We start from the raw sequence: 144,179 nt of genomic DNA on the forward strand, positions 1-144,179 counted from the left end.
CCCCCTCGATCCTCTCGAATCGGCTCGCCGGTGCAGGAGTCTGTGCTGGGTTCATGACTGGCCAGATTGTAATGTAACGAATCGTATGTAGACCCAAATGCACCCTCGACTCCAGGGATCCTTCGAATTTATATTCCACACTCTGGAAATGGCAGGCAGAGTATCAACAGGACAAAGGGCTGGTAGGTTCTCGGGGAGTCGGACTAGCGGGTTAACCAGGGACAGGCAGGGTCGGCGACAGGACAGAGTATCAACAGGACGAAGGGCTGGTAGGTTCACGAGGAGTCGGACTAGCGGGTTAACCAGGGACAGGCAGGGTCGGCAACAGGAAATCCGTCTGAAACAAGTGCTGGAGAGTCTGGCATAGAAAAGGAAGAACAATCTGGCAAGGTGTGTGTGTGTGTGTGAGGCAGGAGACAACATAGGGATTTGATTAGTGATCAAAGACAGGTGTGTGAACAGGTGAAGGAAGTCAGACTGACGAGGTGGGAGTGACTGAACCACAGAGTGAGGAGCTGAACTGTAACAACAGGTGTGTGAACAGGTGAAGAGAGTTAGACTGATGACGGGAAGTGAGGAGGGTGTGGAGCTGAAACTGTGACAATTAAGATACAATAAGACCTACACATGTTTGGTTTTGTTTAATCTGGTTGATCAGATTTTTAAAGCAAGAATTATAATTTGAATAATAAACACTGAGGCTGTCATAAAGTTCAATGTCTGGTTCATAAATTAACAATACATGCACAATCATTGGATAAGATCACTGAAGTCTTAATTACTCTCAGAACATATAGAACAATAACAACAAGAAATAAAGTACCTATTCTATACGTTTTATTTACACTAAGACTCAGGGGCCTCTTGAGGACTCAGCTGTCAAACACATGACACGTCATTATGAGTGCAGGTGAGTCTCTTCAATAAGCAGCGAAGAAACAGGATAAATAATTAGTGATGCAGCCGCCTGGCTGGCTGAGAAAGGTCAATAACGCCCGGGGTGCAGGCTGGAAGACGTGCCGCTGTGCTTCTAACACGGCGTTCAACCCGGGCTCCAAATCAGACCAACATCATCCGATCGGGGATGACTCATGTCAAGTCAATGTTTCCAGAATCCATCAGGCTTTATTCAGTATAGAGCCTCACTATACTGTCATTTAAATGAGCTGTATAGGTATCAGCGTATTCAAGATTCAAGATGTTATCAGTGTCCTATTCTGCCCTTTTGAGTAAAATCCATTCATATGAAAAGTATATTTTCCGAAGTGGAGCAAAGCATTCAGAGCTTATTCTCCAGTAGAAGTAGAAGACCACTATACTAGCCAGTACTGATGCATGGACCTTAGTTGAAGTTGTGATGGTGGTTCAGTCCATGGATTCCAAAAAAGCTCCTGAAATAATTGTGGGGTGTTAATTGGGCAGGAAGGAAATAATTGTTCTGCTTTATGTGAAATATTTGGACAATTGAATGAGAACCAATTTGAGTATTTTAGCACAAAACATGACAATGTGGTTAAAAACATGACGCATCAGCTTTTTCATGAGGAATCAAGTCCAAAATGATTGGAACCACATATTTAATCTTAATCTGTATTAAATTAGGTTGTATTTTCCCTGTAAAATACTCACTTGAAAGTATAAGGCAAATAATTGTATAAATACAGTATTTCCCTTGGCAGAAGTATTAATAAAAATGCTCAACGTATAGTACACCACCACATTGTATTGTATTACAGGACTGAATGAAGTTCTACCTCTGTTAGTTTTGGTACATTTGAAAGCAAAATTAAACAATTAAGAAATGTAAAAGAACTTTACAGCATTCATTCTGATAACATGTATTTGGATTGTACAACAATTATCACACAATTGTACATGTGAATATATATATATATATATATATGTGAAAACTATATTAAAAATCTCTCTAAAAACTCTTTAAAGAAAAAATAAAAAAATAATATATATATCGTTTATACATGTATATAAAGATTTATTTTAGTTTTCACATTTCTTAATTGATTAATTTTTAAAAACTCTAAAAATAAAATTAAAATTAAAATATCTATATATGTATACATGAATAGAGATGTTAACATTTTTTAAAATTTATATACACTACCGTTCAAAAGTTTGGGGTCACTTAGAAATTTCTTTATTTTTCAAAGAAAAGCACTGTTTTTTCAATAAAGATAACATTAAATTAATCAAAAATACACTCTATACATTGTTAATGTGGTAAATTAATATTCAAGGTGGAAGTGTCTGGTTTCTAATGAAACATCTCCATAGGTGTATAGAGGCCCATTTCCATCAACTATCACTCCAGTGTTCTAATGGTACATTGTGTTTGCTAATCGCCTTAGAAGACTAATGTCTGATTAGAAAACCCGTGCAATTATGTTAGCACAGCTGAAAACAGTTATGCTGGTGATATAAGCATACAACTGGCCTTCCTTTGAGCTTGAAGTTTGAAGAACAAAATTAATACTTCAAATATTAATCATTATTTCTAACCTTGTCAATGTCTTGACTACATTTTATATTCATTTGATAAATAAAAGTATGATTTTTCATGGAAGACACGAAATTGTCTGGGTGACCCCAAACCTTTGAACGGTAGTGTATATATATTTTTTTAACTTCAATTTCGGGTGATTTGAAGAAAGAACGAATGAACAGACGAGCGAACAAAAGACGGACAGAAAGGAGAATGGAGGGCCCCGGTTCTGGCAGCAGTGATTGGACATCAACACCTTCAGTTGGCTCTGCTTGCTTTGCAAAGCCTGCAAACCAATTACAATCACCAGAGGAAGACTCTTCCCTCGGTTATACCCAGAATGACATCACACCTTTTTTTTTCAGGTGACAAAGACAAAGAGTAGATTTTTCAGGTGACAAAGACAAAGAGTAGATTTCACACTCCAGCTGATTAGAAACAGATGGTTTGAAATTGAGAAATACACTTTGATTCCCAAAGTCTTTTACTCACACAGAGAACACGTCTTCTAATACATGGATAGAAAGAGTGCATGCACAGGGGAGCTGCAGATGCATGAATAGAGGTTGAGGGTATTGTTGATTCAGTCTCAAGGAAAGTGCTCTTCTCTCTATAGGAGAAATCATAATGCACGGGTGATGTGGTTTCATCATGAGGGCATCGGCTCTGGGGGAAAAACACACACACACAAATCTAATGGAGACATGAGTGGTTTTATAGAAAGCTGCAGAACCAGTGTGTCATCCACTCGCTCGTCTCACATTGAAGCCCCGATCGAACAAAAAGGAAAACACGAATGAAACGAATAGGACACGTGCAATAAGCCTGTGATAAACACCTTTTAGCAGATCATTAAATATACAGAACCGAGAGCAAGAAACAGAATGAGAATGTCACGTTGCATGTCCAATTACCTCTTAAATTACTTATGACATTTAGTGAAAGGAATATCTATAATGACCATGCATCGTCCAACCTGCCCTCTATATTTCACAAGCATTATGAGATTAAATATTTTTTACATTATTTTAAATACCAAGTCTTGATGCCATACATCATAATTTGTGAACCACATGAGTGTGCATGCTAGCAACTTAATATGGGGACAGTAAACCTTTAAAATCATGAAAGGTGATATACTTTAATTTTAGATAGTGACAGATTGCATGAAAGAAGAAAACAAAAAAACAACCGTCTCTAGACTAGAGGATCAATGAAAACCACAGACATTGAAAATATACATTTCTTGCAACCATTCTTAAAGGTTTTGCAACATAGAAAAAAGAAGAAAAAAGAAGACAAATAAAAATCATGAAACAAAGATTAATATTACTCTTATTTGACCACTGCCATGATGTTTTCTTACGCTATATTACTACAAAATTGTTGAAAAAAACACAGTATTCTGGACTCCAGATGTCTGGCTGGACTCTATTAATCACCGCCATCTATTCTCTACCACTATCTTATAAAAAGCTGAATTATTAAAAAGAAAATCTTCTCTATAGAAATCAAGATCTGAGACCAATTTCCTCTAAACAACACACACATGTATGCATATTTGCAATACGTCATGCCAACTTCATGACCAGTTCAATTGCTGCAGCCTCATGAGTTCAATAAATAAAAATAAACGTATTGTGTTTATTTTCCACATAATCTATACATTTTATTTTGAGCCAGTGGCTCCTTCAGTGGGCCGCCTCCTTGTGGTAAAAACAAATCATGCCAGCCAATACATCTGCATAGAGAAATTAATTAAAACAATGAAGCAATTAACTTAATTATGTCAGTGTTGTTACATGTCATGGCCTGTCCTTCATAATTCTTCATTTATAAGTTATTCTCTATTATGATTCCCATTAATATTAAGATCTTTTAAATTATCAGTAAGTTTGTAAAATATTCTTACTCTCCTCTGGCATGATGGTACTTTCTTCTGAAACAAAATTAATCTAACACAATTTACATTTACAGACTTGGATTGTTGTAAAACTTCCTATTAATCATTTACTGGCATGTATTGACAGATGCATAACTGGCTTATTCTAAATAAATATATATAAATATACATATTATATGTATATATATATATATATATATATATATATATATATATATATATTCAAATCCTAACATTTCACTCTGATGTTATTTAGCAACTAGTCTGAATATTGGTAAACAATATATAATATTCATATAAAGTATAATATACATAATATCAGACAGCATCTGTATTTTCAATTTATGATTATTGATGATAATGAAATATATTAAATAAAATATATTTATGGTCTTCGATACAGTTATTCTGAGCGCAGTTTCCAGTCGGAACTATTTTGACGACGCGCAGGTAGATTCGCCGCTTCCGGTTGCATCTTGCAACACAATTCTGCAGTTTCTTTTTCTGTGGCTCTTCTTTACCGCGAAACCTGCGTCAGAGAATTAAGTCCATCCCGTTTTACGACGGAATCATGATCCCGTTAAAGAGGAGAAAGGTCGTGCCCTCCGGGGCTGGGAACACCGGGAACACCGGGAGTGAGGAAAGTTCCCCAAACAAGTTCCCTCAGGTGATTTTGTTTCTGCTGGAGAGGAAAATGGGAGCCAGTCGAAGAGCTTTCCTCTCTCAGCTCGGTCGAAAGAAAGGATTACAGGTGGAGGAGATGTTCAGGTAAGAAGATAAATGACGTTTTTGTTATGTTGTGTTCCATACTGTTCATATTTATTGCCTTCACAGTATGGTTTCTGGTCAATATTGACCCAAAATAAGAATTCATTCACACCCAATATTAAACTACATATCTATTTAGAATGTCTAAATATTGTATAATCGAGTAAAAAGTGATTTTAGGGAATCCTGAACCTGTACAGGCCATGTTTGTGTGTATTTGTTATGGGAGAGGCAGAGTTCAAGGGCACTGTCACGAGGAAATGGATAATATCATAATCAATTTCATAAATGATTGGACATTGTCCTCTTTTCCACAGTGAGAGAGTCACACATGTGATTTGCGAGAACATCTCCGGCGACGAGGTCGTAGCGTGGCTGGAGTCTGGGGTCGGAGGTCGAGGCCGATCGTCCGCCCACCTGCTGGATGTCAGCTGGTTCACTGAGAGCATGCGGGCGGGACGTCCTGTGGAAGTACTGGACCGACACCGACTACAGGTGCGGCTCACTTTTACTCATACTTATCAAATGTATATATATGTACGGTGCTCAGGACAGTTTAATTTGTTTTTTGGGGGGCGGACTTTTCTTTTTAATGCCTCCAGTGTCTGTTACGGCAGCAGCAGATGAGAGAAGCGGAGGTTGTGGGGTTTTCTGCACCGAGCTACGCCTGTCAGAGACGAACCACGCTGGACAACCACAACGCCATCCTCACCGTACGTCCCATCCTCATACATATATATATATATAGATCTATACATATATTCTTTTTCCATCTTTTTTTATATCCACAAACACATACAGGACTGTCTCAGAAAATTAGAATATTGTGATAAAGTTCTTTATTTTCTGTAATGCAATTAAAAAAACAAAAATGTCATGCATTCTGGATTCATTACAAATCAACTGAAATATTGCAAGCCTTTTATTCTTTTAATATTGCTGATTATGGCTTACAGCTTAAGAAAACTCTAAAATCCTATCTCATAAAATTTTAATATTTCCTCAGACCAAGATTTATAACAGCTGAGTGTTTGTCAAGGCTCAGGAAACCCTTGCAGGTGTTTCGAGTTAATTAGACAATTCAAGTGATTTGTTTAATACCCTACTAGTATACTTTTTCATGATATTCTAATATTTAGAGATAGGATATTTGAGTTTTCTTAAGCTGTAAGCCATAATCAGCAATATTAAAAGAATAAAAGGCTTGCAATATTTCATTTGATTTGTAATGAATCCAGAATGCATGACATTTTTGTTTTTTTAATTGCATTACAGAAAATAAAGAACTTCATCACAATATTCTAATTTTCTGAGACAGTCCTGTATGTGTATATATTTATATAAACGCATGCGTGTATATTTATATGGTATATATAAATATAGATCTATAGATAATAATTGATGTGGTATATATGTATATATATATACAGCTATATATATATATTTATATGGAATATGTATATATATGAATGTGTGTGTATATATATATATTGATATACATATTCATATACATTTACATGGTGTATATATATTCATATACCATGTAAATGTGTATGAAAACATACCATTTATATAAGAATATATTTATATGGTATGTCTATGTATATACATATATATTTGCATTTTATCTATATATATATATAAAATGTATATATATATATATATATTTATATGGTATGTATATATAAAGAAATAAATATATACATTTACATGGTTTGTATGTGTGTGTATGTATATATATTTATAGTATATAAATACTGCCGTTCTAACAACACCACGTGGTGTTTTCTGGTCTCAGGACGCACTGTCGCTGCTGGCTGAAAACGCCGAGCTCAGCGGCGAGGACGGGCGAGGCGTCGCGTTCCGCCGGGCCACCGCCGTGCTGAAGGGTCTCCCCGAGCCGGTGACGGCCGTGACGCAGCTCGTGGGGCTCCCGTGTCTCGGGGGACATTCGCTCAGAGTCGTCAAAGTCAGCGCGAAGATTAATTTCCTTTGTCGTTAAACGGCGACTTCACTGAAGATCAAAGGAGACCCGGTGGTTTGATTTAACGCTGTTCTCTCGTAGGAGGTCCTGGAGAGCGGAGCGTCGAGCGAGGTCGAAGCCACGAAGCAGTCTGAGCGCTTTAAAGCGCTGAAGGTTTGTTAAGGTTTTGCTTTTTTACTGAATTTGAACCAAACATCTGTCACTTTCTTTTGTGCCATTTCCCCAAAACATTTATCATTATATTTCAACTTTGATGTGTGAGTTTCTGATGCCTGTGCGTGTTTCCTGAGTTCTACCTAGTGGCACTGGACGGGATCAACCTGGTTTTTATTTAAAAAATCATGGACCAAACCTCAGGGCCGATCAATATATCTTAAAAAACGATCAGTATATATACAACAAGCGGTTGTACGTCAGTAGTGAACCTCTCCACCCTCACATCCGTCCTCCATCTCCCTCACCTCCCATTCCGTCCCTCGTGGGCGGATGTGGTTGTTGTTTGCTAATTTAAAATAAAGATATTAATGTATTAAATCAACGTTTTTGTGGATGGAGTCTGGTACGTTTGAAGAATGCGTAGATTAACTAATATAGATTATTTTAGGTGTGTAAACTTCTTAACAGCCAAACTGTCCCTTTAAGCAATTCAATGCAACTCTTTGAAGTGTGTGTGTGTGTGTTTTCAGGTGTTAACAGCTATTTTTGGCGTCGGAGTGAAAACAGCAGAGCGGTGGATGCGAGAGGGGATTCACGACCTTCAGCAGTTACGGGACTCGGGGCGAACGCTCGATCGTTCTCAGCGAGCGGGTGAGTGTTGGTCTGCGGTCGCTCCGTCCTCCTCCTTCTCCTCCTTCTCCCCCTCCCATCCTCCTCCTCTGAACGGTAACTCTTTGCCCTCCCGCAGGTCTGCAGCACTACGATGACCTCAACCAGCCCGTCACGAGGCCGGAGGCCGACGCCGTTGCCGCCATCGTAGAGGAGGCCCTCGCCGCCGTGTTGCCGGGGGCTACGACGACTCTGATTGGAGGATTCAGGAGGTATATTCCTTCTTTTTTTTTTTACGCCTAAGAAAGTCTTAAATTGAATTTACAAAAGCACAAAAAAATCTTCTCTTCACATTGGTTATTAAATGTTTCTGGACGATTTTACATTAATATACTAATAATAATATAAAATTACTACATATAGTGCTGCTCAGCTCATTAATTATTTAAATTTCTACGTACAGAACATTTAGAGCAGACGAGTCGAAAGTCTCTATGTTCAGGGACATTTTAGGAGACATTTATTTATTTATTAATTAATTCAAGGTCTCTCCAGAGGGAAGCTGACGGGCCACGACGTGGACTTCCTGTTAACGCACCCGGAGGAGGGCAGAGAAGTGGGACTGATGACGAAAGTCGTCTCATGGTTGGAAACTCAGGTAAATTCTGAAGCGCTGGTTGTTTTGGTGAATACGTGTTTTTGATTTTTACTTCAAAATAAAAGCCCTGCTCTTCTTTAGAAACAGACCCGTTATGACTAGAAGTAGAGAGAACTAGAACGGGTCTTTAGTGCAGAATAACTCAGTTATTATAACCTAAATCTTTATTTTATTTTATTTCAACACATGGTACATTTCTTTAATAATTTATTCTACAAAAATAAAAAAATAATGGAATCTATATACCCAACATTTTTTTAGCCTTATATATTAAACTACGTCTATATTTCCAGCCTCCTCTCTGTTCTGTGTTCACTTCCTGAAGTTCAGTCAAAGTTTTTCTGATTTGTTGTCACGTGACTGTCGGTCTCAGATTAATTAATCATGACGTCATAGTTTCACTGAGGAGCTCTGAATTTAATGTTTTTTACAGAATCTGATCAAAGCAAACGGTTTATGTAATGCCATATTCTAAATGAGACGAGTAGAATTTAAATATTTGTTATAAAATCTCACAAATATTTTCTTTTGCTTTTTCTGATGGAAGCATTAGTCATGCATGATGTGTTCAAGGACCATTGGAAAGATGTAAATCTGACCGTAATGTGGGGTTTTAAAGCTTCTGGCTGTGATGAACGGGGCAGTTTGTTTGGAGAAACCTTGCTTTGTGTTTTGGGGCTCCGAGGGTTAAATCACCTGGTCTCTCCAGGGTTTCCTCTTGTACCAGAAAACTACGAGAAACTCTTACCTGGAGGCCGAGGACGGCCCCGCTCGGCCCTCCTCCAACATGGACCGCTTCGATAGGTGCTTGTCCATCTTCAAGTTGCCCGTGGAGGTCAAAGGTGAGGGCCTGAACCCGTGGAGAGCCGTGAGAGTGGACCTGGTGGTTTCTCCCATCAGCCAGTTTGCTTTCGCTCTACTGGGCTGGACCGGATCCAAGGTGACCTTTCATCAATGTGCTGTCATAGAGGTGAAGGATGCCTTCACTGACTCCATGTTCCCTGCAGTTGTTTGAGAGAGAGCTGCGACGCTGGGCGGGCCACGAGAAGGCCATGTCTCTGAGCAGCCACGCCCTGTACGACAAGACCCAGGTGAGCACTTTATTCAACCTAACTAAGTAATAAACCATCTTTCTTTAACCTAACTAAGTAATTAACCATCTTCATTAAACATATTAAGTATCCTCTCATGTTATTCGTCTGTTTTCTTGCACACTTTATAGTTTGTCTTTTTTCATCACTTTTCCTACAGAGTCGATATCTGAGAGCTTCGTCCGAGGAGGAGATCTTTGCTTATCTGGGTCTGGAGTACATTCCTCCGTCGGAGAGAAACGCCTGAACGCACCTGATGAGGAGCCGGCGGGTAAAAACCTGCCGAAAGAAAGTTTAACGCACCAGATAAGCAACACATGCACCAGTTTATCAACGAAATGAGACGCATTCTAAACCTCTGAAGTTATCGGCTATTATTTTATCTTTTGTTGCATCAATGTCAAGTGAAAGGAAATATTTATATATTTGTCAGTTATTAAGACAGATTGTAGATAAGAATTGTACACAGTCATTGTGATGGTTTGTGGATGTTTTGAAGCCTTGAATTTGACGATTTCGCCAGCACCTTGTTGGTTTTTCGACAACCAGACAACAGGAAGTGACCATATATGGAGGTACGAACAAACTGGACTTAATGGTGTCGTTGCCAGTTTATTAGGTACACTTGGCAGTAACGAGTCTAAAAGGAATAAAGGTGAACAAACACACTTCTTTTAAATCACTCCTCAAAATGTAGATTGTCAAGTATTTATCAGTTTTACTTCACCTGTAAAGACCTCAGGTCTTTTTATGTTTTAGTTGTTTTTATCTGTTTGTTATTTTATGTATGTTTTTTAAAATGTATTTATATTATATATATATATGTGTATATAAATATATGTATGTATATAAATATATATATGATCTTGCCACTATGTCAATTACACAAGCGCCTGTATATTATACATCGCAATTAAAGATATCAAATATGTATTTACCGTTTCATATATTTTGGTGAGTTGTGCATTTATCTAAAATGTTTCAGACAATTTACAGACCAGATGAATCTGTAATGTGAATCGAGGTTTTATGATCAGAACCTCACTTTTCATCCAGTTTGAAGCCACATTTTACAAATTCACTTTTTAGACCTTGGTGGTTTCGAACCGGATATTTTCCCGTTTTATCCTCTGTTGTTTGAGCGTCTTTAAAAAGCAAAGACGCAAACAATCACACCTCCGTTCTACTGACTTGCATTCTCCAATGTCTTTGTCTGAAGTTTGAGTTACTTTATACTTCTTTACCACTGCATCTCAGAGGGAAACGTACTAAACGTACATATTAAATGTACTCCATGAATCTGACAGCTTTAGTTACTGTGTGTGTGTATGTGTGTGTTAGATGGAGACATTTTGATTAAGATCCATTAGATTCATTAAGGAAATGTGACTTGTATTTTATCCAGTTTGAATATCAAATGATATAATGATGACACCCACATTAATGATTTAAAAATGTCAGAATTCTTTTTTAAAATTATTTATTAGACCCTTTGACCTTAATTAAAAAGAGGAGAAACAACAAGAAATGGGATTTTCCACAACCTGGCAAAATTAATATTTAACTGATCCATAAATCAGAAGGCTAGTAAATGTATAATTAATAAATCATGAATTAATTCATTTTAACCTCAACATAATAATCAAGTTGGCAAAGCAGAGTTGCCTATTTAAATCCATTGCATACACTGCTAAATTAGAAAATATATTTAGGCAATACATCTAAATTCTACTTAAAACTGAGTTGCTGGCAAGGTACAGTACACTTCTAGAGGGTTTTGTACGGGGATGCGTTGAAGCGCAGTTACCCGCAAAGTTACTTTCTTTGCTCACAATCCCGGGAGCCAGAAGACCATCGAAAACGATGGTCTTATATCCACAGGTTTCACTGTGTATCGTTCCGCTGGTACTAGAATAACACCTTTTGGCAAATCATTTATTAAAATAATAATTGTACAATAATGAAAATGAATGTGTTCACTCCTCCGCATATAGCTTTGTCAATAACACATTATTACACTGTATTCATAGATTCATAAAAAAAATATGTTACCCAATACGCGGAGGGATATCACACATTTTAGCTGGTTGCATTGGTCTGAGCGGCAGCGCGAGAGCGCCGGATACGGAGCGAATCGGCAGTTTCCTCTGGCGCAAGGTAAGAACGAATGGTTAGCTTTTTCTAATAAACTTTGGCAAAATAGTAGGTGTTTTTTCACATCCTCCTCCACACGAATACCGTTTACGCAGTGTTTTCTCTGAGAGAGTACTTTTTCCCTGTGGCCTTTGCTTATTTTCTCTTCAAGTTTGCGTGTACTGTTCGAGGATTCGCGAGCGCTTTCTTTCTTTTGGGGGAAAGCTAGCTCATTAGCTAACGACTGCTAACGTGTTCTGCAAATTACTAATAAACGTGGCTTTTGTGACAGCATCGATGAAATGCATGACTGCGCTTAGCCTCTTCACGATATAATGGTTCCCGCTTCGCCGTCTGAAAACCCGTTTTTAATTCACAAATATCGCAAGATACCAAAAATGTGCTAGTTTATCCTTGTTGTGACGTCATCAATGTACGCCCAGCAAGAGGCATGTTTGGTGGATCTGTTTGCCTGTCAAACCCTAATTTCCCGTAACAATGCTGATTTTTGAATACATTTTAAACAAATAATACGTTAATTTATTTCATTTTGGATTAATGACAACGAATATGTTTTTTTTCTTTCTGCATGTTTGCAGTGTACATGACAACACACTGAGATCTGGTCGGACTGCGGTCTGCCCCCCCACAGCAGTCATGTCGGTCCCATCCGCCACCTTGGCCTTCGTGCCCGCGCCCAGCCCCACTGTGGTGGACCAGACGACCCTCATGAAGAAGTACCTGCAGTTCGTGGCGGCGCTCACAGACGCCAACACGCGTAAGTTCATACACCTCGCAGTGTTTTGCCTGACATGAGTTATTCCAGAGGTTTGACAATGGCAGAAATGGCAATGGTCAAACAAAATGCATTTATTTAATCACATTTAGAGTATTAAGCGCACATTTGATCAGATGAATTAAGGATTAATGCAACATATCCCATTACTTTTACAAATTTGCATATTAGACATCTTTGAAGAGTTCATGTAAGAATGAATATAGATATTCCCACATCGAGAGAGGGTTTTATTACATGTATTGTTTGGAATTGTAATAATTAAAGTTGAAAAACTCAAAGCACCTTTAGACAACGGCAGAGAAAGCCTCAAAATAAGTTTCGGAAATAAAAATAAATAAATATTTAATCACATCTTTAGTATTGAGCGCGCATTTTATCAGATGAATTATTGATTAGTGTCAATACAACATATCCCATTAGTTTTAAATATGTGCATATTAGACATCTTTGAAGAGTTCATGTACGAATTAATGTAGATATTCCCACATCGAGAGAGGATTTTATTACATTGTTTGGAATTGTAATAATTAAAGTTGCAAAATTCAAAACACACCTTTCTCATACATTCAATTCATACAATATGTGTTTTTCTGCATAGTGTTGGCAAAATAAATGATGGTTTAGACTTGTGCTAAGCATGGGCAATGTGATGAGAGCGATATGCTTTAGTCCAGTCAAAGGTACGTGTGTCTGAGAGCGTGCTTGACCGTGTGACCGTGTTTTGAGTGTGTTTTGTACCTTTTGATCAAACTGGATGATGAAAGTAAAACTGATAAGATCTGAAAGTCCCTGCTGAGCACACCGAGGCAGCCGTGAAAAGCTGAACTATATCTTGAAGTTTGATTAATGGCGACGTTCTGTCCTTCAACTTCTAGCTGATGAAACTAAGCTGAAGATGATGCAGGAGGTCAGCGAGAACTTTGAGGTGAGTTTGATGAATGCTGATGAATTGTCTGGAGCAGATGGATTTTCAATTTTTCTCTCGTGATGGATTTTAAGAAGATTAATAGATTCTGCAACGGCGTAATTCTCTACGAATTGTTTTCTAGCCGTAACACGACCCGGAAAAAAATTCAGTTGGTTTTTTGATGTAGTGAAATATAGAAAACATTGAAAATGGTCTCTGCTCTGAAACACGAGTTTCTGACTACATGACAAAACGCGTCTTGGAATTTGAATTTCAGAATGTGACGTCTTCGCCTCAGTACTCCACCTTCTTGGAACACATCATCCCTCGCTTCCTCACGTTCCTTCAGGATGGAGAAGTCCAATTCCTGCAAGAAAAGCCTACACAGGTATGTGGTTGAAGACTAAAGTCTGCATTTTGTCCTCCACTTAGCAATTTCAATCCATCCATAGAGGTTTAAAAACTGTACGAATAAAAATCTGATGTGGTCCCAGACACTCGTCTATAAGTAATGCATCCATGATGTTACATTGAATAGCATGACTGCTGTTGTAGACGTGGCCACACATCCTCAAACTTGTATAATCCTATACACCCACTTCTTAAAAAAAAAAAAATGTAAACATCTTTTCACATTTTTCCCCCCAATTTTCTTTCATTAAAAAATGTTTTATTTTCTTTAATTTGTAATTTTTTTATTTAATAATAAAAATGAAATAAAATAAAACTTTTTTTAATGATAGAAAATTAAAGCAATTTTGTAAAATTTATTTTTATTTATTCCCATACACCCACTTCTGATTAAAAATCAATTAGGTCATATCAAACATATTATAATTTATTTCCTAGCAATTGAGGAAGCTGGTGCTGGAAATCATCCACCGCATCCCAACCAATGAACACCTCCGTCAACACACCAAGAACGTTCTGTCCGTGATGTTCAGATTTTTGGAGGTACGAGTCCTGTTTTTACGTTTTTATTATGTTTTTGTATTATTCAGTTGCCATATAACTTTTTACACTTGTAGTTTATCGGCTCATTGGTTATCAGAAATCAGTAAATGTTCATAAAGTGCTGGAAAACTAACGTTACCCACCACTTTTTCATAGATATAAGAGCGGTTATGTGGCCATTTCACATTTAATTTGATTCTTGTGCTCTTTTTTTCTATTCTTGCACAGATTGAAAATGAGGAAAATGTGCTGATATGCCTTCGCATCATTATTGAGCTGCACAAACAGTTTCGGCCTCCAATTTCTCAGGAGGTGAGTATCTTTTGCTTATTTCATGGGAAGAAAAGAAAAGTGTTGTGAAATCATTGTGCAAAGTGATATAGATGGAGCTGTCATCAACCTGTATTTTGAAGGTATACATATCCTGTGATGCCAGAAAGTCATTCTTTATGAACCATTTTCTTGAAGTCTTGGATTAATGTGTTTCCTCTAATCGTCTCTTCTCAGATTCATCACTTTCTGGACTTTGTGAAACAGATTTACAAAGACCTTCCAAAAGTCGTTGTAAGTACAACCTTCATAGCAGCTGGCGTTGCTCAGGTCTCCACTGGTAACGGTAACATGCCACCTTCATCCTTTTCCCCTGTACCTATGTTTCCTGTATTTCTTCTACCCACTGTCTCCTCCTGCTCCCACCAGGCCCGGTACTTCGAGAACCCGCAGGTGATAGCCGAGAACACGGTTCCCTCCCCGGAAATGGTGGGGATGATCACGTCGGTGTTGGTGAAGACGGCGCCCGAGAGGGACGACAGCGAAACGCGAACGGTAAGCGGCCGACAGTTTGAAGGAGGTTTTATATCCAGACTGCCTACTTGTACAGTACTACCTGTAACCACAGGATGGTGGCAGTGCACCTGGTTGGAGAAGCAACCAAACTGCCCCCAAAGAGTTTACTGAAACATAACAACCGCCTCAGTAAAAGTGTGAAATTTACAAATGACAAATGTCCTCAGAAGGTTTCAAATTATTAACCTTGTGGTGAGAAGTTCACTTCTCTAAACATGACTTAATAGTATATCTGTCCGAATCACTTCATTTGATGGGGCTTTAGCTGTAGAAAGGTGGCGTCAGTGTCCAGCATTTGTCATCCAGTTATTTCCGTCCTCCTCATACTGTTTCTCTCTTTCTGCCTCCAGCACACCATCATCCCGCGGGGCTCCTTGTCTCTCAAGGTGCTCGCCGAGCTGCCCATCATCGTGGTGCTGATGTATCAGGTGAGTGACGCGATCCATTGTCCCGAAATAAGTTTAAAATACTTATTGATAAATGTGTAGATCTACTTTTAGCCCTAAAATATTGCATTTCTACATGTATAAGAAATATAAAAATGTCAAAAAATCCAAAATGCTAGGGTGAAAAAAATATTTCCTCCTTTAGGGTTGGCAATTAAGGTGCCATTTATAAAAGAAACATTGACTTCACCAACTGAATTAGCTCATCTGCATTTTTAGACGATTAGTCATGAGAGTTTTAGCACATTTACCCCCGAAAATATAAAAAACATAAGTTTTGTAATGTATCACTGAAGCTATAATAATGCCTGTGCGTTCACATGATTCAGAGATCCTCTGTTTGTCCCCTCAGCTATACAAGCTGAACATTCACAATGTGGTGTCAGAGTTTGTGCCCCTCATCATGAACACCATCATGCTCCAGGTGTCTCCGCAGGCCAGGTGAGATATGTGTGTGTGTGTGTGTGTGCTCCTGGAAGTGGGCTGTTCAAGTGTGTCAGACAGGGTTGGAATGTGTCCTTTCAGCAAAGTTAATTTGAGTTTTACAGCCACCACTAGGACAGTTGGTGCTGTTGCCCGACGCTTTGCGTGACGCATTTAAAGCTAATATCCATTCTGGAAAGTCAAACTGATAGACATCGGCGTGGCAGGAGGCAAAAACCTCCCAGGGTGGGAAGAGGCGTGTGTCAAGCATTCGGAGGGGAGGTAATTTGGAGGAAATGCCTCTGCAGGTGTAAAGCGAGTGACTTCCTTTTTACGTGCCGTAACATCTGTGACGCAACCAAGTCACCCGCGTAGAGTCGAGTCCCACATGTAAACCCAACATTTCTCTCAACCTCCTATAATTGCCACCGAGGATACGACGTCATTAATGTCTTTGATGGGAAAAAATGGCTTTTATATGTAAATCACGCCGTTTCCTTTGCAGGCAACACAAGCTGTACAACAAGGAGCTGTACGCCGACTTCATCGCCGCACAGATCAAGACTCTCTCGTTTCTAGCCTACATCATCCGGATCTACCAGGTACCTGTTGTGACTGTGGCATCAGTTTAACGGTCAATCAAAAGGTTCACAGTCATTACAGAATGTTGTCATTAGGGATGGGAATCGAGAACCGGTTCTGTTTTAGAACCGGTTCCCAGTGAACCGATTGTTTGGGATCGTCAGCCAAATTCTTTAACGGTTCTGCTAACGGTCCTCTGTGGCGTTGCGCATGCGCGAACTTTTTTAGTTTCTTCTTCAGACTGCAGCAAACATGGCAACTAGGCAGAGGCGTTCTAAAGTTTGGCTCTATTTCACACGACAAAAAGTGCTTGTGTGAGGTGAGAGTGTGCTCACCTGTGTGCGCGCATTACGGCTGAGCGCACACATTTAACGGAGCGGAGCAGTGCGTCCGCTCTGATCGCTCTTTTAATGAAGTATCGATACTAAAAATATGCTAAATCACATCGTTTTTAACGTACGGGTACTTTGTTAGTATCGCTACACCGTGCAGCGTGACAGCAGCAGATGTAGCGGACTAACATTCAAGCTAACCTAACTTCCCAAACGCTGTGGACATCTGAACGCTGATTGGCCGAGACGCGACACGTCCCATCAAAGATGTTTTGTTGCGAAGAGCACCACTTCACATTTTCCCCGCGTCTCACTGAAATCTCAACGGCAGCGGGCCAGGTGAAAAAAATAATAAATCGGAACGCGTCTCTGGTATTGTTCAGGGGGCGGGGCCACATGTGGAGGCGGGCCGTAGTTTGGGGACCACTGGTCCAAGGTAAACTCCTCAAAAGTGATCACAACCACTCACTGTGTGAAGCAATTTGCCTTTATTGTGTGTAGTCGATCAAGTTATCTTCTGTCCCTTCGTTTGAAGCATACATTTGAGCTCCGGCATTGGTCTCCCATTATTGATCACTTCACGTTTGGATTGAAAGTCCAGTTTTGAGAAATGTTTGATCGTAACGGTGTTAATTATCGGAGGGCGTGTGTTATCAGCAAACGTTTGCGTTATCGTGTTAACCCATTATTAAACTGAGCATATCGATTTTTAATCCATTATTAAATTTAGCATATAGCTACGCTAGCTTAGCTATATAATCTTCCATTTTCAGCCCCCTACATTGAGGCAGAGGTCGTGTTTGCCTCCCCTCTTAATGTGGCTTTATGTCAGCTCAGCAAATTCAGCGATTTTGTTAGTGTCATTTGTTTCATTGTGTAAACCAGCTTTCACGATATAAATAATCTCCATTGCCGTCCAATTTAGCTGATGACGTTCAGAGTCAGACCGGTTCAGAGGCTGGTCGTCTGTCTGGGTCACAGGATACAGCTAGCACGTCTTGTACACCTCCACCCCATCTGAGAGAGTGATCTCCACGGCTGGAGACACAATAAGTCCTGAGAGATCGCGTATCCTCCCGGAGAAAGCAGACATGCTTATTTTTCTGCACAAGAATTGTTCATGATCCATACAATTGATGGTTGCACACTTTGGTATTTGCCACTGCTAGTTTCATTTTTGGCAGCTCAGTTCATATACCCTTTAAAAAAAAGGAAGGAGCACTGTAATTTCTAGGAACATGTTTAAATTAAACAGAATACATTTTATTTAAGTTATGTAAGTTTTATTTTAAGTTCAAGAGGAATATGTATAAATGTTTTTGGTTATTTAAAAAAATGTAAATGTGTATGTATACATACTGTATATGGTGTGTGCAGCATTATAGAAAATTATATAAAAGAAAATTTATGTAAATAAACCCGTTTGTGCTCTTTTTTTCACCCCTTGCCCAATAAGAATCGATAAAAGAATCGATAAGGAATCGAATCGATAAGCAGGAATCGATAAGGCATCGGAATCGTTAAAATCGTATCAATTCTCATCCCTAGTTGTCATTGATACTTGCAGCATGGCTTCAAATACCTGGATATTTGAAATGTAACTAACTTTAATTTAATTGCATCCTCTTGTCGAACTTGCTTGTTAACTACGAGCAAAGTTCCACAGAATATAAAGACGTAGTGTATATGAATGTTTTGAAGGATCTATCAGGCGATTGGCAGAAAGCAAAGTAACTTAACGTGCTCACTGATGAGAAGACACCTAAGCTGGGAAGAATAAAGATGGAACCGATGCTTTGAAAACTTAAATCAAGACGTTAATATTTACTTTTCATTTATTTGTTCACACTGAACACAAATGAATGGCACACATAACTTCCTCTGCAGCTATCTCCCCCTGCACTGACTGTGCCGACATCACCAGGAGGTAAACACGTAGACAATGAGCACACGCATAAACAAAGCCCACTGATAATGACATGAAAAGGACTTCAAACTCACCGAGAATAATTCTATTACGGGATTTAGTGAACTGCTTTTTGTGCTGCTACTGACTATTTATATATTTTAAAATAATTGATATATTTTCTTTGAGACAGAAAATATAAATTAGTTGTCAAACTTGCTGTCGAACCTCATTTTAATTTGGTGTCTGTCTAAATTACATTAAGAGATATCAGACTTCAAAAATGTTGAACTCTTGCTGAAACATTTGGCTTGTATTGATTTGGTATATACATTTTTTTGCTCAAAAATAGTGTACAGAAATTTAAAGAATGAATAGTGCTTTTAATCTAATAATGTGTGTGTGTGTGTGTGTGTGTACCCATCAGGACCTGGTAGGGAAGTATTCCCAGCAGATGGTGAAGGGGATGCTGCAGCTGCTGACCAACTGCCCCTCTGAGACGGCTCACCTCCGCAAGGAGCTGCTCATTGCAGCCAAGCACATCCTCACGACTGACCTTCGTAGCCGTATGTACACACACACACGTATACACACACACACTCACACACATATGCACTCTCACAAGGTACATACGAACCCGTCGGAAACAGGAAAATTCGAAGGCCGAGTGATTTTTCTTTTTAATCGTGGGTCAGATTGTTTTTCATGGTGCATTTTTTCCTCCTCGGGGAAACTTAAAATTAATCTTAGTTTTAATGTTTTTCTTCCCGGTCGAAATGTTACAGCTCACATTCTTGCCAAGTCATAATGAAATAAAAATCTATATTGGATGTCGGACCTCATTTCATCATCAGTGAAACCGTGAGACGTTATGAGACTTCACATTCATGCACTTTACTTTGACGTGCTTCTGTGGCGTTAAACCAATTTAGTGATTCAGCTAAATTTCTGGAAAAGATTCGACATTATAAGATTGAAGGAAACTATTGAGCCATAATTAGGTGTTTTAGTGACTGTTTCTCTCTCTGCTAACACGGAAAAAACAGCATTGATGAACTTATTATTACATTTATATCTAAAAATATATTTTTAATATGTTTATTACTAATTTATTCCAGCATGTGTTCCAGCTTTCCGATAAACCTTTTCCTTTTTACACCAAAAATCTTTTTTTAATCATCATTTTCTCTTGCAGAGTTCATCCCGTGTATGGATAAACTTTTCGATGAATCCATCCTGATCGGTTCTGGTTACACCGCTCGGGAGACTCTCAGGTGAGTTTTCTGCTCTGCGTGTCCACGTTCATTTGATCGCCCCGGTGTCAGAGCCCCCTCGCTCTCTGTCTCTCTCTGTCTCTCTCTCTCTCGTTGTTCCTTGCTCAGCCAGCTGCACATTCAGGGTCCTGCAGCTAAGCTAACTTCTACCCTGCGGCCTGGATCACACTGTCATCTTGTCATGCACACCCAGCACCTCCAGAGGGCAGGTAGCCAGCGCATCCCCCCTCGTTGGCCCTCCTCAGATGCCAAACTGGCTCCCTTCATCAACAAAATAGCTGTCATGTCACATTAGCACTACGGGGGAAATCCGGCACTTGGCTGAGACCCGACAGGACTTTCGGTGTCGCTCATTAGCGCGCTCACTCTGCCTTTCTCCTCCGTCTCCCTTGTGGTTTCAGCTGCCTCCCAAAGCTACTTTCCATAGCTGTCAAACTTCTGCTGACTGCTCCTGATTACATGCTTTTTCCTGGCTTTTAATTTTTTTTTAGAACCCGTCAGTTTAAAGGAGCATAGCCTTTTGGCTTTTTATTACTATTATACAATATAACACAAGAGTATAATTCAAATCCCAAATGTCCTAACTACATGTTTAAATTTCTCTCCAGACCCTTGGCCTACAGCACACTGGCGGACCTAGTGCACCACGTGCGTCAGAACTTGCCCCTGACGGATCTGTCGCTGGCCGTGCAGCTCTTCGCCAAAAACATTGACGACGAGTCGCTTCCCAGTAACATCCAGACCATGTCCTGCAAGCTGCTGCTCAACCTGGTCGACTGCATCCGCTCGAAGTCGGAACAGGAGAACGGCAACGGGCGGGACATCCTGATGAGGATGCTGGAGGTGGGCAGCGCACATGTTGGATCCATGGAGAAAAGACACATTGATGGTGTGGTGAAGCCAAGTTGAGTCATGTCCTCCCGCTCTTTTCTTGTTTCTCCAGGTGTTTGTGCTCAAGTTTCACACCATCGCACGTTACCAGCTCGTCTCCATCTTCAAAAAGTGCAAGCCTCAGTCCGAGGTGGGTGTCATTGAACCGGGGGTGTTACCCGGGGTGCCGGCCACGCCCACTCCGTCCACCACCCCTGCCATTCAACCCCCCGCTCCCCCCACGCCCATCTCCGCGCCGGCTCCGCCCTCCACCGCGGCGTCCTTCGACCGAGCCAACGAGAAGGAAGACAAGCAGACGTTCCAGGTGTCGGACTGCCGCAGCCTGGTGAAGACTCTGGTGTGCGGCGTGAAGACGATCACTTGGGGCATCACCTCTTGCAAGGCCCCGGGAGGTGAGACGACACGGATCCATGTCAACCCAGCACGCCATTATGTATCTCGCAATGATTGTTTTGATGAATTTTCAACCTTTTTTTTATTTGTGTTTTTTCCCCAGAGGCTCAATTCATTCCGAACAAGCAGCTTCAGCCAAAAGAGACACAAATCTATATTAAGCTGGTGAAATATGCCATGCAGGCCTTGGACATCTACCAGGTACGGCCACTTAGAGGAATACAATCAAATGAAACAGGCCCCGATGGAAAATCCATAACAAATCACGTCAATAGGCCATAAAGTTATTTATCTGTTTTTTCCTTCTTATTACCTTCGCATTGAAAATGCGGAAGGTTATGTTTTGATCGCCGTGTATTTATTTATTTATTTGTATGAGTGTTATTCGCATAACAAAAAAAGTTTTAAACCGAATCGCATGAAATTTGGTGGGATGATTGGTTATTATCCGGGGACCATTTGATTAGATTTTGGGATCAATCGGGTCAAAGGTCAAGGTCATGGATAGGTCAATATCTTCTTTTTACCATAGCACGGTCAATTTATATCCAATTGGCATGCAACTAATGCCAACATTTTCATAATTCAATGCCCAATCTTGTGATATGCGAAGGTATGCGCTCTACCGAGTGCCCATTCTAGTTATTAGAGTGTGTTTGTACCTCTGTTGACTAGGAGAGCCCTGCACAACTGTCTCAATGTGTCTGGACTGTTGCTTCTAGGCCAAGGGTGTCAAACTCATTTTCACCGTGGGCCACTTCAGCATCATGGCCGCCCTCAAAGGGTTTTAACTGAAACATATAAACACATAAACTACTCCCCAACACATTGTTAAATAACTCTTTGCATTTGATTATTGTTAATTTGAGTGTAGAAATATTGTACATAATAAATGTTCTCTAATATTATAACATAAATCCATTTAATTTGAAACCTTCAAAATAAAAGCACAGGATATTTTTCTTACATTTCTTTAAGAAACGGTGATCATATGTCTTTCAAGTTGTCAGGGGCCACAGAAAACGATGTGGCGGGCTGGATTTGGCCCGCGGGCCTTGTGTTTGACACCTGTGGTCTAGGCACAAATGGCAAATAAAAAACCTTGAACCCTCGAACCGTGACTGTTTTAATATAATGATTTTAAATCCGACAAGGGCCCACTGTAACGGCTCATGTCTGTTCTGACCAGGTTCAGGTTGCCAACAACCAGCAGACATACATCAGGGTGGCCAACTGTCAGACCGTCCGCATGAAGGAGGAGAAGGAAGTCCTGGAGCACTTTGCCGGGGTCTTCACCATGATGAACCCCCTCACGTTCAAGGAGATCTTCCAGACCACTGTGCCATACATGGTGGAGAGGATCTCCAAGAACTACGCACTGCAGGTTCGTGCTCTCCTGTATATTTAAAAAGTCTCACATGTGGGAATTAGTTTTGTATCGAGCTAGACATCCATTGCTTGTTTTCTGCTCTTTCCCAGATTGTGGCCAATTCTTTCCTGGCCAACTTGTCAACGTCAGCACTATTTGCCACCATCCTGGTGGAGTATCTTCTGGAGAGGCTGCCAGAGATGGGCTCCAATGTGGAGCTCTCGAACCTTTACCTCAAGCTCTTCAAACTGGTGTTCGGCTCCGTGTCGCTGTTTGCGGCGGAAAACGAACAGATGCTGAAGGTTGGTAGACGGAGCTCTCTTCTGTGAGGCTCGTTTTTACCGTTTGACTTTTTGTCCTTAACTAACATGACTGTCCCTGTTCCTCAGCCACACCTCCACAAGATTGTGAACAGCTCCATGGAGCTGGCCCAATCGGCTAAGGAACCCTACAACTACTTCCTGCTTCTCCGGGCACTCTTCCGGTCCATTGGTGGAGGCAGTCATGACCTGCTCTACCAGGAGTTCCTCCCCCTTCTACCGAACCTGCTTCAAGGTAAAGCCTCGCACATAAATAATTTTAAAAAAGTACAGCGTAACTCCTCCCCTAATACGTTCTTCTGCCCTCCCGATGCTCGAAGGTCTCAACATGCTGCAGAGTGGCCTTCACAAGCAGCACATGAAGGATCTGTTTGTGGAGTTGTGTCTGACGGTGCCGGTGCGTCTGAGCTCCCTGCTACCCTATCTACCCATGCTCATGGATCCGCTGGTGTCTGCCCTCAACGGCTCTCAAACTCTGGTCAGCCAGGGCCTTCGCACTCTGGAGCTGTGTGTGGACAACCTGCAGCCGGACTTCCTCTACGACCACATCCAGCCCGTCAGGGCCGAGCTCATGCAGGTGTTTTTTTTTTACTTCTCATTATTACGCCCATTGCAGTATTTACTGAGCTGCCTAGCAGGGCAAATTGAGATTGAAAAGTAACTGAGTTTCTATCCACTAATTAGATCATTCTCTCAATATCAATTAGCATATCTGCCCTCTAGTGGTCAACAGTAGACATGGCGATATCTGTGAAACCAGGATACCTCACACACGTCTTCGCCACACCACTGCTGCACCGTGTCAGATCATTCATGTCCAACGCCTTGTCCTTGTTCAGCATTATTGAAAGAAAACAAATGTAATGCATAGATATGCTTATGGTGACTTTATCATCAACTCTTTTAAAGGGAAACTTTTAATATTTTAAACCAGCTTTTTATGTTTACAATTCAGGTATTCAATGCAAATACACAATGTCAAATCTGCAAAGTTTCCCTCTAACTTCTCTTCTATCCTCTGATCACTGGAGCGTGTAACAGTTCTCCTTCTCTCCCTGTGTTGCAGGCCCTGTGGCGTACCCTCCGTAACCCAGCCGAGAGCATCTCCCACGTCGCGTACCGGGTGTTGGGGAAGTTTGGCGGCAGCAACAGGAAGATGCTGAAGGAGTCCCAGAGGCTGCACTTTGTGGTGACGGAGGTCCAGGGGCCGAGTATCAAGGTCGAATTCACCGACTGCAAGGCGTCCATACAGCTGCCCATGGAGAAGGTGAGACCACGCTGCTCCACTTTCCTGATGGTTTCACTTTGTTGCACTCCCTAAAATCCACCCGGAGACCTTTTCTCTCCCTCTTTTACCTTTTTTTTGTATTTCAGTTTTGGAGAAGGAGAATTAATCGTAAAAGAGCTTGACATTCCTCATTATTGTGTTTCACTGAGGGCAATATGTCCTTGTCAGGGGGTTGTGTGTGTGAGAGAGGAGATGTGTGTGTCCTCCAGGTAATTAAATTCATCTCCTGTTTCTCCTCCTCATCTCCAGTCGGTAATCATCAATCTAGTGTGGGCCACCATGACGGCATTATTTACTCTCGCTAATGGCTGCTCCTTCTTTCTGGCTATCCATCTGTGTGTTTGCCATCATCAGGACACACAGGCTCCCACACTCTCTCGCGTGCTGCACACCCACATGCTCGCGCTGACGGCATGAATCTCTTAGCAGACTCGTGATACAGCCTTCTGGATAGTTGGCATATTGAGGGAGAGAGAGAGAGAGTTTAAAGTTCTGTTTAGGAAAGGGGAGGGATCAAATAACGGCGATTTGGAAACACTTGAATCTGGGATAGGATTTGAGTAGCATATTTCTTCTTTTTACCTCTAGGACACAGGTGTCAAACACAAGGCCCGCGGGCCGAATCCGGCCCACCACGCCATTTTATGTGGCCCCTGACGGCTTGAAAGACATGTGATCCCCTTTTCTTCAAGAAATGTATAAAAAATATTCTGTGCTTTTATTTTGAAGGTTTCAAATTAAATGGATTTGTGTTATACTATTAGAGAAATGTTCTTATGTACAATATTTGTACACTTAAATAAACAATAATCAAATGCAAAAAGAGTTATTTAACAATATGTTCGGGAGTAGTTAATACGCTGTTTCAGTTACACCGGCCCTTTAAGAGGCGGCCATGGTGCTGATGTGGTCCTCGGGGAAAATGAGTTTGACACCCCTGCTCTAGGAAGTCTGTCCTTTTAAAAGGCTCGAGAAGGAAGCTTCTTTTTCCGAAATCTTTTTCTTTTTAATGTATATCTTATATCCTGATCTCCTCATTCCCTGACTTTGCTCTCATCCCTCCCTTCATCCGTGCTTCCTCCTCTTCCTCTTCTTCCCCCTCTCTGTTCTGAGTGGCATTAATTAGTTTATTTTCACCATTTTGTTAAGTGCCCGGCTGCTGTGGCTTGTCAGCCCATAATGTAGAAATAATAATGACCTCTGCTTTGCCAGATGGCGCCCTTTGTGTCACTTCCTCCAAATTGATCACATTTAAAATTGCGTGTGTGTCTATCGCAATTTAATTCCCACGTCAATAATATGGAATGTTGGCGTTTCGCAACATTGTAACTTGTCAGAATTTTAAATGCGTTGAAGATTTAAAGGGACTGATGTGGTACGTGTTCCCTTCAAGGCGATCGAGACGGCTCTGGACTGCCTGAAGAGTGCCAACACGGAGCCGTACTACAGGCGACAGGCCTGGGAGGTCATCAAGTGTTTCCTGGTGGCCATGACCAGCCTGGACGACAACAAGCACGCCCTCTACCAGCTCCTGTCTCATCACAAGTAAGTGGACATTCTGTGGTTAACGTGGCAATAATATATATATATATACGATTTTATTCAACTTTCTTCTTTTAGTTGTAATTCAGTATACAATGCAACGTATTTATATTCAAAAGAAGGCTCTTGAGAGTAACTACGAACCTTCAGTGGGCAGTCCACTTCAGTCGACATGAATGACAGGAGGCGATAACATCTCTTTAACCTTTACTTGACCTTGACCCCTACCTCTGCCCACTGCTTAACCCAACCACTCCCGTCTACCCCGCCAGCTGCGTGTTTATCGTCTCACCTCTGCCCCTATCCCGCCATCTGCTGACATGCCCTGCTCTCTGTCTCTGCCGTCACGTCGTCGCCACACACCACCTCATCAATTCCGTCTCGAGCTGGGCTGTTGCTAATTACACACTCGAAGCCCCTCCCCTTACCCCCCTGTGGCAGGCTTCACACTGTGAGGCAGAGACGCATACATGAACAGACAGATAGGAAGGGGGGGCTGTGGGCTGGGTTAGTCACATTACCATCATCGATCCCCGGGCACGAGCTAATTGACTTTCCCCCTGTCTGTTTATGCGACGCCATGGCCCTCACACTCTCCTGTCATTCTACACTAACACAGGCATCCACATGAATACGTCTGTTAGCACATTTCTGTGGGGATAATGAAGTGTGTCAGTTATGATCAGTGGGCGTGCACCCCCCACATCTCATGTAAGTTGTCTCGATTTGCAGCGCCCTCTCTCTCAATAGAGGGTCTCCTTTTTATCTATCTATCTATCTATCACTGTAAAATGACCCTTTCATAGTTTTAATCGGAAAAAAGATGAGCGCAAGTCATGAAATGCCATCTGTGGACCGCAGTAGTGTTTGAGTGGCGGGCCCCTGGATGAGTGAAGGGCCCTCTAGCTGACATTCTGCCCCCTACCTTCTCCCCCCAGCCATGTTCCTCACTTGCTCTTTTCCTTTCGGTTCCCCCCTCCCTCTCCACGTCTCTCTCCTTTTAAAGGCAATAATGAAATGAAGCGATCCATCAGGTCGGCCCCCGGCGCGTGGCATTATAAAACACAAGCTCAAGCACGGAGAAAACAGCTGCTCAATCACACCGAGGCCCTGTGGCCCATAGCTGCAGTAAATAACAACAAGCAAATACCAACAGAGGACAAAGAGAGGCAGAAAGAGTGAAGAGGAGAGGGAAACATTTAGGCGTGGATCTTTTATTTTGAAACGGACCGTAACATTATTTTTGGACTTTTAGCTAAAAGTGATGTCCTTGATAATATGCAATCCTCTAATTTATTGTGTGGTTTCCCCCCCCCTCCCCTCCTCCCCCCCCCCCTTTTTTAGCTTCGCTGAGAAGTGGATCCCCAATGTCATCATCTCTCACCGCTACAAAGCACAAGACACGCCGGCCCGCAGAACCTTTGAGCAGGCGCTGACCGGGGCCTTCATGTCCGCCGTGATAAAGGACCTGAGGCCCAGCGCGCTGCCCTTCGTCGCCAGCCTGATCCGCCACTACACCATGGTCGCCGTGGCTCAGCAGTGTGGTGAGGGGCCGCTGCTCTTTCTGCTCGCTACATCTAATATTAGCTTTTCTGTTTTTGGCACATCGATCCTCAGCTGCACAACAATATCCAGGGTTCGTACGGTCATAGAAAACCTGGAAAAGTAATGGAATTTTAAAATGGTAATTTCCAGGCCTGGAAAAGTCATGGAAAAATCTTAAATCACAAAAGTTTTGGAAAAGTCATGGAAATTTGTTACATTCACATGTTGTTTTACGCCGATTTTGAAATAATAAATATGTTTTGAAAGAAAGACGCTCAAAATATAAGCCAGCATGCGCTCTCTTACTGACGCCGCAATTATTATTTTTTCACGTTGCAAGCGAACGCACCTTAACTGGAAAGTTCGCTGGCCATAGCTCGGGAAGCGGTCGGGATATTCGTTTATGTATACAAATGTTTATTCTTTTAATCAAAATATTGTCTCTTATTCATTTGTTTCATTTATGCCATGGAATTCAAATTGGAATACTAAATGTTCTCACTTCCTCATGTATAAACCGAGGTTTCAGTTTGGTCATGGAAATTTGGTTTAAAGTCATGGAAAAGTCATGGAAATCCATTGGTCAAAATGTGTAAGAACCCTGAATATCAGTCACGGTCCAATTTGGTTGTTTCTCAGATTGTTTTTTTATAGTAAGAATCTGTTACTTGTAATTTAACTGTTTCCTACACTTTTTATCTGGGGACCAACTTTTTAATAATGACCAAACGGCCTTTAATATCCACAAATTGTGAGAATCTGTGCCCATGTGAACACTCCTGACTATTTTTACTGCCATTTTCCGCTCCACTTTATTTTGTCTTGAAGAAGTAAACCAGCCATTTTTAAAGAGATGCATGTTTTATAAATCACAGCTTTTATTTTATACATGCACATATACACATGTTAACTACTCCCTCCACCAAATAAATGCATTTAAGCGCCAACATGGTTCTTCTGGGTAAAACCAACCAAATGTACGTCGGTGTGTCTTTTTAGATTCAATGCTATTTGTTTGCTATTATAAAAACAAGACTCGCATCCAGGATCCCTCGTGTGGCTCAACGGTGTACAGCAGATACAAATCTTTAGTAGAAGACTATTGAAATTCTGTTCTCCCAAATGATTGCTGTAACATCTTTCTTAAGATCCACATATTTCACGTTTTAAACATATTTCTACCCCCCCGTCGTCCCAGGTCCGTTCCTGCTCCCGAGCTACCAGCTGGGCAGCCAGCCGAGCACCGCCATGTTCCACAGCGAGGAGAACGGCTCCAAGGGAATGGACCCGCTGGTCCTGATCGATGCCATCGCCATCTGCATGGCGTACGAGGAGAAGGAGCTGTGTAAGATCGGGGAGGTGGCCCTGGCGGTCATCTTCGACGTCGCCAGCATCATCCTCGGCTCCAAGGAGAGGGTGAGTTCTCCGGGAGGAGGAGAATGGATGTGTCGGGTATTTCCTGTGTTGCCGTGGAGATTGGCTCATCGTCCTCTCCTCTCCGTCTCCAGGCGTGCCAGCTGCCGCTGTTCTCCTACATCGTGGAGCGTCTGTGCGCCTGCTGCTACGAGCAGGCCTGGTACGCCAAGCTCGGCGGCGTGGTGTCCATCAAGTTCCTGATGGAGCGGCTGCCTCTGATCTGGGTGCTCCAGAACCAGCTCACCTTCCTCAAGGCCCTCCTCTTTGTGATGATGGACCTCACGGGAGAGGTGAGCGCAACGTAACACAGCGGCCTGTTATTCCTCACCTCCATTTCAAAAGGGAGTAGAAGTGACGGTAGTTCTGTTTCATGCAATTAATGCCTGGAATTTACTACCTCATCATGCATCTCATACAGGTAATAATTTGTTCTTTAAAAAACTATTAAAGGTACACCTCGGGGCATCAACCACTTGATCTTACCTCCTTTTGTAGCCATCTGATCCTTCTTTGTATAAATTACTGATGTATTGCTCAATATTACATCTTTTTTTAAGCTGTTTTTTTCACATCATGTTTGCATGTATTACATGTTGTCCTTTCTGTGGACCCTAGGAAGATTAGCGGCCACTAAGGCGCAAGCTAACGGTGGATCCAGTTTATAAACTAAACTAAATGAGGTGGAAATTAGTGTTCCTTTACCTTGTGAGAAATCAAAAGTAGTTTAAGCATGGTTGCCCCATAACACTTTATTATAGTAACAAGTTTACAAGTAATCAACCAAGTGCTAAATACAAACAAGTCATGCAAACATTCAGCTGAACGGAGAAGAATCGCGTCAGAAATAACTGCTGCCTTCTCAGTGCAAGACTCCATCTTTTATACGATTTCAGAGACGCCCAAAGTCCACCTGTGTCCACTCCAGAGTCTAATCCCCCTCCCCCGTGTCATCGATGGTGTTTGCCCTCTCCGGTACTATGACCCGGCTCATTGTTCGTTGACCATTTACAATGACCCCACAGAATCAGGTTCATCTTAAAAGCATTCAAAGGAGAGAGACTGATAAGCACATTTTTCCTCCCACACTAAACGGCACAACGATTGACCTGCCACCGTTTGTTGTCGACTTGCGTTCACACGATGCTTTGCAAAAGGCTCGCAGGAGGTTGAACGAAAGCGACTCGCGGGCTGTCCCCTCGCCGCACTGTACTTACCGACGTATTGATTTTTCACAACGAGGTGTCAAACGGAGCGGTGGCCATGGCGAAGACCACCCTGGAGCAGCTGCTCGTGCGCTGTGCCACGCCACTGAAGGACGAGGAGAAGACGGAGGAGCTGCTGGCCGCCCAGGACAAGTCCTTCCACATGGTCACGCACGACCTGGTGCGAGAGGTCACCTCCCCCAACTCCACCGTCAGGAAGCAGGCCATGCACTCGCTGCAGGTGCTCGCCCAGGTCACCGGCAAGAGCGTCACCGTCATCATGGAGCCGCACAAAGAGGTGAAACCATGACCGAAGTTCTCTTCTCCCAACTGCATATACATATTGTATAAGAAGAATTGCAGCTTACACTCGAGATAACAATGTCTGGTGTCAGTGTTTAGTCACTTTTGATTTTTTAATGAGAGAAAGCGAAACGCAGTCTTTTTGAATCCGCTTTAATTGATTGATTCCTTCTCTTTTTAGGTTTTGCAAGACATGGTTCCTCCGAAGAAACACCTCCTCCGCCACCAGCCCGCCAACGCCCAGATCGGCCTGATGGAGGGCAACACCTTCTGCACCACCCTGCAGCCCCGCCTCTTCACCATGGACCTCAATGTCATGGAGCACAAGGTCTTCTACACAGAGGTATGCAAAGATGCAGAGGTCACTGGCGTTAATCAAATCTTCCTTTTGACTGTTTGAATGATTGTGCAATTTATTTATTTTTTTAGTCATCATTTTTTGTTTGCCATTCCCTGTTTTCCATATTTATTTTCACTAAATATTTAGACATTTGAAATATCTTCAATCTCGATCTTTCGCAGTGTTGACCTGTGTGTGTGTGTGTGTGTGTGTGTGTGTCCTCTCTTCCTAGTTGTTGAACCTGTGTGAGACGGAGGATGCTGCTCTGATGAAGCTGCCCTGTTACAAGAGCCTTCCCTCCCTGGTTCCCCTCCGCATCGCCGCTCTCAGTGAGTCGCTGAACTTGATATCAGTTCCATGTGTTGTTGTCTTTTGTTTACATTACTTTATATTCTGGATGAAGACAACTTAATGAACTTGCTAACTATTTATAAATCCTGCCAATGTGTTGAGCGAATAAGTTCTGCCTTGCAGTGTTTGGGTCATTCAAATGATTTGATCTCTTTCTTTTGTTGTTTAATGTTACTTTGTTGTTGTTTAGATGCCCTCGCAGCTTGTAATTACTTGCCGCAGTCCAGAGAGAAGATCATCGCGGCCCTGTTCAAAGCCCTGAACTCCACCAACAATGAGTTGCAGGAAGCGGGCGAGGCGTGTATGAGGAAGGTCAGTGCAAAGCCGCTTATCCTTTGGTTATTATCGATTTTGATGACATAATGATTTGCAGGAAATGTTGCACAATGTCTCAGCGGGCTGCATTGATGTGTGTGTGTGTGTAGTTCACGATCTCTACAACCTGTGGCCAGATGTTATTTAGCAGTCACACATCTTTTATTTCTGTCCTTGCTTCGCATCTTTACATTGGCCCTATTTTAAATTGATTTTGAATTTATTCCAAGACGTTATGGATTATGTGTAAAGCTCAGACCGGTGTTACATCACTCACTTCAACTGCAATTCCCTTTGAGCAAAACACCCACTGATATGACCTTTCTTAATCTGGATTAAGACTGGGCCTTAAACTATGAAGCGATCGACCAAACTCGTGACTTTTACACCTTTAAGTCTTTTCTACGATCACATTTTTACACCTTTTTAAAAAGCTGTCCATCTTCTGTCACCCTTTATACTTTTCTCTCAATTTATCTATTCGTTTCATTTGCTCTTGTGTTATTTCAGCGCTTTTCATTGTGTTGTTGTTTTGCTTGTTTTTTTCTTCTACGTATTGAATTTGAGTTTATTAAAAAAAAATTCAATCAGCAAAATATACACCAGTAATTTAAAAAGAAAAGAAGAAAGATACACGTGGCTGACCGAAATGGTTAAGGCTGAAGCTAGCTAGCTTCTAAATGCCCTAACCTGTGATCGCTTAAAAAACTCGTTCCAAAGAACATTATATATATCAAACAAAACAAACCAACCAGAAATTCAAGCATTTCCCCCATAATCCGTTACTTCTTATGCTTTATCAATACCGTCAAGTCTATATTTCTCCAGTCATGTTTTTAAACTTTAAAAAAAAATTATTATAGTTTTGTATCATCTTGTTTTTTGCTGTCTTTTATCTGCACCACTCGTCATGTCATTTGCCATCTTAGCGGTCGTTTTGTAAATCCTCCCCTCATACCATTTACATTCATAGGGACCTCCCTCTGCTTTATCACGTTCTCCATGAGCTGAACTATCCATACCATCTTCACCTCTATCCAGTGGCGGCTGGTGAATTTTTTTTGGGGGGGGCGCAGTTGGGCACTCAACAATGAGAAGAAAAGAGGTTTTGAGTAGAATATTGTTAAAAACAAAGCTTTATTTCAAGAACACAGCGTGCTCAACACTGTCCAATAACAACTATCAACACACTGTAACTTTGGGCATGAGAGGTTCAGAGCAGCTTTAAGAAACATTGGGTTGGGTTTCAGAGGTTTGCAAAAGAGTTTGAAAGAGGTTCAGAGCAGAATAGAGTCAGAAAGAGATCACATGTTACATTGGGTGACAGAGTAGACCCACTACTGTAAAGAAAAGTAGCCCTCCTCTCTTTAAAGTTGGCAAACTTCTCAATAACTCTCTGGTTAAAGTCAATCATGTCTGTAACCAGCCTGTTTCCATTATTCTGGAGGGAATGTGTCTGTTTTTCAGAACTTCTTTGTTGTGTTTTCGATGCCAGTTCGGTCTCCTTCTGCTGCTCTGCTCTGCAAACAGGGTTAGCTTCATGCTGTGAGCGAGTTAGCTTCATGCTCTTAGCTAGATAACTGCGGCAAGATTCGTGCTTTACACTTGTCTGCAGCTCTTTAGATCCCTCCCCCCGTTGTAGTCCAGAGAGTTTCAGTCCCAGGACTTTGGAACGACAGACAGGAGAAACTAAACAGTGCATTACTCACTGAGCCTCCAGCTAACAGCTCCGTTAGCAACCTGCTCCCGTAGCTCCGTGGAGCTCTCTGGCTGAGGGAACGATACGTCTCTGATCTGCCGAATAGTCCAGTCACGTGAAATAATAAAACGATGTCATTGGCCAGAGCGCACATTTTTGTGCCCCAAGATTCACGTTTCATCCGCCAATGAGAAGCCGTCCTTGCCGAAACGACTGAAATGTTTGCTCGCTCCCGCACACACACATTTGGCCGGTGCCCCGAACAGTGGGTGGGGCTTCTCTCCGTGATAATGAGTGGCGATATATAATATTTTTTCACATTAACTTAAGTGGTTGTTGACAGGCTGACGGTCTCCCACACACATTTAGCGCGTCAACACGGTATATTTACTATTTAAATGATTTGGCATATAATGTTTTTGACAGGATGTATTTTTTTTCTTTTCATCTCAAAATGTTAAGAGGGGCGGCGCCCTAGCGCCCTCTATGGACGCACCGCCACTGCCTCTATCCATTTACCTCCACGCTCTTTGTCTCCTCTTCCTTCCATTTTCTGTGTCCTTCATATTCTCCCTCTTCCACCATCGCTCCCTTTCACTACCCTTTGATTTTTCTACTTATTTTTCTGCTCTCTCCATTCTTTCATCTGGGCCCTGCTAGCGCTAATGAGCGTTGCCACAGCCCGGTCGATACAGGATGGAGTGTTTGTGCGCCGCGCTGAGAGGAAACTGAATGCAGCTGCCATGCATCATTCACGTGCGCCCGCGTGACACTGATGATGCTCATTTGAGTGGCTGGAGCTCCTTAATGGAGACACAAGGGGCTGCAAATGGTTATCAGCGGGCTGGAAAACCTGCCAAGGCCTGGTCTAATGTAGATAATAAAAAATTATATTTGTGGATGGGAAATTAAATTGATTGAACGCACTGAGAGGCGGGGGATAAATCTTAATAATACTTTCAAGCTTCAACTACTTTTTTTCTGAAATGTTTGACAAAATCAAGCCAGAAACTTATAATATAAATTAGTTTTATATATTTACTAATTCTAGCGTTAGATTTTTCAGCATCACTGTCTCGTTTCCTTTTTTCAATATTAATTTTACGAGCTGTATGTAAACTTGTTGATATTTTCTCTGTACTCCCGCTTTAGTTCCTGGAAGGCGCCACCATCGAGGTGGACCAGATCCACACGCACATGCGCCCCCTGCTGATGATGCTGGGCGACTACCGCAGCCTGACGCTCAACGTGGTCAACCGCCTCACCTCCGTCACTCGTCTCTTCCCGAACTCCTTCAACGACAAGTTCTGTGATCAGATGATGGTGAGAAACTGTCTCCTCATTTTGGAAACAACTTTTTTTATTTTTAAACAGCTGCTGGCACAGAATACAGTTTATAAATATATATATATAGCATCAGCCTGAAGGCAGAACCTTTTAACTGTGGCAGTATTGGTGCTCGGCTTGAAACTGAAGGCTATTTTCGAGTCTCTAATAGGTTTGAATATACAGTGGGCACGTAAAGTATTCAGACCCTTTTTAAATGTTCACTCTTTATTTCATTGCAGCCATTTGCTAAAATCAAAAATTCATTTTATTTCTCATTCATGTCCACTCATCACCCCATCTTGACAAAAAAACTGAAAATGGTGCTTCTACTCAATACTGAGCAAAGGGTCTGAATACTTATGACCATGTGATATTTCAGTTTTTCTTTTTTAATAAATTTGCAAACATTTCTACATTTCTGTTTTTTTCTGTCAAGATGGGGTGCTGAGGGTACATTAATGAGAAATAAAATGAACTTTTTTGATTTTAGCAAATGGCTTTAATGAAACAAAGAGTGAACATTTTAAAGAGGTCTGAATACTTTCCGTACCCACTCAATACTCAATATGAGTATTCTGCAGTTTTGATCAAAGAGTTATTTCTAAGTATTTTCCTCACGTTTAAATATGTGCAAAATTATATATGCAATTGCTCTTTAAAATCACTGTTTAATAATACTAAAACATTTATTTAATTAATAACAAACACTCTTGCCCGTCTTAAACATAATAAAATCATCAAACTAACACAACCTACAAGAATATAGTTCAAGACTCGTATTGTGGCCAACATATTTGAGTATTGTTAGTGATACTTGTGAGTGAGTATGTAAACTATTATGCCACATGCACATTTAATTATTGTCCTTTAATGTTAATAATTTGTGGGTAGCAACGCCAACATGGTAAATACACGGTGGCAGCTCATGATTATTTTCTGCCCACTTGTTTGCTGTGTCGTAGCTTCACAATTAAGAAATGTATTTTTAATAGTGGGAAATATATTAATTAATTACACATAAGTCTCAATCGTGTCGTTCTCTCTGTGTCTCTCTCAGCAACACCTCAGGAAGTGGATGGAGGTGGTTGTCATAACACACAAGGGAGGCCAGCGAACTGACGGCAGTGTAAGTACACGGACGAGAGAGACTTTTATTACACATGTGAAGACATCAGTTCGAATGCAATGAAGACGCAGTCATGGGCCGCAGGAGGCGGGGTCAATACAGCCGTCTACTGGCAGGTGTTTGTACTCGATGATCCGTCCTGTTGTTACTGAAGAAAAGGGGCAGAGAAAGTAGTCGACACCTCCTCAATGTGGCTTCCTCCCAGATGAGCAGTGAGTGGCCATATTACAATCAATGATTAATTAGGCGCCAGGCAGGCGGTGGTGGGCCCAGCGCTGCGTCTCCTCATTATCTCCCCGACAGATAACCTTGTAAAGACAGAGAAAAGGTGTGAGAGAGAGAGAGAAGGAGGGAGGAGAAGAAGAAGAAAAAAACAGCTGCCTCTCCCCCACCGAAATAAACCCTTCTTGTTCTTCTTCCATCTTAAAACGGTGTGTTTTTAATTAGATGCAAATTGGCCCTGTGTCTTTCCCCTCCCTCCCACCGTGGGTCTTTGTGCGTGTTGACAGGAAGGCTAGCGGTGACAATAAAGCTGGGGTCGGGTCAATTAGCCAAGCCGGGCAAAGACAAGAACTGAAGAAGAAGAGGACTGAGCTGGATGAGGAAGATGGTCTGAAGACTTGTAGAGTATTGGGCGGAGCGTCGGGGTGAGAGGAGTAGGAAAGATCTCGCATGAAAGAAAACAGAAGAGGGTTTATTTAACCTAACTGAAATGTCAGTTTCTGAATTCATGACCTGATGTCAGAAGAGGCCCCCCCCCTAAATGCCACATTCTGTGTCACTCTTCTGACAACCCGTTATGGCCCCCGGCCCCGTTACCCACCACCCAGCTGGGAGAAGTTTGTTCCTGAGGTCAATTACAAAGGTCGCTGCTGTCCACCCGTTCATTTCATTATCACCCTGTCTCATCTGCTCACCTTCAACACACCGAACAAAGACGGACACACACACACACACACACACACACACACACACACACACACACACACACACACACACACACACACACACACACACAATCTGCACACGTACTGCTCCTGCTGACTCTTGATCATTGTCTCCCGTTTCCCGGTGCAGCCTGCGTTGGAGGGCGTTGAGGTGAGATGTGACCTGGCGCCGCGCCCTCTGTTGGTGACTCTCTGCGATTGCAGCTTTAGTTGAACTAACGTTGTGCTGGTGACTTGAGCCCCCCCCCCCCGTTCTTCTGTGTGCGTGCCTGTCGGCTCAACCTTGCTCTAACCTCACATTTCGACTGTTTTTTTTTAGACGCGTCCAATCCTTCCCCATTCATTCTCCTTTTCACCTCTTAAGATATCAATAATACAAGGTTTATGAAAGTGACCATGCATACCGTCCTTGTTTTTGTACCCTGTGTGAATGCGATCCCGAGAACTCCCCGTTTCTGTAGGAAACTAACTGCATTTTCCTCGTCGTTCTACTAAGACTTGTCCTCCGTCTTTCTGCAGTGGCTGCCCCGTCACTACTTCCTGTGAGACACTTTATGTCCACGTCTAGTCGCAGCCAAGAAATTTCATCCGCTCCCTTCTTCCCTCCGTTCTCTTTTCCCTCTTTACTCTTTCTCCAGGAGATGAAGATCTGCTCCGCCATCATTAACCTGTTCCACCTGATCCCAGCTGCCCCTCAGACTCTGGTCAAGCCTCTGCTGGAGGTGGTCATGAAGACGGAGAGGGCCATGCTCATCGAGGTAGGACGACAACGCCACGCCCACCTTTCCCGTTATTCACCGTAGTGTTCAAGACAAAGTCTTAAAGATAAACATGGACATAGTTATGCTCCAGGATGTTACAGCAAGTAGGCAATGCATGATCATTTTAATATAAATATTCAGCCACATTCAGCCGATCGTTGTTTTTTTCCTCACTTTTTTAAATGTAGTTTTCAACAACATAACTATATGCATTTTCATACAGTCACTTTCTTTAACAATTTTCCAGTTGTATGTCTTGGTACACATGATACTCAGGCATACAGTGTACAACACACAAAGAACAACACAAAGAAGAAGAGCGGAAAAAAGGATAATAATGAATAGATTGCGTAAAAAGTCGATCCCTTTTTGATCAACCTCTGATATATAATATAAATGGTACATTTATTGTGGAGATCTCAGCGTATTAGCACAGATTTTTATGAAATCCTGACCATCTTTCCCATATCACATTTCTCCTCCCATCGCTCCTCAGGCCGGCAGTCCCTTTAGGGAGCCTTTGATCAAGTTCCTGACGCGTCACCCATCTCAGACGGTGGAGCTGTTCATGATGGAGGCGACGCTGAACGACCCCCAGTGGAGTCGCATGTTCATGGTCAGACACCGGCGGCTGTGAAGCGGCAGTCCCTCCAGGCTTTTTATTGACACGTTTGCCATTAAAACTGCATTTTGCTGCTGCAGTAATTGGCTTTAATCGGGGATGTAATGGGTGTTTCGAGGCTCGGTGGTCCCGTTGCCACCAAATTGAGACGGATCACACCCAGTAAAACATTACAAATGTTATTTTTTCTTTAAATGTGTTGTAGTTACAATATGCATGTGTATTCCTATACAGAGTTTTCTGAAACACAAAGATGCCAAGCCGCTACGAGACGTGCTGGCTTCTAACGCCAACCGCTTCGTCCCTCTGCTGGTTCCTGCCGGTACTGCAGCCACCGTACGACCCGGATCTCCCTCCACCACCACGGCCAGGTTGGATCTGCAGTTTCAGGCTATCAAGGTATACGCATGTACATTTCCTTTTTTAATTTGTGTATAATGTATAAAGGGAAGATGCATGTATGTGTAAAAGATAACCCTCGGGTTAGTCAGTGGGGCTGAATCCTAATCTGAATTAGCCGAAACATTAGTGCTTTTGACACACACAGGGATTCAAAGCAATTTAAATAACCTTTTAACATTTTCTGAATACTGCATACGTAAGTGCATCATCTGACCTGTAGCTCGTTTCTTCTTTGTCCCTTTTTTTTCTCAGATTATCAGCATCATAGTGAAAAATGACGAGGGTTGGCTGGCGGGGCAGCACTCGCTGGTCAGTCAGCTCCGGCGAGTCTGGGTCAGCGAAGCCTTCCAGGAGAGACACCGCAAAGACAACATGGCTGCCACCAACTGGAAGGAGCCCAAGCTGCTGGCCTACTGCCTGCTCAGCTACTGCAAGTATGTACACGCATTCAAACTGTGATGGGGATGAACATCCACTGAACGCTGTCATACAATCTGACGGGCGGATTAGATGCCGGGTCCTTCAGTCTGTTGTCATGCCCAGAAGAGTGCATGTTGTGGGGTCTGGGTGACGGTGGTCTGAGTTGACCCCTGGTTCCTCCAGAGGCCGGGTCTTTCAGTCTGTTGTCATCCCCGGAAGAGTTAGAAAGTGAAAAATAACAAGCCCCTCAACATCTACTGCTGTTAATCTGAAATGAACAAGCAGTAGAGCCGCTTGCTCAATGGCTTAAGTGACCCTTTAAGTAGCGTATTAGCTAGCCGGGTGTAAGGACTACAAACCAATGAGGCAGATTTTTACATTTAGTGGAGTTTCGTACTTGAACTAACTTAATGGCATTCAAATTAGGGATGACCCTCTCCCCCCTTGTTTTCGAAAAAGTGTTGAATCCCCTTCCACGTTTATTTCGGGCCCTGCCATTAACCCCTGACGACTCTGTGTTCAGTCATCCTCAGAATAAAACAAACAACGGTTTGCTATTTTAGTCACATTGGTGTCTAAGATTTTTCTAAACTTCTGGTGTTGGATGTTTATCTGTCATATGTTCTGTCCACTAAACTTATTGACCCACCCCACTGTCTCCTCGATAGGCGTAACTACTCTGAGATCGAGCTGCTGTTCCAGCTGCTGCGGGCCTTCACGGGCCGCTTCCTATGCAACATGACCTTCCTGAAGGAGTATATGGAGGAGGAGATTCCCAAGAACTACTCCATTGCCCAAAAACGAGCCCTGTTCTTCCGCTTCGTCGAGTTCAACGACCCGCACTTCAACGACGAGCTGAAAGCTAAGGTGCGTACGATCAATGGATTTGACCAATCAAGTGGTTGGAGATTTTAAAAAAATTCTGAAAATCCACACATGAAGTAAAGTATTGGTGTAGTGGGAGGCGTTAAAGACTGAAATCACATTTCTCCAGTTGGAAGGAATGTATGGAAACCTTTCAATGTCTATTTCTGTACACTGTGTAAAAACGTGTAACATTTTAGATGACATAACATGGAAACATTATTTATTTTCAGTGAATTAATATTTCAAGGGAGGGATTGAGGGGCTTTCTCAGCAGCTTTCTAATTTATTGTCCTCTATTGGTTTAGCACAGCAGAACATACATAAAAATACAGATTTAAATGAATATGCTTGTTTAAAACTATGAGGCTCTTGTAGCCTTAATTCAAAACATTTTTATGTTTTGGACATTTTACCGGAATAATAGATGGAAGTCTTGGAAAATAAAAATGAAGACGTCATCTTTTGGACATATTGCTCTGTCCTAGACCTATTAATGGATTAAAAATGATGTTTCTAACTTCTTATGAGCATCGCCTCAGCTTACTCACTTTGCTTCCTCAGTGTGGGACCTGATCTGTGTGACTTTTATCTTTTATGCTTGGTGTGTTTTATACCAGCCAACTCTGTGTGTCTTTACAGGCTCAAATACGCCATTTTGGGCAGCATGGTGGCTCAGTGGTTAGCACTGTCGCCTCACAGCAAGAAGGCCCTGGGTTCGAATCCCGGTCGAATCCCGGTCGTCCCAGGTCCTTTCTGTGTGGAGTTTGCATGTTCTCCTCGTGTCTGCGTGGGTTTACTCCGGGTACTCCGGTTTCCCCCACCATCATAAAGACATGCACCGCAGCCTCACCCCGGTTCGTATGGATGTGAATGAATGTTGGTGGTGGTCGGAGGGGCCGTAGGCGCTGATTGGCTGCCACGCTTCCGTCAGTCTGCCCCAGGGCAGCTGTGGCTACTGATGTAGCTTACCACCACCGGTATGACTGTGTGCGTGTATGACTACTGGACTCTGCACTCTGTAAAGCGACTTCGGGTGACTTGAGAAGCGCTTTATAAAATAAATGATTATTATTATTATTTTATTATTTAGCAGAACAGATTTTAGCCTCTCAAAAAAACGCCCCCCTCCTCCCACACACACACACATACACACACACATTCATAATGTTGCTCATATTGTTGTTTTACCCTTAATTGTCCTCCTCTGGTGCACAGCAGCTGTTCGCTGTGCATGTGATGCGGAGAGACAAGAGAGACAGACGTACAGAGGAGGGAGCATGCGCTTGTGTTTGAATGTTTATGTTGATTAGTGCAAGAGAACGAGTGTGGCAGTGTGACGTTTAAGTAATTGCCGTTAGCGTGTGTGGGTGTGGGTGTGGGTGTGGGGGTGTATGTGTGTGTGTCACTGTGGCTCGGGTTCATGCATCACGGGGGGTCTCTGAGAATATTTCACTCTGAGCGAGACACAAAGTGTGAAAGGGAAAGGGGGAGCAATGAATCATCGGTGATGGCACCGGCGGATCTCCTGCAGCTCTGGTATTGTTTCTTTTGTTAAATCCAAACCGTTCTGACGGAAAACTGCTTTTGTCCTGGTGGTTTTTTTTCGTGTTCAGAAGTGTTTGATTATTCAAACAAACACGTACATGACATTTATGAAGCACAGCATGTCTGATTCACATTCCTTTTATGTTTTCGACATAGCGTGCAGAGTCAGAAGGCATCTTCACGCTGGAATCGTACCCACAGTACAGATTTAAATAAAACTGTAGTGTTACTTTGACATAACAAATAGATATTTTTGTTGGTGTTTGTGTTTGTTTCACACTTCTGGCATATGTGTGTGTGTGTGTGTGAATAACAAGGTAGGTAAAGATATTATGAGTTACACATTTACTTTTTAGAGGCCAACGGACGGGTGTGTGTGGGGAAAAGATTTTTTTTTTTTTTAAGACGTTTTCCACTTTCATATCCACGAATGAAATAATTACAAACTTTTCTAAAGCATGTTTTAATAAGAAGTGCAGCAGCTTCCAAATTAGAAATAACCGAATGCAATTGTAAATAACACGGATTATTGCCTTAGTTTCTAATAATGCATTTAATTCAAGCGCTTCAAGGACATTTTGAAATCATCCTAAAGGCTAAAAAATAAGAAAATAGAGCACACAATCGGTTCTGAAGAGGTGGGTTTTGATTTGAATGTGTATTGTGGTCAGTGCGGTCTCGAATGAGTTTGGGGAGAGAGTCCCAGAGTTGAGGGGGGAGCTATGGAGAAGGCGCTGTCACCCCATGTCCGGTGTTTGGGCCTATGTGGGATGGATGGGAGGTTGGCATCAGAGGGCGGAGCCGACGGAATGGAGCGTGGTGGTGGTGGAGCAGGTCGGTGAGGGAGGAGGGGGTCTGATTATGGAGGGCTCTGTGAGTGAGGAGAAGGATTTTGTATTGGATCCGTTGTGGGATGGGGAGCCAGTGAAGGTTCTGGAGAAAAGGGGTGATGTGAGCAGCAGAGTTCTGGATGAATTGAGAGTTATTTAGGATTTTGCAGCCATAAAGAATCCTATTGCAGGAGTCGATTCCTGAGGTGATGAAGGTGTAGATCAAAGTTTCAGCAGCAGATGAGGAGAGTGATGGGCGGAGACGGGATGTGTGTTTTTAAGTGAAAAAGGGCCGTTCTGGTGATTTGTTAGAAGAAGAGGTTGCTGTCAGACATGACTCCGAGGTGTGGAGTTGTCCAAAGTGAGGCAGAGTGGTGACGTGGGGCTGTTGGTCCGAGTGGAGTGAGTAGCAGTGGTTCTGGCCTTTGTGGAGATGTAGAGCGGGACATCATCGGCGTAGCAGGGGAAGAGGAAACCATGTTGACTTACGATATTACCAAGAGGGAGCAGGTAGAGGATGAACAGAAGAGGACCAATCACCGAGCCCTGGGGGACGCCTTGATACAGAGGAGCAGTGGAGGAGGTGCAGCTGTTGATGCTGATTGATTGTTGTCTGTTTGTTAGAGATGATTTGAGCCAGGAGAGGGCAGTTCTGGTGATGTTGAGGGACAATTCAAGGTGGGAGAGAAGGATGCTGTGGGTGATGGTGTCGAAAGCTGCGAGCTGTGAGATCGAGGAGAATGTTGAGGTGACCGGAGTCTGAGGAGAGGAACATTAGAGATGGGCCAGAAATTGCTCATGGTGTCAGGCTCCAGTCCAGGTTCCTTGAGGATGGGGGGGGGGGGGTGGGACAGCAGCCAGTTAAGTGTGGAGATATGGAAATGACGGTTGAGGTGTTCAGGTTGCTCTCAATTTTCGTTTTGAAAAATGAAAGTAAAGAGTTGCATTTATCCACTCTTAAGGATTTAGTCAGATTTGGACAAATAAGAAAATCAGTTGGCGTAAAATCAAAATTCCGATACAGAGTTTTTAAAATCAGCAAATTAACTTGATCGGTTGAACTCAGTTGAATGAGATCTTAGCTCTTCATCTAACTGTGTGTAAAACTAAACAAAAAGTAACAATAAATACGTAAGATGTCCAAATGAATAACTTATTACGAACCAATACAACTTTTAGTGGCTATTATTCAAGTCTACTGTGGCTACTTCACGATAAATCCCATACTAATTCTTGATGTGTACAGGGCCTTCTCTGTGGGTGTGTGTGTGTGCACTAACACACAGACCTTTAATGGCAATAGAGAAATAAGTGCAGTGATTGATGTTGGAGGAGCTGAGACTTAATAGGAACAGGTGAGACCAGAGAGCAGACCAGTGCTCCATGCCTTTTTCTTTGCATCTTCATTTAAGGGTGTGTGCACATGGTGTGTGAAAGATGTTCTCACGGAGGAGCTCCAACATATGCTGCCACAGCTCGTTCTCCACTGAGCGATGCCCCGTCCTCCCCAATGATGGATGGAACAGGGGAGGGTTCATTAACAGATAGCAGCTTCTTTAATAAATGCTGTCGTTGGCTGTATTGCGGTCGGGTTATTCTGCACTTTACCAGTAAATCCAGCCTTTTGTCTTCATCCGCTGATCCCCGCTAACACTCCCTGCAGCTTTTCGGTGTGTTTGTAAGTTGCATTTTACGCCTTTCATTAGAAATAGTGAAGATTTTAATACATTTTTGGTTCCAATGTTTGTGATTTAATTAAGATGACACGTTAAGAGTGTTTTGTCACACTTTTTATTATCATTGTTTTGTCACATTTAATGTTGCTGCGCCTCCAAGCTCTGAAATATGTTTTGCATTTTTAAAAGAATCAACATTTCAGTTCCCCGTTATCAGGAGATGACTATTGCATCACCTAATTATGTGATTATTTTCCGCCGATTTTTTTAAAGAATTCACAAGATTCTGTTCTCCTTTTTTCTGTTTGACGTGTGCAATCCTGGATGATGCATGTTCCCCTCAGTAAATGGAATTTTTTAAAAAGTGTGTTTTTTCTGGTTTTCTTAGGTGTTGCAGCACATCCTAAATCTAGCCTTTCTGCACAGCTTTGAGAAGGGGGAAGGTGAGCAGCTGCTCGGACCGCCCAACCCCGAAGGAGACAATCCGGAAAGCATCACCAGCGTCTTCATCACAAAGGTACACACACGCACACGCACACTGACACGCTTGCAGCTATTCTTTCCTCTTGATGTCTTTCTTCACATCCAATCTGCTCACTTCTCCCCACTTCTTCTTTTGTCCATTACCCACCAGCATTATCTCTCCATCAGGCCCCCCCCCCTCGCCCCCGATTTCATTACCTGCTGCATTTCCTCTAATAACGTCTTATTAGTCCAGCACATTCCCCTACTCTCTGTCATCATCCATTGCATCCCACTTAGTCCGACTCTTCTCCTCCCGTGGTCTCCACGCATTACTTGATTATTAATTGCTTTCATTCCATCTCTTTTTTCCTCTCTGCCATCTGTTTTAGTTTTTCTCCCTCCATCCTGCCCGGTCCCTCTTTTTCCATTACGTTTCATTCATCAGGCCGGACGATAATTCCTGGTGTAAATGTCACGATGTGACCATGCTAAAGGTCAGCGTGGTAGAGCTCATCACCGACTAACGCCGGTCATAATGGCCGCTAATGGCTCTTTTTTTTTTACGGTTAAAACTCATTTCCTCACTCCCCCCCCCCCCCCCCCTGAACGTCCTCTCCTCTGCGCCCCTCTGCAGGGAAGTCGTGCAGGGTGATGGTTGTTTTTGTCTTCATGCCAGATCATTTCGATATTTATGCACATAAAGTGTTTCTAGTAATCTAAGACTTCTATCAAGAGTCGTTGAGTGTCTATAAAAGCACTATATCAATTCAAAGTATTATTATCATAAATTAGCAGATTTTTATTTTTAAATTAAATAGACAAACTTGTTCTAGACTTTAGCCCACTATAGTTAAGAACCACGTGAAACAACATCCGTTTTTCAAAATAAGATATCGACAACAATGAACTGATTTTGTATCAAGTCCTAAATGTTTAAAGAAATCGGTAATTTATTTAATGTTTGAAAACCAATAAATGTTTTGATTATTATTATTATTGACCTCTGTTGGCACCTGGTGAGAATTACAGCCACACCAACAGCTCTCAGGCATTTGTGTTCCACTCTCCAAACATTTCTCCGATGATTACTAATTGATTCATTCTTTTTGTCTTTGTAGATCTACTGTGCAAACATGGTGCTATGAACAGTAAATATTGGTCTTATTTAGATTAGAAAACTTTATAAAACCCCAGTGGGGAAACTCATCTGCCACCAACAAGTCATACAGACGACAATAGACACGGAGCACAACGGACAAGAACCAACAAAACTAGGGATGCTCCGATCTGATCGGCGCCGATCCATATCGGCCGATATTCCCATTATCGGTTTTGATCGGCGTTCTCAAAACGGCCAATCAAACTTGGCCGGTCAGATGACATCAAATCTGCGAGAACTATCAGAGATGTTTCAATCGCGGCGCATCGCAACGGAGACGATGCGCCCGGCGAGGGCCGCAGAGTGAGAGGTCCACGAGGGGATCCTCACGCACCGAGCGGCGTCCCCGTCCCCCGAGTTGAATCACTGGGTCAACTCAGCCGACTCTCACATGTCTGAGCCCCTATAGACTGATGTTCACGGTAAACACATTCGATCGGGAGCGCGCGAGGGTTTTGATAAAGTTAGCGGAAAGAACCACGTGAAACACCATCCGTTTATCAAAATAAGATGTCGACAAATCATACACTAACGTATAAAAGTATCTTTATAGATCGTTTCTGAGATTTAGCTTAAATTATGCTCACATTAAAACATTTTTACTGTACCAAGGAAGAGTTTATAAAAATAAGTCAGACCTTTGTATGTTAAAAAAAGTCCTGTAAATAGATTTCCCCAAGAGTTCCAGGAAATGAATGATGCAGATGTGTTCCATACATATCTGAAATCCCCTACAATAGCAATCAATCAATTTTAATGTATCAATTAGGACATTTTTCAAAGTAAAAGTCTTAAATGTTTAAAGAAATCTGTCATTTTTTAAATCTTTGAGGCGCTCTAGATATGTTTTTCCTCAGAGTCCCAGGCAACAACTGATGCAGATGTGTTCAGGACGTCCCTGACTTCCCCTAGCCTGGCAATCAAACATATTTACTGTCGCAATTAAGAGATTTTTCCAATTAAAAGTCCTAAATGTTTCAAGAAATCAGTCATTTATTTAATGTTTGAGGTGCTTTATATATTTATTTCCTCATAGTCCCAGGCAATAATGCTACACAATAAATAGAATGCTTCAATCGACACACTTGTCCTCTTTGAAACCCCCCCCCTCGCCCTGCCACCTTTAACCCCACGTCTCTCCCAACCCTCTCAGGTCCTGGACCCGGAGAAGCAGGCCGACCTGCTGGACTCGCTGCGGATCTGCCTGCTGCAGTTCTCCACCCTGCTGGTGGAGCACGCGCCGCACCACATCCACGACAACAACAAGTCGCGCAACAGCAAACTGCGCCGCCTCATGACCTTCGCCTGGCCGTGCCTGCTGCCCAAAGCCTGCGTGGACCCCGCCTGCAAATACAGCGGCCACTTACTTCTGGCCCACATCATCGCAAAGTTTGCCATCCACAAGAAGATTGTGCTGCAGGTGAGGAAGAATGAGGAGGGGAAACTCAGTGGAGCATGGGTTTAAAAACACAGAGCGAAAGACAGAGAATAGAGATACAACTTTTGTAGTGAGTGTAAAAAAAATATGACCGAATGACCTTTTAAAATGCAATTTAATTGAAAGCTGTATGAAGAGATGTATAGAAAAACTGAAAACAAGGCACTTAGAAGAAGAATAAATGTGTGAGAGCGAGAAGCAGAGAGCTTATTAAAGAGCGTCCCGTGTTCCTCATATATATAATATGAATGTATTGGAAAAGAAATTCAGTGGTGATTTTTAAAAAAAGAAAAAAAGAAGCAAGTTCAGCATCAGTGGGCCAAGAAATGGTCCAATTTCTAAAGTGCGATCCCTTTCCTGTGGTGCAGGTGTTCCACAGCCTGCTGAAGGCCCACACGATGGAGGCCCGGGCCATCGTGCGGCAGGCCATGGCCATCCTGACCCCGGCCGTGCCGGCCCGCATGGAGGACGGCCACCAGATGTTGACGCACTGGACTCGCAAGATAATCGTGGAGGAGGGACACACCGTGCCGCAGCTGGTCCACATACTGCATCTCATTGTGCAGCACTTCAGGGTGAGCGGATGTGTTCAGGAAAGAACGAGTTACAGTTTGTCACTAGTGCACCACCTTCTTCCACCATTTTTTTTCCCTGTTTAAGGATGATTATTGTCGAATATCACAATCTTGTACTCATTTTATGGTAAAACGGGGTACGCTGCCACCTCATTTGTGTGGCTTCGGCAACTGCAGTGAACCACATGGGGGTGGGGGTGGGGTGGGGCAGGATTAGGGGTGGTGGAGGAGAAGCTATTTTTGTTGATTTTCTGAGTGCCCTGATTTTTAAATGATGCCTCTTAACCAGGCCTGATGGGAGCGGAGCACCGTCATTAAAAGTTGGCTTATCTCGTATGGCCTATTTAATAGTTTTCTATGATACCGGTTCACAAAATGTGACTTTTTTTTTATATTGACAAGTGTGTCGGGTGTGTTGCCTCCTTGTCCAAAAGCTGCATCATTCATCACGGGAGCCAATGGGAACCGCCTGCTGCCTTGCTTCTTCTTTTTTAATCGCCTTAATGCAGATGTAATGTCCCGAGCACACTCTCGGTGACCAGTAGAGTCCGAGAGCCTCCATTCTGTTCACAAGTCAACACCGGCATCGGATCATTGGGCTTTATGTCTCCCCACCCCCTTCAACTTCAAAAGACACTTTCAGCCCTCTTGCTCCTTCGGATGATGTTTTGCCGCCTCGCCGGTCAGAGAGCGACAGTCTTTTAGCAGCAGACTGACATTTCCCTCCGCGCCGCTCTCCATCCCACTGACAGGCTGCTCTCACTGGGCCAGATGACTAATCTAATGTAATCACATCAGCATAATTACGCCAGGGAGGAGATAATGACTGACAGATGAGAGACTTTGTGCGTGTGTGTGTGTGTTTGATAAAGAAATGCAGAGATGCGGTGTTTGTGTGTGTGCACACGTGATGGACAGGGCTTAGCCTCTGTCATTAAGGGGCTGTGAAGCCCTGCTCCGTCGACTATAATTACCCGCAAATTGAGAAGCTTTCATATTCTCTGACACTGGCAGCAGCCCTCAGATAGACATCTAATCTCTGGCTCCTTTTGTCTGCGAGTCCCCAGTTTCGATTTGCGATGGAAACTAAGTGACTCTCGAGCGCGACGCTCGAGGGTGTGAATTCTCCGTGCTAAGTGTGTGTCATCACGTCCTTGAGACTAAGTGGGAATACGACTTCAGAGTTTGACTCTTCTGACTCCTCCGTCTCGAAGTGATTGAACACCCTCTTAAACTTTGTGTGTGTTAGCGGTTAAAAAAAACTTCATTCTAGAAAAATAATTACACTCGATTCCCCTTTTGTTGTTTTGGGCTTTTTTTACGCTCTAGGGGTCGGTCTCTTGCTTCAAGACGAAGCTGTCGCCAGGCGGATTCTAGACGGTTCACAGCACTCGACTGGAAACCTCTGATTTTATGCATTCAGACAAACTGCATTAGAAAGGCAGCCGGTCTCATTTATATGGGAGGATACGGACAAGGAAGTCCATTTCAAATGAAGCTGAGAGAAAGAACGTCTCTCATCTGTCATGGATGCTCCGAGACCAAATTAATAAGACTCGAATTTCAAAAGCAATGTAAATTATTATTATTATTGCAAAACGTACATGTTTGATGTTATATAATTCTATCATTCACATAATATGTTTGTATCTTACATCTTCCAGTCTGTGTTTGGGGTCACCCTCTGGAAGACGTGCAGGTGGGAAGGAGGAGTGTTTTTTTTGGCGAGGAATCTTTTTGATGGCCTTTTTTTGGGGGTTAAAACAAAAAAAGGAAACATTTTCGTTTGTAAGCGTATAATCTTGCAAAATGTATCATTTGTTTTCTCCTACTTTGTGTGTGTGTGTGTGTGTGTTAGTGTGTAGTAAAAGAAAGAAAAGACAGACCTCAAGCTACAGTGGCATTTCATTGTGTGGTTTCTTTAAGTACTGCGCTGTCGTTCACTGATGTATTTAACTCTGCCGTTAGCTTCAGTGACCATCTGCAGTCGGTGCTTTGGGGGACAATAAAGTTCGACCTGGCGCTTTGTGTTTTGAATAGCCAACACGGAAGCTTTTGCATAACTAGATGATCATTCTATATTCTAATATTCGATTTATTTATTTATTTTTACATATTATTTGATGCCGTCTCTCTCTCTCTCTCCAGGTGTACTACCCCGTGCGCCACCACCTGGTGCAGCACATGATCAGTGCAATGCAGCGTCTGGGCTTCACCCCCAGCGTGACCATCGAGCAGAGGAAGCTGGCCGTGGACCTGGCCGAGGTGGTCATCAAGTGGGAGCTGCAGAGGATCAAAGACCAGCAGGTGTGTTCACGCATTGCCGGAAATAAATGTACAACAGCGGCGGGAATCCAGGCAAAGGAATGTCTGAACATCACAGTTAAGACGCCAGCTGTCCTTCATATGCTCAGCGTTCTTTAGTTTATTTTTATGTTGCTAATGTTTATTTATTCACAAGAAAAGGCCATTTATCAGGGTTATTAAACTACTTTCTTGTGGTCCGGAGAAAACCTTGACGTACACGCCCCCCGTTTTCATTCTGTAAACATGTTAACCGATGGATTCATCTTCACCCCTATCCTCCTCCTCCTCTCCCCCGCTGTCTCCTCGGTGTGGCAGCCGGAGTCCGATGCCGAAGTGGTCGCCGGCGGTGAAGGGACGAGCGGCGGTGGCGGCGTAAAAAGAGGACTGCCCCTGGAGGCTCCTCCTCCTCCTCCTCCTCCTCCCCCCCCCGCTGCTGCTGCTGCCGCGGCAGCTGCTGCTGCTGCCGCTGCTGCTACAGCCACTGCCGCCGGGCAGGACGTCAAGAGGTTCCGCACCGCCACCGGAGCTGCCTCCGCGGTGAGCTCGGCAGGATGTGGTCGTGAGGGACAAGTTGCCGTGTTTGTTCTTTTTATCATATGTGCCGCTAGAATGTCACGAGATCCTTAATGTCCTCTGCTTCTGCCGTGTTTCACCGAGTGCAGGGCTCAGCAGTTAAAGTCAGTTTATTTTGTATCGCCCAATATCACAAATTACGAATGTGTACAATCCGTACGCAAACCAAATCCCTGACCTTTGACCTCACATCGGATCAGGAAAAACTCCCAAGAAATAGAAAATACCCTTTCACGGGGAAAAAAGGGAAGAAACCTCCAGGAGAGCAACAGAGGAGGATCCCTCTCCAGGATGGGCAGAATAATAGATGTCATGTGACCATGTGGAGACGGGATGACGTCGTCACTCCCGGTTACAAACACGCTCCGCAGAGAAAGAGACGCTCACATGGGAACTGATTTTCTGTTTTCTGTGTTTCTCGCTGAGCTAGATCAGATGAAATGTGGTTATCAAAGATCTGTCGTGCTGTTTTTCTCTAATTGTTCCCCGTGTTGCCGGCGACGAGCCCCGGCGCGTTTTATGCGGAGTGAGCGCGACGCCGTACTCGCTGAGAAAAACTTAGATCCGTTTTAAATGCTACGCTGCTCGTCAGTGACCGTCCATATGCCAGCTCTTAGTGGAACGTGGGAGGCGTTGTGTGCTTTGAATAATTTGACAGTAAACACAGCAGTTATCTTACATTATATTGTAATTACACCATTATATTGTTTTAATGAAAACTCAACTCCTGTCATTAGCTCCCGGTGTTTCTTCGCCGCAGTTTCTAAAATAATTAAATGACGGGATTAACATGCAAACCTGATTTTGAAGTGACATATTTTCTTTTTTTGAATAAGTGTGCAGGTGTGAATCTCACTAATTCCGATGTGTAGAGTCGCGGTTCATGTGGATTTTAAAAAGGTTCTCATAGATATCTAAAGAAACGTGTGGCGGTGGACTTGAGTGTTTATTAGACAGTCGGTTATTTGTGTTATCAGATAAACCTTTTCAAAATGTACACGTGAATCCTCTTGGCTTCAAAGTTATTGCTGGCCGTTTGAAAGATACCGTGATCCAACAGCCATTTTCACATCTGTCTAAGATGAAAGTTTATCCATTTTACAACATTACTGCAGCTCCTCATCTGCTTCATTTCAAATCCTACTGTTACAATGCGTTTCAAGAAGCTCTAAATCTAATTTAAATTGAATTATACTAAAGTCAATCTGTGATGTATACAACGTTTATTTATTTACCTCATCGATTGAAATTAATTCTATTGAAGTTCCTTTTTCCTACTGCATTGAACACTACTGAGTACACTTATTACACATTTTTATTTCAACTAAAAATAGATTAAAATAATATATTTTCTTGCCGTATGTCAGATATATATATATATATAAAATTAATTACAGTCGTACACAGAATATATTTTGATGTGTTAAAACATTTTTTTTAAATACTTAATCTGTCTGTAAACATCAGCACAAGTATTGGTAGTTGCAGTCATAATGACAGTGGAATTCCCAAATTATTTTGTACCCAATGTCAGGAGGAAAATGCAAGAGCAGCTTTTGTAGCTGCGTGAGATGAGGAAACGTAAACGGCTCGGGAAAAGTTGCAAGAAAAACTTTCAGTTGCAGACTTTTCATATTAAACTTTTCCCCCCGAAGCTCTCGAGTTTTATGACAATCTGTTTCTTTAGCTTCTAGACTTTGCCTCCTTTTGAGACACTTTTTTTTTCTCTTGCCGTCAAACAAAACAGATCTGAAATATATTCACATTTACAATGTGTGTGTGTTTTTTTAAATTATAGGTGTTTGCCCGCAGCCAGTCTGTGCCCGGCACAGAGACCGTGCTCACCAAGCCTGTCGAGAAACAACACACCGACACCGTGGTCAACTTTCTCATCAGGATCGCATGCCAGGTAACACACACCACACACACACACCACACACACACCTGGCTGTCGTCCTCCACCACACCGCTCTAGCTGCCCCTTGGTCGATTGGCAGCGATGACCTTGAGCGATGACTTTGGTCGCGAGCTTGAAATAGTGTCTCGGGATTTCACTAATTTTGACTTTTCATACTTTCATATTTTTTGGGGGGGGACAGGTTCTATTCTCACTGTTCCTCCGACAATCTGTTGACTGTAACCGCTGGGGATCACTCGCTGTCCACTCAAGAGTTTCTACTCGATAACGGTGTATTGTGATACTAAATTGATCCCTTTTTTTAGAAAAATGATATCTGTTCACTGGCCCTTGGGGATTACCATCATTACAGGCTGATACGGGTTAATTGCCTAGCTAGAGGATGCTGCCGCAGGGCGACTGTGTGTCAACACGAGGGCGTCTGCAGGGCTTCTCCCGATTGAAGAATTGTCACCTTACCGAACTCTAGCTGCATGACTTAAAAAGTGCAATATATGGCGACGCTCCTTGTCTCTTCGTTTAGACCTGTTGTCAATGCTAATGATGCCGCCCTCCCCTCCCTCCCATCTAGGTGAACGACAGCACCAATGTGGCCGGGTCTCCCGGGGAGCTGCTGTCCCGTCGCTGCGTTAACCTCATGAAGTCGGCCCTCAGGCCCGACATGTGGCCTCGCGCCGAGCTCAAGCTCCAGTGGTTTGACAAGCTGCTCATGACAGTGGTAAGACGGGGTGTATGTCTTCAGAGTGAAGAGCCTTCATGTTTTCACATAAACAAAACGCGCGCATGTTCGTGTTGGTGGACTTTCCAAAAAGTGTCTTTTCTATTTTGTGACCGTTCTAGTTCAACGGTCATGGAAAACCTGGAGAAGTCATGACATTTTTTAAATGTTTATTTCTAGGCCTGGAAAAGTCCTTGACATCTTTTTTATCACACGCCCTCCCTAGTGTTAGCGCCAGAGGCTCTTAAAAAGAAAAGCACTATGTTTCACCAAGATGCAACCCATATATACAAGTTTAAAACTAAGTTAAAGATACCCACTGAATAGAACTCTTTGAATATATGTTGTACTAGAGATCTGTTTGTTGGACCAGATTTATGAGTGACTGACAACATTGGTGAAATGTTGCATGGTTGTTTTGATTGTTTTGTTTCCTTATTTATAATAATTTTCCTGCTTTAACGTTATTATTTGTGTGTTTCCATGGTTAATTTTTACTTTAATTATTATTATTTTTTTTAAAAATTGTTTAGTATTATTATGCATTCTTATTTTTGAAGGCTGTATTTCTGTAAAAATACCTAAATATAATATCAAGTATATAAAAAAAATGTATCACAAAAGTTTCGGAAAAGTCATTGAAATGTGTCATATTCACATGTTCATTTAGGCCGAGTTTAAAATAATCAATACGTTTAAAAAAAATAAAAAAAAGACGCTCAAAGTATAAGCGGCATACGCTCTCATGCTCGCGGCGGAATTTCTTTTTTTGCCGCGCTGCGAGTGAACGCACCATGACTAAAAAGTTTGGTGGCCATAGCAACGATAGGCTCAGGGATAATCCACGATCGTGTATACACCGAGATTTCACAAAATGTTTGGTCCTGGAAATTGGTTTAAAATCCTGTAAGTCCATTGGTCAACATGTGTATGAACCCTGTGTGATGACGACGGTATTTAAAACAGGTTATTTGATGTTGCACTTCATCAACAGTGTTTTATTCAAAGGAGTCTGAATAGAAAGTTTAAATATTCCGGCAGCTCAAATCCATCATCAACAAACGTGTGTGGGGGGGGCCTCCGCTGCTCTCTTTCCCAGAGAACTGCAGAAGTTCCCCCGTCTCGGCTTAAGCTCCGTCTTAGTGTTTGCTCCGACGCCTCCGAGTCCTTTTGTCCGTTATCAGTAAAACATGAAGTGAGGCGCCGGCCGCCATAATGACAAAATAATGGCCGCGGCGAGATAACACGAGTCTATCCGGTTTTGCCCTGTGCCTTCTCCTTCACCCCCCCCGCCCCTCTCCGTCTTCACCTCCTCATCTTTGCCTTCTGTATCGGCCCCAGTGTGCCTCTGTCTCTTGCCCCCACTTCCTCCTCTTCTCTTCTTCTCGACATCTTATCGCAGCCACTCTCCTCGCTCTCTCTATTTTTATCCATCGCTCTTCTCTGATTCAGCGGCAGCGTTCAGACAAGGTTATCGCCATGCGCCGGCAACTGTCACGTACTTCCCTTGTTCCCTTTTGGGGATCGCTGCATCCGTCGCGCCTTTCTCTCTGACACACACACACACACACACACACACACACAATCAGCCCCTCCAGATCCCATGGGGACGGTCTGACAAACAAGGCGTTCTGTAGGTCTTATGCAGATGCGCGTACACGGGCCCCTTTCCCCCCTCGGGACCATGCTCTACCTGCCGAGCCGTCTCACTCCGACTAATGAACAATGCTCCAAATCGGATTACCTTTTATAATCTCATTGTACCGCCGTGGCAGTGATTAAGAGTCGGGAGGAGTGGCAGCGAGAGGGCGGATGAGGAGGGGGGAGTGGGGGGTTGACACAAAAAACATGCGCATAATTCTCAGAGGGATGCGTCGCTGCCATTCTGCATGGCTCCAGAGACACGGTCCCATTCGGTTAAGACAGTGCCGAATCAATACCGCCCTAATATCTACCAGGAGCCGTATCGCAGGAGTCACCTTGTTCATTAGCCACGATTGGTGCTATGGATCTGTCCCACATTATCCTCTTGGCCTCGCAATCGCTCGACACCGTGATTGCAATTTAGGCTAAATTAGGACCCGATGTTGGCCATTGATCTTTGGTTTAGCAGCGATCGCGGCGCCTTGATTCCTTTGTGCCAAAAGAAATACCTCCGTGTGTGGAATTATTGATTTCTGAGTTGTGTGTCTGTGTCATGGAAGAAAAAACACACGGATGATTAATGCGTCTCGGGATGAATTTGCACAAAAGTTGAAGAGTTGTGTTGAAAAATAAGATAAAAACACAAGGCCTGCAGGCTTTAAAGGCACGTGAACACCTTTTCTTAAAGAAATTGGAGAAAAATATTCTGTGCTTTTATTTTGAAGGTTCAAGATTAAATGGATTTATGTTAGAATATTAAAGACATTTCCTTATGTACAATATTTCTACACTCAAATAAACAATAATCAAATGCAAAGATGCTTATTTAACAACATGTTCGAGGAGTTTATAAAGTGTTTCCGGCCCTTTAAGAAAGCAGCCATGATGCTGATTTGGCCCACGGTGAACATGAGTTTGACGCCCTTGGACTTGAGACTAATTTATTACAATGCCCATAAGTGGCCACAACATATAGACAGTCACACGCCATCAATCCATCCGATCGATCAGCTGGTAGTAGCGGCCCTCGTGTTGTCTGGCCTCCTTCATCTACACGCGTCTCGTCCTCCGCTGACCCGGTGTCGCCGCCGTCCTCCATGTCCTCCTCAGGAGCAGCCGGCCCAGGCCAACATCTCCAACATCTGCACGGGCCTGGAGATCCTCTGCTTCCTGCTGACGGTGCTGCAGTCCCCGGCCATCCTGGCCCACTTCAAGCCCCTGCAGCGCGGCATCGCCGCGTGCATGACCTGCGGGAACACCAAAGTCCTGCGGGCGGTCCACTCCCTCCTCTCTCGCCTCATGAGCATCTTCCCCACCGAGCCCAGTGAGTAGCCTCCGCTCGATGCCTCGCTCGCATCCGGCCGGCTGTGTGTTCGTAACCTCGGGGGGGGAAATGGAACTGCGTGTCTTAAAGAAATCGTAAACGTCTGTGTTCATTGAAAATCTGATTTCCGTTTGCTATTATCGTGCCGTGTGCTTTTCGGCAAGGCATTCATTTAGATTCTCACGGCTCTCTCTCCCTCCAGGCACGTCAACGGTGGCGTCCAAGTACGAGGAGTTGGAGTGTTTGTATGCGGCTGTGGGCAAGGTCATCTACGAGGGTCTGACCAACTATGAAAAAGCCACGAGCAACACTAACCCCACGCAGCTCTTCGGTAAGACCTCCCCCCCGCTCCCTTTTGATCTCCTCCTCCTCCTCCTTCATCCCTTCCTACCTCCTTGTCCTCCTTTTCTCTCATAAACCCTGCGGGTGTGATGTTTTACTTTTGACTTTAAAACACTTTTTCACACTCCCTCTCCATCGCTACAGAAACAGAGCCACTTTTAGTCATCAAGCCAGCGAGCGGGTCGTTAAAAAGCGAGCCGACGAGCTGCCCGGCCTCACATCTGGTCTCTTTTTAAACGGAGGCCACAGTCCAGCGGTCTGGGGAGAGGTTGTTTCTGGAGGAATTTCTGCTTTCGGCCGCCCCTCCCCGTACGAACATTACTGTTCCCCCAGATGTCAGAAGTATTTATCGGGGGGGGGGAAAGCAACATTAAAGCTTGTTGCGAGGAGACGGTTATTCGATTCTTTTCTTTTCTTTGTACAATGCAGTAGGAAATAAAGGGCCCTTAAGGTGAGAAATGACTTTTGGGAACAGACTAGAGTTTATTAAAATTTTGTACGGTTTCCCAAAATGGCAGTTGTGGTCAATAAAAAGCAGTTTGTGTCCTGCTGTCTAGGAGTGGGAGAGCCGGCGTGATGCGGGGGGGGGGGGATGTGAACATTTGTCTCCCCTCTGGAGAGAAGAGAGACATTTCTGACCTCTGTGACACACTTACGTTAGATTCTCTGTTTGTTTGTTTGTGTGTGTGTGTGTGTGTGTGTGTGTCTTTGCCCCCACTGAGGTTTATTGTCGTATTTCTCATTCTCGCTCTCCCCCTCTCGCCCTTCATTTGTCTCCCAGGGACACTGATGATCCTGAAGTCAGCCTGCAGTTACAACGCGAGCTACATCGACCGCCTCATCTCGGTGTTCATGCGCTCGCTGCAGAAGATGGTGCGCGAGCACCTGAGCCCCCAGCAGGCCAACCCGGGGGTCACGGAGACCAGCACAGGTACGCGGACGGAATACAACGAAGCCAAGCGGAACAGACGGATACGTTTTGACCTTGTTTGACAACACAAAGAATTATCAGACACTTACACACTACCGGTCAAAACTTTTAGACCACCCCCATTTTCAACCTACAAATTGTAACGCGTATGTGGGAACTTCTGCAACAGTGTTGGGAAGAACTTTCTGAACAATATTTGATTTTTATTGTAGAAATAATGCCATACGAGTGTGTTCGGCTGTTATATCTGCACACGGTGGCTATAATTTGATGAGTTACATTTTGTTAAACAAACAGATTCCATGATTATTATTTTTTTATCTCCCAATTGTTTATTTGTTTGCTTTAATTTCATTGAGACATTAAACTGTGTACATTTCAATAACAACTGGAGGAATTGAGGTAGTTTGACCGGAAGTGGATGTATCTGGTTTTATATTGGGGGTTTTTATTAAATACAAGTTATGTAGTCCACAGGAAGTCCAAAATAGATTCTGACCATCCTCCCAGCTCCTGAGTTCACAGCACACGAGTTACCATCAGAGATCCGCACCAGACTTTAATCACCATCTCAAGTGAACATCCTGATCTCCAGCTCTGATGCAACGAGGGCTATGCGAGGTCACTCGTATGTTGACCTTTCTCTGACTCGAGCTCAGCTATCCCAGGTGTCTCAGCGGGTGCCTGGCTCAAAACGTTCTAGATCGATGACCCCCGCTGTGTTCTCAGTAGCGTTGGTAGTCTACAGATCTGATCTGACAGAGAATGCTGCTCCTCTCTGGTTGCCACCGCTCTCTGCAGATAAAACAAGCGGATGGTAACCTTGAACATAAACCGTGTGAACGATTTTTTTTTTTTGTTGCTACAGGTTTTTATTTGTAACCTTCAGCAGTAATATGTGGAACATCCTTTTGTATTTTTTTGTTTGGGGTTTGAAAGCGTAGACACTAAACCTCATACTTTACGCAGCCAGGGGAAAGGGAAGAGTTTCACACGTGTTGTTTAAATGTCTCTTGTCTCGATTACAAAAGGAATGGAGGTTCCCTGTCTCCTCTGAGCTTGGCTTCACCAGATTTATAGAAGTCAGGCACTGCATAATTCCTGTTGCTCCTTCTCAGAAGGAAGGTAATGGCTGTGAGATGCTATCCGGGCCTCTAAATTGCCTCCTAATGACGATATCGGGAAAGGCAGACATTTACCCTCTTCTGGTCACTAAGACCAGCCGGCTATCTGACCAACAAGGCCTTTGTCTCATGTCTCACTAATCTAATGAACTTCATTGTAAAGTAGTTCCAACCTGATTGTATTGAAACTGTTTAATTTAACTTTGGCTGCTGTTCAAAATATGTGTACATCTCTTAAGAACAGCAATAAAAACAAATAAAGTATATTTTGTTTGCTTGCCTTGCTGATATTGAAGACACACTTAACACAGCTGGTGTCCTGTGTAAAGCCACAAATACTTTCCATCAATATTTATACGGCATTAAATAACTTTTTTCTCTTTCTTTATTATTCCGTTCTTTTAGTGACCAGCGAGCTGGTGATGCTGAGTCTCGACCTGGTGAAGACGCGACTGTCTGTCATGAGCATGGAGATGAGGAAGAACTTCATCCAGGTCATCCTCACGTCGCTGATTGAGAAGTCGCCGGACCCCAAAATCCTCCGCGCCGTCGTCAAGATCGTCGAAGAGTGGGTGAAGAACAATTCTCCAATGGCGGCGAATCAGGTAAGAGAAGGAAAGGAGGCTTTACTCAGCATGTCGGACTAAAACATAATCGAATCACACAAATATAATGTGTGGGGGGGAAAGATTTGATTTAGCAGATCATCGCATTATTTCTTTGATAATGGCATAATCAGCAATGTACATATAAAAAGGTGTGAAACAAACTACAAGCAAAGCGCATTTTCTAAACCTGATGGCGTTAGCATGATACCCAGAGGGTAGGAGGCGGAGCTAGACAGAGATGCAGCGACAAGAACACTGAATACATGATCTGTGTTTTTAAACGTCCTCCTCTCTTCCTGCCATCTTTATTCCCTCTCGTTGGTTTTCTTGCTCCTTTTTAAAAAACTAACATCTCTCTTTTTTTCCGCCTCCCCTCCAGATGCCCAACCTGCGGGAGAAGTCCATCTTGCTGGTGAAGATGATGACCTACATCGAGAAGCGTTTCCCCGATGAACTTGAGTTAAACGCCCAGTTCCTGGACCTCGTTAATTACGTCTACAGGTAATTACCGCCATTCATCACATGGCCAAATGGCCGTGCCGCCGGTGCCACGCCTGCCCTTGCATCCATCTTTAAAAAGGAGGGATGAAGGTTGGGAGGGTTAAAAGACATGGGAGGAGGAGGGGTCAAAGAGGAAAAATGGATGATGAGGAGGCCGGGGTTGGGTGCATGTGTGGTGTAACCATTCATCTTATCTTTTTTCTCTCCCAAGGATTGGGAAAGATAAATCACACTCTAAAGATGCAAGTGATTAGTTAGTTGGTGCTACTTGAAAGCAGAGGATTTAATAAAAACAAATTGAAGCTAAAGAAAATAGGAAAAAGGTGGAAAACAGTGTGTCATTGTCCAGAAAGACATCAAAAACAGAGATAAATAATGTACAATGGTGTCAGGGCAGGGTGGGGTGGGGGGGCAGAGGGGAGACAATGTCTTATTCCCGCTACCAAACCTGCTTCTTCCACACACACACACACACACATTTAATCAGCCAAATGCACCTCGTATTCCTGCCGCCCATGTGCTCGTCATATCAAAAGGCTTAAGATGAGCCGTAAAAGCCGGGATGGACAGCGAGTAACGATAATGGAATGATGAAGCAGCTGTGCCAGAACAATGTGTGATGAAGAGAATGGAGGCCAATATGCAGCTGTGGCCTTTTTGTTTTTATCCCAGCCTCCCTCGCTCCTCCCGCTCTGAGTCATACCCACGAGGCCCATTGAGTGCAAGCAGGATGATGTAGAAGTGAAGACGTTTGTTATTTTTAAGTGTGAAGTGCATGACGGTTGGTGCTTTTACTAACTGTGGAGTAGCCACACTTAATTTCACAGAATATTCGGCGTTAACTGCACCGCTCTGCTTGTCAGTGTTGCCACTGCACGGCCGTTCGAACCCGCGGCTGGCGCCGCACGCTTGAATGTCGCTCCGAGATGCTGTCAATATGCCCGGAATCTTGCCTGGCGTATTTACAAAAAAAATCTAAACGCAAATATTTAATTTAATTTTAGATTTCAGTTACATTTTTTATTTAAATTTCATTTTTTATTTAAATTAAATGTTTTATTTAAATTTATTTAACTGGGAAAAGCCTCATTGAGAAAAAATCTCCTTTACAAAGTTTCGGACGTAAAACAACAATATAAAAAAAGTGGGGGGAAAAGATAATTAGTCAACAGTTGCACAGAAATGATAAAAATTGCTGTGATTATAACTTTCATAGTATTCTTTGTTATTTTATTGCCTGTGTGACTCTTAATTGCCCCCTAGCTGTGAGCGTGATTTAGTCGTCTGTCTCGTGATAATGCTGCGACTTGTTCAGCGGCGGTGATGTTCGGATGATATTCAGTCATATAATTAATTTACAAGTGCACGTAAGAAAAGACAAAGACTGAATCTCAAGCCTCATTAAATCGCTCCGACGTGTTTCTCTGGTGTTGTTTCGGCGGCGTGTGTCGTACATCACCGCTGTTCTCAAGAAGCGCCGCTCAGCCCTGTTGTCATGGTGATTATTACAGTTGCGTAACAAAATGATGCTCGGAGGCCGAGAAGTAAAGACTTTATTTATATAGCACCTTTAAAAACAAAGTTTACAAAGTGCTCTACAGAGAATCAAGGCAAAACTTATAGAATGAAAAGATAGAAATATAAAATAAAATGTAAATAAAAAACAGAAACTAAATAAGGGGAACCAAAGAACTGCATAAAAGGACGACATCACTTAAAAGCTGTTCTATAAAATGGGTTTTAAGAAGTGATTTAAACGGAGTTACTGATTCTGCGAGCCTTATTCCCTCCGTTAGGTTGTTCCAAAGTCGAGGGGTAAAGTAAATGTATTAATTTAATTACTCAGCATCATGGCCGCCTCTTAAAGGGCCGGTGTAACTAAAACACTGTATAATTTAGTCCCAACATATTGTTAAATAACTGTCTTTGCATTTGATTATTGTTTATTTGAGTGTAGAAATATTGTACAAAAGAACATTTCTCTAATATTATAACATAAATCCATTTAATTTGAAACCTTCAAAATAAAAGCACAGGATATTTTTCATAAATTTCTTGAAGAAAAGGTGATCGTATGTCTTTCAAGCCATCAGGGGCCACATAAAATGGCGTGGTGGGCCGGATTCGGCCCGCGGGCCTTGTGTTTGACACCTGTGCTCTAAGCGGATTCAATATTTAAGGATCAAACTGTGTTGACGGGGTAAAAGCCGGCGTGCTCGCTAAATGTTTCGTCCCATCACATCCTTTAGGGACGAGAGCCTTTCGGGCAGCGACATCACGTCCAAGTTGGAGCCGGCCTTCCTGTCGGGGCTCCGCTGCACTCAGCCGCTCATCAGAGCGAAGTTCTTCGAGGTGTTCGACACCTCCATGAAGCGGCGCGTGTACGAGCGGCTGCTCTACATCTGCTGCTCGCAGAACTGGGAGGCCATGGGCAGCCACTTCTGGATCAAGCAGTGCATCGAGGTAGGGGGGGGGGGGGGGGGGGGGACGGGCATCAGCTTCAATCACCAACAGCTGCTGGACGTCTGCAGGCAGAACATTATAAACACCGGTGGCTTGAGACCAATTTCAACTTTCATTACTAGGAACATTCAAAGAATTTGACTAAATGCATATTTGGTGCTCTTAATGTACAAACGCAAAAACACAACAATAACTTTAGTAAACAGCAGGACAGCAGTGCTGAGTGCAAAGGGCACTGGAATAAAGATGGAATGTTTAATGTAAAATGCTTTTCTACTAGTTATTATCACCTCCTGGTCTTTCAAGCCTTTTATCCAACATTTAAAATAATGCATTTTTGATTTAAAAGTATAATTTCAGCTACCGTCATGTCACACCATTACTGTCACTGACCTTTTGGGTGTGTGTGTGTGTCTGTGTGTGTTAGCTGCTGCTGGCAGTGTGTGAGCGTAACACCATCATCGGCACCAGCTGCCAGGGCTCCATGCTGCCGTCTATCACCAACGTCATCAACCTGGCTGACAGCCATGACCGCGCTGCCTTCGCCATGGCAACGCACGTCAAGCAGGAGCCGCGCGAGAGTCAGACCAGCGAGACCAAGGAGGAGGTGGGACACACACACACACACACACAGACACCCACACACATACACACACACACAAGTGTGTCATACTGATGTCCTGAGAAAAGATTTAAAGTCTCTTGACTGGTCAAAGTTCTCCCAAAAGACGATCGATTCTCCGTCTCTCCTCCGGCAGGACGTGGAGATAGACATCGAGTTGGCGCCGGGCGACCAGACCGCCATCCCCAAGACGAAGGAGCAGGCGGAGAGAGACGCCGGCAACCAGCTGCACATGCTGACCAACCGCCACGACAAGTTTCTGGACTCGCTGCGGGAGGTGAAGGTAAGATCGGCCTCTCCTCCGTCCCACAGTGTACGGGAGGGGGGGTGAGAACTGCAAGGGGGGGGGGGGTAGTTAACGATGGGGAATTGTTTTGTATTATCCTAATTACCCAGGGGCCACTTCTTGCAGATAATCCAGTATTTGAGATATGTAATTTAATTATATTTTTGAATATTTCCCCATATCTTTATTTCACAGAAGGTTTTTGTGATCCAGCCTCCTGCTGATGTTTTTCAGTTGAGCTATAAAACGGCAACACGATTTTTTTCTTTTCTTCTCCCCACGTAGAACATCAGTTGAATACAATTACCGAGCCAGTGGGGTAGTAAATCAGCAGAACTCTGTAAGCCCCGAGGACGGGGGAACCGTTGCCTTTTGCTGAGGCAGCAGCTGTTGTCTTTTCTCTGCTCCGGGTTTAGACGGGGGCTCTCCTGAACGCTCTGGTCCAGCTGTGTCACATCTCCACGCCGCTGGCTGAGAGGACCTGGGTCCAGCTCTTCCCTCGGCTCTGGAAGATCCTCTCCGACCGGCAGCAGCATGTGAGTGGAACAAACCGGCGTCTATCTGGCTCTGTGGTTCTCATCAAACGTTTTCTGTTGCGCGGAGGAAGTAAGATGACAAAATTATAACAAAATGCTCCACGCTGAATTATGATTTAAATAATAACTTTTTTGTGACTCCTCCATCATCATAATAGAATTACTTTGAAATCACTTTCAATTAAACCAGATTGCTCCATCAGAAAAAAAACTAATGAAAGAATAAAAATACAGTTCTATCAGTGGAAAAAATAACTAATATTAGGCAAAAAATAGCTTATTGGGGCTTTAATTAACCTGTTTTGCTCTGAATATCTCTTCAGGATAATAACAATAAAGTGCAACCTGTGAAAAATGTTAATACAAATATTTGTTTTAAATCTGCATTTCCCCTTGCGCCCCACCTGTAATGCCTTGGCGCCCCACTAGAGGGCCGCGCCCCACTGATCTAGTTACACCCAGACCACAGAGTAGTTGGGTAACCAGACATTTTAGTGTGTGTGTGTAATTATGCGGATAGTTCACTGTGTTGAGGACCATCGGCATATTTACACACGCTAACATGTCCTTATGACAAAGAAGCATGCATTTCTATTTTCTTATCGATAATCACACCATTTGAAAATGTGAACAGCATGTGTTATCACATTTTCAAACAGTGTGAATATTCGAAAATAAAATGGAAAGGCACGCTTCTTTGTCAACAACCAGCTTAATACGGGAAATATTTTATGTATTTTTTCTTGTTCGGTATCGTGAAAATATGTTGACACCGCTTGAACACTCCGATCTACACAGAATACAACGGCTGCCTCTACTTCTGAATATCTTAACACATTCTTTTGTTCGGAAATTACTTTTCAGAATCTGAATCGCAAGTATTTTTGCTTCTCCTTGTGTACACACACACACACACACTCCTCCATATCTATTTCTGTATCTTATCAATGACGTGACGGTGACTCTGACCTTGACTGTCCCGCTTCTCTCTCAAAACATGCGATTCTAATTAATACGGACCAATCCATTTATTCTGAATGTGGAGGAGGAAAAAGCCGAGGGAGGAACGAGTTTAACGAACCAGATGCGCGTCGAGTATTTTGAGGCTCGTTGAAAGGCCTTGATTTGAAGTGATTGAGCTCTTAAACATCTGAAAGAAGCCGTCATTAGAGAGATTGCTTCAAAGTGATGATTTTTTTCTTCTTCCCATGACCAATATGTCACATGTTTATTCTGATGCCTCACTCGGCTCTGCATTTCATACTATTGCACCATATTTATTCATAAGGGAAAATATGATGATAACTTGGGATTTTATTTCTTTGGGGGCAATTTTACACGGGGAATTATAGAAGAGCGTATTCTTGTGATGACATTAGGGCTGCAACAACGAATCGATAAAAATTGATTATTAAAATAGTTGGCAACGAATTTCATTATCGATTCGTTGTGTCGCGCGATTATTACGGCGCTCAATAAGTCACGGAGTATACAGGACTGTCTCAGAAAATTAGAATATTGTGATGAAGTTCTTTATTTTCTGTAATGCAATTCAAAAAACAAAAATGTCATGCATTCTGGATTCATTACAAATCAACTGAAATATTGCAAGCCTTTTATTCTTTTAATATTGCTGATTATGGCTTACAGCTTAAGAAAAGTCAAATATCCTATCTCTAAATATTAGAATATCATGAAAAAGTATACTAGTAGGGTATTAAACAAATCACTTGAATTGTCTAATTAACTCGAAACACCTGCAAGGGTTTCCTGAGCCTTGACAAACACTCAGCTGTTATAAATCTTTTTTTTTACTTGGTCTGAGGAAATATTAAAATTTTATGAGATAGGATTTTAGAGTTTTCTTAAGCTGTAAGCCATAATCAGCAATATTAAAAGAATAAAAGGCTTGCAATATTTCAGTTGATTTGTAATGAATCCAGAATGCATGACATTTTTGTTTTTTTTATTGCATTACAGAAAATAAAGAACTTTATCACAATATTCTAATTTTCTGAGACAGTCCTGTAAAGAAAGTTGAGTTGAGCAGCGCAAGGGGAAACCAGAGTGAAGGGAGAGGACAGAACGCTGCGTTGTGAGAGCCAATCAGCGCTGAGCTGCTCCTCTGTTGATGAATCTAATTGGCTGCTGCTGCTCACGTGGCGCTGGATGCGGAAGTCATTCACGTAGTCGGAGACATTCACGGAGCTGAGTGCGCCTCCGGGTGACGTTATGAACCCAGACACCAGGGCGCTACATGTCACGACGTGTGCGGCATTTCCACAAGAGTATAACGTAGAAAACGTGGTTATTTATTCCGTGGCGGATAGCGGAAAATATTTTTCCACGGAGAAAGGCAACGGAGATAAGCCACGACGCTTCTCGCTGTGAGCTGCGCGTGCAGACAACATTTAACGGAGCGGAGCAGTGCGTCCGCTCTGATCGCTCTTTTAATGAAGTATCGATACTAAAAATATGCTAAATCACATCGTTTTTAACGTACGGGTACTTTGTTAGTATCGCTACACCGTGCAGCGTGACAGCAGCAGATGTAGCCAGGGTTGCCAGGTCTGTGTGACAAAACCAGCCCAATGGCCAATAAAAACCAGCCAAAAACCAGCCCAATATCAGAACTCAAAATATGCCATGGGCGAGCGTTGTCGACGGGGGGGGGGGGGTGCTAGTTAGAGTGTGCTCACCTGTGTGCGCGGATGTGTCGGCGTGTACGTGCTGATCTGGAGTCAGTTTGGTAGGATTTGGGTATAAATAAATGATTTCATTTAAAATATGGATTTTTATTTAAAGATTATCATGTAATTTGCATGCAAAATAGGTCTACCCGAACCAGCGGACAAAAAATTCAACCCGTGGCAACACTTCAAAAGTAGCCCAATTCCGCAGGAAAACCGCGGGCCTGGCAACACTGGATGTAGCGGACTAACATTCAAGCTAACCTAACTTCCCAAACGCTGTCGACATCTGAACGCTGATTGGCCGAGACTCGACACGTCCCATCAAAGATGTTTTATTGCGAAGAGCACCACTTCACATTTTTTCCGCGTCTCACTGCAATCTCAACGGCAGCGGGCCAGGTGAAAAAAATAATAAATTGGAACGCGTCTCTGATATTGTTCAGGGGGCCGGACCACATGGGGACCACTGCTCAGGAGAGGAAAGCTGTCAGTCTGTTTGTGACGGGTTCATCACAAGCTGACCAGTGGGTCTCCAGGACCTTTCCAAGATTCAAGATTCAAGATTTCAAGATTCAAGATTCAAGATGTTTTATTTGTCACATACACACACAGGGTGTGCAGTGAAATGAAAGTGGCAATGCTCAGCAGGAATGTGCAAGGGCAACAAGTACACACTATTTACAAATAAAAAACAACACAATATTTACAGTAAGTGTGTGTGTGTGTGTGTGTGTGTGTGCCTAAGAGGGGCAGTTGTGTGGGTCTATGTGGGGGTCCTGGTGAGGTCGGAGTTCACAATCCTGATGGCCTGAGGAAAGAAACTCCGTCTCAGTCTCTCTGTTCTTGCAGCGTGACTACGGAGGCGCCTGCCTGACCGCAGCAGCTGAAACAGTCTGTTGTTGGGGTGGTGAGGATCCTTCATGATCCTGCCGGCTCTGGTTCTGCACCTCCTGGTGTACAAGTCCTGCAGGGTGGGAGTGTAGTTCCAATAGTGCGCTCAGCCGAACGCACTACTCTCTGCAGAGCCTTCCTGTCCTGAGCGGAGCAGTTGCCAAACCAGGCTGTGATGCTTCCTGTCAGGACGCTCTCTACAGCTCCAGAGTAGAAGGACTGAAGGATCCTCTGGGAAACTTTAAATTTCCTCAGCTGCCTGAGGTGGTAGAGGCGCTGCCTTGCCTTTCTCACCAGAGTGTCTGTGTTTGTTGACCATGTCAGATCCTCGGTGATGTGGACTCCCAGGTATTTATACCCGCCACCCTCTCCACAGTAGTCCCGTTAATCCCCAGTGGTGAGTACGTCCTCTGTTGTTGTACCTCCTAAAGTCCACAATCAGCTCCTTAGTTTTGGTGACATTCATGATGAGGCTGTTGTCCTGGCACCAGAGTGACAGATCAGCAACTTCCTCCAGGTAGGCCTTCTCGCCGTTGTCGGAGATCAGGCCCACCACCACTGTGTCATCCGCAAACTTGATGATGGTGTTGAGCTGAACCTGGCCACACAGTCATGTGTGTACAGGGAGTACAGTAGGGGCTGAGGACGCAACCCTGGGGATCCTGTGTTCAGGGTGAGGATTTGGAGATGTGTCTGCCCACCCTGACCATCTGCGGCCTGGTGGTCAGTAAGTCCAGGATCCACGCACACAGGGGTGTTCAGTCCCAGCTCAATCAGCTTGCCGGCCAGTCTGGAGGGGACTATGGTGTTGAAAGCTGAACTATAATCAATGAACAGTAGTCTCACATAGCGCCCCCTCTGGCTGTCCAGATGAGAGAGTGTGGTGTGCAGTACCTGGGAGACAGCATCATCCGTGGATCTGTTTGGGCGATAAGCAAACTGCAGCGGGTCCATGGAGGAAGGGAGGAAGGCGCAGATGTAGTCCTTTATCAGCCTCTCAAAGCATTTCATGACCACCGAGGTGAGGGCCACCGGTCGGTAGTCATTCATACATGCTGGAGAAGCATTCTTGGGCACAGGGACAATAGTGGATCTCTTGAAGCAGGCGGGGACCACGGACTCAGCCAGGAGAGGTTGAATATTGTGGTGAACACTGGAGCTAGCTGGTTAGCACAGGTCTTCAGTACTCGCCCAGATATGCCATCTGGACCTGCAGCTTTCCTGGTGTTCACCCTCAACAGAGCCCTCACACTGTGCTCGGTCACAGTGGGTGTGTGTTCATCCCCAGCGGTAGAACTCACCTCGGGCACGCTTAACGGTGTTGTTGTTAGCGGCGAGCTAGCGCTGTTGTTGCTAGCCTCAAACCGTGCATAAAATGAGTTCAGGTCGTCCGCTAGGGATCCGTCGGCACTCACCATTGCGCGGGTCTGCTCTGGTAGTTTGTAATAGTCCGTAGCCCCTGCCATAGGCGCCTGGTGTCGCGCTGCTCCATCTGTGATTCCACTCTGTCTCGGTACCTCCTTTTGGCGTTCTTCACCGCCCTCCTCAGTCCATAGACCGCTGCCTTGTACTCGTCCATGTTGCGGATACAAGACCGGAGTTATAGGCAGCAATCGGGCGCTCACAGCTTCACGGATGGATCTATCAACCCACGGCTTTTGATTAGAAAGACCCTAACTTTTACCGTGGGGACGATGGTGTCCGTTAAGCGTTGCTATGAGGCTCATTGCTACTTCCAAAACTCGCTGACGCCACTGGAACTGGATTGGATCATGTCCCAGTCGACAATACTCAGAGCGCCCTGTAGCTCAGCCTCTGATTGGTCAGACCACCGCATTACGCTCGTCACTACCGCTTCCGCGATCCTTTGTTTATACTCCGGAAGCAGAAAAATGGCGGCATGGTCTGATTTCCTAACGGAGGGAGAGAGACAGCCTATAGCCTCTCTTGAATGGCGATAGCAGTGGTCCAACGCTCTTTCCTCTGGTAGCACACGAATGTGCTGGTGAAAGTTCGCATGACTTTTTTAGGTTTGCCTTGTTAAGTCCCCAGCCACCACCACAGCCGTCGGGATACTTGTTCTGATGCCGACATAACACATCATGTAGGTCCGATAGTGCTACGTCGGTGTCCGCTTGTGGTGGAATGTAGACGGCTGTGGTGATGACCGAGCTGAACTCCCGGGAAGGTAGAATGGGCGGCATGAGATCGTCAGATGTTCCAGGTTCGGGCGAGCAGGAACGAAAGAGTCTTAATGTTCTTGGGGTCGCACCACATGTTGTTCGTCTCAAGCAGACCTCCACCCTTAACGAACCAGATGCGCTACGAGTATTTTGAGGCTCGTTGAAAGGCCTTGATTTGAAGTGATTGAGCTCTTAAACATCTGAAAGAAGTCATTAGAGAGATTGCTTCAAAGTGATGATTTTTTTCTTCTTCCCATGACCAATATGTCACATGTTTATTCTGATGCCTCACTCGGCTCTGCATTTCATACTATTGCACCATATTTATTCATAAGGGAAAATATGATGATAACTTGGGATTTTATTTCTTTGGGGGCAATTTTACACGGGGAATTATAGAAGAGCGTATTCTTGTGATGACATTAGGGCTGCAACAACGAATCGATAAAAATTGATTATTAAAATAGTTGGCAACGAATTTCATTATCGATTCGTTGTGTCGCGCGATTATTACGGCGCTCAATAAGTCACGGAGTATACAGGACTGTCTCAGAAAATTAGAATATTGTGATGAAGTTCTTTATTTTCTGTAATGCAATTCAAAAAACAAAAATGTCATGCATTCTGGATTCATTACAAATCAACTGAAATATTGCAAGCCTTTTATTCTTTTAATATTGCTGATTATGGCTTACAGCTTAAGAAAAGTCAAATATCCTATCTCTAAATATTAGAATATCATGAAAAAGTATACTAGTAGGGTATTAAACAAATCACTTGAATTGTCTAATTAACTCGAAACACCTGCAAGGGTTTCCTGAGCCTTGACAAACACTCAGCTGTTATAAATCTTTTTTTTAACTTGGTCTGAGGAAATATTAAAATTTTATGAGATAGGATTTTAGAGTTTTCTTAAGCTGTAAGCCATAATCAGCAATATTAAAAGAATAAAAGGCTTGCAATATTTCAGTTGATTTGTAATGAATCCAGAATGCATGACATTTTTGTTTTTTTTATTGCATTACAGAAAATAAAGAACTTTATCACAATATTCTAATTTTCTGAGACAGTCCTGTAAAGAAAGTTGAGTTGAGCAGCGCAAGGGGAAACCAGAGTGAAGGGAGAGGACAGAACGCTGCGTTGTGAGAGCCAATCAGCGCTGAGCTGCTCCTCTGTTGATGAATCTAATTGGCTGCTGCTGCTCACGTGGCGCTGGATGCGGAAGTCATTCACGTAGTCGGAGACATTCACGGAGCTGAGTGCGCCCGGGTGACGTTATGAACCCAGACACCAGGGCGCTACATGTCACGACGTGTGCGGCATTTCCACAAGAGTATAACGTAGAAAACGTGGTTATTTATTCCGTGGCGGATAGCGGAAAATATTTTTCCACGGAGAAAGGCAACGGAGATAAGCCACGACGCTTCGCTGTGAGCTGCGCGTGCAGACAACATTTAACGGAGCGGAGCAGTGCGTCCGCTCTGATCGCTCTTTTAATGAAGTATCGATACTAAAAATATGCTAAATCACATCGTTTTTAACGTACGGGTACTTTGTTAGTATCGCTACACCGTGCAGCGTGACAGCAGCAGATGTAGCCAGGGTTGCCAGGTCTGTGTGACAAAACCAGCCCAATGGCCAATAAAAACCAGCCAAAAACCAGCCCAATATCAGAACTCAAAATATGCCATGGGCGAGCGTTGTCGACGGGGGGGGGGGGGTGCTAGTTAGAGTGTGCTCACCTGTGTGCGCGGATGTGTCGGCGTGTACGTGCTGATCTGGAGTCAGTTTGGTAGGATTTGGGTATAAATAAATGATTTCATTTAAAATATGGATTTTTATTTAAAGATTATCATGTAATTTGCATGCAAAATAGGTCTACCCGAACCAGCGGACAAAAAATTCAACCCGTGGCAACACTTCAAAAGTAGCCCAATTCCGCAGGAAAACCGCGGGCCTGGCAACACTGGATGTAGCGGACTAACATTCAAGCTAACCTAACTTCCCAAACGCTGTCGACATCTGAACGCTGATTGGCCGAGACTCGACACGTCCCATCAAAGATGTTTTATTGCGAAGAGCACCACTTCACATTTTTTCCGCGTCTCACTGCAATCTCAACGGCAGCGGGCCAGGTGAAAAAAATAATAAATTGGAACGCGTCTCTGATATTGTTCAGGGGGCCGGACCACATGGGGACCACTGCTCAGGAGAGGAAAGCTGTCAGTCTGTTTGTGACGGGTTCATCACAAGCTGACCAGTGGGTCTCCAGGACCTTTCCATGACTTTAAACCAAATTTCCATGATTAAACATTTTGTGAAAATTCTGTCTATACGTGAGAAGATGTAGTATTTAAAATAACAATGAGAATTCCAAAGCATACTGTATATATACCGTGTAAATTAACATTTGAATGAAACAAATTTGCATTACTTTACTAATATTTTGGTTTTTTTTTTTTTTTTTCAATTACTTTCCTAGGCCTGCTAATAGCCATTTAAAAATTCCATGACTTTTCCAGGTTTTCCATGACCGTACGGACCCTGTTTTGAATAAAGGGTTGAAAATTAAAGTTTTTTTGTTTTTTTATCCGATTAATCAATTAATCGATAAAATAATCAACCGATTAATCGATTATCAAAATATTCATTAGTTGCAGCCCTAGATGACATACTCGCCGTCTGCACCACCAGCCCAATTTCTTAAAGTGACAATCAATGCATTAATTATGCCATGCTGTCAACGGGGCAGTGGGAAATTACATTCATTACCTATACATCATTTATTACTGAGTGTCAGTCATGATTATCAGAGCACTAACTCAGCGGTCAAACTCCAAGTGTGTTTGGTCCCAACGTGGCGCTCTGATTGGTTAGCGAGCGTTCCTGTGTCGTTTAAACAAGCACATGATGCTGTTACCTGGCATCACAGTAGAAGTTCTTAATAGTCTGTATTAAGTCTTTTTTGAGTTCTGAATACACAAACAGGCTGCACACAATATGTCACTGTACTTTTTATTTTAGTTTCTTAACAGCTCTTTGTTACTGGGGGGGGAAGCATCCCGTTGCACCCCACACATGCAACATGATGCCTTTATCAATTTGCGATATCAGTGCACAAATGCTTCAGTGAAACTGGGTAGTCTCTCTCTCTCTCTTTTTCTCTCTCTCTCAAAACATGCAAGATGTCTGTGAAAAATGTTGCTCCAATAAGATAAGTTGTGTGGCTGGAGGAGAGATCGTGTTGAGCGCTCATTAAAATACAAAGTGAGGCACAACTGTGTTTTTTTGTTGTGCTTTTTGTTGTTGTGTTGATTTTATTAAAGTTTGCAATGACTACGATGTTCTGTTCATTACCTTCGCATTGAAAATGCGGAAGGTTATGTTTTGATCGCCGTGTATTTATTTATTTATTTATTTGTATGCGTGTTATTCGCGTAACAACAAAAGTTGTAAACCGAATCGCATGAAATTTGGTGGGATGATTGGTTATTATCCGGGGACCATTTGATTAGATTTTGGGATCAATCGGGTCAAAGGTCAAGGTCATGAAAAAGGTCAACTTCTTGAATCGCATGACATTTGGTGGGATGATTGGTTATTATCCGGGGACCATTTAATTAGACTTTGGGATCAATCTGGTCAAAGGTCAAGGTCATGAAAAGGTCAAAATCTTCTTTTTACCATAGCACAGTCAATTTCTATCCAATTGGCATGCAACTAATGCCAAAATGTTCATAACTCAATGCCCAATCTTGTGATATGCGAAGGTATGCGCTCTACCGAGTGCCCATTCTAGTTCATATTGCTATAAGTAAAATAAAGGTTTTCTAAAAATCGAAAAAATCTCTCTTTCTCTCGCTCCATCTCTCTCTCCCTCTCTTCCCCTCCCCCCCTCTCCCTCCCTCTCCCCCGCCCCCCCACATACACAGGCCCTGTCTGGAGAGATGAGTCCCTTCCTGTGCAGCGGCAGCCACCAGGCCCAGCGGGACTGTCAGCCCAGTGCCCTGAACTGCTTCGTGGAGGCCATGTCCCAGTGCGTGCCCCCCATCCCCATCCGGCCCTGTGTGCTCAAGTACTTGGGCAAGACGCACAACCTGTGGCTGCGCTCCACTCTGATGCTGGAGCAGCAGGCCTCGGAGAAGGGCCTCAGCCTGCACAACAAGCACAAGCAGAGCACCGAGTTCTACGAGCAGGAGAGCATCACGCCTCCCCAACAGGTGATGAGGAACACTCTGAACCATTTCAATTGGTTGTTTTTCGGTGCTAATTTCCTCTGAATTGGGGTCTTCTGGAGCTCAGTGGTGGGGGGGGGGGGGGGTCGTCCTGTAACCACAAGCTAGCCGGTTCCATCCAAGTGTCCTTGTGTTCTTTGGGCGCTTCACTGCAGCCCACTGCTTCTTAATATAATGAGGATGGGTCAAATGCAGAGAAGAATGAATAAATTATCTATTTTTTATATTTGTTAACTTGACAATCTGGGTACAATGACGTATTTCTTCCACGACTTTTATTTGTCGGGAAAACAAAACGTATCATAATGTGACACTCTGGCCCAACAGACACACAAATCTATGTTGTTATCTTCTTAAAAGTGCTACTGTGCATTTTCTTAATAATCCTTCAGGATCTGAATATATGAGTCGCGTGCGTCATGTTTAAATGTTTAAAGGTGTCAACCTGCCTCTTATCTAGTTTGACCTCGACTCGTCAGCCAAGAACTTCTCAATGACAACTTGAAGTTGTTCATTTAGAGCGATCACTGCAAACGTTTAAATGTTTCCTTCTGTCTTTCAATCATTTAATTTAAATTGTGTACAAGTTACACATTACCAGACAACAGAAAACAACAACAGCAAATAATTACAAATTAAATAACAGCATAACAACCAACTATACGAACTATACAGGACAGAAAAACACAGACGTAAATCCTCATAAATCCTCATAAATAATCATCAATCATCATCCTCCATATTGAACTATAACAATTGTCTTCATATCGTTCTTACCGCCGTTTTATTTTCAATTCCTCCCGGCTACTTGTCGAATGTTCATATAGATTTCTCCCTCTTGACGGACACATTTCGTTCCTCTTCTCTCGTAGGAGATCTTGGACTCTCTGGCCGAGCTCTACTCTCTGCTCCAAGAGGAGGACATGTGGGCCGGCCTGTGGCAGAAGAGGTGCAAGTTCCCCGAGACCGCCACCGCCATCGCCTACGAGCAGCACGGCTTCTTTGAGCAGGTGAGCGACGGCTTCAAGGAAAAAATGAAGTTTATTGTCATCGTAAAAAAAATGCAACGAAATTTAAATTGGCAACTCATCAGTCGGTGCTGCAGCAACGGGTACAAATATATATAAAAAAACATTAAGACGGGATATTTCTAAATTAAAACGAGACATTTAAAAATGTATAAAACCATAAAAAACAGGGATCAACGGTTTAAGAGTGAACAGGTGTCGTGTAAATGAGTATTTTGGTCCCCCGCAGCGTCCGGTGTGAGCTGGGTGGGTGTGATAGAGGAAACCACTGCTCCTCAGCCTGTTAGTCTGGGTTTTAATGTTTTATATATACAGGACTGTCTCAGAAAATTAGAATATTGTGATGAAGTTCTTTATTTTCTGTAATGCAATTAAAAAAACAAAAATGTCATGCATTCTGGATTCATTACAAATCAACTGAAATATTGCAAGCCTTTTATTCTGATTTATTGCTGATTATGGCTTACAGCTTAAGAAAACTCAAATATCCTATCTCTAAATATTAGAATATCATGAAAAAGTATACTAGTAGGGTATTAAACAAATCACTTGAATTGTCTAATTAACTCGAAACACCTGCAAGGGTTTCCTGAGCCTTGACAAACACTCAGCTGTTATAAATCTTCTTTTTAACTTGGTCTGAGGAAATATTAAAATTTTATGAGATAGGATTTTAGAGTTTTCTTAAGCTGTAAGCCATAATCAGCAATATTAAAAGAATAAAAGGCTTGCAATATTTCAGTTGATTTGTAATGAATCCAGAATGCATGACATTTTTGTTTTTTTAATTGCATTACAGAAAATAAAGAACTTTATCACAATATTCTAATTTTCTGAGACAGTCCTGTATATATATATTAGGGCTGTCAATCGATTAAAAAAAATTCGGGCGGAGCAACAACAAAAAAAGTCACCTGCACCTTCCGCCCCGCGTCACCGACACGTCGCCCTCTGTGAATATCAAGGAGCAGACGGGAGGAAGGAGGCGGACTGCCGCGGTTTGACACTCAGAGGAGTGCAAAAACTTCAACGCACACCGGAAGTAAACAAAGTTGCGTTAATTGCGTTAAAATATTTTAGTGCGTTAATGAATGTATGGTCCTGCTTCCTGGACACCGTTTCCAGTTCATTGGGTTCACCATCCCGCAAATAACTCCACCAAGGTGGTAACTTTACGGGCTGTAATTTGTGACGCCGTTTAATTATATTGCATTCCCCTCGAGAGGTGTTTCTAATCCTCTACATCTATGTATATCAATGAGGATAAAAAAATTAAAAAAATGTTTTATCAAGGCAGGCAGGCTGTACTGATCATCAATTTAATAGCTTTAAAATAAAGAAGAAGCTTTTATGAACGTTTTTTTCATGTTCAGGCCCAAGAGAGCTACGAGAAGGCGATGGAGAAGGCTCGGAAAGACCACGAGAGGAGCAACGTCTCCCCGGCCATCTTCCCGGAGTATCAGCTGTGGGAGGATCACTGGATACGGTGAGATGTCTGGATCCCAGAGGGCGAGAGAAAGAGAGAGAGACAGCACCGTACTTTTAATACCTTCATATACAGGACTGTCTCAGAAAATTAGAATATTGTGATAAAGTTCTTTATTTTCTGTAATGCAATTAAAAAAACAAAAATGTCATGCATTCTGGATTCATTACAAATCAACTGAAATATTGCAAGCCTTTTATTCTTTTAATATTGCTGATTATGGCTTACAGCTTAAGAAAACTCTAAAATCCTATCTCATAAAATTTTAATATTTCCTCAGACCAAGTAAAAAAAAAGATTTATAACAGCTGAGTGTTTGTCAAGGCTCAGGAAACCCTTGCAGGTGTTTCGAGTTAATTAGACAATTCAAGTGATTTGTTTAATACCCTACTAGTATACTTTTTCATGATATTCTAATATTTAGAGATAGGATATTTGAGTTTTCTTAAGCTGTAAGCCATAATCAGCAATATTAAAAGAATAAAAGGCTTGCAATATTTCAGTTGATTTGTAATGAATCCAGAATGCATGACATTTTTGTTTTTTTAATTGCATTACAGAAAATAAAGAACTTTATCACAATATTCTAATTTTCTGAGACAGTCCTGTATATACCGCGCGCCATTGATTGTTCAAACCAGATAACGCTTATTCCATTCATGACACAAATTATACAGCAGGGCACCCAGAAAACCATAAAATAAGAAACAAAATGAGGTTGTGTTGGAATGTGTATTTTTCTTCTATAATTGTAGCATGTGGTTTTTTTCTTCTTCTTCGCCGGCCTAAATATACAGTTTGCTGATATATGTGTGTTGCGTAGCTGCTGCGACTTTGAAAATATGCATCTGTCAGCGGGGATATTTACATGAAGTCCACTTTGGTTGTGATTTATCTGAATTAAAGGACCCCTTAATGACCACAGCACCAAATGTCTCTTGGTCCCTTCCCCTGCCTGCTCAAAACCCATTGTGGGTCAAAAATGTGACTCCCAATATTTAGTGTATTTACCATTTCAACCATTTATAGCATTAAAGGAGCCACAAATATATGGCCTACGGTATTTTAAAAAGCCCAAATGATAACCAATGATTTTTTTTACTACCCAACCAAACCTCCAAAGGATGTGATGTGATGTGTGCAAATAGAAAAGGGATTCAAATCATAGCTAAAATGTTGTTCAGCACATTTAAAAGCACACACTGCATGAAGGAGCCTCAACGTTCCCTCTCCTCCTGTCTCCTCCTCCAGATGTTCTAAGGAGTTGAACCAGTGGGAGCCGTTGACGGAGTACGGCCAATCCAAAGGCCACTCCAACCCCTATCTCATGCTCGAGTGCGCCTGGCGGGTTTCCAATTGGGCGGCCATGAAAGAGGCTCTGGTCCAGGTGAGCAGTGTGCCGTCACAATGGGGGAAACGTGTATCTTCCAAAGGTTTAAAAAAAAAAACACAGTTTGACAGAAAATACTCGTTACAACCACAAGTTCTCGACTTGACCCCCGAGCCGTGACTCTACCATTTCTCATTTTGCTCCTGGTTTCAGGGACTGTGCTGGGCCTCGGTATAGCTCCTTGATATTGGGGCCCATCCACAACCCCCCCCCTCCCCTCGGGGATAATGAGAGGGCCGGCCGTAAAGCCGTGGAGATGCAGTGCGGCTTTTTGCTCCGTTAATTTATCGGCCTTGTGTTTCCTAAAACAAAGTGTCGACGGGTGGCGAGCTCATGATAGCGCCTGACATATAACAAATACTCCTGCTTTGCTCTTTCAAGGAGACTTGGAGCCGATCCATTGAGCCACTCTGTCCTGAGGTGACACCTAATTAAATTGTCTGGATCGCAGCGCCAATGCCGCTGTATCCCTTCCTCCCGCGTTTCATTACTTCCTCCCTTCCGTGTTTCCCTTTCTCCGACTTCTCCTCTCGGTTTCCTTTTTCTCATCGCTACCCTCTCTCTACGTCCACCGCCATCTCTTCCATCCCTCCCTCCGCCGCTCTGCTTTCAGCGGCTAATATATTTACGACAGCTGCGAGCGTGAATAATTACCCCCGGCGTCTGCTGCGCGGTGATTTTGATTTATTTTTTTACGGCGGAGGAGAGGAGCGAGGCTTTCAGAGGCAAAGTCCAAATGTCCTGTCCCCCCCCCCCCCGCTTTCGATTAAAGCCGGCTCTTGATAAGGGCGGCCCTGTCTCCAGGATATTCATCAAGCGTCGCCCCCTGATAAGTGCGTCTAACCGGTCACTGTAATTCTCTCCGACATACACAAATAAACAGCCGTACTTCCTCTTTGCTCTTTTCAATCTTCCTCCCTTTTTTTGATCTTTTCCTCTCACTCACTTCTAAACACACAACACAAAGGTCTGACACGGCAGGCCTCCCCGGGGCTGTTGTTTGTTTAGTGTTAATGCACTCAGCGATTCTAATCAATAGTGTGGCCTTTTCTCCTCTCCTCCGCCTCCGTGCCACGCTCGCCAGGTTGATTAGTCATTAGGACAAAAGTCCCGCTGAAAGCATCCCGAAAATGAATTTGAAACGGTCGGCGTGTGTTTGTGTTGAATTGTGCACGGAGGGTGTCAAAGGGTCTTTTCCCCTCGGATGTTTTCATTTAATTAAAACGGCCACGAAGAGCGCTCGCTTGACATCAAACGGCCAAGCGAGCGCGAGAAGATAGAAGCGCCACACACACACACACACACACCCCGAGTGTTTCTGTTTCAAGAGTGTGTCACCAGCTCCACATTCATCCTTGTGGTTTTTTCTTGAATTTATCTTCTTTTTTTTCAATTGCAAATAGCAGCTGCTGTTTGTTAGCCACTCGGTCCAAGGTTGCCAAAAGTCTACACTCTCAATGCACTGCTCATGTGTCATGACGCAGTAGTTACAGAATTAAAAAACAATCGTATTACCTTTTTAAATAACACACTTGTCGAGCAGATTATCTTCCCAGAAAACGGGTGGATTTCTTCACGTGAAATATCAAGATGAAGATTTTTTTTCCGTGCACACACACACATATCTTGATTTTCTGGACACGGCAGATGGCAGAATAAACGAGACTGATTTAATGAAACCAGTAACAGAATGTGTATGCCCTTCAGATGAATGCAAACCAGCAGAACCCCTCAGTGTTCTTGTGAGGCGTCTTGATGTGGGACGATACTTTTCAGAACGTCGGATATAAAAAAAACAACCTGCTGTACTTCCTGGATAATCCAGTTTTAGAGTATTTTGCCACTATTCATGTAAATTGACCCTCCCGTGCAAATGTTTTTTCCCAGGTGGAGCTGAGCTGTCCGAAGGAGATGGCGTGGAAGGTGAACATGCACCGCGGCTACCTGGCCATCTGCCACCCGGAGGAGCAGCAGCTCAACTTCATCGAGCGGCTGGTGGAGATGGCCTCCAACCTCGCCATCCGCGAGTGGAGGCGGCTGCCGCACATCGTTTCCCACGTTCACACGCCGCTGCTGCAGGTCAGTCGCGGAAAAACGCACAAATAATTCTTCCGTTAAAAAGACGAGACGCGTGACGCCGTCGGTGGCCCCGAGATGTCGAGTCACTCTGATTACAGCCTCACTCTCTCTCTTCTCTCCCCCTTCATTGTGTGGAACATTTTAATGGATGATAAAAAAGATTTTTTTAAATGTACGCCTTTTTTTTTAAATTCTAGCATTAGAGATTACAATAGACGGAGGGAAAAAGAAAATTGAAAAGGGGTAGAGTGAACAGACGGAGAAGAAGAGAGGGAGGGAAGACAGAGTTAGTTTAGAGTAGCCGTAATTACTTCCCTGCCATCAGATACCATTTGATTAAATACCTGCAGTAGAATTACATTTACATGATGAATGGGACTGAATGAAGGTTAGAAATGGGGCCATCAGCTGATATTAGCAGATAATTGTGAGAAATATTGTATCGCCTAGTTCATTTTGTTTTGGGAGATGCGAGCTGGGATCGGGAGGGTGGCAGGGAGGGAGGGGGGGGTGTTAAGTCTTCAGTAAAGCTCTGATTCACTACATTTATCTTTTCAAAATGGGTATTTGAATTGGGTGACTACGTTCTTTGTGCGTGTGCGTGTGCTCGCATACGTGCAGCAGTCCCAATTATTTACCCGAGCCGAGGGAAAACAAGCGATTCATCCCTCCGCCCAGCCGAGCGGCCGGTTGTAAATCTCCATTCCAGAACTCTCCGCGTCTCACATTCACGACGCCGCGAGCTCCGAGCATAAGAACGACTACAATAAGAACGACTATAATAAGAACGACTCTAATACAGAAGGGTTCAAATATCATTTGAATCAAGCTATCGTCAAATCCCAGCTCTCTTAGCGGCGGCTGACGGATCGATGGATTATCACCCACGCCATCGATTATGAGGGCTGGCAATAATATCGATTGACGAGTAGTTATCATGGAGTGATTGATTCTGTGTTCACAAAGCGGCTTTGGGGCGATCAATGGGGCTCTTTTCACGCAGTGAGATAGAAGCCCGCCATTATCTTTTCCCCTCCCTTAGTGTTTTCTTCTGCTTTGCCATATTGGAGGAGGATAGCTATTGAAGTAATGGAGGCCGACTTTATGATTTTCCCTCACAAAATAATGGTAATGGATTTTTAAAAATGTATTTAAATTGTTTTTTGTTTTTTTTTGTCTTTGAGACAATTGACATTGCATGTGCAGATTTTTAGATGATGCTCATTTTAGCTTTATATAATTATAGCAATTAGTGTAAAAAATACAATAAACAACAACAAAAATAAACAGAATGAAATAAGAACAGAAAGAAAAAATGTATAACTAGAGAGTGATCTATTCTTTATCGTATATTTTCTATTGTACATTAATTAATTCATGAAAATAAAATCAGGTCTATATATAACGAGTTTCCGTCACATTTTCTAAATAATGTGTTTTAGAAGTTTCTTCTTAATTATTCAATCCAATTGGCGCAATAATGTATCAACATCAAACTCGTACTAAACACAATTTTCTCTCTTAGTCGAATGCTCTGAAATACGGTTCATAATACGCGATTCATGCGGTTGAAAACTAATAAACCCGTCCGCTCTCTAGCCACAACACACCTGGCTGCTCTCGGGTGACACACACATACAGCAAACACCCCGTGACGTCATCACCAAAATCATATCAACAACACGTCAGCATGATCGACAATATATGTAATAATAATCGGCACTGGCCCCAGGATCTTCAGGTCTTCTCCAATAATATTGCGCAACAAGAGTGCAGTGAGAAGGCGGAGCTTCCCCCCCCCAAGGATCTTCAGGTCTGGCTGTCTGTAGAAGTTGATCCTGGCTCTGTGGATCCACCTGGCACCGTGGCTTTCAGCCCCGTGATTGTAGAGGTTGAGTCTTAAGCCGGTGGAGAGCTCCGGCTTTAGTCTTCCTCTCTGTCGATATCATTCCACCTTTGACCTCATCTTTTATATTTTTCATTGTACTTTTTCCCCCGTTAATGCAGCAGCGCGACGTGTGTTTTTCTTGCCACCACCGTTCTTGTTGTTCCCTCCATCATCTGTGTTCCCCACATCTGTCCAGCCCTTACCGAAAGTCAAACACTCCACATCCACTTTCCCCACCATGTTGCCAGCCACACTTTAGTTTGCCCTCCTCCTCCTCACCGCCTCTTTTTACTTCATTAAATGCATTTAGCTCGTGTCGGGAAGATCTCCTTCATATGTCGTTACACCGCACACTGAGAACCGACTGAACGAGAAGAAAGGGGGACCGGCGATGAGGCTGAAAGATGGCTCACCGTGCTCTGATTTAGCATTCATGTCGAAACACCCTGAAGCGAGCGCGGCACGAGCAGAACAACAAACGGCAAACAAACAATGGACAGGAGATATAATGAGGTCTCATGAATGGCCACTGATTGACAGCGAATGGACATATCCTGGGATATGAGACAGAATATTAACGTGTGTGTGTGTGTGTGTGTGTGTGTGTGTGTGTGTGTGTGTGTGTGTGTGTGTGTGTGTGTGTGTGTGTGTGTGTGTGTGTGTGTGTGTGTGTGTGTGTGTGTGTGTGTGTGTGTGTGTGTGTGTGTGTGTGTGTGTGTGTGTGTGTGTGTGTGTGTGTGTAATCTTTGAAGCAGACTAAGCAACACAAAATGTTAACTGTAAACAAATCAGTTATCCGCTACTAGCATGAGAAGCATTTCCCATGCAGGTCGTCCACCTCGCTGCATCATAACAGTTTAAAGTCGGGAGTCAAGTGAGTGTCGAGACGCTGTGTGAAATATGCAAACTTGTTGAGATTTTCACTTCTTATTCCTATTTCCCCCTCCCTCCCCCAGGCGGCACAGCAGATCATCGAGCTGCAGGAAGCGGCCCAGATCAACACCGGGCTGCAGCCGGCCAACCTGGGCCGCAACACCAGCCTCCACGACATGAAGACGGTGGTGAAGACCTGGAGGAACCGCCTGCCCATCGTCTCCGACGACCTGTCCCACTGGAGCAGCATCTTCATGTGGCGCCAGCACCACTACCAAGGTACCCACCGGACATCATACACACACACTCTCACTCACACACTCACTCTTGCACACACTTTCACTCACTCACTCTCTTTCATACTCGCTCTCGCACACACTCATCACTCACTCTCGCACTTACACTCACTCATACACACACACACCAGGCATGAGAATCCCTCACCTTTCGGCGAAATTCGCCGTTTTGAAACCAAAATAGGTGACTTACGTGAATCGTGTAGATCCGAAGAGTTTTTGTTTTGGGGTAAGGGGGGGGGCCAATTGGCCGGCCGGCGTTTATGAGATTGGAGTGGGACACGGAGAAAATGTGAAGTGGTGCTCTTCGCAATAAAACATCTTTGATGGGACGTGTGGCGTCTCGGCCAATCAGCGTCAAGATGTCTTCAGCGTTTAGTGGTTTAGGTTAGCTTGAATGTTAGCCCGCTACATCTGCTGCTGTCACGCTGCACGGTGTAGCGATACTAACAAAGTACCCGTACGTTAGAGCGATGTGATTTAGCATATGTTTAGTATCGATACTTCATTAACCCTTGTGTTGCCTTAGGGTCATTTTGACCCGAATCAATATTACACCCTCCCCCCGCCTTTGGGTCATTTTGACCCGATTCAATGTTTCACCCTCCTGTTACCTTTATATTTACTAACATATTTTACCCTTTGGGTTCAATTTGACGCCAGCAATTAAAACCTCCAGAAAATTATTAGAATTAATATTGTTTTCCAAGTTTAAGTGTGAGGCACTTTATGTTTGTTTGTTGACTACCGAAAGAACACCGACATTAAACATTGAATCGGGTCAAATTAATCCTAAAGCGGGGGGAGGGTGTAATATTGATTCGGGTCAAAATGACCCTAAGGCAACACAAGGGTTAAAAGAGCGCGGGATCACAGCGCACGCGCTGCTCCGTGTCAAGCTGTCTGCGCACACAGCGCAGCGCTCACAGCGAGAGGCGTTAAGTGGCGGAATTTTCGGCTTTAAAAATAAAAAATAAAAAAAGATGCCAGAAGTGAAATGTTTAACTTCAGTCTGTAAAGTTGTGTAACTCTACAGCTGCTCATCCTGATGAACTCTGTATCCTCTGGTCAGATACAGACTAACGGCCTCATAGTGTATAATCAATGCTATGACGGCTCCATGTAGTTTCATTAATATCTTGTAGGCTCATACTAATATTACTGCCATTTGTTAAGTGTTGAAAAAGTTGGTAAAAAGTGAACCATACAGATATTTTATTTATTACTATTATAGAGAAATATACCAGTATCGTATTTATGGTATACTGTTTTTATGGTATTGTATCAGTATCATGATATTTATGGCAGGTATGGTATAGAAGATCGTGACAACCAGGAAGAGGCAGAACAGACTCAAGGAACAGACTCGTGGCTCAGCAGAGCACAAGACTTGAAGACTTGTTCACGCCAAAAAAAAAGTAGTTGGTTCATGAATGACCATATTATACACAATATTACTATTATTATAGGGCTCGATCACTGACTTGGTGTCAGAATGGAGGACCTATAGATTATCATACAACGTCCAACATCGATGTTCGTGGAAGTCACCAGCACCCCCCCCCCCCCCCGCGCGCACCTATCCGTCTCACCTTTTTCACCCCTGACCCGTTTTCATGCCTGCACACTCTCACACTCTTATTCACACACACTCACTCACACATACACTCATACACACATTCACACTCACTCACTCACCCTTGCACACACACACACACTCTCTCTCACACACACATATTTACCTGCAAAATGTCATGTCTCGAGCTAACTTGAGCTCCATCTCTGTGTGTGAGGCGCTGGAATAAAGATCGCTGCTGTTCTGCAGCACCACACCGATGAACTCCACTTCATTTATACCTGACAGCTCTCCACCTGTGTTAAAGTGAAATGGAGTTTTCTTGATGAAATCCATCGCCACGGCCCATTGGCTGTTCAATACGCCGAGTGTCCCCACTGCCCTCCTCTGCGTTAGAGTCACGCCGCTCTCGGCTCCTCCGTCTTTGAATACGCCAGTTGTACGAAGACGAAATGCATCGTTGTCTTCGTCCACAGCCATAGTGACGGCGTACGAGGCGAACACGCAGCACGATCCAAACAACAACAACGCCATGTTGGGAGTTCACGCCTCGGCTTCGGCCATCATCCAGTACGGCAAGATAGGACGCAAACAGGTACCGGTTTAGTCTCACGAGTCACCTGAATTCAAAATATTTGTCAATCAATAAGCAATATTAACCTCCCCCCCCCCCTCCCCCCAGGGTTTGGTGAACGTGGCTCTGGACATCCTGAGTCGTATCCATACCATCCCCACGGTGCCCATCGTCGACTGCTTCCAGAAGATCCGACAGCAGGTCAAATGTTACCTGCAGCTGGCCGGCGTCATGGGCAAGAATGAGTGCATGCAGGTAAGACGCCCACACTTCTGTGACGTCACCGAATAGTTGCAAGTAAAAATGTGTCATCTCGATACATTTGAGCCCCAAGATTGTGCCCATAATTAGTAATATATGACAATTATGAGTGTTTTAGTCCGGTTCAAAATCACTCTTTGTTATATTAGCTTGTAAATAACTTGCACAATATTTTATGAGTTGGATCCCTCCCCAGAAAGGTGCACAAATCATTTAGTCTGTACGTGCTAATTATTAAATTATTAAACACGGTAAATATATACTGCGCCCGTGTGCCACCTGCACCATAATGCAGCGCCAGCTGCAAGGCTTTTGGGGGTAATGCATGCTCTAATTTGAAATAGGCCCCGCCCCCTATTGAAGAATAACACATTTGATGCATTCGGTGTGATTTAAATACCCGGGTGGATCGTAGCGGTACGTCGAGTGGGGATAAATATTAAGAGCAAGTGTTTGGGGGCTGACGGGTTCTAGCAGAGAGACTTATAACAGAATGGAAGTCGGGCGCTCGCTCTTAAGCCCGCGGAGGACTCTGATTAATAGAAGCAGTTGAGCGCACCACAAGTCATTAAAAGTGCCAGTGGACTCTCCCTCTTCTCCTTCTATCTCATCTCCTCTGGTTCTCTCTCCGTCTCTCTCTCTCCCGCCACACGTCGTTTGTCACAGCGGTGTGTCGGGGACACCTAATCAGACGCTCCCCGTAATGGAAGTTTAGTTCCCTTAACATCTTTTTTCTTCTTGCTTCTTAATGAACAGCGAGCGGTTTGTTTGTTTTTCACCTGTGATTATCGCCCTGTCGGACACCCAGTGTGGCGGTGTCGTTGCGTTTGTCCTCTTCCCCAATGCGACGGCAAAATGTTCCTTAGCTGCAGTTTGGTGTGAAATTCTTTTTTTAAACCGCGTTTTCCCCACTTCCTCCTTTTCCCCGTTAGGGTTTGGAGGTGATCGAGTCGACCAACCTGAAGTACTTCACCAAGGAGATGACGGCGGAGTTCTACGCTCTGAAGGGCATGTTCCTGGCTCAGATCAACAAGTGAGTCCATCCGCTAGCGCTCAGCTTTGCACCAGCATGGTCCTGGAAAAGTCCTGGGATTTTAAAATGATTATTTCCAGGCCTGGACTTTTTTTTTTTTTTATCCCAAAAGTTTTGGAAAAGCCATGGAAATGTTGTATATTCATATGTTCAACTGTATGCTTTGGAATTCTCATTGTTGGTTTAAATTCAACATTTTCTCACTTTTTCCATCTATACGCTGAGATTTACCCCGTCTGGACGTGGGTGTCATATTTAATCTGCACTTCTCGCCTCAGACTGACGTACCTATGAGATCATGTAGCTAGTTGTGCCTGCGGCGTGGCGTTCAGGTTAGAGTGATGTCATGGATGTCGTGAGTCGGTGGAAGTGTCATTAATTGGTTGTGGGCTGCAGGGGTTGCACTCTCTCCGTGGTCTGTAACACCCTCTCCCCTTCAGCACCCCGTTTTCACCCGTCAGCTTTGACGTGACATGGCGTCCCCAACAAGTTGAGAAAGGCTTATTAAATGTATATGCAGCGCAATAATTAACCGGAGGCAATTTGCAGGAATCTATGGGATCAGCAGAACTTGCCTCCACCTCAGCAGAGGTTTATAGCAATCATTATGTTTCCCCTACACCGGGGTGGAATTGTGTGTGTGTGTGTGTGTGTGTGTGTGTGTGTGTGTGTGTGTGTGTGTGTGTGTGTGTGTGTGTGTGTGTGTGTGTGTGTGTGTGTGTGTGTGTGTGTGTGTGTGTGTGTGTGTGTGTGTGTGTGTGTGTGTGTGTGTGTGTGTGTGTGTGTGTGTAGGATTTGGGGATCATTCAATTAAACGGGTGTCAGAGATTTGACAGTCTGCTGGGTGCCAGTGCTCCCGTTGAGTAGTAGGAACCGGTAATGTACTTCTACACCGGCGAACCCCCCCCCCCTCCCCCCTAGGTATTCCTGGAGGGTCTTCGGCTCTGACTCCCATAGCAATCAGGCTCCCGTTTCTTAATCACACGCCCAAAATGCCTTTTTCAAAATAACACATTTGAATTGATTGGCTCGGGAGACATGTCGATGTACTGGCAGCGGGAGAGTAGTTTATGGACGCGCTCCTAAACTTTACCGACCGTGGCTCCGGTCAGGTTTTTCGAGGCCCGACGGTCTCCGTGCGGTGGCTTGCGGCGCGGCGCCTCTCGGGCTGCCGCTTGCATCTTTATACGCTAATCAATGGGCGGGGTGACGATTATTCAGACTGCGTGCCAACGTGATGGTTTGAAACCACTCGGCGTGGTGAAAACGGCCGATTCGAGAATATATTTCCCCGTCAGCATAACGGCTGCAGACTCTCCTGCCAGATTTCCCCCGTCTATTTCTTCGGCTGCCGTTAACAATTTATGAATTGAATACTCAAGTGAGTTGTGCCAGGTTACAAAAAATAATAATTCCTTAAATTCTCAAGTTCATCGCCCTGCAGATTCCTCTAAGCAGTTCACCGTCGATGGTTTTGTGTGTACAGATGCATCAAGACATTAACCGTCAGACGGGAAACAAAGATGACGTCCATCTTCAAAAGGAAACTTTATTAGTGAACACGCTCGGGTGAAGCTGCACACACCTCCAGGTGTCTGCGCACCGAGGGGGGGAGGAGGAGGAGGAAGGAGACATTACACCGAGTTTTAAAAACTTTTTTTTACCTTCTCCACTTTGTCGTTTCTGATAAAATAGGATGAGATATTCCGCTCGTGTGTCGCCCGGCGTTACGTGGAGTGATCTTACAGTATGATGAGGGTTGTGTTCGACTCATATCGCAATATAACAAAGCGCCTGAACCCGCGGTGACACTAATTCATGGCGGGTTAAATACTTGCTCTGTAATGCTGATGGGGAAGGCCTTGAAGATTACAGCAAATGAAATATGGCTCCTTATTGACGTGTCGTACACAATTCAGAGCGCGATCATCATCATCTGTTTCTCGCCCATCAGCTCGTCTCTTCATCCATCTCTCTCTCCACCCTCCCGCCTCTCTTCCTACTTTTCTATCTATCTTTTAATCTCCCGACTTCCCTTCAACTCGATCCTTGTTCCTCCCCTTCGCCGCTCACTCGCCCGTCACCTGTCCGTCCATCACGCCGACGATTTTTAACCGTCCCGTCGTTTGTGTGTGTCTTCTTTCTTCCAGGTCAGAGGAGGCGAATAAGGCCTTTTCAGCCGCGGTGCAGATGCACGACGTCCTGGTGAAGGCCTGGGCCATGTGGGGCGACTACCTGGAGAACATCTTCGTGAAGGACCGCCAGCTCCACCTGGGCGTCTCCGCCATCACCTGCTACCTCCACGCCTGCCGCCACCAAAACGAGAGCAAGTCCCGCAAGTACCTCGCGAAGGTAATAAGGGGTCTGTGAAAGGGGCCTTATTTGAACCGAGCAGAACTAGTCTGGCAACGGGAGGGATCAAAAAAACGACCAGACAACGTCATGCAGGAAGACACAGACTAAAGAGGCCGGGGAACGACACACGGGTGGAAACAATGAGGGCGGGGCTAGATATTCACACAGGAGGAAACCACCAGGAACGAGCCAGACAATCACAGGGAAGGAAGTGCAGGGAAACAGAGGAAACGAGAGACAGGGATTTCAAAATAAGACAGGAAAACTCCAGATCATGACCGTCACATAATAATATCATGGTGTGTGTGTGTGTTTACATTTCCCTCATTTTTTTTATGAGGGCAATAGAGGATGATACTGTTTTTTTGATGTTTGCTTTTCAACCACCGCTCCTGCAGCGAACCCCTGTTTCTTAAAGACCTGCAGCTTCAGTGCTTATGTCAGGTAGTGTCACTTCTATTTCCATAGTGTCCCGACTCAATCCAGTCCAGACACTAATGTTGCTGATAAGGAGAAAGCCACATGCAGTCATTTGATTTACAGTCCAGTGATGGACAGTGTGGATGGGTTCCCACACTGGTGGAGTGAAGGCCATCCTCTGGAGTGGTGGGGGTTAACGAACTAGTGGCCTCCCCTGGTACTCCAATCTTATGACCCTCTACATCACAGGTGTCAAACACATGGCCCGCGGGCCAAATCCGGCCCGCCGCGTCATTGTATGTGGCCCCTGACGGCTTGAAAGAAATTGAAGAAAAATTTCCCATGCTTTTATTTTGAAGGTTTCAAATTAAATGTGAAGCCCTGAGACCTGCAGGTGAACTGCTCCTCAATGCCAGATCAAGTTATCGCACCACAAAATGCAAGATTTTGCAAATGTAGGTACATTGTTAGAAAGACGTGCGTCATTGAAATACTTTACTATTTTGTTTACATTATTTATTAATGAGCTTTGAGGTAGCTGAGAGGTTGATTCAAAGGTACTAAACGGCCTGCTGTGTCTCGTGAAAGCCACATTAGTGAAATTCATCCTGAGAGGAAAAGAGCAGCTTCCCTCCGCGCGTCAGGCTGAATACATCATGATCACGTCCTCGCCACATCCAGCGTTGGCATCGCCGTCACGATCTGTTCCAATGACGGCTGCCACCAGCTTCACATCCCAATTAGATGTGTTTCTCGTGCCCCCCCCCCCCTGGTATTGTGCTGCCAAGCCTGGTTGGCAGTGCTTAGTCCTGATGGGTGAAAAGAGATGACCAGTCATTATCAGTAATTATACACAATCTGTGTACCCGAGGCGGCTCGCCGAAAAAGAGAGCCTGGGGGTGGAGGGTGGGGGGTGGGAGGGAGGTGTTGAGTGGGGTTAATGTCTTCATCGTAATGTAGACGCACACACACACACACACACACACACATGCACACACCGGGGGAGGTGAGATCAACTCCACGCTGGCTCGGCTTTGATCGTAGTAACGGTTGCCAGGTTGTGCTCGTTCTTTGCTCTGCAGCCGTCCCCCCGCTGCGAGCGGAGCCGAGGGGACGCAGCGAGGGTCTGATTAATGACGGAGACCGTACCTCTCGCTACACGCCCTCTAAATATAGCGACTATACGGGACATTTTATTTTGGCTGCCTTAAGTGTTGCATTTGTTTATTTATTTTTTCTTACCTTGTCTCTCCATCTGCCTCCTGATGTGTTCAATCTATCCGCCTCCGATCAGCCGGATCCTCCAGAGCCGCCTCTTTCTCTCTGTTGTTATGCAGACCATATATTCTCCTTTCCAGTCCAGTGACTCCAGCCGCTCGGATAACCTTTTACTCACCGGTTGAATGGAAGCGTACGAGAAAATGGCCGCGCTTCTCACTTGATTTAATTCCCACAGTAAATATTGTACACTTGAGTTCATGGTGCCGATCATTAGTTTCATGTGTTCCTCATAACAGCCCCGTATTCACTCGGTACACGATGGTTAAAATAGACTCTACTGGAAAGCACTATGTAACCTTGATGATGATAAAGTCTTTTTTATATCGCACTTCACCTCCTGGCTCCCTCCCCTCCTCACGTTTTCCTGCTCTCGTTTCCTCTGAAGGTGTTGTGGCTCCTTAGCTTTGATGACAAGAACACTCTGGCGGATGCCGTGGACAAGTACTGCATCGGAGTCCCGCCCATCCAGTGGTTGGCATGGATACCGCAGCTCCTGACCTGCCTGGTCGGTTCGGAAGGCAAACCTCTGCTCAACTTAATCAGCCAGGTGAGGCCTTTCACACACCTCCCCATCCCACAGACGCATCTAGATCCCCAGTGGGCGTATAAATGACACCATGTGTCAAATAATACGAACATTTAGTAAAACACACGTCCCTCTCCTTGTTGCGTTCCCTGTTTCTCGTCTTCAGTTTCGTGTCTGGATGTCGGCGCCACCCATCAGCCAGTTTTTTTTGTGCTCTTGGCTTCTTTTCAACCATTTGGGGGGAGGGGGGGGCAGCACATCTGGCTGGTGTGTGTGTGGCCGCACGTCTATCTAATCTAGATAAATTAACTGCATTCACGCCAAAGTGGCCTCTCCCCTGCTTCCTATTTACCAAATTAAGCATTTAAAATTATTTTTCTACCGTCCCCCTTTTTTACAGCAATTTATTGGCTTTCGCCAGTTTCTCCCTGGTGGATTGTTTTTTATAATTTTTTTACATTATTTGTTCAAGAAATGATTATCAAGCTAATATCGTACGCATCCGCACTGCGGGAACGGAGCTCATAATTAAACCAGAGACTAATTTGCTTTGCTTAATGGAGTATTATTTCCGCACAATTTGAAGAGGGTGATCTTCAAAGAGTCGTCTGCTAGAGCCAACAGACGTCCTCTCCCCGCAGAGCAGGGGTGTGGTTATGGAGGATGTATGCAAACGGATAGAGAGAAGTGAGGGGACGGATGTGGTTTTATAATACTAGACGGCAGCGTGTACGTAGTGATTATTACTTTGGGAATCCTCTTTAATTTAATTTACAGATAGAGAGGAAGCATTGCCGGTCGGTTGTTAAGCTCATGAACAAGCCGGCTCAATGCAACTTAGCTGCTCCATAAATGAACACGGCTATATAAACATTATTATCTTGGAATCTTATTCATTAATCTTGTGAGTTGCCGCATCTTTAACTAAAGCAGTGCTTCTCAAATGGGGCAACGAGTACCGCTGCGGGCTGTGTGTATGTGTATATTAGTGCTGTGAAAAATAACGCATTAACTCAGTTAATTAAATTACAGGATTAATTAGTTGTTTTTTTACGCATTTAACGCATGCGCAGAATGAGCTTCCAATCCGTCTGTTGTTGGTCGTCTCGAACCAGCAGCATGTCATTCTGTCTCTACGTGTCGCGTTAACACGACTCCGATCTGGAGCAAGTTATGTGCCCCCCTGTGTATAAATGCAGGGCTCTCAAGTGTCACGCATTGAGCGTGAGACTCACGCATTTCGGTCTTAACTCACGCACTCCCGCCACACATCGTATTTCTCACGCTGAAAAAAACTCTCGGCTCTTTAATGTTTTAATGCAGGGGTGTTTCATATGTCGATCGCGGTCGCCACAGAGTTCCGATGCCGGTCTGCGCGCATCGGGACGGAGCAAAGAAAAGTCACTTTGTATTTCCTCATAGTCCTAGGCAATAATGCTACACAATAAATAGAATGCTTCAATCGACACCGTGATCGGTGATCGGTATTATCGGATCGGCAGATACTGATTTCGGTGATCGGTATTATCGGTGATCGGCAGATACTGATTTCAGTGATCGGTGATCGGCACCAAAAACCTGATCGGTGCATCTCTAGCTGCAATGAAACAAAGAGTGAACAATTTAAAGGGCTCTGAATACTTTCCGTACCCACTGTATATATAATATAAAATATGCACATTTCACTTGAAACGGCACACGTGGTGGTGACGAGGCTCAAGGTCGTGACCTCTTGGTTACAGTCGAGTCACATGACGCATGTATATCAATGGGGGGGCTGTAGAGATGTTCCAACGAGATCCAGTCCTCCCTTTGGTCCGCCTCTTCACCCTGTAATGACTGAAGGGCAAAAGGTTAACGCCCCTTTTTCTTTACCCCCCCCCCCCCCTCCTCTCCCGCTTTTTGTATTGAGAGAAAACCTAATTTTAATGCGCGGCAGTCTTTGTCTCCGCCGCCTCACCTGAATTATTTAGAGTTCCTCCGCAGCAGCGGGATGTTTAAAAAACGTATGTTGAAATATTGATGAAGGTGAGGAGGAGAAGAGCGCCTGGTGGCCGGCGGGAAGATGAATCAGAAGTTAACAGAGGAGATCGACACCCCCCCCCTCCCCCACACCCTCTCTCGCCGCTGCCTCCCGCTCGCCCTCTACCCCTCGGCCTCGCCAAATATGACATTTCTTATCTTCCCATTAGCGGGCTGATCTCTGGTCCCTCCTCTTCCTCTCTGCCATTCCTTCCCCCTCTCGTCTTTAATGCTGCGGTTAGCTGCCACTTTAGATCCTCCAGTAAGAGTCTCTTCTTCATTTGTCATCTCGATGGAGTATTTTTCACTTTTTAAATCTGTCTCTCTGTTTTTAAGCACTATGCAAAGGAGAAAATTCACATTTGCTCTAAATGCAATATGCAAAATAAGGAAATATGAGAGATAGCGAGAAGGCCGCGTGCAGAATACTGTGTATAGGACGGGTGTTTCTTCACTGTGTCCGTCGTACAGATGCACTTTAGCCTCTAAACTTTAGAGGCTAAACTAGATTTGAACTACCCTTTAGAGCAGGGGTCACCAACGCGGTGCCCGCGGGCACTTGGTCGCCCGTAAGGACCAGATGAGTCGCCCGCTGGCATGTTCTAAAAATAGCTCAAATAGCAGCACTTACCAGTGAGCTGCCTCTATTTTTTAAATTGTATTTATTTATTTAGCTATTCTTGTTTAAATCACACTTACATGTAACTTACAAATGACAATATATATATATAAACACTTAAAATGTAAAATGTTTTTTGTGTTTAATATAAATGAACTCTGACCGAGTAAAGTTCAAAGGTCAGTATTGTGCGCATGACCAAAACGTAGCGTTTGTTGCGCTCTTACAAACAAGCTAACGTTAGCGGACGCAGCTAATATGAGGAGAAGAGTTACCCCAAAAAATGTCAGAAAAAAGAAAGAAAACATATCATTTTCACGACGAATGGGAGGTAGAGTTTTTTTTTACCACTGTGAAAGGATCCTGCGTGTGTTTAATTTGCTGGGCAACTGTGGCAATAGCAAAGCGGCACAATGTGGAGAGACATTTTACTACGTGTCACACAAGCTACCATGCTAACTACCCACCGGGCAGCGCACTGCGCGCAGAAAAAGCCCGCGAGTTAAAGGCAGCTTTGTGCAAACAGCAGTCTTTTTTCACTAGACCGGTTAAAAACTCCCAAAAAGCAACCGAAGCCTCGTTTAGAGCTACGCAATTCTTGATGAAGAAAAAGAAGGCATTTACAGACGGGGAGGTTGTCAAAGAAGCAATGATGATAATTGCTAAACAGCTCCTTCTCGTGCTTGAAGACGAGAAGTATGGAACCGATGTACTCTCCAGTCTCTCCGATGTTCAACTCGGGGCAACTACAATGGTAAGAAGAGTGTCGGCGATGTCTGGGAACTTGACCGACCAGCTGGACCGTGATCTGGCGAGGTGCCGGTGGTTCAGCATCCAGTGTGACGAGTCGGTGGACAGCAGCAGTACGGCGCAGCTGATGGTCTTTATCCGGATGGTGTTTGATGATTTCTCCACAAAAGAAGAACTTCTGACACTACTGCCCCTGAAGACAACTACGAGGGGAGTTGACATTTATAACGCAGTGAAGGAGTTTTTGGTGGAAAAAAGGTGCCGCTGGAAAAGCTGGTATCAGTGACTACGGATGGGGCTCCTGCTATGATCGGCCGACACATAGGATTCGTTGCTCACTGTAAAGCTGACCCAGAGTTCCCAAAGTTTCTGCAGTACCACTGCATCATACACCAGCAGGCCTTATGTGCAAAAGTGATCTGCTTTGAGCACGTAATGACTCCCGTCGTGAAGATCATAAACAGCATCCGCTCCAGAGCTAAACAGCACAGGACATTCAAGGTACTTTTGGAGGAGCTGTCAGCTGAATATGGTGACCTGCTACTACACACAGAAATCCGATGGCTCAGCAGGGGACGAATTTTGCAACGTTTTTTGTCACTTTTGGGTGAAATCAAAGAGTTCATGCAGTCCAGAGGTGAGGACACCGTGCTGCTGGAGGACACTGAGTGGATACTTGACCTTGCATTTTTAACGGACATTACTGGAAAACTGAACAGTTTGAACTGTGAGCTGCAAGGCAAAGGTAAAACTATCGCCGATATGATAAGTGCTTTAAATGCATTTAAAGCTAAGATGAACCTTTTCTCTGTGCATTTACAGAGTAAAAAGTGCTGCACTTTCCCTCTGTGCAGATGGTGCTGAAAGACAATGCTTCTGCATCTGAGACTTTTGACAAAGTTGCAGAAAAGTACTCTCAGGTCATAAACAGAGTTGGGCAAGAGTTTGAGAACAGGTTTAGTGACCTGGATCAGCTTGAGCCATGTGTGTCGTTCATTTCTAATCCTTTCATGAACGTGGACATATCATGCATTGCTGAGCAGTTAAGTGCAACATTCAGCCTGGATGCTGAACAGGTGGAGATTGAAATTGTAACACTGCTAAATGACCTCCACCTCAAAGCCCACCAGGCTGCACCAAACTTTTGGTGCCTTGTTGACACAGAAAAGTACAGTGGTGTATGCGCAGCAGCTATGAAGGTTGCAAGCCTGTTTGGTTCAACTTATCTTTGTGAATCAGCCTTTTCTGACATGAACTTCATCAAGAACAAACACAGAACACGCCTCACTGATGCACATCTGCAGGACTCACTCAGAGTTGCAGTGTCAAGTTACACACCAGAGTACAACACACTAGTTAACAGCATGCAATGCCAGGCTTCCCACTAACTGACAAAGAAACAGATAACAAATTTGGTGTCCAGTTCAAAGTGTGACATGATTTATTTAAAAATTTGAGAGTTGACTTTTGTATTTTACATGAGTTATTATTTGTACAAACATGGTGCAAAGTAATTCATGATTTGTTAAAAATGTTAGTGGCTAGCTAGTTAAAATGGGATATTGTGATTTCACAAGACTGTCTTAGAAGTGATCATTTAAAAATGTTCAATTTGAAAAATGTGCACTTAGAGAAAATATAAAAATAAAGTGTTGCATATTGATATTTATCTGTTTCTATATATATTTATTGTGAGAAATCATGAAGATGATCAGTGTTTCCACAAAGATAAATATCATTAATTATTAATAATAACATAGAGTTAAAGGTAATTGAGCAAATTGGCTATTTCTGGCAATTTATTTAAGTGTGTATCAAACTGGTAGCCCTTCGCATTAATCAGTACCCAAGAAGTAGCTCTTGGTTTCAAAAATGTTGGTGACCCCTGCTTTAGAGTCTAAAGGGTAGTTCAAATCTTGAACCTGCAGCAGCCTCTTTCTCCACTTAATTAATAATTTAAAAAACGGTCCCACAGCTCGAGTCTCGAAGGATTTTTTTCCCCGACATGTCCAGATCTGGAGCAGCTCCTGAAGGAGAACTACAGCGTGTTCTAGACCCGTTCTGACCCTCGGCAGCTTCCGACCTGAGCCAGATCTTTCCTGGACTTGATTTGAGAAACCCTCCGAGGACCCGAGCAAGATGTCAGAGGGAGCGTGGATCGAGTCCGAGAAATATTACAGTTTTCAAAGACATTTTAGCCCGAGGCTGAAGTGTGGGCGCTCTATCTCTCATCCATCCCTCTATCCGTCTTAGGCTCACTGCGAGTCCTTTTAAGCTGAGTCGTGTGGTTGAGATGTGGACGTATCCCTTTCTGCCTTTCTGCCTTCCAGGCGTACAGAAGGTCTGGAAGGATCAAGTAGCTTTGTAATTGCAGCCTATGAAACCGTGCCCCGAGACCTGAGAGGACGCTGTGGTTCGGTCTGCCACCACTTGAAAAAAACAAAACGACAAGCTTGTGTTTCTTAATCAATCTGCTTGTTGTTCTTGTACTAATTATTACTCGTTTTCATCACATTTGTCATCATTACAACAGGGTGCGTCACAGCAGAGAGGAATATATAGACACAAAACCCACCCTTCATTTACTAAAATATGTATTTAGAGGTGAAACTGTAGGTCACTTTTCTCAGCTTTTCAGAGAGCTTTCTCACAGCTCATCTTCTACCTCTATAGACTCTCTTTCCAGTCACATTGAGAGCCAAATGTCCCACAAATATATCATTGAGTCTACCTCTCATTCAGTTAAATTCAATTTATTTTATATAGCCCAATATCACAAATTACAAATTTGACATCCCTCACCTTTGACCTCACACCGGATCAGGAAAAACTCCTAAAAAATAGAAAAAACGTTCACAGGGAAAAAGGGGAAGAAACCTTAAGGAGAGCAACAGAGGAGAATCCCTCTCCCCGAAAGTGTGATTCCTTTTATAACATCTGTGTGATCTACGTATTAGAATGTCCTGTTGGGGATATTGATATTTTGGCCTCCGCTGCATGTTCAAGACGATTAACGTCTTGAGCCACATGGAGGGATGGTGAATGAAGAAGAAACCTTCTGCTGGGTGAATTAACTTTAAACGTGTGCATCATCATCATAATTTTTTTTAATTAATTTTTTTATTAGAAGACAAAAGACAATACATAGACATAACACCTCGAGGACGACAAAACATAAAGTCAGAGTATTGAGAATAAAAAATATTTATACGTGTGTGTTTGTGTGTGTATCATTCTCAAAAGGAAGACTAACCCGTCACGTGCGGTCACATTACAAAGGGAACTGCATAAACCACGTGCGACATTAAACACCCGATCAGATCGAACCACGAGGAACCGAAGAAGAGAAAATGTCAATTTAAACAAACCCACCGCCCTCAATACATCCGCTGCATCATTATCAAAGGAACCCGACTCCACCAAGTTCTGAGTTGATTTCTCCTCGCTAAGCTTTCCAATGTTGTCGGCGACTTATTCTCTGGAGAGTCTTGAAGGCGATTTCATCATCACTCACAAGCAGCATTTGTAATTCAGCCACGACGCGCTTTTTTCTCTTTTTTTTTTTTACTTCTCTAACTCCCCGGACTCCGAGCTTCAAACACTCCCTCTGTTCCAGGTCTCCGGCAGTATCGGTATGATCTCACTCTCTTTCTTACACACATGCTCAAACGGCCTCTCTCTCTCGCTCTCTCCCTCCGCGGTCCTGAGGGGGAGTCTTTGAAATGTAATCGGTGACCCTCTTTTATCTGCTAGGTGGGGCGAGTGTACCCCCAGGCCGTCTACTTCCCCATCCGCACCCTCTACCTGACACTCAAGATCGAGCAGAGGGAGCGCTACAAGAGTGGTGAGTAAATATGGCTCTTCATCACACTCTTCATCACACTCCACCACCATTCACTGCTCTTCTACTTCTACTATGTTTGGACTTCCAGAGGAAGAACATGCGTTTTACTTTAGAGCGTATGGAGGATGCCATCTTGTTTTTTATTTTTTAAAGCTTTTTTAAAACACAAAGAACAAAAAACATCAAAATGAAGAAAAAGAACAGCAAACGTCAAAAGAAGAAGAACACGAAGAAGAAGACGAAGACGGCTCTTTAACGTATAGCTTATCTTCATTGTTCCTTCATTGTTTATCTCTTCCTAAAGAAACTCAAGAATATATTTATTTTTTTCTTCCCCCTCTTTCCTTGCTGCCTCTTGTCTTCTTTCTTTCACATCTCCCCCTTCCACCGCTCCACCGTTCCTCCTCTCACCTCCACCCTTCCCTTCCAGATTCATCAGGACAACAGCAGCCCAGCTCGGTGGGGGCCCAGCCTCACTCGGGGGCCACCGACCCGGGTCCCATCCGGGCGACAGCCCCGATGTGGCGCTGCAGCCGGATCATGCACATGCAGCGTGAGCTGCACCCCACGCTGCTCTCCTCCCTGGAGGGCATCGTGGACCAGATGGTCTGGTTCAGAGAGAACTGGCACGAAGAGGTGAGGAGTGTGTGTGTGTGTGTGTGTGTGTTGGAAAAGTCTTGGAATGGTTCATTCGAAGCCTGGAAATTAAATCACAAAAGTTTTGGAAAAGTCATGGAAAAGTGTCATATTCACATGTTCATTCACGCTAAGTTTGAAATAATTAAGTTGTTTTTAAAAGAAAGACGCTCAAAACTTAAGCCTACATACTCACGCCGTAGTTATTTTCCTTTTTCCGCGAGTGAACTGAAAAGTTTGGGAGCTCAGAGATAATCCACCGTGTATACACCGAGATTGCACAACATATTTGGTCATGGAAATTTTGTTTAAAGTCCTGGAAATCCATTGGTCGACATGTGTGTGAACCCTGTGTGATGGCAGAATATGTCGGCGCCCCTTTTGTACATTTCAGATAAAAGATTCAAACTTTTTTTTTTGGCTTGATATTTTTAGTCACGTGCATGTAGAATTAAATCATCTAGTCGCCACCCCCCCTCCTCCCCCTCCCTAATTTCCCATCTGATGTTGGTCTCTGCAAATGGTTTCCGTGATGCTCGGCAGAATTCCCGCCGTGTGGAGAGGGAAGACCGCGAGGCAGCGGGAGAGAAGGCTGAGCCCGGTGATGGATGGGTGCGCTGAGCGTGTAGGATAGGGGAAGGGATTAAGGGCCGGAGGTTTGCTGGTGTGTGTGTGTGGATATCTTCGAGTGTTTGGGGCACTCGGCAGCAGCTGCGGGCGCTATGCTTCGTTCCACTGGGCACACGCCACGCCGCCATCACCATCCCTCGCTCCCTCTTCTTCCTCTTACTGTATGGCGTCGCACATTTGTTCCTTAAGGAGAGTGCACGGGGCGCACGTTCACTCTGCTAGTGCAGAGGGGGAACGTTTTGAAGCACAGGTCAAAAAAGTAGAGCGCGACTGTCGTGTCAGAGCCACACACACACACACACACACACACACACACACACACACACACACCGCATGATGAGGAGAAGTCCAAAGAATCGTCGCGTAGCTAAACGGCTAATGCTAAGTCGTAGTTCGTCAAGAGACTCTCCCTCACTATTTCCTTCCCTTCCTCCTCCCTCTCTCTCTCTCTCTCTCTCTCTCCCTCTCCCTCGCTCTCTCTCTCTCTCCGTAGGTCTTGAGGCAGCTCCAGCAGGGTTTGGCCAAGTGCTACTCAGTGGCCTTCGAGAAGAGCGGCGCCGTGTCCGACGCCAAGATCACGCCGCACACGCTGAACTTCGTCAAGAAGCTCGTGAGCACCTTCGGCGTCGGCCTGGAGAACGTCTCCAACGTGTCCACCATGTTCTCCAGCGCCGCCTCCGAGTCGCTGGCCCGCCGCGCCCAGGCCACGGCCCAGGACCCCGTGTTCCAGAAGATGAAGGGACAGTTCACGACAGGTCGGTCGGCTTTTCAAAATAAACTCGCGGCGGATACTCGTATCAGACGCACCGTCACTCGCAGCAGCCGGAGCGTCGGGGCTCTGCAACGTAATTTTAGGTTTTCAACCATGTGATTTGATTCAGGGAGGGGTTGGAGGTGGTGTGTGTGTGTCTCAGTTTGTGTCTTTATTACACTGTGTGCGCACACACCCACAATGGTTTTGATTATACACCAGTCAGCTGCATTTGTAATCTGGGCTGGTGCAGCACTGCGGTGACGATCTCAGCGGGCACAAAGGCTGTCACAGGGTTGGTGAGATGGAGGAGAAGACTCTCACGTCCCCGGCCTCAGCCGGAACCATGAAACCATGCTGTAAAAGTTTAGTATTTAGTCCTAGTAGGGTTTAAAAGTCTGTGAAGCCTCATTAGTTACAGCACATCTCGACGCTGAAACTGTAATGGAGTTATTATATTCATTGTCAGCATTTTATCAGGCTGAAAAGGATTCTCAATGTGGGTTTTATAAAACTTTTATTTTGAAAAGTAAATGTGGCAGTGTAGTCCCAGGTAGGCAAAGTACCGGCAGCCACCAGTCAAGTGCGGTTGGATTGTTGAGGCTGAACGTTGTTGTTGTTGTTGTTGTGTATTTTATTCAGTTAATCATTGCAATACAATACAATATTATTCTATATAATATACAAAACCGAAAGACTGAAAAAGTATTGGCAGAAGCAAAAATTCTTATATATTTCTATCCTAAATTATTATAATCAAATATATCAGAAAATGTATATAAAATATAGAAAAATAATAAAGAAAATAAAAAAATTATATATATATAAATAATTATATATATATATAAATCCACATACATTTTGAAAACCAAAAAAGAATTAACCATTCTTATATCCATTTTAACGTAGTTCCAGAATTGGAATTTGAGTTTATTTTTTTTCAATGTTGGATGAACATCCACTGGACTTTATTTTTCTTGATGTTGGACTTCACCTTCCAACACGGGCCGAGCCTCCAGTCATGTTCAGATCCACTGGGACCGGTGCCGTTCTCACTCTGAGACATTTTTCTCTAAACAATCATCCCCCCTTCTTTTCTTCCTTTTGGAAGCCGTCTGTTTCCCTCCAGTACATCGGGGAGTAGAACCACAGTTTACTGGACCCGGTTCAAACGAGCTCAAATAAACCTTGTGACTGACTCACACATACATGTTCACTGAATCACCCTCTCAGTAAACGGCCCAGTCTCACCCTTTCTTCCTTGAATTTTCCACACAGCCACCCCTCCCTCTCTCTCCCCCCCCCCCTTCAGTCTCTCCTGTGCTTTCCCCCTCCACTGGTCTTTAGAGTGGCCAATAGAGCTAATGTGTTTGGCCCTGGGTGGTGGAGGGCAAGGACTGAGTGATTTTTTTAAAAGAGCTCAGGGAGATAAAAAAATTAGCACCTGACGCGGGTATATAAAACAACAAAAAAGCCATAATAAAGTTATAGCTGACGCCTATACAACCACAGAGAGGAGCCTCAAAGAAGGAAGAGAGATTATCAACATGGAAATAATGGGAACGCGAAGACAGGTGCGATGGCGTCGGCGAGCAGAAGCCCCGAGCGAGCGCGACTCGGGAGCGAGCCGATGAATCCCACCAGATGTTGAGCGCCAGCTGTGCTCCACGCAGCCAGGCGTCACCCGGGGCCTTCTGCGGCGCCGACCCCCTCGCCGCGGCGTTGGGAGCGCGGCCGACCGGAGACCGAAAACCACACACGCCTTCCAGAGCGGAACAAACGGGGTTTACGGAGCCGCCGCCCAGCAGCCAGGCTCCCCCCCCCCCCGAACCGCGTTCGTGGCTCACTCGCTTCCACGGGGTTTGTGGGCTGGAAAATGTGGGTTTATGTGTGCACATATAACATTTGGCAGCGGGGAGGCATTCAAATCCAATTACGGCCAACGCCGTTTGCATGAGTTACTGTTTTAGCCGTGGATCCGTCCCACAGACTTTTGTCAGATGAGCTTTTTTTTCTGAAAAAGAAATGCACAAGTTTTTCTTGCTTTTAAAAATAATTCTGCGCCTATTGAAGAGTAATTCAAAAGGATACTCCTGTATAGCAGTTTGGCTTAGCAGCCATCCACCTTCCATCGGTTGGTCATAGCTTTAGATGTGAACTATTCTAGTGCCAGAGACCTGAACCCCCCCCCCCCCCCCCCAAAGACATGGAAAACCTGGAAAAGTCCTGGAATTTTAGAAAGTTATATCCAGGCCTGTAAAAGTCATAGAAGCAAATTTCATTTCCCAAAGTTTTGGAAAAGTCATGAAAGTTTGTTATAGTCATATATTTTATTAAAAGTATAAACATTTATAGAAATATTTATTCTTTTAATCAAAGTATTGTCTCATTAATTTGTGTAATTTAATGTCTATACTCGTCTATACATCGAGATTTCGCAAATTGTTTGGTGATGGAAATTTGGTTTAAAGTCCTGTAAATCCATTGGTCCGCACGTGTATCAACCCTGAATAAAGTGAAGTATGACGTCATCCCACCACACACACCACACACACCACACACACATGCATAAAGCCTTGAGTGAGGAGCAGGCCAGTGGGCCTTGAGGGAATGATGCTTCTATATACAGAGGGGTCTGTAGAGGAGTCTGGAAGTGCAGATCCTCTGCTGTGGTCTGTCGGGCGGGGCAGGTAGGCCAGACTACTGCCAGGGGTCAGAGGTCAGCCCAGCTACGCTCCACACACACACTCCCGTCTCTCAGCATCCTATTCCCCTCGCGCAGCCGGGGTCACAGAGGAGGTCAGTGGGGTTGAAAACAACTCTCCTGAATTCTCGTCCCACTTTATTAACTCGCAGCACGGTGAAACGTCGGTTCCTTATATTTAAAATAGGTATGTTTCTATTGCCTGCTGATATGCATCCGTCTCCAGATTTTTAAAAGATGCATCTCCGATAAAGACGGGGCGATGTTGCTGCACTACGGTCTTCGAAGGAGCGGAGCGTGTCCCGCCGTCCCGATTTATAACGAGCATTACACACTTCTGTCGCCGGGTTGCAATTCTTCGGGACTGTTTAAATTTTCACCTTCCGCTATCGAGGCGTGCGGCTGGAGGAATAGAACATTGGCTGTTTTTAAAGGGTTTATTTTAAGGCGTTAGGAGGTCTCACTCTGGGAGAGATTGAGCAGGTTTGAAATGGCAAAGCCCAAATGCAGCTTCACGGCGTCTTTGTAGCAGGCGGCACTACAGGGTGTACTGAAATAGGTGTGTGTGTGTGTGTGTGTGTGTGTGTGTGTGTGTGTGTGTGTGTGTGTGTGTGTGTGTGTGTGTGTGTGTGTGTGTGTGTGTGTGTGTGTGTGTGTGTGTGTGTGTGTGTGTGTGTGTGTGTGTGTGTGTGTGTGTGTGTGTGTGTGTGTGTGTGTGTGTGTGTGTGTGATGTCCCCGGGGCTTTATTCTAAAATGGAAAGCCCCCGCCCAGCTCCCTTCCCTCCGTTGTTATTGCCGCAGCTCATCACAATACGTTGTGTGCAGTATGAGTTGTGACTCGAAACGGGGGGGACTCTCATTTTTACAGCTCTAATTTAATCGGCTCGCGGCCTCCACTCGGGATGCTGTAAGTCGGTGGAGCGCTTCTCCTCGCGCTGCCGGCCCCACGATGAATAACTTAAGCAAGTTCCCTTAAGCAAGGCACTTCGCCGCCGGAGTGAAGGTGGCTCGACGGCGCAACATATTTACAACGGGCGTTTCCCCAGATGTGATCTCCTGTAACCGCTTCCCGCCTCCAGGCCGTCGCTGTGAGGAACACGGTGTTCTTAGTCCCGCCCCCCCACGAGTGTTTGGACTTTAAATGTCATCTGACCACTACGCCTTCAAACGCCTCTTTGATTAATATTTATTTCCGTTCTATTTTCTTTCATTATATTTGACTTTCAGCACCGTCCCCTGTGCGTGTTCTACCCAGTATGTAGGTGTCAAACATAAGGCCCGCGGGCCAAATCCAGCCCGCCACATCATCTGATGTGGCCCCTGACGGCTTGAAAGACACGCGATCACCTTTTCTCCAAGAAATTTACGACAAATATCCCGTGTTTTTATTTTGAAGGTTTCAAATTAAATAGATTTATGTTATAATATTAGAGAAATGTTCTTATGTACAATATTTCCACACTCAAACAATAATCAAATGCAAAGAGTTATTTAACAATATGTTTGAGTAGTTTACCGGCACTTTGAGGGCAGCCATGATGCTGGTGTGGCCCGCAATGAACATGAATGTGACACCCCTGCCTTATAGTGTATATTCTTTTAAAGCATTGGTATTTATAGGGCAGGTCTGTGAGGTTATTGATGCAGGGGAGGTGAAAGGCCAAACACACACACACACACACACCTGGGCGCCGCTCACTGCCGTTAGACTGGTAATGTTGGAGCGGCTCCAGTGGAACAGTGATGGGGGCGAGTGTCTTGCTGAAGGGCATTTTGAGGAGTTGATGAAGTCGGGCTGAAGGTCAAACATCGACTCTGCGTCTGCATTTTCTTTCGTTTTTCAATTTTAATTGATTAAGCCATTGATACTAAACTATTAATTCCTCCCGGGCCGCTGCTGGTTTATAACCATTTGATGCACAAGTCTTTTTCTTTCTTCTCTTTTTTGCTCGTGTGCTTGCTGCCTTCTTGTGAAGACAGAATTACGGGAAACATTTGTGAGATTTAAAGTAATACGGAGATGAAAATGAAGATTCTTGACTCCTTTTTTTCCCCCTTCGCCCCCTTACCAGACTTTGACTTCAGCGTGCCGGGCTCCATGAAGCTCCACAATTTGATCTCCAAGCTCAAGAAGTGGATCAAGATCCTGGAGGCCAAGACCAAGCAGCTGCCCAAGTTCTTCCTCATCGAGGAGAAGTGCCGCTTCCTCAGCAACTTCTCGGCTCAGACGGCCGAGGTGGAGATCCCTGGGGAATTCCTCATGCCCAAACCTACACACTATTACATAAAGATCGCCAGGTAAGGCACCCCGGTACACAATAAGCCTCTATTATTACAAAACATCCACTTGGTGATTTTGAGTTACATGCATCTCCTTCTTCTCCCATGTTGTTCATCGTTCCGTCTCTTGTCTCCAGGTTCATGCCCCGAGTGGAAATCGTTCAGAAACACAACACGGCGGCACGCCGTCTCTATATCCGCGGCCACAACGGCAAAATCTACCCGTACCTGGTGATGAACGACGCCTGCCTGACGGAGTCGCGGCGAGAGGAGCGGGTCCTGCAGCTCCTCCGCCTCCTCAACCCGTGTCTGGAGAAGAGGAAGGAGACCACCAAGAGGCACCTCTTCTTCACCGGTAAGACGATGGATGAGAGAGAGCGAGAGAGAGAGAGAGCGAGAGAGAGAGAGAGAGAGAGAGAGCGAGAGAGAGAGAGAGAGAGCGAGAGAGAGAGAGAGAGAGAGAGAGAGAGAGAGAGAGAGAGAGAGAGAGAGAGAGAGAGAGAGAGAGAGAGAGAGAGAGAGAGGTGGGGTTTTTACATTCTGCTTTCTCTGGGCAACCCGTGCCTTTGACCCCAGGTGGTGCCGCGTCCCTACTGTGGAGTATTCTAGATGTAGATTTAGATCTGGGGTTCAAACGGGGACCGTTTCCTCGCAACTTGTCACCGACTCTTCCTCTTCCCCCCCCTCCCGTCTCTCCAGTGCCCAGGGTGGTGGCCGTCTCGCCTCAGATGCGGCTGGTGGAGGACAACCCGTCGTCGCTGTCGTTGGTGGAGATCTACAAACAGCACTGCACCAAGAAGGGCATCGAACACGACAACCCCATCTCCAGATACTACGACCGCCTGGCCACGGTGCAGGCCAGAGGCACGCAGGCCAGCCACCAGGTACGGACTCCTCGACTCTGACTTGATAACTGATGAACCGGCCTTCATCGTTGAGGCATGCATAGCCCCGCCTCCTCTCCACTTGAATATCAGGATGTGCCCATCGTCGTCATGTTCTGGCCCTCAGTGTTTCCCTTTTGTTTACCAGACAGTCTAATCCCGCCACCGTTTCACAACTAACCGAACTGCCCTTGTTTTTATTGGTATCGGAAATCTTCTATTCAAAGTTACTGCATCAAACATCAGTATTTGTACAACACTAACACTGATGATGTATGCCGATGGATAAAGGACCGATGAGGCTGAAATGCTCTGAAAAAATGCTTCAATGTAACGACACCGTGTTCTAAGGAGGCGAGACGGCATGAAGCCAAAGATGGTGCTCATTACAACCGTCAACGAGCCGAGACCTGCACAAAACAGCCTCGTCAGCATCTCCACAACACAAGCACACAGTGTGTTCTACATCTGTGTGGCCCGGTGCAATGGTGACCTCCTTTTAATGGCACTGATATGCACCCCGTGTCAGTGAATTGTAACGGTAGCTTTGTGCAGCCAGGTCCTCTAGGACTGAACAAATAGTCAAAATGGTTTATTTATCGGAGAAGGATGCACCACTGTTCCCTACCTAACCTCTCCTCCTTCCTCCTCCTGTCCACTACCAGGTCCTGCGGGACATCCTGAAGGAGGTGCAGGGGAACATGGTGCCCCGCAGCATGCTGAAGGAGTGGGCCCTCCACACCTTCCCCAATGCCACCGACTACTGGACCTTCCGGAAGATGTTCACCATCCAGCTGGCGCTCATCGGCCTGGCCGAGTTCATGCTGCACCTCAACAGGCTCAACCCCGAGATGCTGCAGATAGCACAGGTAGGAGGAGGAGGAGGAGGAGGACAGAGCAGGACGCATGTCTGAGCTCTCTGTCAAGGGCGAGTGGCATTAGTGTGACGGGAGCTAATTCAATAGATTTATATATATATATACACACACTGTCGCATTAAGAGATCAGTGTCCCCGCCTCCCTATCTGGCCGTGTGAGTTACCGTTCTCCCCCGTGACATTCACGCCGGGCCTATCGGCTCGCCAGCCGCTGTCAGCGCCGACGGTGTTTTGACAGAGCGTTATGTTCAGTCCCTCTGCGGCGCCACCGCTATCCGACACGTTTACATTTTTGAAGACGTTGTGTGTGTGTGTGTGTGTGTGCGTCTCAGTCAACACACAATCCATCTGCTGGCGCAGCTCCGCAGACGGCTTTCTAAAAAAAGTCATTATTAAAGATGATTGTGTCAGTCGCCCCCACCCCCCAACCCCCTCTGATCCTAATCGGCCTTTGCTGACAGGCGTTCCTCTGGGCAGCTAAGCGCTGGTATTAAGCCCCCTCTCTGCCTGTTCCACTCCGCAGATCCCATTAGACACGGCGGGATTACGGTACGGAGGGCGTACACACACACACACACACACACACTACACAAACACACACACACACACTACACACAAACAAGAGAGCGAGTGAAAGATAGGACATCTCCGCCGCAGCGTTGTGCCCCGCCCTCTCAAACGGTGACCCCGTGTTCCTCCATGTCGGCGCTCACGGAGATCTATGGCGGCGCGAGGCGGCAGCCACGAAGGCTCCTCGTCTCCTCCGAATACGCTGCGCCTCCTTTTCGATCGCGAAAATGACTCCTGCATCCATTTCTCTCGGTCACGTTAAGACAACACAGCTCCACATGTCAACATTGCGTCATCCCGTTGGCACCAAGACCCCAAAATGAAGCCCCCCCCCCCCCCCCCAACATTCTGTTCGTGGCCTCCACAGCACGACCGTCTGCGGGCTTATCTGAGCCTCTGCTGCTATGAAGCTGTCAGACGCACTCACCTTTTCCTCTGAGGGAGCTTATCTGCCCTCGGAATGGCGGCTTGCGTAGCGGCTCCCCTCGCACGTAAACGCGGGATGAGATGGAAACTCGGCCGTATATATTTAAGTCGGCGGGGAGCGTCGAGGGCCCGAGGGGAGCGGGAGAAAATCGAGGATTGTAGATGTTCCGCGGCCGATAGTTTGACGCGTTGCCGTGTCCGGGCCACGCGGATCGATACCGGTCGCCTTGTTTGTTGCCGTGCGTCCTGGAGCCTCTGATGCATCGTGTGCAGAAGGGACTGCATGAGATTATTGTTCTTAAAGCCTGGAGAACGCTTTATTGTCCTCCCTCACACGCTTGTTTTCCCCGACTTCTTCTGGCTCTCACTGTTATACCTTTTTTTTAATGTTTCCGCTTCCAGGACACGGGCAAGCTGAACGTCTCCTACTTCCGCTTCGACATCAGCGACGTGACGGGCGACCTGGACGCCAACCGGCCCGTCCCGTTCCGGCTGACGCCGAACATCTCCGAGTTCCTGACCACCATCGGCGTCTCGGGCCCGCTCACCGCCTCCATGATCGCCGTGGCGCGGTGCTTCGCTCAGCCCAACTTTAAGGTGACTGGCTCTTAAAAAACAAACTAAACGGTGACACGCTAACGGTTTATTCTGACGTGTTTTCCAAAAGAAAAGAAGAAGAAAAACCTCCAGCTCAGAATAATCTCCTTGTGTTCAGATGAAAACGGGAATAGAATATAGCAGACGGATCCGAGGCGGTCGCAAGTGAATACATCATCAGAACATTATTATTTACCTTTGCCCAGCACTCATTCTCCCGTCGCCGTCCCGGTCGGTTCTAGTTGACCTGTCCCGCTTCTCTGTCCCGTCGCCGGCTCCTCCCCCTTTCCCACTTTCAGTTCCTCATGTCCCGTCTTCGCCCGGTCGGTTCTAGTTCCCCGCGTCCCGGTCGGTTCTAGTTCCCCGTCTCCGTCCCGGCCGGTAATCCGATCAACAGTCCAACTTTATTTCCCACTCTGATGGCTAACGGAGTTCACGGGTCACCTGCGCGGCCGTCTCCGTCACACCAGCAGCACCGTCACAACTTTCTGCATTTAAATGTTCACACAAGTAGCCGTGAAGGATTAAACTCGCTCTACGTGACCCAGATGGCGCGGCGTCTCTGCGGGGTTTAAGGAGGAGTGCATCTCAAAACGAGAGGTTGGAGTCAGCTGGCGGTCGCGGGCGAAGGATATACTTAATTCTGTCGCCAGGACGCAGCGGTGTGTTGTGGAACCCAAGCTCCCGCTGACTTCTCCAGATTCTGTCCAGCACTTAAACCCAGAGAGGAAGTCTGAACTCCCAAACAAAGCAACGCAATGAGAGCCCGCCGTGTCACGGACCTGCAGCGGGGCGTCGGCGCCGCCGGCTCGCTCGTTACTCGGAGCCCGACTCGTGTGGACTCGAGCTGCAGACGCACAAAAACACTTGACCATGTGACCCGGTTTCGGCTCGGGAGCCGAGCTTAAAGGTCAAAAGAAAATGGGCTTTTATTCTAGGGAGCGCCGCAAAAACACTTCAAATATATTGACGTCTGAAACCGTGTCAACACTTCCCGTACGTTCTGGGGGAACGCTTTGTTGTGGTTGCGTGTTCCAGTTGTGCAGCAGCATAACGAGCTGGATGAGCGACACAACCTCAATTTAACTTCACGGCTTTTGTTTTATACGTCTGGCTCTATTTTTAACCCGAGGTGTCTCTGAGCTCGTTGCCACGAAGAACTCTTTCACCACGAGACAAGTCTAGCCCAGAGGATGGAAAGAGCCTTCCTTCAAACATAATTAAGACTTTAAGGCTTCAGTTATCAAATTAGCTATTGGCTGGAGTACCAAACATGGTACTTACCGGCTGTTTCTGGTACTTACCGGCTGTTTCTGGCACTTCCAACCACATCGTTTGGTCTTCGTCAGTTTGCTGAATCGTCACCATGAGTATGAAACTGGTGACCCTCGTATTATTAAATCCCGTCTCTTCAAAGATCATCTGTGTGATGTGGTTTAGAACTCTAGAAAAATGCTTCTTGATTTGAGTAAAAAAATACTTTCCAGATTTCTGTATTATGATTGTAAGTTTAATGAAGTAAATAAGTTCAATTAATTCATTGATAAAGCAGATGAAATCAAGTTGGTAACGTATTGTTTTTTTCATCAGGATGTTATTACAAGTTTTTTCAAATTTAATGATTAATTTAACTTTTTCTTTTAAGTCAAAGCTTTGAAGATATTTGTAGTTTATTCCTAAGTTTATCTCAGATTTAAAAGTCTATGACCATTCGTAATAATAATAACGCAGTGCTTTATTGTAAGCTGTGCTGCGTGATTCATTGTTTCTGATTCCCGTCTCCGTTGTGTCGACAGGTGGACGGCATCCTGAAGGCGGTGCTCCGCGACGAGATCATCGCGTGGCACAAGAAGACCCAGGAGGACACGTCCATGCCGCTGTCCCCCGCCGGCCAGCCGGAGAACATGGACTCCCAGCAGCTGGTCTCATTGGTCCAGAAGGCCGTCACGGCCATCATGTCCCGCCTCCACAACCTGGCTCAGTTCGAGGGAGGCGAGAGTAAAGTCAACACGCTGGTGGCTGCGGCCAACAGCCTGGACAACCTGTGCCGCATGGACCCCGCCTGGCACCCCTGGCTCTGAGGAAGAGGGGGATGAGAACGGGCAAATGTGAAGAAAATGTGGTTTTTGTTTTTTTATTACGCGTCTGACGACAGACGACTGTGAAGTGTGTGTCGGTCTCCGCTGTAACACACACACACTGATGGACGTGTTGGACTCTATCAAAGGACAATGAAACGGTTGGAGCAGGTGGACCAGCAGGCCCGTCTGTCACATTGACGGTCTTAACGGGCCGGCCAGGTCACACGGGAGTTATATCTGATGTTTTTTTCCTTTATTTTTTATCAAAACACAATTTCTCCCTCAACTTGTATTTATTTTTCTAACTAAATGACGGTCGTGTGTTATGACGGTACAAATATGTGTGCAGGTATAATGAGCCGCTCACTCCAGAGGGTTTAGTTTTTTAAAATGTAATTTAAGAGACGGGGAGATCTTCTGCCGTGTCCGTGTTGTATCCTCCTCCATCGAGAGCTTAACCCGTTTTACATTTAGATCATTATTTCTTTCTCCACCTCAAACAGCCATTCGTCCTCTCAGATTTCTATTTGTATTTAAACTGAAAAAAAGTGTTTTTTTCTTTCTCTTCCTGTGAGGACGATAAACCGATGAAGCTCTTTCTTTTCTTTTTTTTACCCACTGCCTGAAATGTATTTTTTGCCATGTCGTCATGTAAGAAAGTTGAACTTCAGGCTGGACTGACGCTGGAATAAGCTTCAACAGCTGCGATGCACATCTGTCAATCCCACGCTGGATGTGTTCGCGCCACCTTTTTGTAAAGGACTGTCTCTTACCTTGTAAATAAGCATTTTGTTTTTAATAAAATGCTCTCTTTTTTTAAATAAGGACACTGGCCTTGGCTTCTTTTTTTCTTTCTTGCGGGGACCTGCAGCTGTGAGTTAGGCTCATAATTACCATAAAGCAAAACTCACAATTAGTTCTCTTTCTGAGTTGCGTTTCTTTGTAAAAACAACAATAATGACCATTGTCAGTGCGTCATATCAACTGCAACACCGCCGCCGCCATAATCGCCTCCTGGGTGTCATGGCGGTCATCGCTCCTGCTGGTGAAACCGCTGCAGACGAGTCGTCATCCGTCCACGTTAAAAAAATACTATTGCCATTTCTGTGACATTTCTGGAGAGGCGTCTCGGCTCAAAGTGGCGCTCTGTCTCGCGGCGGTACAATAAGCTCGTGGTCGTTCCCTCCCTCTGGTTAGAAAGACCTGTGGAGGAGGTGTGTCGGGGCGTTTCTCCCTCCCCCCGGTGTTTGATTTATGAGTGCCAGTGGATCTCCTCGTGGGTCGGCCTCGCTTGACTTATACACACTGTCAGCCGGCCCGCCTGCACCCGTAAACAAAGGTTATATCTCTGTTCGCCTCCATACCGTACACACACACACACACACACACAGCTAGGCCTCTTGCTATGTTTACACACTCACAGTTCTCTTCCTCCTCACAAAAAAGGGACAAAAGAGTGGTTTGGTCTTCATTATTTTTCATAAATTTTCTTTTTCCATTTGATATATATATATACAATATTTTTATTTATAGATATTTTAAATATATTATATTTATTTATTATATATCCAATATATAAAATATATATATATATAATAAATACATCATATATATGTATTTGTCAAGTCAAACGTATTTATATTTTCTATCCGAAATATATCAATAGAAAGTAAAACATGTAAATAGGAATATAGATAATTGGGATGTAAACAAAGCATGTAAGAATGATTAGAGATAATTGTAAAATAAAACAAGCAATTGGGAAACGGGGCGGAGGCTTATAGACCGGAAATAACCACGGGGCGCACTTAAGGGGCTGATGAATAGACGCCGCGAGAAAATAGTAGAGTACGCAGCGGACGATCTGCGGAACTAGAACGGGGCATCTACAAGTCCGGAGAGGCAGCCGGTAAGGGAGGCAAACTCTGAACGCTGACGGACTGTTGTTGACTTTCACTTTCGCTGCCAGTGCGGGAGCGTCAGCGACGTCATGGGGCTCCGTGACGCGCTCACGTGTGCAGGGGGGAATTGTTTGTGGACAAATGTCGTTGGGGTTAAAGGATTGAGTTTGTCTAAGGTTGATTGTCTGGTGTCTTGTTATATTGTTTACGATTTATATGTTAGTGGAAGCACAGCTGGGGATCTGTAGGTGGTGAATATAGGTTGTGTGCTCATGCAGAATGCACGGGTGCAAAGGGAAAAGAGTGCTTTTTGCGGGCATATTTGAAATGTGGGTTTTTCCAGTTTTCTCTGTAAAGGTTTTTCACCTCTTTCGTTGCCATATGGAGCGAACGGAAATGACTGCAATGGCTTAACTCCAAAATAAAAGGAGAAAGAAAAAAGGAAAAGTTGTTGTCATTCTGAGTGAAACCCAGTTTAAATCCGGGTAGCTGAACCAATCCCTATCAAGTGGGGAAGTGCGCTAGGTTGGCGCCGTAACTTGACAGTATTTATATTATATATTGTAGTACCGGAGATACGGAGTCGGAGGCGGAGTATTCAGGATCGAATTCCAATCTTTAATATCCATATACAGGCAGAGAACCTTAACAACACAACTGCGCCACAGTAGCGAAAAAATGACCTGCCCCCTGTGTTACCACCTTAATCAGTCCCAGGCAACACTTGGCAACACTATTCCTTAATTTACACACGTGTCACCACACAAGCCCCCAACAAGACAACACAACAAAATTCGCGATGGAGGGAGGAACCAAACAACACGCCCACCACAACGCACAAATACTGGAAGCGGTCCTTCCTCCTTGCTCCCAGGAGGAGAGGAGGAGGAGGGAGGACAGGACTAGCACCGACAGGAGGACAGTAGGCGCCCCTTCCCTGCCCTTCCTGAGCACCACCGGTTAGTCGTTGGCCCAACCAGCAGAGCAGCCTTCACCGATCGACTTAGAGATGTGTCCTGCCACCCAGGTCGACCCACCACACCCCCGTGTTCCAAGACCTGAACCCGTGTTGGTCCATCATAAGGGGGGACCTCTGTGTCTGTGTGCGAAAGTGGCGGATAAAAAACGCGCCCCAGCGCGTGATCCCCCGCACCACCGTGCCCCAGTGGCGTGCTGAGAGTAGTAGGTACCTGAAGCCCCCAGAAAGCCGCTGCCAGCTCGCCCCGCCCCCGCCGGGAGGGGAGAAAATCCTGGCCCCCTCAGCGGCGAACCTCTAACCCGTAAAGCACTTACTCCCTCCTGAGCACTGCAGATCTCCCTCACGCCCATCACACGCAACACCAGGGCAACATCGGCAGCCCAGGCACATTAAGGGCTGGCAGGCCTGCCGCCTTCAGCGAGCGGCGGGTGGCCCGATGAGCGAGGCCGAGTGGGTGTGGTAGTGCAGGGTAAGCGAGCCCAACCCCCAGACCGCCAGCAGACGTTTAACAGGCTCGGCCGTGCCAGCGGAGCCCAGTCGCATGTCTGATGGGGTGCCAAGCAGCCCGCATTTGCAAACGTCACGGCGCCAGCGGCCGGGCGTCCCGCTGGCGGAAGCGAACTGCGACGACCCGAGTCCCTGTCCACCATAGTAGGAGGAGGTATGAGAAAAACCCTGGAGGCAACGGACCAAATCAAGTCACGTTCAGACCTCCAAACATCCCTCCGGACCGGCTCAAGAAGGGGCTTTCGGGTGCACCGTGTGAGCACACAACTGACGCGGTCTTCCCCCAAGTCCTCACGACTTTTTTTTAGCATTGCCAGACTTTTTCCGACCAGCAACAGCCCGACCGGCTGCCTTTTTACACTCCGAAGGCCGTCGGCCGTGCGACCAGCAGTCACGCACCTCAAACCGACAGGCGGGGAGAGGGCGGGCGCACAGCGAAGCAGCAGGCCAGCCAGAAGCATGTCCGCCACGCGGCCACCACTGATCCAGAAGCAGCAGCAAGTCCAAACGCCACGTGGAGCAAGCGCCGCGCCCAGCCTGGCCACCAGGCCCAGAGCCAAACTGGGCCGCATGACGACCTGGCCGAGGCAATCAGCCACGGGTTTGACTTAGCCACATGCTTAATGTCAGCCAAACTCTTAAAATGATGAGAGCTGCTCCTGCTGACGCAGCTGCGCCACCTTGGTCCGATGCGGACGAACGGCGAGGACGAGCGACAAACGGCACCCGCCACCTCGATAAGCAGCAAGGAAGGCGGGTTAGGGTAAAAAAAGAAGGTTCGCGTTCAACCAGCAAGAAACTGCGTTCTCTGGGCCAAAGCGAGAAGTTGCGGTTCACGAATGGCGCGCCTGCCCGCGCACTGCAAAACCCCACCCGCTGGGCGCTTCGTCGCGCGTGATCGAGCGCGGCGAATCTCGAGCGGCGGCCGGAGGAGGGATCGAATGGCGATTCACCATATCCATATTACCGTCCGACGATCCAGAGTAAACAGAACACAAGTCAACAGCCTGGCATACCTGCAGGAAGTCCACCAATTTCAGTCATATGTAGTAATCCTTTTAGCGACACAACCCTATTCAATAATTATGTCTGACAATATATTTCTTGAAATAAAATATATATAGCAATCATATCCTTGTGCATCTGATATAGATATAGGACTAGTTGTGCACATTCATCTTCCTGGATTCACGAAACAACCCTAAGAGTTACTTTATACGACAATATTTACTTTAACCCTTGTGTTGCCTTCGGGTCAATTTGACCCGATTCAATGTTTCACCCTCCTGTTACCTTTATATTTACTAACATATTTTACCCTTGAGGTCAATATGACCCCAGCTATTCAAATCTCCAGAAAATTATTAGAATTAATATTGTTTTCCAAGTTTAAGTGTGAGGTACTTTATGTTTGTTTGTTGACTCCCGAAAGAACACCGACATTAAACATTTAATCGGGTCAAATTGACCCGAAGGCGACAGGAGGGTTAAATATTGAATCGGGTCAAAATGACCCGAAGGCAACACAAGGGTTAAAGGAGAAGTTTGTGGAGTTCCGGTAGGATGTTGGAGTGAACAGTAACGTAATTTTGAGCTCTCTCAACTCGGCGACAATAAACCCTCAAATCATAATTTAAACAAATACATTCAATATAATATAGGAGGGAACCGGTAAAGAGGCCGAATATACAAAGAAAATCAAGTGAGTGAAGATAGAAAAGGAAGAAAATGGATTCAAATTCTGAACGGGGCAGGTGCAGAACCAGCGAGCCTAAAACAACTGACGGACTTGCTAGCACCCATCGGCAAACAACTGGAGGAGGTGAAAAAGGAGGTTAAAGAAGTCAAACAAGGGATAAGCGATGTCAGGAGAGAGGTAAAGGAAGAATTCGAAAGATTCCGGAAAGAAACTGAAAGAAAATTCGAAGGGATTAATGCCGACATGAAAACGCAGCGTGACCACATGGAGGAAGCCCAAACACGCGTAGCTGAACTGGAGGAATGGCAGCTGGAAGCTAAGAGCGAAATGCTAACTATCGCGGCACGGACCCTAAGGATGCAGGAGAAACTGACGGACCTCGAGGGCAGGTCGAGGAGGAATAATATTCGCATCTTTGGCATACCGGAGGGCACGGAGGAGAATTCGACAAGCAAGTATCTGGAGCGCTTCCTAACCACCGAACTCGAATTGCCTAGCGACACCCCACTCCAGCGACAGCGAGCACACAGAGCCCTGGCACAGAAGCCACCTCCGAACGCACCCCCCAGATCAGTGGTACTGAACTTCCTACAATTCGAGACCAAGGAAATGGTGCTCAGTCACGCATGGAAGAGGAAAATCCACGTAGGAGGGAAGAGGATTTTTTTCGACCATGACTATGCAACTGAAGTGGTCCAGAAAAGAAAAGCATACCGACCCATTAAGAAAATTCTAAAGGAAGAACAGATCCGTTTCCAGACCCCGCTAGCTAGGATGCGCATACACTGGGGAAGCAGCGTCAAAACTTACGACAGTGCAGAGGACGTGGCGAGGGACATGGAGAAGAGAGGTTACGGGGTGGATCTCCCGGGAGAAGGCACCGCGACCGCAGGGAGGGAGAAGACACGAGACCCGGCAGAATGGCAACAGACGACCCGAAGCAAGACGGGGAGGACGGCAGCGGCTGCTGCAAAGGAGAAGCTGAAAGGGTTTCAACGGGGGAAATGAGTCTGGCTCGCTGGCCTGAATGGACGTGCTAAGGATTATGGAACCCAGTTTGTCGGCTGACAGGCATGTTAACGGACCTCTAATAAATCCAACGCAACTGACGCCGATTGAGAGAGACTAAAATGAGAGAGTTGGACATAACTAGACGGAGGGGAACCCTACGGAATGGGTTTGTTTTCGGTTCTAGAGAGGGGCCCTTTCTGAGAGAGGATACCCCCTCAACCTACCAACGGGACCTGGGGGAGACGACATCCCCTTCTTCGGAACAAGTTTGTGTTTTGTTTTATTGCATTTTATAATTTCATGTTATGTTTTATTGCACGTTATGCAATGTTGAATGTTCCTTATGTATTCAACCTACTGCTGTTCAGGTCGCTTAATAGGGCTATTGATCTAGGAATAGATGGGTACGACTGTTAGACTGGTGTCACTTAATGTTAATGGCTTGAATACCCCCAAGAAAAGGGACAGGGTTATGACTAAAGTAAAGAAGGATGGAGCCCAAATTATATATCTGCAGGAGACTCACCTTAACAAAGTAGAACATGACAAGCTAAAGAGGTACGGTTATAGAAATTTGTACAGTAGTTTGTTTAAGGGAGGTCCCAGAAGAGGTGTGACGATTATGATATCAAACCAGTTACAATTCGAATACGAAAAAGAGATAAGAGATGGGGAGGGAAGATATATTATTGTGAAAGGGAAGCTCGACAATGTGATGGTTACTCTGGTGAATGTGTATGCGCCTCCAGACTGTGACAAACACTTCTTTAGACTGCTATTTGATGTTATCGCAGCGGAAACAGAGGGTATTTTAATTTGTGGGGGGGATATGAATGTAGTTTTAAATTATAACATGGACACAACAAGCCTTAAAAAATCAAAAATACAAATATCAAGATACGTAAATACATTATTGGAGGAGATGGGATTGGTCGATATATGGAGGAATCTACATCCACTAGAGAAGGACTTCACGCATTATTCGGCGGTGCATAAAGTACACTCGAGAATAGATTATTTGTTTGTGGATTCAGGAAATGTCCACAGGGTTAATGAATGTCATATAGGAGGGGCAGATGTGTCCGATCATAACTCGCTGTACCTTGACATAGGCATCAGTAACTGGAAAAGAATAACCAATTGGAGATTGAACATGGGTCTACTGAATAATGAACAAAGGAAGGACAAAATCAAGTTGGAAATACAAAAATATGTTAAGGAAAATGACAATGAGATGGTGGAGCCAACGATGGTTTGGGACGCCTTGAAGGCAGTCATGAGAGGGAGATTAATTTCGGAAGCGACCTACACAAAAAAAGAAAGAAATTAAAAACGTATTCGGAAAATATAGAAAAACTGAGAGCATTGGAAAAAGATTACCAGAATTCAGCTGACTTGGACACACACAAGAAAATTAAGCTCGTAAAATTAGAGATAGAGAAACATCTAACAGAGGAGATGGAACGGAAGATTCTCTTCTATAAGCAAAGTTATTATGAGATAGGCCCGAGAGCCACTAAATTACTTGCGAGACGGACCCGTAAGCAACTCGCAACAAGTCAAATACATAAAATTAGGGACCCCCTGACGAACCAATTGATAACAGAGCCAGAGGAGATAGAAAGAATATTCCAAAGATATTATGAGGAATTATATATACAGCCAGAGTCTGCACCAAGAGAGGAGATAAAGTCTTTTTTAGACACACTAGACCTACCAAAGATAGGACAGACACAGAACGATACCCTAACGAGGGATATTTCAATAGAGGAGGTGGTGGAGGCAATAAACAGATAAAAAAATGCGAAAGCGGCGGGGAGTGACGGCTACCCGGGGGAATGGTATGAGACATTCAAGGACGAACTGGCTCCGCTGTTAGTTAAATCTTTCAATTGGACATCACAAAAAGACAAATTACCACCAACATGGACAGAAGCAATAATAACGGTCATACCTAAACCGGGGAAAGATAGGGAAATATGCGGAAATAATCGACCAATATCGCTACTAAATTTGGATTACAAGTTATATACATCTATTATTGCTAAACGAATGCAGGCCTTTACACGGGATTTGATCGACGAGGGTCAAACGGGATTTGTGAACGGGCGACAGACGCACGATAACATTAGGAGGACACTGCACATTATAGATCAGGCAAACAAACAGAAAAGAGACACGATATTGGTTAGTGAAGATGCCGAAAAGGCGTTTGACAGGGTAAATTGGACTTTCCTTTTCACAGTGCTAGAGAAATTTGGATTCAATGATAAATCAATACAGATTATTCGGACCCTATATCAACGACCTACAGCTAGAATCAAAATAAACGGGAGCCTATCTAACAAGTTCGATCTACAGAGACCAACCAGACAGGGATGCTGTTTGTCACCAACCCTGTTCGCATACTTTATTGAACCATTGGCCCAAGCCATACGCGGAAATAGACGAATCCAAGGAGTGACAGTGTGCGGGGTAGAACATAAGGTCGGCCTCTTCGCAGATGACGTCATTGCATACCTTGAATGGCCTGGTGAGTCGTTGCCAGAATTGCTAGATCTCTTGAACACATATGGAAAACTATCAGGATACAAGATAAATATCATGAAAACCCAAGTACTCGCCATCAATTATACACCACCCAAGGAGATCAGAGACAAATTCAATTTAAATTGGAATCTAAAGAAAATTAATTATTTAGGGGTAGAAGTGACTAGAAACATATCAGGACTATATCGGGCAAATTATGATAAAATTAACCAAGAACTACTAAAAGATCTACATAGATGGACCACCCTAACATTGGATTTTAGCTCAAGGATAGAATTAACAAGAATGAATGTATTACCCAGACTTTTATATTTGTTCCAAGCATTACCAATAGAGATACCTCAAACACAATTCATAACATGGGACAGGATGATATCCAGATTTATATGGGGGGGGGGAAGAGGCCAAGAGTGAGGTTCAAAACTCTCCAGCTGAAGAGGGAGAAGGGGGGCCTGAGTCTGCCGAACCTGAAAGAGTACTACCACGCGGCCCAGCTGAGATACGTACACTGTTGGTGCAAACTGGACTACGAAGCAAAATGGAAAGAAATGGAAAAATCATTTGGAATGTGTCCGATACAGAGTATTATAGGAGATAGGGAAACATATAAGAAGGTTAGAAATCAAATGGATTCGATCACAAAATTTACCTTGGAATTATGGTTCAAATTACTTAGACATAATAAGGCGGAGAAGGACGCAAAAATATAAAAATGGGTGGCTTTTGATAACAGTTTTAAATCAGCTGGGCACCGTGGGGGCTTCGGACAGTGGGCGGATAAGGGCATTACAGTATGGTGCACGCTGGTGAATAAGGGGAAGATAATGAGCTTTCAAGACTTGAAAACGGCATATGGCCTGGATTGGCGGGAATTTTACAAATATCTACAGATACGGGATTATTATGGGAAACGGATTGGACAGGAGCTCTCTCTAGAAATGAACATGGTAGTACAAGTAATGATCGATACATATAGAGGGAAGTGGGTCAGGACTATAACTACATTATATAAGGCATTGATGGATGACAAAAGCACAACAGGGTATATAAAAGAAAAATGGGACAGAGAATTTGGCATGGAAATACCTGAAGACGAATGGGATAAGATGTGGGAAAAACATAAGACAACAACCTGTTCACGAGCCTGGAGAGAGTTTTCTTGGAAAAATCTGATACGGTTCTTTATCACACCCAAAATATCAAATAACTATTCTGAAACAAGAAAGTCATGTTGGAGGAACTGTGGGTCATCTGATGCTAACCATGCGCATATATTCTGGAATTGTCACAAAATAAGAGTTTTGGGAAATGGTCCATAGGATAACACACGAGATTCTGGGATACGAATTTCCTATGAAACATGAGCTGATGTATCTGTATATTTACTCAGAGAATATTGTGCATGATGGGGATTCGTATCTATTCAAGATACTCATGGTTGCAGGTAAAAAGGTAATTACAAGGAAATGGGGGACTGAGGACTTACCCACTCAGACCCATTGGGTGGACACAGTGGGGTAAATACATATGATGGAAAGACAGACACACAGGCTACGGCTGACAGGACCACAGATGGACAGTAAATGGAGGAAGTGGACCCTATGGCAGTTGACACAGAATTGACATGACAGCAGGTTTTTCTGTTCTTTTACCCCCTTTTATTATTTTTTCATATATATATTTTTTAATTCTGGTTGTCGATGTTGTTGATGACTTGTTGTATTTGTGTTCTTATTGTTTAATAAAAAGAAAATTGTAATAAAAAAAAGGAGAAGTTTGTGGCTTACTGAACCCCCCCCCCCCCCTCTTTATTTCTAACATCTAACACAATGAAGGCTCTCGACAACAGAGTCGACTCTTATCGCCTCTCGGACTCTGGCAGCTTATTCCTGGATGCAATCACTGCCCCACCAGAATCACACCGGTATCAACCGAAGCCAGGCCGACCCCGTGGCCTGGACCCAACGGCTCCTTCAGAAACAAGAAATCATCGTCATGTCGGGTCTCGGGGACCCGAAAGCACCATTTGAGGGATTTAGTTTCCGGTGAATGGAGAGACTCATCCGCTGTGTTTTGTTCAGACCTCATATTCAGTGATTGTGTTTGACGTTCTGGGTGCCCTCTGTTGGGACGGGCGTCCATTTCACGCCTCGGGTGTCTGCTCCCATCTGATAGAGATAGGAAATCCACACCACACACACACACGATATGTCATAGTTTGCCTTCTGGGGCCTTTTTTCTTGGCATCCCGTGACGAGCCGACAGATACAACAGAAGCACCTCCAGTGCCTCCTCTTCTTTCCTTTCCTCTCTGCTTGATACGAGTGAAGTGGAAGCGAAGGCTTAACCACCCTTCACTTCCACCTCCCTCCCTCCCCCCCTCTCCGGCAGTGTGAGGGGAGTGGAGGTGATGGATGTGCTCCGGTGGGAGTGGAGGTGTGGAGCCTGGATCATCAGCCGTGGCATGGAGCAGAAATCTATCGGGAATAGTTCCTGGCGGGACCAGGTGATGAAAATCTCCCCCCGTCTCCCTCCAATGATCCTCATCCCTGCGGAGGAGGAAAGGGCTTAAGGGAGGAGCAGAGCAAAACTGTCCGTTTTGGTTTATTTGGCAACTAAAGCTGTCATATTTGGGACGGAGCGTAATAAAACAGACGCGTGGTTAATCTACTTATTTCCTCTCGTCACAGTTCATCATTCAAGACCAGAAGAGGAACTCTTTTTATTTTGTTTTCACCAGCCAGCATCCAGTCACACATCCCATTGTGGCGGGCCTCGCCGCGCAGCAGGCCGAGACGCGTCTTTGTATCCTCATGTAAACAAACCATATTAATCAACTGACGATGGTGTGTGTGGATCTCTCGTGTTGGAAGCTGAAGATTTTTGTTTTCTTTTCTTAGTCCCATTAGGACTTCTAATGTCGTTCCCACTCGGGAGGAGGGTGAGCTCATTAGTTTGGTGTCTAAAATCTGCCATTATGATTTTAATTGCGCGAGCTGTACGGGAAGCAATCAAAGTCACTCTTCTTTTTTTTCTTTCTTGGTTGACGGTGATGCAACGGCACGTCAACGAATCACACGCTGGTTTAAGTGCGTCCTGATGCACTTTGTATAGACGTACAGCGCGAGGGGTTCAGAGTGAAAAGGCCTGAAGTGACACGTTCACATTTTTATATTTCGATATTCGGTTAAAGTCATGACGGTATACCCTTCTCTGATCCCTTTTCCTTATTTTACAGATTTTCTGTGAAACTCACTTGATTCAAGTGGCATGTAATCAACAGAGCTTGTGATTCAACACACACACACACACACACACACACACATATTCCAACTATCAACTGAGAACTTGTGTAAAGGAACAATTGGTGGGGACGAGACCGCCTACAGGTGGGAGACTGACCACCTGGTGACCTGGTGCAGCCAGAACAACCTGGAGCTCAACGCTCTAAAGACAGTGGAGATGGTTGTGGATTTCAGGAGGAATGCAGCCCCACCCGCCCCTCTCATCCTGTGTGACTCCCCCGTCGACGCTGTGGAGTCCTTCCGCTTCCTGGGCTCCATCATCACCCAGGACCTCAAGTGGGAGCTGAACATCGGCTCCATCACCAAGAAGGCCCAGCAGAGGATGTTCTTCCTGAGGCAGCTGAGGAAATTCAACCTGCCAGGGAGAATGATGGTACAATTCTACACGGCCATCGTTGAGTCCATCATCTGCTCCTCCATCACCGTCTGGCACCCTGCAGCCACGGCCAAAGACAAGCGCAGGATGCAGAGCATCATCCGCTCGGCCGAGAGGGTTATCGGCTGCAATCTGCCTTCCCTCCAGGTCCTGTTCACTTCCAGGTCACTGAAGCGGGCCAGAAAGATTGTCGCTGACCCTCCCACCCTGGACACTCCCTGTTCGAGTCCCTCCCCTCGGGGAGGAGGCTGCGGTCCATCATGACAAAGACCTCCCGCCACACCAAAAGTTTTTTCCCGTCGGCAGTCGGGCTCATCAATGGAGCCCGGATCCCCCACTGACTGACTGTCACCCCCAGGACTACCACCTCTTCTTCCACCTTCCTCTCTCCTCCTTCTTCCCGCTCCTTCCTCTTCCTCCCACTCCTCCTCCCTCCTCCTTCTTCTTCCCTCCTCCACACACGTCACTTTAACATGCACTTTAACTTGAGGCCTCCTCCACACACATGCCACTTTATTTGCATGCACTTTAACTTAAACACACGCCACGCGTAACATACACTTTTAACTAAAACACACCACTTGAAGCACACACCCAAACACTTTCACATTACTTGTTGTCTTTCTGTCGTGTTGATTGTTGTTTGTTTGTCATGTCCAAATGTTGCACCTTCCACCAAAAAAAATTCCTCGTTTGTGTAAACATTCCTGGCAATAAAACTGTTTCTGATTCTGATTCTGAACTCCACCTCAATGCCCTGTTAGATGATCACACCACTGGTCATAGCCAGCAGCTGGTTAGCTTAGCTTAGCATAAGGTCTGTAAACGGGGGGGGGGGTGAAACAGCTAGCCTAGCCCTCAGTGGCTTACCTTAACTATAAAGAATATATTGGAATAATTAAACTACACCTCATTGCCCTGTTAGAAGATCACACCACTCTAATATCTGTTAATAAAAGGTCATAACCAGGAGCCGGTTAGCTTAGCATAAAGACTGGAAATGGAAACAGCTAGCTTAGCCCCCAGTGGTTTACCTACTGACTATAAACTTGTATATATTGGAATAATTTAAAAACACCTTTTCTCCTCCCACTCTTTTTGCTTTCTCAATTGATGATGTCATCACGTGGTTAAAAACTGAACTGCCGACAACGACCTCATCGTTCCTCAATTGTTTTTAACTGCCAGTTGGCAACATCGGCGGTACTGAAGCGTGGAGCGGCGGAGCGTGATTAATTACGGAGTACTCTTGGCACTGAACGCCACGCTGAAGTGGTATTATTGTGTAAGTGTTCATTGAGGGTATTTCACTTTGCCATTTTTTAAAAATTAGACACACGTACTCGACTCTACGTGTGTATTTATTCACCCGGTTGCGAGTAAGCCGAGACTCAAACATACTGTCCATGTATAATACTGGATGTAAGTGGGTTGCAGGTGTGCAGAGGGATGAGTCCGGCTTTGGAAGAGAACATTAAAGTGAGCTGAGGCTACTGACTAGAACAGAAACACATGAATTATGAATGGGCGGGAGTTCTGTTCCAGTCCTGTGCAGCACTACTTTTCTCCTTTTTCTTCTTCTTGTTCCTTTTCTTTTTCGTCCTTCAGTCTGTCTTTACCGTAGGGTGAAAAAGGCCTTTTTTTCCTTCTCGAATCAAACTTTGTTCTAAGCACACGGGTCTCGCCGGCTGAGTGGCGTTCACATGACTCCCGACGTCGAACAGTATTTAGGAGAAATCAATTTGTGTGCGGGAGGTGAGAAACCGTTCTCAGCTCCCGCTGCGCTCATTGATGAAGTGCTACCTGGACGCGTGCCGGATGCCGCCGACGTCACCGCGGGAGGAGATCAAGGAGCGTCTGCAGCCGGGACGTCAAGTCCCGATGATGGATTTTGGATTTGAGCGAACACGCAGGTCTTGTCCGGGTATCTAAATGGTGCGTCACCCTGAGACGACCTCCTCGGGGTCATTGAGGCGGAGCGGATTCAAAGTACAAATAAGCACACGTCTGATTTTCATACACAGTTCAGGACATGTCCTCAAGCCCATGTTAGGTTGTAATAGTTTATTTTGATAACATGTGCAGAGATCTTATGCTTTAAATTAATACATATAGAAAGATATTATAATAGGAAATATTACGGAGAATATTGATATTGTTATTGTATTATGAAGCATAGGGGTAATGTTTACTCTATGCAAATGTAAATGGCAAGAATTAATGTATGTTGCATGAGAGTGACTGTATGTTCGTATTATAGATTGACGAAGCCGGTTGAAATCCGTGAAGTGACTTACAATAATAGACGGGACTTTTATTGTGAAAATACTTGACCGGAAGTGACGTTTTGACCCGGGGTTCAGTGACATTCGACCCCTCTATTGTTCTAGCGAGACTTTGAACCAATCACTAGGTGTTAAAGGCTAGACTCACCTTTGAGAGCGAGGATTGGCTGATTTTGAGTCTAAGACTCTGTTGATTAGAGATAGCGTTCTCTTTCGACGGGAGCCGAGGGCTTCAGGCTGGACCTGAGGAGTCGGGACCTTTGAAGACCACGATCGTGAGGCCTTGAATGTTTGTTTACACTTCCTGCCATTAAATGTTGATAACTTAATTCACACGCGTCCGGAAGCCTGTTTTCCATCATTTGCGAAGTGCCCAGTTTCAGAATCTCTTTATACCCACGTGGTCACGATGTGAACGCTGACATGAAGATGTTCAGCAGATGTGTGTCATTGCTATGGTTTTTTGACCCGGTGTTTAGAAACCATCGGAGGGATTCATCCTGAGGGGATCATGAAGGATGTCACGACTATCGATCCATTCGTTGTCACGGCGTTTCACTTGCAACCTCAAATATACACGAGACAAGAGAAAAAATCACGTGGACGACTTATTGGTTGAAAATGGGGGCGTCGTCTGATTGGCTACAGAGAGGTCTACGTTTAAAGAAGTCTGAAAAACCCACAAACAAATGCAGTGCGATCGATAAATAAACAAATGATAATTTATTCATATGTGCATTGGAATGTGTTTGTGAATCGTCCTGCATGCATTTGTAAATCAAATATACTTGTTTGTGAATCTGTGTGTTGCATTTGTGAGTCTCTGTGTGCATTTATAATTTTTGGGAGTTATCTGACCTCGTATATTTAACCTCAAGGGACCATATAAACATCTGTATTACATTTCATAGGAACGTATCAAACAGTCTCTACATGAAGTCAAATCCAGATATGTGTATTTCTCATATCAAGCTCTAATCTGACTCATGACCACATTCATATTATATTATTCCCCCGTTAGCAATCATAAGATTTAAACTTCCCTCGCAGTGGGTATTCAGTATGTTCACTTAAACACTACACAACGTACGCCAGCTGGAATAAGTCGGAGAACCAGATTTATTTGAAGAAGAATCCCCCCACCGATGCTCTCGCTGTTATGATGAATCCATTCCAGGAGTTACTCTGTGATGAAGGGCTGTAATACACTTTACGGTGCGCCAATTCTTCCACAGTCTGTCTTATCTACTTCGATTGAAGTTCGAGATGTCGACAGCGAACCTGAACTTGTTGCATCGAGGCGGCCGAAGCAGCGGGTGATAAGCGGCGAAGGAGCGTATTTTTCAGCCGAGGAAAAAGCAGGTTGCACCTGCTATTGTAAATGCAGCCGGGCTGCAGCGCTGCGTCATGTCGCTGCTCAACTTCAGTCTTCCAAAGCAATCCTCATTACGAGTGTCAGATGAAAAAGTCAAGCGGGCTCTGCTCCGGCCGATTGAGGACTCTGTCGGTGAAGCAATTGGGAGTTCTGTTTGTTGGATGGTTGATTTCTCCCCGTAGGATTGTGAAGCGTCTGCGAGAAGAGGAAAGGCCTCGGAGGAGGATGCAGAGGCCTTGATGCCAAAAGCTGCCGGCGAATCACTCGCCTTGAGCCGGTGCTTTGGTTTACCACCAAATACCTGCAAAACCTCAGCTGTGCTTTGTGTTTAGTGCTAATTATCAAACGTTAGCACGAACACGCTAAGCTCAGATGGCCAGTATGGTAAACATGCGTTGTCGCCGTGGGCGTGTCCGCATGCTACTGTGTCATACTACTGTGTCATGCTACCGTGTCATAGTACTTTGTCATGCTACCGTGTCATAGTACTTTGTCATACTACCGTGTCATACTACTGTGTCATGCTACCGTGTCCGCATGCTAATGTGTCATACTGCCGTGTCATGCTACCGTGTACGCATGCTAAAGTGTCATGCTTCCGTGTCTGCATGCTACCGTGTCTGCATGCTACCGTATCATGCTACCGTGTCTGCATGCTACCGTGTTATGCTACTGTGTCCGCATAATAATGTGTCATGCTACTGTCTGCATGCTACCGTGTCTGCATGCTACCATGTCTGCATGCTACCGTGTCTGCATGCTACCGTATCATGCTACCGTGTCTGCATGCTACCGTGTTATGCTACTGTGTCCGCATAATAATGTGTCATGCTACTGTCTGCATGCTACCGTGTCTGCATGCTACCGTGTCTGCATGCTACCGTGTCTGCATGCTACCGTATCATGCTACCATGTCTGCATGTTACTGTGTCTTCATGCTACCGTATCATGCTACCATGTATGCATGCTACCGTGTCTTCATGCTACCGTATCATGCTACCATGTCTGCATGCTACCGTGTCTTCATGCTACCATATCATGCTACCATGTATGCATGCTACCGTGTCTTCATGCTACCGTATCATGCTACCATGTCTGCATGCTACCGTGTCTTCATGCTACCATGTATGCATGCTACCGTGTCTGCATGCTACCGTATCATGCTACCATGTCTGCATGCTACCGTGTCTGCATGCTACCATGTCTGCATGCTACCGTGTCTGCATGCTACCGTGTCTGCATGCTACCGTATCATGCTACCGTGTCTGCATGCTACCGTGTCTGCATGCTACCGTATCATGCTACCGTGTCTGCATGCTACCGTGTCTGCATGCTACCCTGTCCGCATGCTGTGTCATGCTACCCTGTCCGCATGCTGTGTCATGATACCGTGTCCGCATGCTCCTGTGTCATGCTACCATGTTTGCGCGGCGTCTCGTGGCCTAATCCACGAGGAGTAGGAAGAAGCGTACAACAAATCCTGGCCAGAAATGCTAAACCACATCACCTAAAGCTGGTGGCTGTTTCTTTCTTTTCGGCGTGACGTGCCGGGGTTCTTTCTTCGCCTGCAGCTCCTGTAGCCGCTTCATCTCTAAGAAGGCCTTTAATTGCCCCCCACCTCCTCCATCTTGGACATGACCATCAGCAACAGAGCCGTCCCCCACCAGCGCTCCCCTCCGCTCCGAGCTAATTAGCGATCCACCTTCGAGGATGTCCTGGTCAGACTCGGGCAAAGAGCTGCTGACAACTCTCCCCCCCCTTCACCCATACATCCCAGCATCCTCAGCACTCTCCGTCTCCTCTGCGCCCAACCGCGTGATTTAATTTGTTTGGTAATATCAGGATTGGCATGTTCAGCCCAGCTTCACTCCAAAGTGAAATTGGACAAGGGCACTGGAGCCTCACCATGTAAAACCGCCTCACCTTGACAGCTGCTTGAGTGGGCAGCGGATTGCAGTCGAGTGGGGGGGGGGGGGGGGGGGGTGATGTACCTGAGAGGAAGGCAGACACCATTTTCACTTCTCTCTTTTCTCACAGGGGAGTTTTGCATCTGAGAAAGGAGCCGGCTTGGTGGTCGGAAGCCTCCAATCAGCATCCAGGGACAATCTGTCGAGTTGTAATCTGTCAAATTTATTTTGTCATCTCAGATCTTCAAACTCCAGATCACAGAGATGTGTTTAGTGGTTGGTGCTCTCAAATATATTTTGTAGCCTCATTTCTCAGAATAAAGAAAGTCTCTAATGAGCATTTTAAAGCCAAAAATAAAATAAAAAATATTGCAGTGAGATTGTTAATCGTTGTGTTAAAAAATACATATATAGAATACGTTTATTATTTCTCTCGTTTTTCTGAGTTCCACTATAAGCCATCTTATTTGTGTTGTTTCTCCTTTGACTGGAAAAAGGCACGCAATTAAAAAACAAACACGTTATATAATGTGGACCGACGTTCTTTTTGATTTAAATGTTTGTTTTCCTTGTCATCGGTCTTCACAACCGATCGATGCACACCGGGGCATGTCCGACCTATCATCGCTGACCGGGCTGCCGTGATAACCAAATCAATGCAGTAATGGCTCTGATTACAACTGGACTCGGTGATACGGCAAATATAGAAGTTGACCTATTGCTATTATGCCTGAAATTTACGTCATTAATGTACATGATTCTAGTCATCTGGCCTTTATTATGTATTATTAGCTCGCATGTCTGCATAAGTCATGACAGCGATTAAGCTAGAGAGGCTGTAAAATGCGCCATCACTCACCAATCCCTCTTCACCGGTGTACTTCTCACTCACGTTAACAGTTTTATCTTTAAATTAATGCGGGATGTTTCAACAGAGATATAGATAAATAACAGACAAAGTAACAGGGACAGGTATAAAGGTCCAGATTTAACCTCCTGACAATAATACTGAGAGATGGCTAACGTTGGCCTTCTTAAATATTATTACATTTCTCCTTGCTTGCTAACAATAAAAGTAAAGTTAGTACACTGAATAAGAGAAGATTAAAAAAAAGCTATTGAGAAAATATTTTCCTTTATATGTGCACCATGCAAAAACATTTTGTTCTCAATATGGTGCAGTGGCTATATTCCTGTCACCTCACAGCGGGAGGGGCCCCAGGTCTAATCCCCGTTGCCGGGCAGCGTGGGTTCTCTCCGGTTTCCTCCCACGGGCCCAAGCATGCAGCTCCGGTTAATTGGAGACTCGTAGGTGTGAACGCTGTCTGTCTCCATGTGTGTGTGTGTGTGTCCTGAGATGAACTGGAGACCTGTCCAGGTGTCAGATGGAATCGGCCTCCGCAACCCTAAAATAGGATAAGTGGTTTGGATAATGGAATGGATCAGTGACCAGCGAGCAGCTCATGCAGGCCGACACCTATCAGTCCTTTTGTGCTCATGTGAAATCCTCCAGCTTCAGACCAGCAGATCGTTTGAGGTCGTATCAAAAGTCACCACCGAACACAACCAGACTAACTCTCACCTCTCTCTACATCACAGGTGTCAAACACAAGGCCCGCCGCATCGTTTTATGTGGCCCCTGGCGGGTTCAAAGACACGTGATCACCTTTTCTTAAAGAAAATGAAGAAAAATATCCCGTGCTTTTATTTTGAAGGTTTAGGATTAAATGGATTTACGTTGTCATATTAGAGACATTTTCTTACGTACAATATTTCTACACTCAAATAATCAATAATCAAATGCAAAGAGAGTTATTTCACATGTTCGAGGAGTTTATAAAGTGTTTCCGGCCCTTTAAGAGGGCGGCCATGATGCTGATTTGGCCCACGGTAATAATGGTTTATTTAATAAGGGACAGTGCACATTGATAAAAACATTTCAGTAAATGTGCCAGAGTTAGCCAAGAGGCTATTTTTCATCTGTAGTCCCAATGATGCTGATAATATGAGTTTGACACCCCGTGTCTGCATGGTTAAACAACAGCTGCACAGCCCTCACTGCTCTCTCTCTTTTATTTTTTTGTACATAGTGTTTATTAATTGACCTCTGTTGTTTTGAGCCATTTTCTCATGTGTCTGTCCTACTGTCTTGTATCTGTGCTGCAGCCTCTCGGCCAGGTCCTCATTGTAAATGAGAATTGGTTCTCAATTGATTTGACCTGGTTCAAGAAAGGTCATATATATCAAAAACAGTCATATTTATTTATTTACATCGCAGTTCTGTGGCACTGAAGTTATTTCACTCCAGCTGTAACTGGTCAAAAATGAACCAAATTAAAAGAGTAAAGCAAGTAGTTTGAGGGAAAAAGGTGAAAACTTCACAGTTTATTTAATAATGAATTCATGTTCGATCTATTTCGGTGTCTGAGTGGCAGATACGTTTCTTATTTCACTGCAACTGAATTATAGCGAGCGACACCCACCACGGTTGACTTTTATTCCTGTACAGCAACTCTCCTGGAAAAGAGATCCAAGAGAAGAAGAGCGTCCGAGTGACAGCTCAACAACCGGCAGACAGACGAGACGCCGGCCAAACCTTATTACGTGTGCCTGTGGAAAGTCCGCTGGAACTCAAACAAGTAAAAGCGCGAGGGGCCAAAAATATGCCGAGGCAGCAGAGCAGAGACGGTAATCCCGTCTATCTTTCTCTCCCAAAACTTTTCACTCCAGGCAGAAAGAAGATGGCCGTCATTTGCGACTGTGTCGCTCTCCGTCACGGCGTCGCGTTGATCCTGATGAGTCGCCATGCGGCGGCGGCTTGACGGACGGTGATGAAGAGCAGGCCCCCCCCCCCCCCCCCTGACTCAGAGCTCCGGAGAAAGAAAATCCAAGTTAATAGCGTTCAATAAAGTCTCGCTGCAAATTGATCATTCGGTATAAGAAAGTTAAGGCACACACACACACTCACACACTCACACACACACACACACGCCACGTCAAACGAAGTGAGATGGCCTAGATAGGGAGACGGGCTCGGGTGTTAGAGGGAGCAGAAAGGAGAAGGGATCTGAGGCCAGATTCATTTCCACCTCCAGTGGAGGGAGACCACCTCTTTAGCCCGCCCGCGGGAGGCCGGGGCCACGGGGCCGACAACCGGTCACAGCCCATCAGCCCGTCGGCCCGTCGAGCGCAAATCAAACCGACGGCGCCCGAGAAGAAGAGAGTTCACGACTGCATTTGGCGAACTTACGACTTCAATTTCCATCTCATCAAGCTCGTCGGCGTCGGCGCGCTGTCGGCGCCGCGCGTTCCCGTTAATCGGCGGCAACGCGCGAAGCGGTCGTCGTGAATTTAGCGGCCGTGGGGTCGTGTGAGAGGTCACGTCCAAAAGATTTATGCTCTCCACTCGTATTGACTGATCCTCCATCTGAGTGAAAGAAGGGGGGAGGAGCTCCCCGCCTCATTACCCCACACCTGCACGGGACCGCGGGGGATCCTAATTTAAGTCGCTCGTTAGCGCCGTGCTAATGCGATCTGACAGCGACAAGAGGGGCGGGGGGGGAGGAGAAAGATGGAAGGAGAAGGTGGAGAGAACAGAGTACCAGCGAGGGGGGGGGGGGAGGGGTCCACGTGTCTACGAGCCCTGTTCTTATTTCTTGCTTTGATTTCCATAAAACGAGCATCATCCTAAATCATCCGGGGCCCTCCGCCGTTGGCCCCGGATGCATAAACCATTAGATTCCCTCTCGCTAATGCACACACGCTAATGAACGCGGTATCGTTCTGCACCGCCGTACGCCGCGCGGCGGGAAATCTAAATAAACGCCTGTTTACCAAATCAGTTCTCCCGCGTCTGTCGGCACTTTTGGCAGCCGGCGCGACAAACAGCAACAACGCACATCGGCATGCTGGGTAATGGATCGGATGGAATTACAGAGGGAGTTAGGGGGGGGTGGGGGTGCAGGGGGGATTTGACTTCTGAAAGTGAAGCGTTGGTGAATTTACGCCTCCAAATGGATTTGGAACAAGGTCGGGGAAACGATTTTGAGAGAAAGCGAATCCCTTTTTTTGGGGGGATGTGGAAGGATGTTTTCCTCCATTACGCAACAATTTAAAGAAACGACGTTCACTTTGGAGAACTACATCTCAGTGGGAACGTTTTACACGATTTCCATATCAGGCCGGTTATGTTACATATTTAGTAATTGAAAGTCGATGGGTGTCTCTTCCACTAGACTGATGATTCATATCAGGGGGGGGGAGGGAATGTTTTTTTAGGTCTTAAACAAATAGGGCAGAGATCAACTTAGCAACAAAATCAAATGTTTTCATTTTTAATAGCGGCAATACAGAAATTCCCCTCTTGACTATATTCTATAACACGGCCACATGTGTCGTGGTGTACTATGACCTTTGACCGTCACGTTTATCAATTATTTTATTCTCCATTTTCTTGCGCATATTGTTGGACGGAGAGTTTTAAAAACGTGTTTTCATCTTCAGTCTTTATACTTCTTATTCTTATGGCTGCATGCTTAACGACCAGGGATGCACCGGATAGCTCCAAGCTTCATTCATATTATTATTATGAATTACTTACAGACATATTGCGTTTAACAGTCCATCTGCTCCCCCCTCCTATCTCCCTCTCTCTCCCTCTCAGCCACGGGGCAGTGTGTGTCCTCGTCTCTATAGCAACATGTAATCATTTCCACCCTCGCAACGTGAGCACAAAATTCAGCTTTTAATGCATATTCGTTTGCTATTAGCATTTTAAAACAACGTTTTCCATCAACAATTTAACAGCGCCATAAAAAGGTTAATTATCGGTTCCTTATCGACGCTCTCATTGGTTCTTTTGGATTATTTTGTGAAAAGACAATTCATGATTCAATATTGATTGAAGGGGCCGGCCTATAAACACGCCGGGCAGCAGCCCTCTGACCAGGAAACAATAAGCATTGTTTCGTTTATCAGACTTCTCTTATGCTCAGACTCATACGGTCGATGTTCTGCTTGTTGGTCAACATGTCGTGATGAGCTGCCGCTAGTTCCTCCCCTACCTGTGAGGGGTTTATTCTTCCTCAGGAAGTAAGAGAGGATGAAGAGAGAGGATGAACGTCAAGCTAAATATCTTTCTGTTGGGCGGTTATCGTGGCCGACGCTCATCGATGTAGCGTGAGTTTCCCAGGAAGCACATTATTTCTACACGTAACCTTCCAACAGTCTGACGGCTCAGTGTCAGTTTGAGGATCCGTCGGTGCATCTTGATAAATATGAGAAAAAAAGGTTCCACATCCACTCTGTTTGAGTCCTGACGTGGTGCATCACTCTGCCTCTGAGAGCCGAGGACAACGCGCCTCACGTTGGCATTTGCAGATCAAAAAAGACCTTTGTATTTATGTATTTTTTCTTTAAAGGCGAGCGTGAGAAGAAAGATAGAGGGAATAATGAGAAAGTGCCAGAATTTAATGGACGTGCGGTAGAAATGACGCTTATTATTGTTGATAGTGAAAATGTAAAAAGGTAACAAAAGGTCCTTTGTTCACAATGTGTCTCTTTTACAGACAGAACCTCTTTTAGGAGGATTATTAAGGTGTGTGTGTCTGGAGCATCGGGACATATGTTTGTCCTGGACCCAAATATTATTTTTTTTACCACAAATTCATTCAACAGGAGATAATTAAATGAGCTCGCAGTTTAAAACTGTTCCCCTCGTGTTCCCAGGGTGCATTGTTTCTGTTGATACGGGTCATCTTTACAGTTCAAATAGCAATATTTTCATAGTAAAATCCGTTCAGCTACTTTGGAGATATCGATGTCTAAAGAACAGAACAGGAAAAAGCTTTTTGTCCCGCAAAAATTTGAGGCCATGCATGTCGAGAAGAGCATGCCATAATCTGTAGGGGGTGATTTAAATTATTTAAACATACGTTGCTGAGAACATGAAACCCTATATATATACATTTGGGGTCAATTTGACCCATTCAATGTTTAACGTCTCTAAATAAATAATTGCCATAATTTTTTTTCTTCATATTTCATGAAGTTTCCTAATTTATTGAGGACAACTGGGAAAACATAAAATTCACATGATGATATGTTTTTAATGTCCTGTACACAACTTGACCCCCAGGCTGTAAAACATGTAAGAAATATCAAACTTTTTTATTTATTTAAAGGGCTATTTAGGTAGTCAACAAACAAACATAACGTACCTGACACTTCAACTTGGGAAACGATATTAATTATAATAATTTTCTGGAGATTTTAATTGCTGGGGTCAAATTGGCCCCAAGGGTAAAAGATGTTAGCACATTTGAAGGTAACAGGAGGGATATATATATATGATGTATTTATATATATGATGTATATATATATATATATATAGATAATTGTTTCTTAGGCATCCTAGTCAGGACAATTTAAATAACCGGTTTGGACCAGAACTCCTGAACACCGTCAGCACAAAATGTATTAAAGGCGCCATTGTCGTTGCTTTTAGACTAACAATCGATGAAATGGCTTTGTTTAATGTAAAAGGGATTTGCTAGAGCTGAGGACCTTACAGAGAATTATTATCCCGACTCAGCAGTTCCCCTCAGCGCTACACGAAGCATTTTAACGTCTTTGTTCTCATCGTTTTGGGAGATGAGCTGCTGAACACAGGTGAGAGTTTAGCAGGTAGATATATCCCTCAGGAGTTGGACACAGAAATGTAAAAAATATATATACAGGACTGTCTCAGAAAATTTGAATATTGTGATAAAGTTCTTTATTTTCTGTAATGCAATTAAAAAAACAAAAATGTCATGCATTCTGGATTCATTACAAATCAACTGAAATATTGCAAGCCTTTTATTCTTTTAATATTGCTGATTATGGCTTACAGCTTAAGAAAACTCTAAAATCCTATCTCATAAAATTTTAATATTTCCTCAGACCAAGTAAAAAAAAAGATTTATAACAACTGAGTGTTTGTCAAGGCTCAGGAAACCCTTGCAGGTGTTTCGAGTTAATTAGACAATTCAAGTGATTTGTTTAATACCCTACTAGTATACTTTTTCATGATATTCTAATATTTAGAGATAGGATATTTGAGTTTTCTTAAGCTGTAAGCCATAATCAGCAATAAATCAGAATAAAAGGCTTGCAATATTTCAGTTGATTTGTAATGAATCCAGAATGCATGACATTTTTGTTTTTTTAATTGCATTACAGAAAATAAAGAACTTCATCACAATATTCTAATTTTCTGAGACAGTCCTGTATATACATAATATATATTTTATATACATATATTATATATTTATAAAACATAAAATATATATATATATATATTTTATATATAATATATAGAAAATATACATTTATAAATATAAATATATATATTTTATATATATATATATCAAATATGAGGGTTATTTGTCTAAAGGGAATCTCAGAAGCAACCATTAAAACGTGTTAAATGTTAACTTCTTCTCAAAACACCCACATTACTAGAAATATTACCAAGGACGTGACCTTGCTGTCCTCCACGAGTCGCTCCGTCCCTGAGTAATTCTCCTTTTCTTGAAACCTGCATGGGGACATGTTGAACCGTCATTTGAGACATGAAAAGGAACATTTGGAGCGGACTCAGAGGAGGAATACTGTTACATTTATATCGGCAACTTGAAATGAGATTGCTGACCCGGTGAACCAAAGTACAAACCTCAGAGACTCGTTTGAGTCCAGCATTTGACTCTCATCTCTCCCCGTATGCACATCCAGCAGCTGGTTCCAGGTGATAATTGCTCCTTTCAAATCCTGATTAATACACCAAAAGAAGTCCAAAACTCAAAGTTAACTTTATTGTCAATTTCCCATTCGTGGAAACATGCAGAAGATGGAAAGTATGTTTCTCTCTTGTCCAACATAAAGTAGAATAATAATAATAATAATAATAATAGCAATAAAGTGCAAAACAGCTAACAACCAAGACAAAGAATATTTAGACAACATATAATTTCTAAATGAAGAACTATAAAATAACTTTATGTCTGTATTATAGCAGCAGTGAGACATGGAGAAGCAGCTGATCACATTGACCTTTATCATGAGATCTTCTGTACACTGTAAAACTTAAACTCATCAACTTTTTAAAGATTATGTTCCAACTGGTTTATATATGTTTTAATGCAGATGTTTTTTTTGTCTTAATAATCAAATTAGCAGAATATGCGGGACAAATAAATATGCAATTCATATTCCCTCTTGGCCTAACTGCATATGTGCATGCTGGTAATGCAGAAATATAACAACAGAACGCTGAATAATCCTTGATTGAAAACCATATTGGGAAGCCTGGAGCACAAAGATATGAGTTTTAATTTGTTTGGCTGATACATTTTTTGAGGGATAAACAAATAGATAGCAGCGTGATGTCAGACAGGCGCAGATGGATTCCACCGGTTATTCTTTCGCGGTTGGCTGTTAGCGTAGCGTGTAGCTGCGCCACACTGTAATGAGGTTTTTTTAAGCTGAGGTCATATTCCAATACTTCACTGGTAGGTACAGAACGCCAGTGTGAAGAGAATATTCATAAATACATGTGTATTAGTTACAGTTGTGATGGTGCAAGTAGAGCAACCTGCAGAATATTAACAGGCGTGTGACGTTACAGCGAAGGTAAACACACCTTGTTTATGAAAGGAAAACAATCGAATGGAAGGATATATAGGTTTCATTTTTATTTATTTAATATAAAGGAATAGATAACTGGTCCACAACCCAATGCAGTAGAGTGTCTCTGGTTTAATAAAGCCTTCATTATCTTATTTGTCCTAAGTTCTGGTTAATGCATTTTGTAGACCGTATAACACGATTATGTTTACTTATTTATTACTTATTTGTCACTTTATTTTGATTTAAAAACTTATTTTAAATCATTTCTTAAAAGCCATTTTTATAGAACTGTTTTTAAGTGATGTCGTCCTTTCATGGAATTCTTTGGTTCCCCTCATTTAGTTTGTCAGTTCTTTATTTTGTATTTTTTTATTCCATTCTTGTGTTCATTGCCTTTACATGGCACGGTCTCTTTTTCCTCCTGTATTTACTTTTATGTGTTGCCTTGCTTTTCTGTAGAGCACTTTGTAAACCTTGTTTTTAATGGTGCTATATAAATAAAGTTATTGATTTGTTTCCCCATTATAAAACTTGTAAATATTATTGGGTGAATAAAATCTGTATTTCTTCCACCTTTCCCTCACAGTTGTACGCTATACCATCGTCCCATACACATCAAGTAGTCCTCATTTTAGAGTTTATAATAAATATAAGAACAATACGCAGGCTAAACTGTTTCACACCCAGGACCCTGAAACTGACAAAAATTGATAACCTGTTTTAAAAAAACTGCACTTAGTACTGTATATTCTATCACCTTATTGTTTTTTATATTTGATATTTTTTGATATTCTTAAATATATAATATCTAATATCTTTTATTGTTTTTTAATATTTTTAATTATATAATATTGAATATATTTATATATATTAAAAAATAATATTTGTTCTTATTATTATTAGAGTGTGTTTGTACCTCTGTTGACTCAGAGAGCCTTGCAAAACCATTCCAATGTGTCTGGACTGTTGGTCTAGGCAAATGGCAAATAAAAAACCTTGAACCTTGAACCTTGAGATACATTGTTTCTTCCAGGACTGATCGAATTTTTGCTTTTCGATGTTTTAGGACAATTAGCGTATGAATCCTGTGACTTAAATATTCCTACATGCTGTCATTATGTTACTTATGGATGAAAAAATAGTGAAAATAGATGATTCTCCCCCTCAAAGACCTCTGGCTGAACCACAGCAGCCAAACAATCAGATCTCACATTTGGCTGATCTCACATTTGGCTTCGCGTACTTATCGTTTCATTATTTCCACATCTTCATTCGCTGGCGAGGGCGCTGATATATATATATATATATATATATATTTTTGGCACCACATCCCATAAATAAGTATCCACACGGTGCATATTTCAGACACCCATCGCCCCTTTGTCCTAACACAAAAGAAGTCATCCAGAGGCAGTATCCGCTTCATAATTTTGGATTATGTCATTTTGATATCACGCTGAGCTCCTGGATCTACATTTGTCCCGTGTTCACCGTCAATGACACGAGCCACATTCGGCTTTGTCCTTGTCTTTTTTTTCCAACGTGTTGACCTCCGCCGCTGCTTAGAAAAAGCTTCTTTCCAGCTATTAGACTAATTTGTTTCAGGGGGCTCCTGCAGTCCCGTGAAAGGCTTTCCGAGTACGCGGTACCTTCACAGTGGGGTCGTAATGAGCACAGATTGAAGCCGCTGTGCCTTTTCGCCGCCCCTGTGCACCGTGACAGATGCCTCGAGTGATAAACGCCGCGTGCCACCGTGTTAGGATGCTTCCTCAGTTACATTTTTTAATTCTGAATCGACGTGAGATGTGATGTGCTTTCACTCGAATGGCCCTTACTCGTGGTGTTTTTGCAGTTTGGCTTTCTTGAAGAAATGTTACTTTCTTTAATTCTTGTTGTGCTGAGTTTGAACTCGTGGTATAATTCACTCATTGTAAGTCTCTTTGGATAAAAGCGTCAGCTAAAATGACATGTGATGTAATGTAATGTAACATTCGGCTTAATGGATGCATAGTACAGTGCGAGTGGGATCATGTGACCTTCTCATTTGACCTCTGAATGTGTGTGTTTTTTTTATTCAATTCAACTGAGGTGCAATTTAAAAAAAGGGTTTACTCCTTGACCTTCAGCTCCTGTAATAGTGTCAGTATCTCAATAAGAGGAATTTGAACACTCGCTGGGAGATTAAATGGGTTTCCATTGTGTGTGTCTATGTGTGTGTGTGTGTGTGTGTGTGAGATTATGTTCTTTCCAGTAAGGAGGGTCAATGTCACCGTGTCACTGGGAATAGCCACGCTATCTACCTGCCGTTTCTGTTCCACTTGACACAGGGGACGGTTGTCAAATGAATCAAAGTTTAAGGGCCTCCGCCACAACAAATAACCCCATTACCTTTGTGTGTGTCGTCCCTCTTAATAATTAAAAACACTGACGGCGTTGTCACTTTTCATGAATCAAATTTACCAGCGTGGAGGATTCTCGGACACCCGAGGGCCGTGAATCACGCTGGAGACGACCTCACGCGGCTGGAGGAATTATATTTTTTGATGAGCTGCTGACATCTGACAGCTGCAAGTGTAACCTCACCTGGTTTCCTCCGCCAAGTGTATATGAAATTAAACTTTATGTTAAATTCGATAGATATGCATCTGTAAAATACATAAGAAGATAATTTGTTTTTATCATTTTCTATGCTCATGTGGCGCAGTGCCAAAGAAGTGAGAGAACACAAATAGAATACGAGAACAAATATATATTTATAGAAAGTAATTCAGCAAATGGCTGTGTGTGCGTGTGTGTGTTTGCGTGCATGTGCGAGTCACTGAAAGAGCCATGCACCACCTTCCTGAGGGCAGTGAGCGTTATCATGAAGGACAGAGAGGTGATGTACTGTCACTCTGACACGTGTGTCTTTGAGGCTCCATGCGCCTGTGTGTTTGGTGTGTGTGTGTGTGCGTGACTTGGTGTGTCCACACTCGTCTACACACTCGTCCACGTCGTGTGAGCGTGCACGAGTGTGTGCGATCGCATCCGGCCTGTGAGCGGGAGCCCGCGGGGACCTCGGTGATAAAGTGTTGACAACCTGCGGTAATTACTGATGTGTGCTGTGATAGCTTCAGCCACCGAGGACGGGAGATAAAGCGGGAGATGGTTTAAAAATAATATATATATATATTTATATATATGTATATATATTTATATATATATATTTATATATATATATTTATATATATTTATATATATACATATATATATAAGTATATATATATATATATATCCCAGTTTGTTTTATCTTGTAAAGAGCTTGTGTCCGTTTGATCATCGCAGAAATGTGCTCAGACAAATGAATCCCGGCCTCTGTTTGTTCTCGGTGAGATCATCATGTTCTGGTTTGAGGGAAAGAAATCGAACTCTCTCTGTGGCCCGTGACTTTTAACTTTGCTTCCTCCAATGTTCTCTTCTTTCTGTGAGTCACGGCGCTTTGACAAGAGTTATAATGGTTGCCGGCATGAAAATAGATGAAAATAATGAATTCCACTGTGTACGTCCTCAAACCCGCGGCTCTGCAGCTCCAAGCACGCCTTGATGACATTTAGATAGTATTTGTGTTTCTCCGTGGGTGACCCCGGTGTCAAAGAGCAAATCTTCCCCTCTTCATCTCGCCGAATCTGTAATTGCAGTGCGGTGAATCATGTTATTTCCTTTCTATTGATATCTTCCCACTGACTCCGGCTCATTCAATTGCAGAAGGAGGAAATTGGTAAATTGTGCGACGGGTGGTTAGGATGTGACGCACTTTCTCTGTAGCATCCGTTTGTATCATCATCCTGCATGTTATCACATTATTCATTTGTATATTTTTAAACATGGCTATTTGTCTCGGGGTCATCGTGGGAGCGCGTAAGATTTTTTTTTATCGCCTCACAAAAAAAAACCACACACTTTAGAGACAGAAAATGTAGTCCAGACACGAATGGGTTAATTCTCACTTCTCTAATGTGTTGCTACAGTGTGACGCAGGGTGGCGGGGAGACCTCCCTTGACCCCGGGGCCTGCTGCTTGTATTGAGCACTTATAACTTCATTTTTTTATGTTTTAAAATCAATTTTAACGAGACGAATGAGTCATCAAGTCGAAGGTTTTTAAATGGCACTAAGCCACTTCTTCTATAAATATTCATTATCCCGTTAGCTCTGTTTTGGTCTCCACCAAACATCCCTCTCTCTCTCTGGCTGATGAACCCTGTGTTTACTCGTCTGTCACCGTGTTGCTGAGCGCCGTAGGAAACGAATGAGTCGCTCACAGCGTGAACATATGGCCACGTCTTCCCGCAGCTGAGAGACGCATGTCGCGTCAACATAATCAGATTTGCAAAGGTCACTTTTAGTTCTGCATTCGTTTTGCCGTTGCACAGATATCACAGCGACGCAGTGACTGACAGGGATACTTTGGAAGTACGTTATTGTTGCACCCTTAAAATGAACTCTTCAGAAACACGTCAGTCTTCTGTTTTGCGATTTTTATTTAACAAGTTCCGGTTAAAATAAGCAGACATTGTGTTGTTTTCAGCCTGCTGACTGCACCTCGCCCTCCACAAGCCCCTCTCTTAAAGAGACAGCGCCCCTCTCTTGAAGAGACAGTGCCCCTCTCTTAAAGATATAGCTCTCCCCTCTCTTAAAGAGACAGTGCCCCTCTCTTGAAGAGACAGTGCCCCTCTCTTAAAGATACAGCACTCCCCTCTCTTAAAGAGACGGCGCCCCTCTCTTAAAGAGACGGCGCCCCTCTCTTAAAGATACAGCGCCCGTCTCTTAAAGAGGCAACGCTCTCTTCCAAAGGGACAACAATCACTTTCCTCCCTTCACAGTTAGTATGTACACAGGTGATCAACACTTTCAAAAATAGGAAACAACACATGAATTACTGTAAACACACATTTAAAGTAAATCATAAAAAATGGACGGGGTTGTATTAAATCAGTAAGATATATGATATCTATTTTAGGGAGCTACATTATAATGCAAATCGTTTACTCCATTCAAAACATCCTTAACAGTTCAGGCTGTGTGTGTCACTTCTGCTCTGCAGCATCAGTTACTGCCACCAAATCAATAGCTTAATTTAACAATTGACACCCAGTCTTGTGATTAATTAACTGGGCATCACACTAAAGGCATCGGAGCACAGTCCTGTTGGGATTTCAAAGTAATCATTACATTTAATCCATTTAGAACAGCCTGGAAAGCGGCGTCAGTGTCGTCAGTGGTGGTCAGCTGGCAACGGCATTAGTCCCGCCCCCCTGGTACCGAGTGGCAAACTTTTTATAATCTGGAAAAAAAACACTGTTGCACGTCACCAATGCAAGAGGAATCTATTAACTTCAACTCGGTGGAGTGGGCGGATGCAAAGGTTTCTGCATGAACAGCGAGAAATATGAACAACTTCTACAGTTTATGGATTCCCGGGTGATTTCGGAAAGGGAGGCGTGAGATGAACTCGCTTCCCGTTAGACCCCGGAGACCCCGAATCAAACAAAGCGAAAAACAACGCCCACAATTTTGATTGCGTGCCAAAACTCCATTGTGGTTCCACGTAAGTAGCGTGACCTCCTTCATCTTGCAGAGATCCTCTGCAAAGGTCAACGTTGTCTCTGGCTTCCACTTGACATCGTGATTCATCCACTTCCTGCCCTCGCTACTTCACGGCCCGAGCCGTTTACGAAACCGACACTGCTGATGCCGGTGGTATCTGTGGACTTCTCAAAGCGCCCGATCTCAGGTGAACATCGGCTCCCGAGAGTCGGTACATAAAGTCCTCGTGGGGGAGGAGCCTCAGACTTCTCGATATCGGGAGAATGTCTTTGCCGTGTGAGAAGTGTGATGTAATTCGACATCATGTGATCTTTTCCCTTCCAAGTGCACAAACACGCCGTTTGAATGTGGTGAGTCTCAAGGTTTTCTATCCCTCGGTGATCATCGGCGTAAACATCCAGGATCTTCATCTGCTGTCCTGTTGTTGTTGTTGTTTGTGGAGTTGTGATCGGTATTTTCTCCCTTTTCGTTTGACATTTCCGAGACTTATACGACTGATGGATTAATCGGAAAGCAATCAGACTAATAGGAAATTAAAAACGATAGTTAGTCGCCGCCCCTTTATCACCTCTTTACCTTCTTATCAGAATGATTGAGTACCACGAGGTAAAATACCAGAGTGTTATAATTAACATCCGCCCACTGACGGAGAGGTTTTCTAAATCAGTGTTTTATTCACTTCCTTCAGCCATTTTTTTTCCTGATTTCCTTCACTAGCTATAATTAGTTTATTCAGTTATATCACTTGATTGCATTGGAGTATTGACTTTTAATCTTTGTCTATTTGTAATTGACAAATATGATGAACTCAGGGGAAGAGTGGAACCCTAATATCTCACCAATGAATGTGCCGGATGGATTATATGTGATATCAGGCGCGAGCACACGCGTGTTCTGTTGCACACGTGGACTCTGGCACCTGCTTCCTGTTACGACCGCGTACACTCGGGGTGTGCAGACGCAGCGTAGGAAATTTGAACGCCCTCTTTTCTCTCCGATGCCGCGGCTGTGCACCGAGCAGAGACACAGCCCCTAATTAGACGCAATGGTTTAATTAGATCAACGAGCCACAGGCAGTCGGTCACTCCGACAGACTCCTAATGAACCGGAAAAAGTATTTTTTGAGAAAAGAGAGAAGCCCCCTGCTGTGTGTGAACTGTCACTCGGTTGTGTGAATGGATGGAGAGGAGAAGTCTCGCAGCGTGTCGCCAAAAGCTGATAATTGAGACGAAGAAAACATAAAAAGAAGTGTCCGATTTTTGATCAGCAATTGTCTCGTAAGATTATTCACACCGGTGGAATAAAGCAGACACCTACATGATTCAATACAGTCAGAGAGTGTCCTTCGCTTTGAGGAGGTCTATTTGAATAAATCCCATTATCAATTTGCTGAGGCGGTTTTTGCCTCTCACAGAGAGAGCACAAAGTGAGCGCGAGGGGTGGAAAAGAAGAATGAATGACAAAGAAGTGACGGGTGGACGAGAGGAGAGAGAGAGAGAGAGAGGGAGATGTAAAATGGTGTCTGACGGAGATGAGAAACAAAAGGAGGAGGATGAGGAGGAGGGAAGGGTGAGGAGATATGATAATAGATTCACGACGGAGTCAAACCAATTTCCATTCTTAACCTCATCCAGACCAGCTGATGATTAAAGAACACAGCCGGGGTCACCTTGCTCCTGCTCTCCTTTCTCCATCCCAAAAAAATGAGAGAACACTTATGGATTCATGGCACGCACACAAAGGACGGAGTCTGTCTGAATTATAGGCCGATGTATAATTCGGGATGCTCACCAAGATAGCATATGTATATGAGTGGATATGAGAGTGCTCCAGCTTGATCTATTTCCGTGGTCAGGGGTCAGACGTGAAGAAGTTTTGAGGTTGACCTGCAGGTGACCCGAGATCTCGGGTGTTATTTCTGCTCTCGTCATGCAGATCTCAAAGAGGCGCTCCAGTGTTCAGGATTCAATTCCCCCAAAAAAGTTGA

At 44.3% G+C, this 144,179-nt stretch overlaps 2 protein-coding genes across 6 annotated transcripts; both read left to right on the plus strand.

Moving 5' to 3' along the window:
* The first annotated feature begins 4,820 nt into the window (after nt 1-4,820).
* Nucleotides 4,821-10,602, plus strand: polm (polymerase (DNA directed), mu). 5 transcript variants are annotated; one of them, XM_056429619.1, is made up of 11 exons: nt 4,841-5,171; nt 5,489-5,666; nt 5,774-5,884; nt 6,970-7,140; nt 7,237-7,308; nt 7,842-7,962; nt 8,060-8,192; nt 8,476-8,578; nt 9,288-9,518; nt 9,586-9,669; nt 9,830-10,602. In XM_056429619.1, exons 1-11 carry the CDS (start codon nt 4,975-4,977, stop codon nt 9,914-9,916), a joined length of 1,488 nt encoding a protein of 495 aa, XP_056285594.1. In that variant the 5' UTR covers nt 4,841-4,974; the 3' UTR covers nt 9,917-10,602. The 5 variants fall into 5 exon arrangements, with proteins under 5 accessions (XP_056285598.1, XP_056285594.1, XP_056285595.1 ...); XM_056429620.1 differs by having other exon boundaries at nt 5,789-5,884; XM_056429621.1 differs by having other exon boundaries at nt 5,792-5,884.
* Nucleotides 10,603-11,781: 1,179 nt separating this feature from the next.
* Nucleotides 11,782-110,874, plus strand: trrap (transformation/transcription domain-associated protein). Its single transcript, XM_056430056.1, has 73 exons — nt 11,782-11,826; nt 12,402-12,580; nt 13,477-13,526; nt 13,786-13,896; nt 14,358-14,462; nt 14,691-14,774; nt 14,970-15,026; nt 15,162-15,287; nt 15,659-15,736; nt 16,107-16,195; nt 16,683-16,779; nt 19,425-19,563; nt 20,193-20,271; nt 20,880-21,114; nt 21,215-21,554; nt 21,659-21,756; nt 22,745-22,939; nt 23,035-23,226; nt 23,314-23,479; nt 23,565-23,821; nt 24,311-24,511; nt 25,926-26,077; nt 27,419-27,618; nt 28,818-29,035; nt 29,128-29,325; nt 30,275-30,535; nt 30,722-30,883; nt 31,113-31,209; nt 31,422-31,543; nt 34,398-34,568; nt 35,632-35,700; nt 36,778-36,798; nt 37,286-37,405; nt 37,905-38,024; nt 38,265-38,429; nt 38,685-38,866; nt 39,521-39,719; nt 44,159-44,287; nt 46,548-46,814; nt 47,201-47,407; nt 49,556-49,714; nt 50,030-50,251; nt 52,086-52,196; nt 52,777-52,923; nt 55,678-55,891; nt 56,094-56,222; nt 57,015-57,164; nt 58,694-58,893; nt 59,276-59,397; nt 61,647-61,860; nt 62,288-62,467; nt 62,619-62,765; nt 63,185-63,304; nt 73,004-73,291; nt 74,179-74,316; nt 75,708-75,820; nt 77,072-77,207; nt 79,098-79,289; nt 82,134-82,329; nt 84,399-84,517; nt 84,605-84,751; nt 85,690-85,790; nt 87,941-88,142; nt 90,232-90,393; nt 97,517-97,607; nt 98,038-98,243; nt 99,367-99,628; nt 104,402-104,627; nt 104,747-104,964; nt 105,309-105,493; nt 106,159-106,362; nt 107,770-107,964; nt 109,761-110,874. Exons 2-73 carry the CDS (start codon nt 12,460-12,462, stop codon nt 110,043-110,045), a joined length of 11,661 nt encoding a protein of 3,886 aa, XP_056286031.1. The 5' UTR covers nt 11,782-11,826; nt 12,402-12,459; the 3' UTR covers nt 110,046-110,874.
* Nucleotides 110,875-144,179: the final 33,305 nt, after the last annotated feature.

The sequence above is a fragment of the Pseudoliparis swirei genome, chromosome 13 (assembly GCF_029220125.1).
Source record: "Pseudoliparis swirei isolate HS2019 ecotype Mariana Trench chromosome 13, NWPU_hadal_v1, whole genome shotgun sequence".
NCBI lineage: Eukaryota > Metazoa > Chordata > Actinopteri > Perciformes > Liparidae > Pseudoliparis > Pseudoliparis swirei.

Bases quoted from the DNA above. Each gene is read 5' to 3' on its own strand.
- polm (XM_056429619.1), top strand. From the start codon at position 4,975: ATGATCCCGTTAAAGAGGAGAAAGGTCGTGCCCTCCGGGGCTGGGAAC. The intron at 5,172-5,488 runs GTAAGAAGATAA...TCTTTTCCACAG, and splicing joins CAGGTGGAGGAGATGTTCAG to TGAGAGAGTCACACATGTGA. The intron at 8,193-8,475 runs GTATATTCCTTC...AGGTCTCTCCAG, and splicing joins CTGATTGGAGGATTCAGGAG to AGGGAAGCTGACGGGCCACG.
- trrap (XM_056430056.1), top strand. From the start codon at position 12,460: ATGTCGGTCCCATCCGCCACCTTGGCCTTCGTGCCCGCGCCCAGCCCC. The intron at 84,518-84,604 runs GTACCGGTTTAG...CCCTCCCCCCAG, and splicing joins GCAAGATAGGACGCAAACAG to GGTTTGGTGAACGTGGCTCT. The intron at 90,394-97,516 runs GTGAGGCCTTTC...TTTATCTGCTAG, and splicing joins TGCTCAACTTAATCAGCCAG to GTGGGGCGAGTGTACCCCCA.